General features: G+C 45.9%; 4 protein-coding genes and 1 non-coding gene across 7 annotated transcripts; 2 read left to right on the forward strand and 3 right to left on the reverse strand.

Moving 5' to 3' along the window:
• Positions 1-13,295: 13,295 nt before the first annotated feature.
• On the reverse strand, positions 13,296-21,090 carry FKBP6 (FKBP prolyl isomerase family member 6 (inactive)). Of its 2 annotated transcripts, XM_060124225.1 has the most exons (8): positions 21,034-21,090; positions 20,822-20,939; positions 20,389-20,478; positions 19,408-19,610; positions 18,049-18,168; positions 14,792-14,986; positions 14,557-14,666; positions 13,296-13,386 (listed from the first exon to the last, which is right to left on the reverse strand). In XM_060124225.1, exons 1-8 carry the CDS (start codon positions 21,088-21,090, stop codon positions 13,296-13,298), a joined length of 984 nt encoding a protein of 327 aa, XP_059980208.1. The 2 variants fall into 2 exon arrangements, with proteins under 2 accessions (XP_059980208.1, XP_059980209.1); XM_060124226.1 differs by lacking the exon at positions 20,389-20,478.
• A 5,320-nt stretch (positions 21,091-26,410) lies between these two features.
• On the forward strand, positions 26,411-33,794 carry LOC132505729 (E3 ubiquitin-protein ligase TRIM50). Of its 2 annotated transcripts, none has more exons than XM_060123925.1 (6): positions 26,411-26,809; positions 29,768-29,863; positions 30,791-31,021; positions 31,143-31,165; positions 32,240-32,364; positions 33,205-33,794. In XM_060123925.1, the coding sequence occupies exons 1-6, from the start codon at positions 26,411-26,413 to the stop codon at positions 33,792-33,794; spliced, it is 1,464 nt and encodes a 487-aa protein (XP_059979908.1). The 2 variants fall into 2 exon arrangements, with proteins under 2 accessions (XP_059979908.1, XP_059979909.1); XM_060123926.1 differs by having other exon boundaries at positions 31,146-31,165.
• A 5,791-nt stretch (positions 33,795-39,585) lies between these two features.
• NSUN5 (NOP2/Sun RNA methyltransferase 5) lies at positions 39,586-72,760 on the forward strand. Its single transcript, XM_060125192.1, has 10 exons — positions 39,586-39,688; positions 39,793-39,915; positions 40,416-40,590; positions 40,687-40,795; positions 70,489-70,627; positions 70,718-70,833; positions 71,513-71,691; positions 71,898-72,108; positions 72,185-72,325; positions 72,401-72,760. The coding sequence occupies exons 1-10, from the start codon at positions 39,596-39,598 to the stop codon at positions 72,513-72,515; spliced, it is 1,401 nt and encodes a 466-aa protein (XP_059981175.1). The 5' UTR covers positions 39,586-39,595; the 3' UTR covers positions 72,516-72,760.
• On the reverse strand, positions 72,754-95,981 carry POM121C (POM121 transmembrane nucleoporin C). The gene is made up of 13 exons (XM_060125191.1): positions 95,362-95,981; positions 93,977-94,192; positions 93,514-93,672; positions 91,820-91,900; positions 90,206-90,377; positions 81,505-81,596; positions 80,782-80,855; positions 79,804-79,928; positions 79,587-79,689; positions 79,162-79,338; positions 76,586-78,256; positions 75,302-75,424; positions 72,754-74,946 (listed from the first exon to the last, which is right to left on the reverse strand). Exons 1-13 carry the CDS (start codon positions 95,928-95,930, stop codon positions 74,849-74,851), a joined length of 3,660 nt encoding a protein of 1,219 aa, XP_059981174.1. The 5' UTR covers positions 95,931-95,981; the 3' UTR covers positions 72,754-74,848.
• Positions 95,982-120,276: 24,295 nt separating this feature from the next.
• Positions 120,277-120,349, reverse strand: TRNAG-CCC (transfer RNA glycine (anticodon CCC)). The gene has a single exon. It is a non-coding gene; the product is annotated as a tRNA-Gly (tRNA).
• Between the last annotated feature and the right edge of the window lie 1,547 nt (positions 120,350-121,896).

Consider the following 121,896-nt stretch of genomic DNA (forward strand, 5'->3'; position numbering starts at 1 on the left):
ACACAGTGTGATACTTTTTCCAGAGCCAAGAGACCCAAATGGACTCTTTCCGGCTCTGTGATCCTGGACAAGTAATACCTCCTGTTCCTTACCTATAAAATGTGCCGGATAGTGTGTACTTCACCGGGCTGTCACAAGACCAGTGTGACACTGTCTGAGGGCAGGAACACAGTGAAAGCTAGTATGACAGCCCATCGATGGCTCTGTGGTGCTGGCTCTGCAGGCGCTGCCCGGCCCCCCCCCCCCCCCAGAGCCCAACGCCGGCCCCAGAGCCACGAAAACGCTGATTAGTACACAGGGGTGGGTGCTGGCTGATGCGCCATCCCAGCCTGGTGCCCTGGTGCCCTGGTGTGAGCAGCTGTCTGGGCCATGTTGTGTGTGTCCAGGAGGTGGGGGTCAGAGTAAGAACACATCCTTCACTCCCATCTTGCTGAACAGCAGTTTCTGAGTCGGGGGAGAGACCTGCCCTGAGACATTCCTCCCAACCCAACCCCTGGGCAGAAGCGGGTGGGCTCAGTGCAGGCAGGAGGGAGGGCCAGTGCTGCCTCAAGATGGCCATCTTGCTTCTCATTTAAATCTACCATGAAGGGTGCTTTTCTGTGCCCCTAAGCCTTCTTGGCTGGCCTTTATAACAAATTACAGAAAACCATGGCACCAGTGAAATGCAACGGACAAACCTCAAAGTCGCCACCTCCTGGGACTCTTTTAGCGGGATAAAGAGATGAATAAACCAAAGCACATAACTGCTGTGAAGAAAAATCGGCAGGCTATTGGGATGCAGAATGATGCAGGTTGTTGTTTAACATAAAGTAACCGGAGAGATCTCTGAGCGGGGGTCATTTAAGTAGACAGAGCTCTGAACAGTCAGAAGGGCTTTCCAGGTTGGAGGAACGTCGATGCAAAGGCCCAGAGTCAAGAACACGACTGGAGTGTGTGAGAGGCACCAGGAAGCCAGTGTGGCCAGGGTGGAGTGAACGCAGGGAAGAAAGACGGGAAGGGGCCCCGTCACACGGGCCACAGAGGCATTAAAAGGTGAGTCACTGGAGCTTCTGAACAGAGAAATGACTTTGAAAAAAGATGATTCTGGCTGCTCCGTGGAAGACACTGCGGGGCTTGAGAACCATGGCAGGAAGAGCAGCCCCTTGGCCTGGGCCAGTGCTTACACTGCCCTGCCCGACAGGCCAAGGTGAGGTCGTGACATGGTGCCCGTTTCCTAGTCCAGGCACTCGAAAGCGGGCAGCTTCACTCTTCATTTTGCAGCACCTCACTCCCCACTCATTTCCCATTTATTCCTCTGCAAACCCACACTGCCAACAAGTCCAACTATTGTAAGACCAGCACACTGGAGAGGGCCACTGTGGGCTCCAGCTGACAGTCCACTCACATGCTCGCCTAGAAGGAGGGCCACCCCAGCCGCTGAGGTGGAGGCATCTGCTGTGCTGTCAGCATCCAGGAGAGGAGGGGATGGGGCACAGCCAGAGCAGCTAGATGGGGCCCCGGCCACACCGGATGCAGGAGGGCAGACACAGCAGACGCACTTTCCTGTCCAACCCCACGCAAAGTCATGGAGAAACAGTGGGGTCTTGTGATGATCTGTGATGCAATCACACTGAGAAATGTCCAGCCTTGGGGCCAAAACCAACCTGACATGCCCTCTGATCACCTGGAACTGCTGTCCAGCTTGAGTTCCAACAGTAGTTGTAGTGCTCAGGCCCAGAACCTACTGATGAACCAAGACAGAGTTCCAGCCACAGAATCAGTAAGGAGAGAGGGAGGCCCATGGGACCACTGACTAATTCCACTACTATATGCCAACTTCGTTATATAAACATACAGACTCGTTCTAGCATTAATGTGAAGAATGAATTTACCCTATATAGGTTTAAACTCTTTGATCAGGGTATTACAAATGGTATTTTAAGTCAATAAGCAGAAGGTTTGGGTATAACTGTTTAGACATTTGATTAAAAATAAAGTTAGAGGGACTTCCCTAGCAGTCCAGTGGTTAAGACTTCGCCTTCCAATGCAGGGGGTGCGGGTTCGATCCCTGGTTGGGGAGCTAAGATCCCACATGCCTCGGGGCCAAAAAGCCAAAACATAAAACAGAAGCAATATTGTAACAAATTCAATAAAGGCTTTAAAAATGGAAAAACAAATAAATAAAGTTAGATCCCTACTTCAAATTAAGGATGTAAATAAACTGCTGATATCATAAAGATTTAAACATAATAAGTAAAACTATTAGACGGAAACATTACTTGTAAGTTAAGTAGTGGAAATGCAAATAAGTGAGATGCTGAACTTTACTAGTGATCAACGAAACACATTAAAACATCAAAAAGGTATAATGAGGCCCTTCCCACAGGTATCCTCACTTCCTGAAATCCTTTCAACAGAAACAGAAGTACCAATATCCTAAGCACTCGAATCTGGAAAGAGCTTATTGCCTCTGCCCGCCTGGCTGGGAGCCCCAGGCTGTCAACGTGGTCTCCCTCAGGTTCCCTCTGCCCCTCCTCCTGGAGCTCTTGGGCTCTCCTTTTGCTTTTTTCTCTAAGTCCTCGGTCCCCCCAGACTCCTCCCTCTTGAGCATCAAGCAGCCTGAGAAAAACAGAGAACTCCTGTTAACCTGTGAAGAACAAATTTAGTTTCCTTTTGCCTCAAATTCTCCTACTGAGTTTAAAAGTCTTTCATTACAGAATGTCCTATGAATGCATTTGCTTAGGGAAGGAACATGCTCTTTTGTGTTAGAGGAACTCTGCTGCTCTCCCAAAGCAACCAATTAAAATTGCACAATATTTCTGGACTCCCCTCGTGGCGCAGTGGTTAAGAATCCGCCTGCCAATGCAGGGAACATGGGTTCGATCCCTGGTCCTGGAAGATCCCACATGCTGCGGAGCAACTAAGCCCGTGCACCACAACTACTGAAGCCCACTCACTCTAGGGTCTGCGTGCCGCAACTACTGAGCCTGCATGCTGCAACAACTGAAGTCCACATGCCAAGAGCCTGTGCTTCACAATAAGAGAAGCCGCCGCAATGAGAAGCCCACTCAACAACGAAGAGTAGCCCCCGCTCGCCGCAACTAGAGAAAGCCTGTGCACAGCAACGAAGACCTGATGCAGCCAAAAAAAAAAAAAAAAGCACAGTATTTCTATCTCTGCCGCGAAGATTCAATATTATAAACCATAATAAGAAGCCAAAGGGTAAAAAAAGCTTATCTTTGTGACAGGAAGGCATTTGATAACAATCTTTCCTGACAGAAGCCTTTAGTTTAAAAACATTTCCTTAACATGGTAAAAAGAAGAATATATCTCAACTGAAAGTCCGCATCATGCTGAGCAGTGTAGCAGCAACAGGTCACCCACTTGGGTCACGAAAGATGCGGTGCTGAGCCGTCACCACCATCTAACACTGTTCTGGAAGCACTCAGCCCACATGGTGAGATGGGCTCTGAATAAAATAAGAGAAGGTGAGAAGGAGAAAACAAAGTTACCATTACTTGTATATGATGATCATATGCCTAGAGTGTCCAGGGAAGCAACTGACATTTTAATAACTATCAAAAAACTGAAAAATTCAGAAAGGTGTTTGGTTACAGAGAAACAGGCAATTTATAGAAAGGACATGTGACTGTAAACATGTGAAAAGATGCCTGATCAGGGACATGCCAATTCTGATAACAAGATCCCATTTTGGATGCGCCAAACTGGCAAAGATTAAGACATCTAACAATACAAATGATGGCAAAGCTATGGAATGGAATCTCAGACACTACCAAAGGGCATGTAAAGTGGTATAAACACTTGAGAGGTCAATTTAGTGATTCCTAGTTCAGCTGAAGATATACATGCTACCACCCAGTGACACGACATTTAAATAAATACCATAGAAAACTCAGGTGTGGGGATAACTATGTCATCTCCTGTCTATCTACCTATCCATCCGTCTATCTATCAATCACTGTTAAGAATATGATGATTCCTTCCTAGGATGGAATGCTACTGGGTCTTTTTTTTTTTTTTTTAATGAGGTAGTTCTTTGTGCGCTAACCTAGAAAACATCCAAATTGCATTATGGTACAAGATGTATAATTCTATTTGTGGGGAAGATTACATTGACACCCACAACCCTTTTTTTTTTTTTTTTTGCAGTACGCGGGCCTCTCACTGTTGTGGCCTCTCCCGTTGCGGAGCATAGCCTCCGGACGCGCAGGCTCAGCGGCCACGGCTCACGGGCCCAGCCGCTCCGCGGCATGTGGGATCCTCCCGGACCGGGTCACGAACCCGTGTCCCCTGCATCGGCAGGCGGACTCTCAACCACTGTGCCACCAGGGAAGCCCGACACCCACAATCTTGAATATTCATAAAAACCTTTAGGGAGGGACACATATGAAACATCAGTGGTTGCCTCTAGGGAGTAGGTTTGGGGACTGGGAGGTTTTATTCTCCGCTCTTTGGGTTAAAACTATAAGCAGGTAGCATTTTTCTAATTTAAATTAAAATATGACAAAAAGTTATGGGGTGGGGGGTGGTAGAGGAAACAGAACAGCAGAATGCTGATAACTCAGACTGTCATGCTATTCTTTCTAAACCTGCAGAGGTTTGAAAATGTCCATAATAAAAAGTTTAATAATCATCAATGAAAAAGAAAACTCAGTCTAGTCTGTGCCCCATGAAATGACTGTAGAAATAAACCCTGTATTCAATATTCACTCAGCAGAAACATGTGCCCGGGAATGCAGGTGGGTAGGGAGAGCCTCCAAGACCAGACACTGGGATTTTATGAGGTTCAGTCAGCTGAATTTTCAAATTGAAACCGATAAAAAGAAACACTTAAGCATAAATGAAAATGCATCAAAACAGAAAAGTTAAAATTTCATTTTGAAAATCCAATACTCATTGCACACTGAGGTGCAGAAGGCGGAGAGAAAAGCCATCGTGTGCCCAGGGCTCTAGGAGAGCTCAGCCAGGAGACCCTCAAAACAAAGGAAGTCAGACTCAGGCAGAGAACACAGACAAAGGTCCAGCAGGGCAGACTCCAGCTGAATACATTAATACTAAACAAGCCGCTTCTGAAGAGAGGGCAGCCCAGGCCTGGGGAAAAGGCACAGTCACTGTGAAACAGAAACTCAAGCAATGATATGATAGGTGTCCACAACAGTTGCACAAAATAATGGGCAGTAATCAAAGAAGAGTGTGAAAATGTAACAGAGAAGATGGAGAAGTGATGTAATCCTGGAACCAGGAGCCGGAGGCTGCAGAGCCTGGGATGTTTATGTTTGAAACCCGAGGACAAAGAGCCAAGGATCAGGGCAGGGTAAGTGGAGTTCCCACGGTGTCCGCACCAGCCCTGCCCATCCGCAGCCCTGGCCTAGAGCCCTTCCCTCCAGGCCTGCAACAGTGAACCAGAGTGAGCAAGCAGACATGAACAGCATCTGTGAGAAACCTCTAGAATAGTCGGTCTTCACCTTTTATGGGTCATACAGCCCTTTGAAAAAACTGGTGAGAGGATTTCCCTGGTGGCGCAGTGGTTAAGAATCCACCTGCAAACGCAAGGGACACGGGTTCAATCCCTGGTCAGGGAAGATCCCACATGCCGCAGAGCAACTAAGCCCGTGTGCTGCAACTACTGAGCCTGCGCTCTAGAGCCCGCGAGCCACAACTACTGAGCCCATGTGCCACAACTACTGAAGCCCGTGTGCTCTAGAGCCTGTGCTCTGCAACAAGAGAAGCCACTGCAGTGAGAAGCCCGTGCACCACAACGAAGAGTAGCCCCCACTCGCCGCAACTAGAGAAAGCCCGCACACAGCAACAAAGACCCAACGCAGCCAAAAAAAAAGCAAACAAAACAAACAAAAAAACTGGTGAGAGCTATGGATCCCACTTCAAATCCCAGAAAATGCACAAATGCTGCACATTAAGGTGAAGATTCCTAGACTCTCCCTGAAGCCATTTAACTAGTTCTCTTTCTCAAAACGCATTACTTAATCGGAATAACCTAGTCTGGGTATCTCAAACATCCAACTGGGGGAAAATAATTTTACAAGGAGCCCGAGCCCAGTCACACAGTCTGTGATGTGATGTGCTGGCCACCTCACCAGCTGGCTGTGTCCTCTGGCTTGTCTGGTTCTCCATCCTGCCCTTCCTCCTCCCGGCACCGTGCCTGGCAACCTTTCAAAGCCAGCCCTCGCTGCTGCGCCCACCTTCTTCTGCCTGTCCCCGCCTTGGCCCTGGCCTAGGGTCTGCTCCACACCGACTCTCCCTGCTGCAGTCCCCTCAGCCTCCCTGGTGCCCTCCCCACCCCCAGCCGGCTACGCCTCTCTACTTCTCACCACTGGCGTGAGGCCGGAGTCACTGTGTGTCCCCTCCCTGCTGGGAACACACATTAGGCTCTCTGAGTGGTCCCCCGAAGCCCACACTTTTTAGCTTTAAACTGAACCAGAGAGCACCCCCAGGCCTCTGCCCTGACTTGCGGGTGGCCTAGGACTCACAGCACACTTCCTCTGATGACAACTGTCAGAGTTCACAGCCATCAGGTGCCACAGTGCCATGGTGAAGACAACAGAAGACAAGGTCAAAGAGGGGTCAGAAGTGCCACCCAACTGCCACCCTTGTTTCAAAACAAGGTTTACATTATTCAACATGTTTCTAATTCCCATCCACCTGCTCTCTTCTCTGGTTCAGACTCCCAGCTAAACCTCCCACTCGTCCTCCTGGTTCCCAGCCTCTCTTCTCAGTTCCATGTTGGTGCTCCCAGGGTCCATCCTTGGCCCACGGCCTTCCCCTCTCTACACCTCCTCCTGGGTGACTTCCTCACATTCCTGGACTTTAGCGCCCTGCATATACTCGTGGCTGCCACGTGCTCTCCAGCCAGACCTCCTCTCTGACCCCCACACTCAGTCACCTTCCTGCTGGCTACCTCCACCTGGACGTCCTACAGGTACCTCAAGTTTCTCAAGCCACAAAAAAAATACCTGCCCCAAGCCTCCTTCAGTTGCTAATGCCTCCAGGGACCCAGCTATCAGAGCTGAAAATCTGGAGATCATTCTTGATTCTTTCCCTCATCCCAACACTAAACCATGTGATTCTGCCACCTAAAAGAGTCCCTCTCTCTGCACCCTGCTCCCCACATCCGCATTCAGGCCCTCATCTGCTGGCTGAGAGGTTGGCTGTGACTGTCTCCTGGTTCTGGTCCTTTCCCCTTATACCATTATTCCGCCAGCCACCAGTGGGATGACCGCAAGAGAGGAAATGTTCCAAGGAAGGCTGTTATGATTATCTTATTTGGGACAGAAGGGACTAAGTGGAGAACACTTAGGATGTATGGTTCTGAGTTATCTTTAAAGAGATCTGTAGTTCCCAATATGTGGTGATACATACGAGGGTATGATAGAATAATGGCCACCCCCCAAAGGTGTCTACCTCTTAATTCACAGAACCTGTGACTATGTCACCATATGTGGCAAAAGGGAGTTTGTGATTAAATTACAGATCTTGAGATGGGAGAGTATCCTGGATCATTTGGGTGGGCCCGATGCATTCAGAAAGATTCTGAGGGAGACGGGAAGGTCAGAGTCAGAGGAGAAAACATGACTACAGAAGCAGAGGGGAGGGAGGGACTGAGAGAGAGAGAGATGCTGACCAGGGCAGGAGGGTATGGTAGTTTGCAGGTGCTATGCTACCGGCTTTGAAGATGGAGGAAGGGACCGCTAGCCAAGGGATGCAAGCAGCCTCTCCAGGCCATTTGTTACAGCCACGGTAGGAAACTAGCGCAGAGGAATTTTCTTACACTCATGGCTATCACATGCAGCTCACCAAAAATCATCATCATCATCATCATCATTATCACCAAGCCCTGTGATGTGTCGGGATGCCAAAAAGAATTAAAGAGCCAAGGCCCGCATCTGTCTCTCAGCCTTTTCTGTTCAGACTGTGCCAGTGACCACGGTGTGGATGATGCAGACCACATCCCTGTGGACACACCCTTGTCCTCTGTGCTACAGATGATCTGTGCTCATTCCCTTTGTCTAACAGATCTGAAAACACTTCTCTGCGTTCTTGAGACTCTGCGGCTCATCCCCGTTCATCTCGGCTTCACCCTGGGTCTGGGATGCTCTGGCCGGGCCCTCAAAGGGCAGTCAGGAGAACCAAACTAAGACTCCCCATCCTCTGCCTCAAGTGTCTCAAGGCACTAAGAGGCTTACTACATGTTAATTCCTCATTACTCAGGCTCACTTCTTTCACTATTTGCCTGTACCCTTATTCACCTAAATCAGGGTCTGGCTTAGATAGGCCTGCAGACAAGGCTTATTCATAATTAGGTAATTATGAGTCCAAAAAATTAAAAACAACTGAGCCAGCATGTGACAGGAGAAAGAGGTACAGGGTGACCTTAAAGATCTAATCGCTTCATCCTACAGGTGACAAGACTGAAGCCCAGAGGGGTTAGAGGACTTGGCTGATGTCACAGAAAGCAAACTGAGACTGAGAATCCAAAGTTCCCGTTTTTCAGCCCCATAAGGAAAGGTAATGGCACTTCAGTAATCACCGATTTGAAGATTAGAGAAAGGAACCTAGTTATCGCCTGACATGTAATTAGCCCTCATTGATACCTCACCTGCTAAGAGCACAGAAGTAAATCTCAGTAGGCAGCAGGTTTGGGGCCTGTTAACAGCTGCCAGGAGAGGCTGCAGAGAGAGGTGAACGGGCCAAAGCAGCTCTACCAGCGGAAACGATTCCCAGCAAGGGGTAAAATGAAGAGGTGCCAACCTAAGGGAGTTATTTATAGTCACACGACAAAGGGGTGACTTCAATGACACCCCTGAGCTGGGAGAAAAGGCATTTCACAGATTTCCTAAAGATCAAGAGACTGTGTCTAACAGTTTGCCTGGAAAACAGCACGGCCCTCATCTGAGAACAAGAGGATGCCTGCCTGGCCCTGTTACTCTTGAGAAAATACATCTCCATTTGGAGGAGAAAAAAAAGTGGAGATGCAGGGAAAGTCAGTCAGAATTAATATATAAAATCATCAAAATACACTTAAGCAAGTTATTATTTGTTCAGGATTCAGACGAGTCTAACTGGAGGCATGAAATATCTTTATAGCCTCAACAGCAGGTTTGAGAGTTTCTCCTTAATCCCTTTGGGAAGAATGGGATCAAACAGATTCTCCGTCTGGATCTGGTCACATACCGTGAGGGATGATGCTCTGCTCCTAGGGTTTCCGGGCGACTGGCTGGTACGGGCCGGACACAGGAAGGCTATTTTGGAACAAGGGAACCCCTGACCCCAGAGGACCCCTCGAGCCTCGGCACCGAGCTCTGTGGGGCTTGCTGCTCCGGGGCTCACTCCGGCCAACATTCTGAACCAGGACTAAACGAATCCCAGGATCTCATCAACTACAGGAATGGACTCTCCACAGCTCGGCCTTTATTTCTACCTGAGCCTCCTGGGGGCTGCTTTGACTTCCCAGAAAACACTTTTTATGAAGTCCGTTAGGATACTCTTTCCCTGAGGCTGGCCAAGCAACACGGCTCAATCCTCTTAATTCTATAGCCCAAAGGCTTCAGCTTCTCTTAAGTATGGAAAAGCAGAGAAGAGGGAGGGAATTCCTAAACACCTAAGAAAGGAATAAAAAATCCCTGAGCAACCAGTGATAATGCTCCAGCTGAAGAAAGAAGCTGAGTATATTCAAAGCCTCAGGTGTCACCTGGGGTTTACATTGCAAATCAAATGAAAATGGTCACACTCGTTTACACACACGCAAACAGGGAAAGGGTCTAATTCTCTGAGCTTTATTCCTTCCCCAATCTGTAAAACGGAGATAATTTCTCCCTCAAAAAAATGTTGGGAAGATTAAATGGGCTTATGGACGTTACGGAGCACTGTGGACATGGAATGATGCTCAGACTCCAGGAAGAACTCTTAGGAAACCCATTACCCCTGAGCTCTCCTGCCCACTCATTACAGACCTCCGCTACTCCCACAGGTCAAGTGTAAGCATAATGTGAATTCCACAGACCACAAAGAAAACAGCGATACATGTAAATATATAAGTACTCAGAACAACTAGAAGAAAATATGTGACATTTAGTGAACATCCTTCGCATGAAAAAGGGTTCTTACACAACAATGAAGAAAAGACCTAAGAGTGATCAAAGGATATCAATAGGAAATTTGCATAAAGAATATACGGGGCCAATAAATATGCAAGAAGATGCTCAACTTCACTAGAAATTGAGAATATACAAATTAAAATAATACAGAACTTGTACCCCCTATTTTAGGGGGGGAAATCCACCCAAGGAAAATCTGGGAAGCTAGTATAGGAGTTGGTGCCCAATGCAAAGCCCCTCCCTGTGGTATTTAAGGATCTTAAAGCATTTCAGTCAGCTCCCATCTGTTCAGCCTTAAGAAGGATGAGTCGAAAAGCCCTGCCCAGGTGACAGAGCTCCTGTCAACTTTCCTTACTGTTTCATTCTTATATGTGAATAAGCAACCGAGAAACACCAACCATTTGTGGAAAGTCTACAACACGGAAAAGAGAAAAGTCAAAGCAAAGGAACAGAAAAATAAGCAGTTGAGAGAATAAAAGAAAATGTGCAAGAGTGGTCCTTATCTTTTAGAGATACACAGGGAAATCCTTTTGGATGAAATGATATGATAACTGGGACTCCACACCCTCCAAACCAGGCCAGAGCCCTGCTTCAAGATTTTTCAAACTGGAGTTATAGTTGGTTCAGGAAGAGGAGGGAGGTGTGGGTAAGGAATACCCCTCTCCAATAGAAATGCTGTGTAAATGGGTGCCTGGGCATTCCTTAGGGCAGGAGAGAATGAAGCAAAGATGAGACTGATTCCCTGGGGCCCACAGTCTCTACCTGCCCGACTACTGACTGTTCATCATCTCCTTGGATTCTGCGAGCTACCCCAGGATCCCCTCAGTAAACCTCTTTTTTAGTGGACACTAGTTAAAAATGGGTTTCTGTTACTGGCAATAACATGAGTCCTGACAGCCAATACAAGAGTCAGCCTGGAAGGTATGGTTTCAAAGAGGCTGGGCTATTTCATATTTGATCCAACTAACATTTACTGAGTGTCAATCACATGCTAGGCATGGTTCCAGATGCTGCAAAATACAAAGGTAAGAAGGACATAGAGGTCTATTGATCTTAGAAAACTGCGTCTATCACCAGAGGCTTAGAGAATATAATCGAGGGAACTCTTGTTCTACCAGAAGTATCTAACGTCTTTGAAGACAAGATGGAGACGAGTCAGTAGCATCTAACATCTTGGAAGACAAGTACACATTTTAAATGATCCTAGTTAGTTAAAACTAGTTGGCGACATAATCTAAAAACCTAGACAGTTTAAGTGACTAACTAGGCACAAGTACAACAGAAAAAAAGGGAGCAGCAAGACCAACGACGCAAAGGCCAAAACGTGTTACAGCCTCAATGGCGGTGTGAGTCTGACGATCGTGGCCATTGCTGGTGATGAGACAAACTCGAGACTTAGGGATACCGCCGAAACCATCTAAGAATCAGCGGCTCCAAAACGTCTGCCAGATGCAGAAAGCTGGGAAGTGAGGACAACAGAGAGGACACTTGTTTCCCTGCTGGGTTTTCCAAAGTCTGTTTCTAGGACAGACCTGGGAAGAATCAGATCTTCATTAAGTGGCAGAACATGCCAGCTCACAGCTAAAAACGTCTGGCAGAAAGCCACTGGGCGCCCACTTCTGGCGGACACTGACAGTCGCCAAACGAGAAAAGTCCTCGGGCTCACGTCTCAGCTCAGGAGACCTGCTAATACGCCAATGTCCCCACAAGACCTGAAGGCCAAGGTCACAGGGTCATGGTCAGTGGTGACGGCGACGTTACGTCTGATACCGACTGGCTGTTTCTGACAGGGCAGAGACAAGAGTGTACAGATCACTTGCGAAAGCCCTGAGATGAATGGGCCTTTTCACTGCCTTCTTCTCTCAAGCCTCCTTTGTAGGGAGATGGAGGAGGCAACAAAGGAGAGATTTATCATCACGAGCCCGTCCAGCAGCTGTTTTCTTGTTGTCCCTTGTTTAACTTCTCTCAAGAGAGCAGAGCTATCTACCCAGCTAAGCAGGTGTTTAAGGCAGGTGATTTTGTTTCCATTAGTTTTCTGAAGTAACAGTAAACCAGACAAGAGGGTTATGTCATGTAGTCCTGGGGAAACCGCAACCCCGAGCAGCTAAACCCTGGGTGCAGCAGGACGGGGCGTGCCCACCCCCTGCTGCTCTGAAAACCTTCCGTCTCTAGTTCTCGGAATACTTGGAACTTAGCAGTCACCAACCGTTCCCACCCTCGACGTGTGGATCGTCTTTAACAATGTGTTAGATGGAAGGTGAGGTTGGAGGCTTTCAGGTGTTGGGGAGAAACCAGATTAAGAAAAGCATTATCTTTAACACCCAGATAAACCATTGCATTAATAACTATACTCACAGCTTCACGTTCCACGCTACTGTGAGGGAGGTGAACATATACCATGAAACATTTCCGTTTTCAATTTTAGGCTTAAGGCTTCCCAAACCTATGAATCTAACCTCCAGCCCTGGAGGGACCTCCCTCACTTCTGTGATCTTCTTTGAGAAGGCCCACAGCACGTGCCCTCCCCCTGTACCACAGCGGCCCATCAGCTCCAGGAAGGAGGGTTTCTCTCCTCACTGTAGGCAGCATTAGTCACTGGGGGCCGAGGAGAAGAGCCCACCTCCTCACACAGACGGCCCCCGGCTCACGATGATCTGACTCACGACTTCTCCACCTTATGATGGTGCAAAAGCGATACACGTTCAGCAGAAATGGTACTTGAAATTCTGGATTTTGATCTTTTCCCAGCCTAGCAGCATGCGGTCCCAGTGGCTCTCTTGATGCCGGGCAGCAAGCCAGAGCTCCTGATCGGCCCCGCAATCACGAGGGTAAACAACCGACACGCTGACAGCCGTTCTGAACCCAGACAACCACTCTGGTTCAACTTTCAGTACAGTGTTCAATAAACTGCATGAGACAGTCGACACTCTATTATATAATAAAACCAGGCTTTCTTTGGGCTGATTTGGCCCAACTGCAGGCTAACGTCAGCGTTCTGAGCACGGTTAAGACCAGTGAGGCTAAGTTAGGGTGTTCTGGGGGGTTAGATGTATTAAATGCATTGTTGACTTATGATATTTTCACCTTACAATGGGTTTATTGGGACATAACCCCACCGTTACAGGGAAGACCTGTACTAGACAAAATCCTGAAGCTTTTCATGTATCAGCCCTTTCCTTACCTTTAGTTTTCTCCTACTGTAGAGCCATGTTCACCAGGAGCAAACATTCGGTGACACATTTCTTTCTCTTTACCCAGGTAATCGCTGTAATAGCTGTCGGGAGAAATACACAGTAGTTAGAGAAGGGCTGTCTCTGTAGGAGGTGACACCTGGTGGCTGGAATTCTTCACTCAGGTCCAGAAACACCAAAACTTCAGCAGGCCTTAAATCGAATCAGGAGTGAGTGGAAGCAATGCTGGGGGGTGGGGGGATAGGGGAGGCTCCCGAGGGCTGTTCAGGAAGTCCTTGGACAAAAAGCGCACCATCTGCAAAGATGGCAGCCTCGAAGGCCGGGAGCCGCTGTCAGTGAGGCTGCCCAGCAGAGTCCTGCCGAGCAACACCTCACACTCAGAGACCTCAAACTTACCTTGAGATTTTCCTGCTAAAGAATGGTCAGACTCCAAAATTTCTACACCTAACTTGACAGGATATTTATAAATACCAGAAAGGAAATTGCTAGAAAGTGTTAAAGGCCTGAAATGCAAACAATCGGATCCAAATAAGAGGTACACACACCTCAGACCGTTTTTAATGGCAAGAAAGCTTTAACTAGCAATCTGGATTAAACATTTAAAAATGTTAACAGGAGTAGAAAAATCTCACCAATACAGAGGAACCAAAGAGCACCAAACAAACAAACAAACAAACAAACCCAGTGGTTATAATATGAAGTGATGGAATTATCGGTGATTAACTATGTTGAAATTTTCAAAGTTTTCTACAATGAACATGTAGCTTCTACAATCAGAAAAAGTTAGATTACTTCAAGGTTGGTATCCACATCACCTGAGCGTCACCCTAGGGTATGACTAGACCCGAAAGAGCCATTTCACATCAAACCAGGATCTGCAGTCAGCTGAGAACAGCAGTCCTCAGTTGGTGGCGAGTAGGGAAGAATATCTGAAGAACACTGCCCTTTCTGCAAGTCACACTGGCCGCCTCTTTAAGGTGCTTACTTCTGGGGCAGGACAGGGAGGCAGGCGATGGTCCAGGCATGTGTGGTTTGGAGGTCTGTCCTACAGCCGCCCTCCCTTCTGCCCCCCCACGGCCTGGGAGCTGTGGGTCAGAGTGCCGAGCACTTCACAAAGCCAGCTCTAGGGGGCGCTGCCTCCCAGCACAAGCCTGGCAACATCAAACAGGCCTACACCCGAGCGGGCAGGCCAGAGTGGCAGCCACACCACACGTTCCTTCCTCTGTTTGCACTCCTGCAAACACAGGTCTCACCTGGCCAGTTTCTTCAGCTCGTTATTGATGTCGTGATTGAAGGGCTGTTCCTTCTGGGCTCGGACTAGAAAATCCCGGGCCTTCTGATACTCAGTCATGAGGAGGCAGGCCTGTCAAAAGGACAAAATTTTAAAAGCACACTTTAGGAAAGACAGCACTTCTGCAGTGCCCAAGCTGAACACCACTGCTACCTTTCTTCAGGCATTCATTCACAAGTCCCTGCCCTCCAACTCACCTGTCCACATCGGAAGAGGGCCTTGGTGTTCTTTTGGTCAATGACTAGAGCCTGCTCTCCATAGCGCAGGGCCATGGTGGGTCGCTCCAGCTTCAGGTACGTAAAGGACAGGTTAAGGAGAACAAGCAGCTTGGCGGTCTCCACCAGGAGCTGCTCTTCAGCGGGTGCTGATCGCCGGTGGAGAAGCAACAAGGCCTGTGGAGAAGGAAGACAGGAGGTCAAGAGAAAGTGGTCTTATATATAGCAGACCCTAAGAACACACACACACATACACACAATTAGTGCTAAAAAGTGAGTTCAGCAAAGTTGCAGGACACAAGATCAATATATGAGAGTTAGTTGTATTTCTTTACTCTTGCAATAAGTAATCCAAAAACGAAATTAAGAAAACAACTCCATTTATAACAGCATCAAAAAGAATAAAATAAGTGGCAATAAATTTAAAGTGTAACACTTGTAGACTGAAAACTATAAAACATTGTTGAAAGAAATTAAAGAAGATCTAAATAAATGGAAAGACATCTCATGTTCACAGATCAGAAGACTTAATACTGTTAAAATGGCAAGAGTGCCCAAATTGTTCTACATTTTCAATGCAACCACTACCAAAATTTGCAAAAATGGACAAGTGGATCTGAAAATTCATATGGAAATTCAAGAGATCCTGAATAGCCAAAAAACATTAAAAAAAAGAAAGAACAAAGTTGTAAGACTCATACTCTCTAATTTCAAAACTTATTAATTACCAAGCCAGTGTGATACCCATAAGGACATATAGATCAGTGGAAGAGAACCAACAATGCAGATTGAGAATCCAGAAACAAACCTATATACATCTAGAGTCAACTGATTTTCAACAGGGTGCCACACCATTCAATGGAGAAAGAGCAGTCTTTTCAACAAATGGTGCTATGATAAACGGATGTCAACATGCAAAAGAATGAAGCTGGATTCCTACCTCAGACAGCATACAACAATTCACTCAAAATGGACCACAGACTTAAATCTAAGAGCTCAACTGTAAGACTCTTAGAAGAAAACACTGGTATAAATCTTTGTGGTCTTAAATTAATAATGACACTGAAAGCACAAATATCTAAAGAATAAATAAACTGGACTTCATCAAAATTAAAAGCTCTTGTGCTTCAAAAGCCACTATCAAGAAAGTGAATGAAGAAAATGACTGAAGGCTGACTGGTGTTTAAGAAAAATTACTATAGGGACTTCCCTGGTGGTGCAGTGGTTAAGAGTGTGCCTGCCAATGCAGGGGACACTGGTTCGAGCCCTGGTCTGGGAAGATCCCACACGCCACGGAGCAACTAAGCCCGTGTGCCACAACTACTGAGCCTGTGCTCTAGAGCCCACAAGCCACAACTACTGAAGCCTATGTGCCTAGAACCCACGCTCCGCAACGAGAAGCCACCGCAATAAGAAGCCTGCGCACCGCATCGAAGAGTAGCCCCTACTCGGTGCAACTAGAGAAAGCCCGCGTGCGGCAATGCAAACCCTATGCAGCCAAAAATAAATAAATAAAATAAATTTAAAAAGTGTATATATGTCAATCCCCATCTCCCAATTCATAAAAAAAAGATATATGCACCTTACGTTCATTGCAGCATTATTTACAGTAGCCAAGATATGGAAGCAACCTAAGTGCCCCAAAATAGATGAATGGATAAAGAAAATGTGGTATATATACACAATGGAACATTATTCAGACATAAAATAGAATGAAATCTTGCCATCTGCGACAACACGGATGGACCTAGAAGGTATTATGCTAAGTGAAATAAGTCAGAGAAAGACAACGTCTATTGGTATTTCCCTCCTCTTCTAACAGAGCCTCCATTTCATTCAAAGCAGCAATGTACTAATTAAACCACACTTCCCAGCTTCTAATACATACACAGCTAAGGGCAAATGGACATTTACCACAGGTCTGGCCAATGAGATATAAAGGGAAGCTGGGGTAGGAGGAATTCTGGAAAGCTCTTAATATAAATAAACACACCAGACTCTTCTCCCTTCCCTTCTTCCTGCCCAGATGAGCACATGATGCTGCAGGTTGAACTACCATCTTGGGGGAAAAAAAAACCAACAAAAACACGCTTAAGGGCAGCTGAGCAGAGAGACCTATGGAACCTGAATCCCTGATGGCTTTGTGGAACTGCTATGCCAGGCTTTGACTGCCTCCTTTCTTTCTTTAAATTTTATTTATTTATTTATTTTTGGCTGTGTTGGGTCTTCGTTGCTGTGCGCTGGCTTTCTCTAGTTGCGGCGAGCGGGGGCTACTCTTCGTTGCGGTGTGCGGGCTTCTCATTGTGGTGGCTTCTCTGGTTGTGGAGCACGGGCTCTATGGTGTGCGGGATTCAGTAGTTGCAGCACACGGGCTCAGTAGTTGTGGCGCACGGGCTCTAGAGCACAGGCTCAGTAGTTGTGGCACATGGGCTTTGTTGCTCCGCAGCATGTGGGATCTTCCCAGACCAGGGCTTGAACCCAGGTCCCCTGCATTGGCAGGCGGATTCTTAACCACTGCGCCACCAGGGAAGCCCTGACTGCCTCCCTTCTTATGTGAGAAATATTACGTCTCTAGTTTATTTGAAAAACTGTTTTTCAGGATTCTGTGGTTTACAGCTGAATGCAAATCCTGAATGTTTAGTGTCACTATGCAAGTGAGACAAAAATCAGAACGCCGCTAAACTCTATCCTGTTTGCCTCTAGCACTTAGGGTGCAAAGTTGGGCACACAGAAAGTGTTTATAATATTTGCTGAATGCATCGCAAGGCCAACAGTGAATTCCTGTCAGCAAAACCTCCACAGGAAGCCAAATCACAATCAGAAGCTTGGTGAGAATGGAGTCACAATTAGATGAATCTCCACTGTCAGAGAGACGTGAAATGAAGATGGCAAATGGGGTGGAGAAGTCAGTAGGTAGAGAACCCTGAACTAGAAAGAGAATTTTAAAAACTTTTTTATTGAGAAACACACACAGTTAAGTACAAAAGTAAGCATCCAGCTCAGTGGATTTTCACAGTCTGAACACACCCATGCAGTCACATCCAGATCCATGACCAGACGTCACCGGCTCCCCCACACTCTGTGTCCCCTCGCCTAGCCTCCAGCCCTCTGGCATGTGGAGTTTTAAGCAAGATGTTTCTTAACAGCTGTACGTGAGAAGTAGGGACAGAGACAAAAGTCTGTACCTTTTAAAGAAGGAAGTTTCCAGGGTCTAAACGTGTACCTTAAAGCAGTCTTACCCGTTTATATCTCACTTTGGCATCATAGAAACGATTTTGGCGGAAAAAGTAGTTGCCAAACTCCCGTTCAGTAGCTGCCACTTTTAGGACCTTCTGAAGTGGAAACTGATCCTGTTGCTCCTGAGGATCAAAGACAAGGACACCAGCAAGGAATCTGAACGCCACAATGCCAGTGTCGTTACAGCTGTCAGTTCTGCTCCTTTAGGTTAGGAACCTCTGTTCACTGCCACCTGTGTGCCGAGCATGGGGCTAGGTGGCTCTGCAGAAGTCACCTCTGTGAATCCCAACAGAAGCCACGGCAGGTCAGTGCCATTACTGCTCCTGTTCTACAGACTAGAGCCAAAATGAAGTCTACTAGTTTAGTCCTACCCAGAGATGCTCCCTAAAGAAGCAGTTTCTCATAGAATTAGAAACTGATGGAACTTGTCAAGCACAGAAGTCACGTATCAGGACAACCACTCATCCAGCAAGCATTTAACAGGTCTTGGTCCGCCCAGGGCCCTGCTGGTCTTTCTGGCCATGAGGCTCTACCCTTGGTACACATCAGAATCACCTGTAGAGCCTCTTTTTAAATAGATGTCCTAGCCCCATCCCCAAAGATTCTAAATCAGTACACGGGAGTTGGGACCCAGGTTATCTGCAAGAACCTCTGCTTTGTGGAAAGATGAGAAAAAGGTAATAACTCTCACTTGAGGTGGTGACAGTTTAGCTGGGGAGATGTCATATACAGATGTGAACCTGGGGTGGACATCTAAGGCCACATGTATAGCCAGGGTGAGACACCGTAACAAGGAGTACATGTGACTGCTGACGATCAAAAGCCTTGTCTCTACGGGATGAGTTAAGTGAAAGGCTACAAAGGAGAGGCAATTTTTAAGTTATGAAGACAGAGGCCATCTATCCCAGTTTGCCTGGGATTGTCCCGGTTTACACCCAATGTCCTGGTATCCCATCTGGTTAATAGTACCTCTCACTCTCAAGGGTCCTGGGTTGGACAATAATATGATCACCTTAGTTATGAGCTATCAGTGCTCGACTTGCTGGGAACCAAACAGTGTTGAGAAACAAATGTTCCTTGTCTTTCAGGGATAATTGGCAAACAGTGACTGAAAGGTCAGTTCAGCCTGGTGGTCCATAACAAACCCTTGGCCTAGCACATGTACCCACACACAAGAGCCAGCAGAACTAAGACAGACGCATACTAACAAGTGGCGGGACACTCCCCCGCTCCCCACCGCCACGCGGGAGGCTGGGGCGGAATCTGGGGCTGAGGATCTTCAGCAGGACAGGATAATTACCCAAAACACAAACCCGTCCCAACTCTCTGTCAAGTGCTGACATCTGTGCTCCAGAACTTACGGCTGAGAGGACACAAAACTTGTCTGACTCAGCAGAATCCAGGAAGTCAAGCAGCTCGATCTCAAACAAGACGGTAGCGTTTGGGGGGATCAGGGGAGGACAGCCCAGCATTCCGTAAGCGTAGGTCGGTTTGAACAGAAACCTGGCCACCTCTCCTCTCCGCATGCTCAGAAGGCCCAGCTCCATGCCCCAAAGTGTGATATCTGGAAGAAGGGACGAAAAATACATGGCGGAAACTTGCCCAGTATCCTGTCCCAGTGCTATCCATTTCCTCCCCCTTCACGTCCACATCTCACCACAAGTATCCCAAGCCTTCTGCACTGTGGTCCCAACTCACTTCTCAGCCTTGTTTCCCCCCCACCCCCAGACTCTAACTCCTCCAGGCTCTGCAGCATTCTGGCCTCTACGTCTCTGTTCACGCAGTTCCTTCTTCCTGCAATGTTGTCCTCCTCCCTCAAGGCCCAGCTTCTACCTTGAGTGAACCCTTCTTCAAACTTCAGGGCTCATTTCAAATGCCCCCTCTACCATGAAGTCTTCCCAGCTGGAATTAACTGTGCCTTCATTAAGCACTCCCATAAAACACTGCTTATGCCTCCCAGGAGCTCCATGAGGTTAGTTGTCTGGAGTGTGTCAATCTCCACCATACTGGCCCCAGCCTTTCTAATCATCTGAGTACATCCTCTCTGTTCACCCTGCCTTGTAAAAGAGTCATTCAATAGATTTGTACTTAGTAAACTAACAAAGAAGAATGCAGCACCCCATGTTTAAGTCAGGATGCAAAGGTTACCTTCCTTGCCAGGCAGGCCATCTCCCAAATACCTCGGTCTCAGGGGAATGTGGAAGACAACGTTTAGCAAAACCCAGCCTCAGAAAAACCAACTTGAAGACTCAGTTCTCTGGACAGCTTTCCAGTCCTAGGGTGCTGCCCTGCATCAGCTCCCCAAGCTGCGGCGTCTTTTCCAGCTCCTTTTCTGAACTTACCCTCTCCAAGTTTCATGAGCCGAGGGGTTTTCCTAAAGCAATTGGAATCAAAAGGCTTGTCCATGTGCTCCAGATACCCAGAATATTTCACTAGGACAGAAAAAAGAGACAGTGGGAGGAAAGCGGACCAAAGGCACTCACACCTCCACATCTCATCTCTTTGTCACACAAAAGCAATGTGAGCACCAGATGCCCTTAAACTGCCCCACACCCTGAGCGATAGGAGAAACCTTCGCTCAACGTCTGGATGCCGGCCCTCTGGCCCTGAGGTTGAAGAGCTGGGCTGGGGGGCCTCCCAGAGCCCCTTGTTCACAGTGGTCTCACTAAGGGGTAGTGAGTTCCCTCGCTTATCCCTTAAAACCCGAGGAACTGCCAGCACTAGGGCATCGCCAGCCTCTCAAGGGCAGACGGTACCCAGGGCCGCACGACATACCGAGCACCGAAGCGTCTGGTGTCACCAACTCTCCAGAACCCTCTCGGATGACATCCTTCAGCACGCCCCGGTCCCCGGAAAGGTCCAGCATCCTTTGACTTAACCGCTGGTACCGAGACTTGTGGGGAATGAAACAGAAGATCTCAGAGTCCTCAGCTGACACCCGACTCCGGCGGCCCCGGCTCCTGACTCCCCAGCGCCCAGGCCCTCACCTGGCTGGAGGCGTCGTCCCTTTGCAGGACTCCCGGGCTCCGGGTGCTGCCCCCCATCTCCGCGCGGCCTTCCTCTCGATTCCGCTGTCTTCTCCCAGCGGAGACTCGGCCTCCCCTTTTTACCCTGCCGTCCGCACCCCACGGCGGCAATCCGTTCAGGGACCGCGAGGAGGCGCTCATTGCTCCACTCCAACCGCAGCCAACCGCCTGCGGGCCCACGCCGGGGCTGGGTGCTGGGGAGTGGGTGCTGGGGGCTGGACCACGCGCCAGGGGATGGCCGGCAGAGCACGTGACAGGGCACGTGGTGGGGGCGCAAGGAGCTTGATCCCGCGCGAGTTGAGGGCTCGCAGGGCATGATGGGAAACGTAGTGAGGACCCACGGAGCATGACGGGGCACGTGGAGCGTAACTGGGCACATTATGGGGGTGTGCAGAGCAAGATCAGGCATCCGGTGAGGACGCGAAGATCATGACGGGGGCCCGTGGCAGGGGCGTGTGGTGGCACGTGGCGAAGGCGCAAGGAATGGGACACGCAGGTGGTGAGGATCAGCAGTGGGGCGCATGATGGCCAAGCTGTAGGCACGTGGCCGGCAGAACACGCTGGTGGGGACAAGGCCCCAGAGACGGTGGGCTGCTGGAGGGGTCAGGCCTCACAGCCGTGGGTTATTTCTACCCTCCGTCCTTCTCCATCGCATTCAGGGGAAACGTAGACGCAGACAGGACTTTAAAGTGAAACTGCCCAGTTCCCGAGAAAACAAGGTGATGGCCCTCACCTTCACAGCACCGGAGCTGCAAAATCTGCAGCACCTGCGCTCTTGTGGAGCAAAGGAAGAATAGCCCTGGATTCCATCCCCTCCAGCCTGTCCCCTGCGTTCTTCCACTCTTGCCAAACCGAGGACTGGACGCCTTTGGCTATTCTCTTTCTCCTGCACCTGCCTTGCCTCGACTACAGATCATTTCCTTCCGCTTATATGTGCCCCCAGATACCCTGCCTTAAAACAAACACGCCTCCCTTTGTCCCAAATGTCCCCCGCTGCAACAGGTGGTCTCATTCCTACTCTCTGTGGGAAAAACTTCTCAAAAGGGTTGCTGCAAAGGCTTTCTCGGCTATTCTGTCAACACCTCCTTACCCTCCATTTTCTTTTCAACTCACTTCAATACCACTTTCCCCTGTTCCATGCCACCATTCTTCTGTCGTTGCCAAATCCGTCAGACGCCTCTTTGTCCGCAGGTTACTGGACTCTTGTCAGCATTTGATGAAGCTGACCTGACTGACCTTTAAATGCTTTTCTTCTCTTGGCTTCTGTATTTAGTTTTCTTTCCCTCTTGCAATAGAGGACCACAAAACTAGTTGTTTAAAGCAACACCTATTTATTGTCTCACGGTTCTGTGCGTTAGAAGTCTGACACCAGTCTCACTGGGCTAAGATCAAGGCATCAGCCTCGCTGGAGGCTCTGGGGAAGAATCCACTTGAAAGCCCATTCAGTTTGTTGGCAGATGCAGGTCTCGGCCTGAGGTCCCCAGGTCCTTGCTGTCAGCCAGCAGTGACCCTTAGCTTTTAGAGGCTACTCTGTGGTCCTTGCACGTGGGCCCCTACATCTCAGAGTCAGCAACAGCATGCCAATTCCTTCCCAGGCTTGGAGGGAATATTATCTGATTGATATTCTTATAGGCTTTCCTCCTCTTCTGCTGCATCTCCCTCTGAGTCCAGACAGGGGAAGTTCTCTACTGTTAAAACGTCATGTGATTAGATTGGACCCACCCAGATAATTCAGCTCCATGACTGTAATTACATCTTCAAAGTCCCTTTTGCCGTGTAAGGTAGCGTATTCACAGATTCCAGGAATTAGGGCATGGGTATCTTTGGGGGACCATTCTGCCTGCCACACCTTCCTGGTCACCATATCCTCCTGATTTTCCTCCTACCTGTCTGGCTGTCCCTTCTCAGTCATCCTTCTCTTCCTGACCTCTAAACATTAGCAACCTCAGGGCCCTGTCTGTGGACCCCTGCCCTTCTCTATTCCCAGTCCCTGAGAGAGCCCAACCATTCCCAGGTTTAAGTATGTGATATACCAGGACAGCCTAGAGCCTCCCCTGGGAACCAGAGCTCTAGGTGCCTGTGTCCAATTGACTTTTTCAGTGGTTCTCAAAGTGTAGTCCCCAGACTAGCAGCATCAGTGTTGCCTGGGAACTTATAAAATTTGGGACAAAATTGTTGGACCCCTCCCTGTACTCCTGAATCAGAAAGTCTGGGGCCTGGGCCCACAGGTTTCTGTTTTAACAAGCCCCCATGTGATTCTTGTGTCTGCTGAAGTCTACAGACCACTGGGCTACTCAGCTGCTTCACCTGGTTGTCCTCAGTCAGGCATCTGACTCTGGATTCTCCCGTCTGCCTTTTTCACCTTGATCTCCTTGGCATCACGATCCACCCACCCAGGTGCTCTAGCCACTGTGATCTATTATCTACACAGCGGCTAGAGGGATCTTTTAAAAATATAAATCAGATCATATCCCCTTGCTTTAAAACCCGCCAATAGCTCCCACTGCCCTTGAAATTAAATCCAAACCTTTGCCCTGGTCTACAGGGCCCTCCCTGCCAACCCCTCTGACCTCATCTTCTGATGTTCCCTCTGGCTTAACTGTGATCCAGCCACCCAGGCCCCCTCTCTGGTGGATCTCACAAATATGGTTGACCCTTGAACAACAGGGGTTTGAATTGCGAGGGTCCACTTATACGCAGACATTTTTCAATAGTACATATTACAGTACTGCACCGTCCGTGGTTGGTGGAATCCATGGGTGGAGAGGGCCAACTCTAAGGTGTATGAGAATTAACCCCACACTGCTCAAGGGTCAATTGTACGGAACTCTTTCCAGCCTCGGCCTGGGCACTTGCTTACCCATTGCCTGGACTGCCCTCCTTTCAGGTGGCTGGCCTCTTGGTATCCTTCAGTTCTCAGCTCAACCATCCCTCCTGAAAGATTGTCCTGCCCCCTTCTAGAATGCACCTCACAATCCTGCCACTCCACCTCCCTCTTTCTTACCACACCGTTTACTTCCTGCATAGTATTGAACGCCATTATATTATCTAGTTTATTTATGGCCTCACCCTACTCCTACCCCCATATATTATAAAATCCAAAAGGACAGAAGCCTTGTCTGTCTTGTTCTCTAATGGATCCCTAATACCCAGCCTAGTGCTTGACTCATAGCAGGTTCTCAATAAATATTTGTCCAATTCAATAAAATTGGCTTTCTATCTGCCTACACCAGACCTTGGTCTAGCTTGTCACTGGGGTAGAGACCTCACCCCGCTGACAGACACGGGTGCTAGGCCTGCAGGGGTCGTGGCCTGCTGATCCAAAGCTCCTTGTTTCTTAACGCTTCTGGAGACCCTCACCCACCCCCGTCTTTTCCATTCAGTGAGTTCCCACCACACGGCCATGATACGAATAGTAGAGTATGACCATAATATTTATTAACTATACAACAAAATGACATTGAACTTCTAAACCTTCGAAATAACCTTAATAAAAATGTTTGTAATTCAACAATATTGAGTAAGAGAAGTTGGACACAAAAGAATACATGCTATGTAATTCTGTTTATTTGAAATTCAAAGCCAGGCCACATTAATCTATGATGATGTAAGTCAGGATAGTGTTAGGGGTTCTGAATGGGGGATGCATTAGGAAGCCTCTGGGTGCTGAAAGTGTTCTGTATGTTGATCTTTTTTTAAATGTTTACCAGTTTATGGTAAAGGATACAGATGAACAGCCATATGAAAAGGTATATAGGGTGAAGTCTGGAAGGGTCCAAAGTGTAGGAACTTCTGTCCCTGTGGAACTGGGGTGTACCACCCTCCCAGCACATGGATGTGTTCACCAACCCAGAAGCTCCTCTGTATCTTTGTTTTATAAATTTATTTAATTTTTGGCTGCGTTGGGTCTTTGTTGCTGAGCGCGGGCTTTCTCTAGTTGCAGTGCATGGGCTTCTCATTGCAGTGGCTTCTCTTGTTGCAGAGCACGGGCTCTAGGCACGCGAGATTCAGTAGTTGTGGTGCACGGGCTTAGTTGCTCTGCGGCATGTGGAATCTTCCCGGCCCAGGGCTCAAACCCATGTCCCCTGCATTGCCAGGCGGATTCTTAACCACTGCGCCACCAGGGAAGTCCCGCTCCTCTGTATCTTGACCTTGTGAGTAAGTATACACATATAAGTTGTACTGCAGCTGTGTAGTTAAGATTTGTGCACTTTATAGAAGTTATACATCAGTTTAAAAATCTAGGTAATTAAAAATACCTTCATTATTCTAGAGAGAGAGAGGGAGAGATTGAGATTCAGAAAGAATTGTGTCAAAGCACGAGTCCACTCCCGTTTGGGGTCTGTGAGGTATGAATAGGTACCCAGTCCCTCTGTCTCTGCCCCTCCCCCATGCCTGGCCAAGGCGAGCACCTGAGTATTGCCGCTATCAGAGCCGGCGGAGCAGAGGCTGCCTCCCCGGTCCCGTGATATGGCCTAGTTCCACCTGATTCTGAGTGACCTTGAGGACACCAGGGTGTTTCTGGGAAAGGGGAGGAGGAAAGGAGCAGAGACTAGGTAGAACTGGTGTCCAGCTACAATCCCCAGATCTCTGCACCTGCTGTCCCATCCTGGGGAGAAGAGAAGGCGGAGCAGATCAAGTCGATGATGCTGGTGTGAGGCCCCGGTGGGGGGCTCGGCGGATCCCGAGAAGCCAGGTAGTCCAGTGTGGGGTTCCCCTGGCCCACTGCCGACTTCTGGTGAGACGCCAGTCAGTGTTTACAGAGGAGCAGGGTGGGAGTTTGGGAGACCACTCTCCAGGGTCCCAGACTCTCTGGAACAGTGTTGTTCTAAGACAGAACTCCGCTTTAGAATGGCCTGGAGGTGTCCATTGTCAGTGCAGATTTCTGGGGTTCATTTGAGATGTGTGAAGGGGTGACTCAGGAATTCTATTGTAACTCTGCTTCCAACAGCCGCTCGCCAGTTTGAGAACTGATCTAGAAGGTGGGAAAGACCTTGGCTTGTTTTTGCTCTCCAGTTCTAGGTCAGGACACCTACTGGGCTGGAGCTTTCATTATTATTGTCACTCCATATGACCCTGCAGATGGCCTCTTTCATGTTTACCTCCAAATCCGAGTTAAAAATGTTGACTCCTGGACCTCCAACTGACCACACTTTTCATTTAAGCCCTTTGTTTTAAAGATGGGAAAACAGACCCAAAGTCATAGCGGGTCAGGACTGGAATCAAAGACTGGCGTCCTTAAGAGCCTCTCCTTTCAGGGCCCTTGGGGACTGGGGGCCAAAGGAGTGGAGAGAGCAGGCTCCAGGGAGGCCGCCCTGGGCTCCAGCAGGCTCCGTGGATGGCGTGGCAAGTGAGCGTGCCCGAGCTGGAGGACCGCCTGCAGTGCCCCATCTGTCTGGAGGTCTTCAAGGAGCCCCTGATGCTGCAGTGTGGCCACTCCTACTGCAAGGGCTGCCTGCTGTCCCTGTCCCGTCACCTGGACTCGGAGCTGCGCTGCCCCGTGTGCCGGCAGGAGGTGGACTGCAGCAGCTCCCCGCCTAACGTCTCCCTGGCAAGGGTGATCGAAGCCCTGCAGCTCCCCGGGGACCCTGAGCCCCAGGTCTGTTCGCACCACCGGAACCCTCTCAGCCTCTTCTGTGAGAAGGACCAGGAGCTCATCTGCGGCCTCTGCGGCCTGCTGGGCTCCCACCAGCACCACCGGGTCACACCTGTCTCTACCGTCTACAGCCGCATGAAGGTGGGCAGCGAGGCTGCTGGGGGGTGGGGAGCCGGGCCGCCCCTGGGGACACAGAGCCGGGTCCTGAGGCCTTGGGGCCATCGCCCGGCACAGAGGGGTCCAGGGTCAGCCTTGTTCTGGAGCAGAACTTGCGGAGCATTTGCTCATCCACCGATCACCTTTTGAGCAGCGGCTCCAGTCTCCAGGTGCTGGGGACTAGGTGACCCACCGGATGGAGAGCCCCCTGCATCACGTGCTAGCCCCCTCCCCTGCTTTAGTCTTCTCTGTAGCCCTCATTAGATTCTTGAGCGCTCAGGGGACTGCACTCTCAGGCAGGTGAAGACAGGGACTTTGTTTCATTCCCTGGGATATTTCCGTGCCTAGGACCGTGCCGGCCAGGTAGTAAATGCCCAAAATGTATTTGTGGAATCAATGGATTCCTGCCCTCATGGACTGTTCCCTCAGAACTAGCAGATCACTGTTTACAATGAATAATAATAATAATGATACCATCTTAGGTTAGTCTATTGATCTAAGGTTTATGAAGAGTGGGGTTATTGTCGTACTTGCAAATGAGGAAACAGGCTCCGAGAAGGTAAGGGTCTTAGTCAAGCTCATACAGTTTGTCAGTGGCAGAGCTAGGACTCACCAAGGCCAGTTTTCATTACCCTGGCACCAGATCAAGGAAGGACAGGAAGGGCTTTTGGAAGTAAATTGTGATAGAGTACCTGGCCCGGTGTTTGGGTGGGTGGGCGGCTGGGGGCAGTAAGGATGAGGAATGAGGAAATTCAGGGGAGGGGGCAGGACGAGGGAAAAGCATTGAGATCCGTAGACAGAGGGGCCCCTGGAAGCTGTTGCAGGGCTTTCCTGGCTGAGTGCTCTGGGCAGCATTTCTTTGCTCCTTCAACCCTGAGAGAGAAGTAGGAAAGGTGCACAGGGCCAAGCCAGGTCGTCCACGAAGTTCCCCTACCCACAGGCATTTCCTGGGCATCTAGTATGTGCTAGGTGCTACACTGGCGCCCATGGTACAGCAGTGGGCGAGAAGTTCACCCTGCTGCAGAGCTCACAGTCTGGGGGTCTGACAGAGTCCCGTGTGTCAGGTGCTGCTGTCAAGGTTAAGTGCAGGCAATGGTGAGACCATCTGGAACATGGCTCCTGCGTGGTCTCAGATGGTCAGGGAAGGCTTCTTGGAGGACGTGGACTGGTAAGCCGAGACCTGAACCATAAGGAGGACTTGAAAGGAAAAGAAAGGGAGGAAAAGCATCCTAAGTATAAAAAGAGCACGTGCAAAAGACCAGGAGGCGAACAGCGTGGCACATTTGAGGAATTCTACATTGTTCCAATAAGCACGAGGGAGAGTGAGGTGAGGTAAGCGGGGGTCAGGTCATGAAAAGGCCTGTGTGACATGAGACGGGATTAGGGGTTTATTCAGAGAACCAGGGTTGGAAGGTTTTAAGCAGAGTCGTGATGCCAGAGGATAGATTGGAGAGTGAGGCTGGGAATAAGAGATTAGGAGTAGTCTACATACAGGCGGTCGTTGAAGCCACAGGTGTGGAGAAGACCAACCAGGAGAGTCTGCAGGAGTGATGGGGAAGATGATGCCCCCAGGAGCATCAGGACTTAAGATTTGGGTAGAGAGAGAACTCTGAAAAGCAGCCAGAAGGAATTCACTGAGGGAGCGGGAACGTCGGCTGAATGTAGCCTCCAGGAAATCAGAGGAACAGAGCATTTTGACAAGAAGGAAATCACTTGTGTGAAATGTCTGCTGATTGAAAAGAGCCTGTCTGGTTTAGCAGTAAGAATTGGTTATCTTGGCAAGAGTAGTTTTAGGGGAGTGTGAAAGGAGGAAGCCAAATTGCAGTACAGTGAAACTGAGTCGAGTTTTATCAGCAGAGGGCTGCCTGGCGGAGGAGGAGGCTCCTGGGAGCCCGTCATTTCTGGCTAGGAGCTGGGAGGGCTTGGGTCCTGCTTTTGGATGTGGGTTTTTGTGATCTCAAGACTCCTCCGTGTGCTGCAACTAAGTTACGTTCCATTATCAGATCTCTTTCATGCATTCCTGTTTTCTCCTATTGATTGGGATCTTAAGATACTTTATTTTTTTGCATAATTCTGTTTCCACTCACTGTGGCCCAGTTGATGAGAAGGAACTAGTCCCATCTCTCTTTGCCTTGGGAGGGTTACCACTGGGATGCCCTTCTCAGGCTCCTATGAGATCGGATGCCTTGTTATGGAGAGCAAGGACTCTGTGTTCATTTATCTCCATGCTGGCTCTATTTTTTTCTCAGCTCCCTTCCGGAAAGGCTCTTGCAGCTGACTTCTGCTTGGGCACTGTCTAAGCCAAAGATTCTGCACACTCCATGGGCACAAACCAGCAGGGCTGCATTAGGTCGTGCGGCCAGTTGGTGCTCTAGGTGGTTCTGGTTGGATCCCTAAGGTTAAGTCAGATATGGGGCCAGGGCAACCTAGGAGAAGTTTACTTCAGCCTGGGAGGCCCTAAATCCAGGCTGGGCCCAAGCCTGCTGGAGATGGATTCAGGTCTTCATAGGGAGTGGGGGGTCACCAGGTGACCCCTCCCTGGGCCATTGCATGCACCATTGGCTTCACTTGGGGCCAGCCTTTCTGTGATGACTCCTGATGAAATGCCCACTAATTCTGGACCTGCTGGTGACCAGCAAGTTTCCCACGTGGGTTCCCTACGGGCAGCACTCCACGCAGGGAGTGCTGACTTCAGATTGGCAGTCGCCCCACTTGGATGTTGTGTGGTGACTTCTGGTGGCTATAACGACGTGTAGCATCTCTGTCCACGGCATAGAGAGTGGTGACGTGGAGATCCGTCCAGGCAGTCCGTGCTGTCAGTGTGGAATATTCTTGAATAGCCTTTCCTATTCTGTGCTTGTGGCCGTCGGGCTGCCCCCCGGGAGCTGGGGGTGGGGGGTGGGGGTGAAGGGGTCGGCGACTTATGGGGCCTGTTGCCTCCAGGAGGAGCTAGCAGCCCTCATCTCCGACCTGAAGCAGGAGCAGAAGAAGGTGGAGGAGCAAATCGCCAGACTGGTGAACAACAGGACCCGGATTGCCGTGAGCGCCCCGCCCCTCCGTGCCCTCCCCTGGGGCTGGCCACCCGCCTTCCCTTTCCTGCAGAGTCCAGCTCTAATCTGTCCTTCACAGGAAGCCATGCCTTCCATATAAAGCCAGAATTCAAAGCATTCCAGGGTGGGGTGGGGGAAGTGCAAAGGCTCTTGGAGGAATTCAGCACAGTTGTCAGGACTGTCGCCAAGTTGGCTTGTGTCCTCCACGTCCTTGAGACTGAGATAACCTAGAACCCAAGTCCCGGAGGTAAACAGCTTAACACGTGGGCATGACTGCCCGCCCTCCGCCACCTGTGGCTGCTTGACATTGACAGCCTGGGCAATGCCCTCCTAGTACCTTAGAGCACAGGCACGGAAAGGCTTGAAGCCCTGGGTGGCTGTCTGCTTTTCCTAAATGAGGGGCACTTGGGTCTGGGAGTCTGTGGAGCCTGGGCCCTACAGGTAGTCATGAAACGAGCAGGAGACCGGCATCCGTTGAAAGTCAACTCAATTAATCTTCCTCATCCTGGAGAGGGAGCCCGCTTTACCCCGTCTGATGGAGGCAGAACTCAGGGTCACACGGGGAACCCTTGTTATCTCACTCCAAAGTCTGCTCTCCAGGGCCTTTCAGACTTTTTTTCAGTTGTGGAACCCCGTGATAAAGCAAAATCTTACGTTCACACTTGTTAGCAAAGATGGGCAAAAGGAGAGCCACTGTGTTGGAACTGGGAGCTGGGGGCCCAGCCTCTGCCCTGCCACTGTCGTCCTCCCCCTGGGGCCACATCCGGGATCCCCAGGCACAGTGTGTGAACACCTGGCAGGAGTCAGCCCTGGGACTTGGGTACCAGGACCAGCCCCAGAAGGCCCGAGCTGCCAGGCTCTGGGGACGCCGAGGTCAGCCATGGCTCCTGCCTTGACCCGCCCTTCCCTGTCCCAGAATGAGTCTGATGTCTTCAGCTGGGTGATCCGTAGTGAGTTCCAGGAGCTGCACCATCTGGTGGACGAGGAGAAGGCCCGCTGCCTGGAGGGGGTGGAGGGTCACACCCGTGGCCTCGTGGCCTCCCTGGACATGCAGCTGGAGCAGGCCCGGGGCGCTCGGGAGCGGCTAGTCCAGGCTGTGGGTGTGTTGGAGCAGTTCGGCAACGAGAGTCACCATGAGTTCATCCGGGTGAGTGGACAAGGGAGTGTCCCCTGTGCCAAGGCCACTGGGGCTCCAAGCGCCTCCCCCTTCCTGTCGGCTTCCGCATAGCCTCGTCCATGCTCTAACCCTCCTCCCTCTTGTCTTCCAGAAGTACCATGCCATGGCCTCCAGGTAATAACCTCGGAGGGCACTCTCAGCGAGGGCCTGGTGGCGGCGGGCATGGGCGTCTCATCTCCACTAGATCCTCCCTTCAGTTTTACTGGTGCCGGGAGCAGCTGCCCACATCTGGTTCAGTACTGAGCCCAGGGAAAGTGACAGCCTTGCCTTTAGGGGTCTCCAAGCCTTGTGGGAGGCGGCGGCGAAGTATGGTTGCATCACTATGGGCACCTAGAACAGTAGAAGTTCACACAAGCTAAAGAATTAACACAGAGGGGGAGGTGACTGGGGGGAGATCGGCAAAGACAGCGCACAGGTGGAATGGCTGAGAAGGGCAGAGGACAGGCGTTTGCCAGGCACGCTGACTCACGTGAAAGGGTAAAGTGTGTGCAGGTTTGGAGTATTGTGAGAATTTCAATATCATGGGTGTAAAGGATGAAGCAGAGCAGAACAGGAGATGAGGTGGGTGATGGTGGGTAAGGAAACATGCACCATGGCTTGTAGGAAGGGGTTGGATCCATGTTCCAAACCCAACAAATGAATCACCTGTGCAGTTCCTGAGCCTTCCTCTGCCACGTTTATGAGAGTCTCCTTGTTTTCTCCAATTTCCCTTAGTCTTAAGGACAATTTGGTTAGGAGCATTGACTTAAATGAATGGACAGAGGATCTGATTGACTGAGTTTGGTTTCCACTCCAGCTGGAGCTGGGGGCCAGGGTCACCAGATACAGAGAAGTGGTCCTCAAACAGTGCATCAGAGCCACCTGGAGGGCTCAATTAAAACAGAGGTCACTGGGCCCCAGTAATGAGTTCTGATTCAGCAGGCCTGGGGTGGGACCCAAGACAATCTGCGTTTCTAACAAGCCCCCAGGTGCTGCTGCTGCTCCCAGACCTGCACTTTGAGAGCTACTGATGTAGAGTGTTTCCCCTTCCAGGAAGGAGGCAGGTCCTCAGAGGGGGGCGGGTACATGGTGGGCATCTTCAGTGCACGGTCTTCTGAGCTGTGGCTTGGCTGGTTGGACCTGCGTCTGGGTGAAGGGCTGGGGTGCACGGTAAGCAGCTCCACCATCACTGTGGACCTTTGCCCCCAGTGCAGAGCTCCAGCAGGCCCGGCCCCTGGAAGGCGCGTTCAGCCCCATCTCCTTCAAGCCAGGCCTGCACCAGGCTGACATCAAGCTGACTGCGTGGAAAAGGCTCTTCCGAAAGGTTCTGCCAGGTGAGACCCCACCCACCCATCCTCCTTCCAGTGTATGAGGTGCCGAGGTTCCATCTCTTACTAGTGACTGGGAGAGTGGTGTAATTTTTGAGCCTCAGTTTCCTCATCTGTAAAGAGCCCACCTTGCTGGGCTGCGTAGTTTCTAAGTAGACGTGTGTGTGTGTGTCTGTGTGTGTGTGTAGTTTAGTACTTAATAAATGGCAGCGGCTGCTCTGCCAAAAAATAACTCGGACCTTTAACTCCTTCATTACTAGCACATAAGATCAATCAATAGACTGATTTCATCCAACAAAGGCACAAACAGGGTTGATATAAGAACAAAAGGGGGAAAGGGGGGAACAAAACCTGCAGGTAATCTCTGAACCATGAATGCTGTTTGCACGTTTTAGGTGTAAACTGCTTAGCTGGCAGCGAGCAAAGAGGTCAGTTGGGATAATTTGTCCTTGACTGGGCTGCTAGGGTATCCAAGAAACCACTGCCGTTGTTAGAGGCTCCAGAAAAGCTGGGGAGTGAAGCTGAGGCGCCCACGTGACAGGCCGTCTCCCAATCCTTCCACTGGCACCTCCGCCTTAGGCAGGCCGCCTGCACCGTTTCCCTTGCCAGAATGCCTGGGCTTGCAGCAGCCCATTCTCCACGCTTCAGGCATCATTCACTCATTCGGCAAACGTCCTCAGGGTTGCCTGCTCCAGGCCCCAGCCCCTTCTAGGCCCTGCGGATACGGGGAAGAGGCCGACTCAGTTCTTCTCCCGAGGAGCTCAGGGCCTGCCATCGGCCTCCCTTGGGGCAGGGCCTGCCGCCTTCTGCGAGGCTTGAATACACATCTCCTCTGATCTCTCCCAGCTCCGGAGTCCCTCAAGCTGGATCCTGCCACGGCCCACCCACTCCTGGAGCTCTCCAAGGGCAACACGGTGGTGCAGTGTGGGCTCCTGGCCCAGCGGCGCGCCAGCCAGCCCGAGCGCTTCGACTACAGCACTTGCGTCTTGGCCAGCAGGGGCTTCTCCTGCGGCCGCCACTACTGGGAGGTGGTGGTGGGCAGCAAGAGCGACTGGCGCCTGGGGGTCATCAAGGGCACAGCCAGTCGCAAGGGCAAGCTGAGCAAGTCCCCAGGGCACGGCGTGTGGCTCATTGGCCTGAAGGAGGGCCGGGTGTACGAGGCCTTCGGCTGCCCGCGGGCGCCCCTGCCCGTGACCGGCCACCCTCACCGCATCGGCGTCTACCTGCACTACGAGCAGGGCGAGCTCACCTTCTTCGACGCCGACCGCCCCGACGACCTGCGGCCGCTCTACACATTCCAGGCCGACTTCCAGGGCAAGCTCTACCCCATCCTGGACACATGCTGGCACGAGAGGGGCAGCAACTCCCTGCCCCTGGTGCTGCCCCCGCCCAGCGGGCCCAGCCACCTCGCCCACCCGCAGCCCACCAAGCTGTAGCGCTGCTCGGGGGGCTGCCTTCCCAGCTGGGCACGGGGGCTCGAGGGGTCCTACCGGCTCTGGTGAGCAGAGGTTATGCAGTCGTTCGGGGAGGTCTTCCTGCCTGGGTGTCCCTAGAAACGTTTAATGATAGGGAGAGAAGGACCACGGTCCCATCCCCAGCAGTCAGGGGTGTGTTTATTAACCTCTTTCCAGGCTATTAGCCTGCTTATTAACCAGTGGAGCCAGGCCGTGGGGCCCGCGGGTCAAGCTGGGCTTCCCTTGGGCCCTCCTAACCGCGATCTCTGCTTACTCTTCCCCCTGAGGGTGGAAACGCTCCCACACGTGACTTCCCCCCATCACTGTGAACTTTAAATGACTTTAAGGATCATAAAATTGACGTTATTTCTTCCTTTTCAAATGATTTGCAGTTATCAACCGCTGTACGTACCCACTGCTTTACGCTCAGGCCTTTAAAGGCAGCTCCAGCGTCTGGTGGGGCCACATCTTGCTTCCACCCCCTGCCCATCGGTCTCTGGTTAGTCACAGCAAACACTCCGTCATTGCTCTGTCCCCAGAGACTTCTCTCAACTTCCCTCTCTGTTAGAGAAGATGGAAATGACACTCCTGCAGAGCAGAAGCAAGTAGGGGCCAGATGGGGGTGTGGCCCATCCCTGAAAGCTGCCGGGCACATGGGAGTGGGTCCAGAGCCCAGGTCTGTGCATGCTGAGCCTGCCCTGTGGTCACCCCAGACCAAGGCTGGGAGAGCTGAATTCCTTCCCAAGAACATGAAAATTGGAAGAGAGAGAGAGAGTGGCTGGGGCTGAGTCATCTGAGGTCTGGTGCTTTAGAGAGAAGCTCCCCAGCCTTGTGCCCTGAGGTCTGTGGACCCGTCCAAGAGCCTTCCTTGGGGCACAGCCCTGCCCTGTCACCCTGGCATGAATCCACATCGGCCACACAGACAAAGTCTCAACCCACAGCCTATCTGAACGATCCTCCAGGAACAGAAGAGGGAGGAAGATCGTGAGGCGCTACCTCAAGGCCATCTTTACCGACCGTTATCCTCACGGGAGACTCAGGACATCACCCCCCTGGCTGTGAGAAGCTCTGAAGCTTTCTGCCCGCCTTCCCTCCCAGGAGGGCTGCAGTCTATAAAAGAGCTTAGCCGCATCTAGAACTGGCTCCTCAGCAACAGGATATCCCACAAGTCAAGTTGCAGCCACGAGCCCTTTGATTTCCACACCATCCTTTTCGGTGGGGCAACAAGGCCCACGTGCAGCCTCCACCTTTGGCTCATCTTCCTCCTGCTGTCTATGTAGGTAATAAACTGAATCAAAAGCTGGTTGTTGTCTCTTGATCAGCTGAATCTGTCGGGCCTTGGCCTTGGTTGCTGTATGCTTGACACCTTCCAGACTTGGTTTTTGGTTTTGCAGCTCTTCCTTCAATTCCATCAGTCTACCTCCACTCTCCACCCTTCTCCACCATGCTGTGTCCTGGGAGGCTGGCCCCGCTGGAATGCAAACCCCTCTGGCTTCCTGTTGGGTTCAGCTGAGGGGAGGGCCTGGCAGGAGATCCCAGGGCAGTAGAGGGAGTTGGAGGTATTTCTTTTCCTGGTTTTCTGCCTGCTGGGCTATGCGTTGGCACCTTCCCTCTACTGAAGACTCCTGGCAGGCAGCCCTCTCCCTCTGCTGCTCTTCCCTTGTTCCTGTCGCTGAACAGCGAGCACCGTGCCGTCTTCCGTAGGGGTCCCTTAACTCCCACTGTTCTTTTAGAAACAGTCCCTTCTTTAAACTCAGCTACTCACTTATGTGCACCTTTCTGCCTCCAGCCAGACCCTGACAGACACAAGGGCATACTTCTGCACCCATTTAATAAATCCCCTCTGTTGTTTGGCTAACCAGAGTTAGTGTTTGTGCTTGCAACCGAAAGATCTTAACTGATACACATCCAATGTGCAGAAGGCAGAGGAAAGAGCAGTTAATTCTTCGTGTGGAGTTGGCATTTAAGCTGAAAGAAGTGGAAGACAGGCAGAGGAGAAGAGCCTTCAGGGATCTAGGTCCAAAAGGGATGCTGCAGCTGGAGCTGGGCCTGGAGATGATGGTGGGGGCTGATCCGGGGTGGGGGGCATCTGTGCTACTTTAGTGTATGTTAACTTTGTCCTGTGATAATGACAGTGTGGGAGTGGGCGAGTCTGCTCAGGGAGAAAATATCCGACTGACAGAAAGGAGGTCAGAGAATGGAACACCAGAACCTAGGGGAACAGCTTAGACGGGGTTGCCAAGGAACCTTAGAAACGGGCAGAGAGATGGGAGGGTATGCTAGCAGGAGAGGTCATAGAAGCCAAAGCTTACCAACAAAGAAGGTGTGTTCAACAGTGCCATGAAACCCCGGATTCAGCAGGAAAGGCCTAAGGAATATCTGGAGATTCTTGGTAGTTTGGGAGGGACCCATCTCAGTGCAGCTGGTGGAAAACGGACTGCAGGCAGTTAGATAATAGCATGCGATGAAGATGTAAAGGCAAAGATTGCTGATTCTCCATTTAAAAAGTTTGATAGTGGGACTTCCCTGGTGGCACAGTGGTTACGAATCCACCTGCCATTGCAGGGGACATGGGTTCGATCCCTTGTCCAGGAAGATCCCACATGCTGTGGAACAACTAAGCCCGTGCACCACAACTACTGAGCCTATGCTCTAGAGCCCGCGAGCCACAACTGCTGAGCCCACGTGCCACAACTACAGAAGCCCACGCGCCTAGAGCCTGTGCTCTGCAACAAGAGAAGCCACCACAATGAGAAGCACACGCATTGCAACAAAGAGTAGCCCCCGCTCGCCACAACTAGAGAAAGCCCACATGCAGCAATGAAGACCCAACGCAGCCAAAAATAAGTTAAAAAAAATAGTTTGATAGTGAAGGGAAAAAGTAAACTGGGTCAAGAGTTTGGGAGAAGGTGGGATTAAGAGAAGGCATTTTTAGGACAGAGGCAGTGCTGTCCGCAGAAGTATATGAGCCACATATGTAGGTTTATGTTTTCTAATGGTCACATTTTAAAAATTAAAAGACTCAGGGCTTCCCTGGTGGCGTAGTGGTTAAGAATCCGCCTGCCAATGCAGGGGACGTGGGTTTGAGCCCTGGTCCAGGAAGATTCCACATGTTGCGGAGCAACTAAGCCCGTGTGCCACAACTACTGAGCCTGCCTGTGCTCTAGAGCCCGTGAGCCATAACTACTGAGCCTGTGTGCCACAACTACTGAAGCCTGCGCACCTAGAGCCCATGCTTTACAACAAGAGAAGCCACTGCAATGAGAAGCCCACGCACTGCAACAAAGAGCAGCCCCTGCTCGCCACAACTAGAAGAAAGCCCGCACACAGCAATGAAGACCCAACACAGGCAAAAATAAACAAATAAAATAAGTAAAACATTAAAAAAAATTGACAGACCCAGGTCAGCTAGCACTCAGATCTTGATTTCTTAATACCATTCTACAATAAAAGGAATGAGGGCTCCTTGGAGAACTGGCTGATTCTGGGACTAGAACAGGAAAGACACCAAAGGAGCCTCAGTATCTTGTAGTGCCAGAAGGCAAGGAAATGCTCCAACCCAGACAAACGTGAAAAAAAAAAAAAAGTACAGTAGTAGAGCCCTGTGAAAAGGATATAGGAGCCAACTGAAAGCACTTCCAGTGGTCAAAACAAGAATAATCTAAGCAACAAAATATTTTGGATTACAGTCCAAAGTATAAAATAAATATCCCTGAATCCATACTGATACAAATAAATGACTGTTTAATTAAATGGGGGAGAAGAGATAAATCTGTGCAGAATTCCCAGTAATTTACATAGCTACTCCACCCTCAAGGAGGGGGAGCATAATAGCCTCCTTAAATGTGGGCTACACATAGTGACGTCCTGCCAGAGAGGCCAGAGGGTACAGAGTAGCTTTACAGTGGAGAAACTGGACAAACACTCTCTCAGCCAGGTGATCACAGTTAACATCAACAGTGATGTCACTTTGGTACTATGTGCCCTTGCTCTGACGTAATGAAAATGTCCCTTTACCTGTGGTCTTTCTCCCCAAAACTCATAACCCTAGTCTAATCATGAGAAAAACAACAGACGAGTTCCAAGTGAGGAACGTTCTACAAAATACTGACCAGGACTCCTTAAGGTAATCAAGGTAACCACACACAGGGAAAGTCTGAGAAACTGTCACAGACAGGAGGAGCCTTGAGAGACATGACAAAATGTAACGTGGTGTCCTGGATGAGATTCAGGGACAGAAACGACATCAGGTAAAAACTAAGGAAATCTGAATAAACTGTGGACTTGTATCAATATTGATGTACCTGTTACCCACTCACCTGAAGGAGGGGGGATTGTTTTAGGATGGGTCAACTCTAGTACAGCCGGTTGTCCAGAACCACATCAATCTGTGCTCTGTTCATCCATTCACTCCTTCACTCATTCAACAGATATTTATTAAGTCCATACTGTGAGAAAGACACTGGTCTTGGAGCTAAAGGTAGATGAGTGTCAAGACAGACAAGGATTTGCCTTCATGGAGCCAGATGGAGAGACAGAGAATAAATCATAACCACATATGGAATAGGTACTATGAAGAAAACAGATGATGTAATTTGATGGGGGAGGAGGAGAGTTCCACTAAAAGATCACTTACGAACCAACCTAGAGCTACAGGAATGCGTTAAACCTTTAAGTGACTCAGTGATTTTATTGTAGACTAGAGTCAACCTTCTTGCAAAATGCTTGCTTATGTGCTATTAGTAATACAGAGAATATACAGGCTGGAATATTCTAGTTCATGGAATCCTGTCTACTTGAATGCTTGAGATACAAGTGTACTGGTTTTTTGTTTTTTTTTCTTCTCAATCAACCCATTATGTAACCAGTAACCACATGGGTGCTGTAGACCCAAATACCACACAATCCCTGTCCTCCCATGGGTGAGGCTGGGGAAACGTTCCTATAGATGAATCCTCACAAGGATTGCATAAAAGGCTAGCCATTGGGAAACAAAGAGCCATTTCTCACATCACGTGCCAAACCTAATTCTAAATGGATTTAAGTGTGAAATGATGAAGCCATAAGTGATTTCTATATTGTAGCGGCGTGAAGCAGTTTTCAAGCATGACATCAAAGGCAGAAACCATAAAGGTAAGTATCTTAAAAATGAGAACTCTATGTTGCCCAAAACAACTATAAACCACATTAAAAAGCAATAATAGGGACTTCCCTGGCAGTCCAGTGGTTAGACTCTGTGCTTCCACTGCAGGGTGCGCGGGTTCCACCCGTTTGGGGGAACTAGGATCCCGCAGGCTGTGCGGCACGGCCAGAAAACAAAAAAAAGCAACAATAAATTGTAAGAAATGGCAAAACCTAAGATAAGAGGTATATATTGTTAATCCATAAAGAGCACCAAGGGAAAGATGGTACAAGAATGAACAAAAGACATCTACATGTCACAACAGAACTACAAATGACCAATAATACATGAAAATATTCAACCTCAATCACAGAAATTAAAACATCAATAAAATCTCATTGTTTGCCTGTGAAATCGGCAAAAATTGAAAGAAAAAAGAGAAGAGCTACGAAGAAGTGGTGAACCGGGCCCCCAGCGTCGGTCTCCACTCTCTGCCCCCAGCGTCAGTCTCCACTCTCTGCCAGGCACCTGGATGGGCACTGTGGCTCCCGGATCTGGAACCTCCGTGCCCTTTGACCCCGGAAGTCCGGGCGGGATGGGCGGTGCGGAGCCAGGCGCACTTCGCGACAGAGCCGTAAAGGCGCACGCGTGGGCGTGGAGAATGGCGTTGTACGCGGCGGCGGCGGCCGTGTTGGCTGGCGTGGAGAGTCGCCAGGGCTCCCTCAAGGGGCTGGTGTACGGCAGCAGCTTCCAGGTAGCGGGGTACGGGGTTCGGAGTTCGGGCCCGGGAGGGGGGCCCGGCGGGGGCCTTCCCCGGCCCGGCCCCCGCCTCACCTGGGTTCTCTCGGCCGCGCGCAGAACGTGAAGCAGCTGTACGCGCTGGTGTGCGAGACGCAGCGCTACTCCACCGTGCTGGACGCAGTGATCGCCAGCGCCGGCCTTCTCCGCGCCGAGAAGAAGCTGCGTCCGCACTTGGCCAAGGTGACGGGTGGGGTGGGGCGGGGCGGGCGGGGTGAGCCCCTCCTAACCTGGTCCCAGCTCCGCCGCCGTGCACGGTGTGACTCTGTCAAGTCGCTCCTCTGAAATGAGAAGGCGCAGCCCCTCGCTGAGTTATGAATTGAGGTGGGATGAACATGCTTTACCTTCGAGTCTTGTATGAAAGATAAAGAACGGAAGTGCAAAGTAGCGACGGCAGGGACTCTCTAGGTAAAACAAAACTGTGACGTTGACCAGGGAGGAGGGTTGGCATCCAGAGCTTTCCTGGTGAGAAGCCGTGGGGAAAGGATTCAGGACTGGGAAGCAAGGCACCAGGTTCAAATCATGTATCTGCCATTAATTTCTTGTGTGACCTTGAATGAGGTGTTTCACTTTTACCTGTTACCGTCTTTACAGGTGGTCTGTTTAGCTCTTCCAATTCCAACACTGTGGCGTTCCAAGATATTCATGCTCAAGGTTTTCTGTCTTCCTTTCCCCATCCCCAGGTGCTAGTATATGAGTTACTGCTGGGAAGAGGCTTTAAAGGGCGCGGGGGCCGATGGAAGCCTCTGCTGGACCGGCACCAGGCAAGGCTGAAGGCCGAGTTGGCCCGGCTCAAGGTTCGCCGAGGTGTGAGCCAGAATGAGGACCTGTTGGAAGGGGGATCCAAACCTGGCCCAGGTGAGCTGGAAGGAGTTGTGTAGGTGGAGGTAGCCATCGGGCCCTCAGGAGAGGGCCGTCCATTTTCCTGCCCACTCACTGCTGATGGTCTCCTAGCCTCCCAGGTGCCTCGATTTGTGCGAGTGAACACTCTGAAGACCTGCTCTGAGGATGCAGTTGATTATTTTAAGAGACAAGGATTCTCCTACCAGGGTCGGGCTTCCAGGTGAGCTTAGAACCGTGAATGGCTGCCCTCATCTAGGAAGGAGCCTGGGGAAAGGGATCAGTGGGGAGAGAGTCAGGGTGGTTGTGACTGCGCTCAGGTTTTCTTCCTACTTTTCCAGCAGTTTCTCCATTTCCTTTCAAGGCCTGTCTTCCTTCATCCTTTAAACAGTGGTTCTCTTGGGAGCCCTGTTTTACTGATACATTTTTCTAAATGTATCCCTCAATTTCTTCTCTGGCTCTGACTCCTACTTCTCACCTGATCATTCAGTCGCCCAGTCTAGGCTTCTCTCCTATTGTTCTACTCTCAGGTTCATGTTACTGCTTCACAGACACCACAGTCGCAGCACTTGTCAAACCAAATTCATCTTTCTTTTGAACTCTACACTGTTTTTTTTAACGTTAAATTATTCATTCAAAATTTAAGATTTAAGAGAAATGCTGCCAAAACAGTGTACTTAAATGCATTATTGGATTATTTTGCAGCGTCCTTTTTTAAAATTGACATATAACACATTATTAGTTTCAGGTGTACAATGTGATGATTTGATATTTGCACATATTGCAAAATGGTCACTAGAATAAGCCTAGTTAGCATCTGGCACCATACATAGTTGTAAAGTTTTTTCCTTAGGATGAGCACTTTTAACATTTATTCTCTTAGCAGCTTTTAAATATGCAAAGCGATATTACTAACTGTAGTCACCATGCTGTACATTACATTCCCAGGACTTATTTTATAACTGGAAATTTGTACCCTGTGACAACCTTCACCCATTTCGCTCACCTGTACCCCACCCCCTGTCTCTCGTGACCACAAGTCTGTTCTCTGTATTTATGAGCTTGGGTTTTTGTTTTTGTATTAGATTCCACATAAAAGGGAGATCATACAATGTATGTCTCTCTCTGTGTGACTTATTTCATTTAGCATAATGCCGTCAGGGTCCATCCATGTTGTCACAAAGGGCAAGATTTTATTCTTTTTAATGGCCGAATAATATTCTGTTGTGTATATATATCAATTTCTTTATCCACTTCTTCTATTGATGGACACTTATGTTGTTTCCATGACTTAGCTGTTGTAAATAATGCTGCAATGAATGTGGGGATGCATGTATCTCTTTGAGTGTTTTTGTGTTCTTTGGATAAACACCCAGAAGTAGAATTGATGGATTGTATGGTAGTTCCATTTTTAATTTTTAGGGCGCCTCCATACTGTTTTCCATAGTGGCTGCATGAATTTATGTTCTCACCAACAGTGCACAAGTGTTCCCTTTTCTCTACATCTTTGCCAACACTTGTTATTTCTTATCTTTTTGATAATAGCCATTCTAACACGTGTGAAGTGATATTTTGGGTTTTTTTTTTTGTTGTTGTTGTTTTTATACAGCAGGTTCTTGTTAGTTATCCATTTTATACATATTAGTGTATATATGTCAATATCAATCTCCCAATTCATCACACCAGCACCCCCTCCCCCGCACCACTTTCCGCCCTTGATGTCCATAGGTTTGTTCTCTACATCTGTGTCACAATTTCTGCCCTGCAAACTGGTTCATCTATACCATTTTTCTAGGTTCCACATATATGTGTTAATATACGATATTTGTTTTTCTCTTTCTGACTTACTTCATTCTGTATGACAGTCTCTAGATCCATCCATGTCTCTACAAATGACCCAATTTCATTCCTTTTTATGGCTGAGTAATATTCCGTTGTATATATGTTCCACACCTTCTTTATCCATTCATCTGTCGATGGGCATTTAGGTTGCTTCCATGACCTGGCTATTGTAAATAGTGCTGCAATGAACATTGGGGTGCATGTGTCTTTTTTTTTTTTTTTTTTGCATGTGTCTTTTTGAATTATGGTTTTCTCTGGGTATATGCCCAGTAGTGGGATTGTTGGGTCATATGACAGTTCTATTTTTAGTTTTTTAAGTAACCTCCATACTGTGCTCCATAGTGGCTGTATCAATTTACATTCCCACCAACAGTGCAAGAGGGTTCCCTTTTCTCCACACCCTCTCCAGCATTTGTTGTTTGTAGATTTTCTGATGATGCCCATTCTGACTGGTGTGAGGTGATACCTCATTGTAGTTTTGATTTGCATTTCTCTCATAATTAGTGATGTTGAGCAGCTTTTCATGTGCTTCTTGGCCATCTGTATGTCTTCTTTGGAGAAATGTCTATTTAGGTCTTCTGCCCTTTTCTGGATTGGGTTGTTTGTTTCTTTAATATTGAGCTGCATGAGCTGTTTATATATTTTGGAGATTAATCCTTTGTCCATTGGTTTGTTGCAAATATTTTCTCCCATTCTGAGGGTTGTCTTTTGGTCTTGTTTATGGTTTCCTTTGCTGTGCAAAAGCTTTGAAGTTTCATTAGGTCCCATTTGTTTATGTTTGTTTTTATTTCCATTACTCTAGGAGGTGGATCAAAAAAGATCTTGCTGTGATTTATGTCAAAGAGTGTTCTTCCTGTGTTCTCCTCTAAGAGTTTTGTAGTGTCTGGTCTTACATTTAGGTCTCGAATCCATTTTTGTGTATGGTGTTAGGGAGTGTTCTAATTTCATTCTTTTACATGTAGCTGTCCAGTTTTCCCCGCACCCCTTATTGAAGAGACTGTCTTTTCTCCATTGTATATCCTTGCCTCCTTTGTCATAGATTAGTTGACCATAGGTGCGTGAGTTTATCTCTGGGCTTTCTGTCTTGTTCCATTGATCTGTGTTTGTGTTTTTTTGCCAGTACCATATTGTCTTGATTACTGTAGCTTTGTAGTATAGTCTGAAGTCAGGGAGTCTGATTCCTCCAGCTCCGTTTTTTTCCCTCAAGACTGCTTTGGCTGTTTGGGCTCTTTTGTGTCTCCATACAAATTTTAAGACTTTTTGTTCTAGTTCCCTAAAAAATGCCATTGATAATTTGATAGGGATTGCATTGAATCTGTAGATTGCTTTGGGTAGTATAGTCATTTTCACAACATTGATTCTTCCAATCCAAGAACATGGTATATCTCTCCATCTGTTGGTATCATCTTTAATTTCTTTCATCAGTGTCTTATAGTTTTCTGCATACAGGTCTTTTGTCTCCCTAGGTAGGTTTATTCCTAGGTATTTTATTCTCTTTGTTGCAGTGGTAAATGGGAGTGTTTCCTTAATTTCTCTTTCAGACTTTTCACCATTAGTGTATAGGAATGCAAGAGATTTCTGTGCATTAATTTTGTATCCTGCAACTTTCCCAAATTCACTGATTAGCTCTAGTAGTTTTCTGGTTGCATTTTTAGGATTCTCTGTATAGTATCATGTCATCTGCAAACAGTGACAGTTTTTCTTTACCAATTTGTATTCCTTTTATTTCTTTTTCTTCTCTGATGGCTGTGGCTAGGACTTCCAAAACTATGTTGAATAATAATGGTGAGAGTGGACATCCTTGTCTTGTTCCTGACCTTAGAGGAAATGCTTTCAGTTTTTCACCATTGAGAATGATGTTTGCTGTGGGTTTGTTGTATATGGACTTTATTATGTTGAGGTAGGTTCCCTCTATGCCCACTTTCTGGAGACTTTTTTATCATAAATGGGTGTTGAATTTTGTCAAAAGCTTTTTCTGCATTTATTGAGATGATCATATGGTTTTTATTCTTCAGTTTGTTAATATGGTGTATCACATTGATTGATTAACGTATATTGAAGAATCCTTGCATCCCTGGGATAAATCCCACTTGATCATGGTGTATGATCCTTTTAATGTGTTGTTGGATTCTGTTTGCTAGTATTTTGTTGAGGATTTTTGCATCTATATTCATCAGTGATGTTGGTCTGTAATTTTCTTTTTTTTTAGTATCTTTGTCTGGTTTTGGGGTGATGGTGGCCTCATAGAATGAGTTTGGGAGTGTTCCTTCCTCTGCAATTTTTTGGAAGAGTTTGAGCAGGATGGGTGTTAGCTCTTCTCTAAATGTTTGATAGAATTCACCTGTGAAGCCATCTGGTCCTGCACTTTTGTTTGTTGGAAGATTTTTAATCACAGTTTCAGTTTCATTACTTGTGATTGGTCTGTTCATATTTTCTATTTCTTCCTGGTTCACTCTTGGAAGGTCATATCTTTCTAAGAATGTGTCCGTTTCTTCCAAGTTGTCCATTTTATTGTCATAGAGTTGCTTGTAGTAGTCTCTTAGGTTGCTTTGTATTTCTGCGGTGTCTATTGTAACTTCTCCTTTTTCATTTCTAATTTTATTGATTTGAGTCCTCTCCCTCTTGATGAGTCTGGCTAATGGTTTATCAATATTGTTTATCTTCTCAAAGAACCAGCTTTTAGTTTTATTGATCTTTGTTATTGTTTTCTTTGTTTCTCTTTCTTTTATTTCTGCTCTGATCTTTATGATTTCTTTCCTTCTGCTAACTCTGGGTTTTGTTTGTTCTTATTTCTCTTGTTCCTGTAGGTGTAAGGTTAGATTGTTTATTTGAGATTTTTCTTGTTTCTTGAGATAGGCTTGTATAGCTATAAACTTCCCTCTTAGAACTGGTTTTGCTGCATCCCATAGGTTTTGGATCATCGTGTTTTCATTGTCATTTGTCTCTAGGTATTTTTTGATTTCCTCTTTGATTTCTTCAGTGATCTCTTGGTTATTTAGTAACGTATTGTTTACCCTCCATGTGTTTGTGTCTTTTACGTTTTTTCCCCTGTAATTCATTTCTAATCTCATAGCATTGTGGTCAGAAAAGATGCTTGATATGATTTCAATTTTCTTAAATTTACTGAGGCTTGATTTGTGACTCAAGATGTGATCTATCCTGGAGAATGTTCCCTGCGCACTTGAGAAGAAATTGTAATCTGCTGTTTTTGGATGGAATGTCCTATAAATATCTGGTCTATTGTGTCATTTAAAGCTTTTGTTTCCTTATTTATTTTCATTTTGGAAGACCTGTCCATTGGTGTAAGTGAGGTGTTAAAGTCCCCCACTATTATTGTGTTACTGTCGATTTCCTCTTTTATAGCTGTTAGCAGTTGCCTTATGTATTGAGGTGCTCCTATGTTGGGTGCATATATATTTATAATTGTTATATCTTCTTCTTGGATTGATCCCTTGATCATTATGTAGTGTCCTTCCTTGTCTCTTGTAACATTCTTTATTTTAAAGTCTATTTTATGTGATATGAGTATTGCTACTCCAGCTTTCTTTTGATTTCCATTTGCATGGAATATCTTTTTCCATTCCCTTACTTTCAGCCTGTATGTGTCCCTAGGTCTGAAGTGGGTCTCTTGTATAGAGCATATATATGGGTCTTGTTTTTGTATCCATTCATGAAGCCTGTGTCTTTTGGTTGGAGCATTTAATCCATTCACGTTTAAGGTAATTATCGATATGTATGTTCCTATGACCATTTTCTTAATTGTTTTGGGTTTGTGTTTGTAGGTCCTTTTCTTCTCTTGTGTTTCCCACGTAGAGAAGTTCCTTTAGCATTTGTTGTAGAGCTGGTTTGGTGGTGCTGAATTCTCTTAGCTTTTGCTTGTCTGTAAAGCTTTTGATTTCTCCATCGAATCTGAATGAGATCCTTGCAAGGTAGAATAATCTTGGCTATAGGTTCTTCCCTTTCATCACTTTAAGTATATCATGCCACTCTCTTCTGGCTTGTAGAGTTTCTGCTGAGAAATCAGCTGTTAACCTCATGGGAGTTCCCTTGCATGTTATTTGTCATTTTTCCCTTGCTGCTTTCAGTAATTTTTCTTTTTCTTTAAATTTTGTCAATTTGATTACTGTGTGTCTCAGCGTGTTTCTCCTTGGGTTTATCCTGTATGGGACTCGCTGCGCTTCCTGAACTTGGGTGGCTATTTCCTTTCCCATGTTAGGGAAGTTTTCAACTATAATCTCTTCAAATATTTTCTCTTGGCATTTCTCCCTCTCTTCTCCTAATGGGACCCCTATAATGCAAATGTTGTTGCATTTAATGTTGTCCCAGAGGTCTCTGAGGCTGTCTTCATTTCTTTTCATTCTTTTTTCTTTATTCTGTTCTGCAGCAGTGAATTCCACCATTATGTCTTCCAGGTCACTTATCCGTTCTTCTGCCTCAGTTATTCTGCTATTGATTCCTTCTAGTGTAGTTTTCATTTCAGTTATTGTATTGTTCATCTGTTTGTTTGTTCTTTAATTCTTCTAGGTCTTTGTTAAACATTTCTCGTATCTTCTCGATGTTTGCCTCCATTCTTTTTCCGAGGTCCTGGATCATCTTTACTATCATGATTCTGAATTCTTTTTCTGGGAGGTTGCCTATCTCCACTTCATTTAGTTGTTTTTCTGGGGTTTTATCTTGTTCCTTCATCTGGTGCATAGCCCTCTGCTTTTTCATCTTGTCTTTCTGTGAACGTGGTTTTTGTTCCACAGGCTGCAGGATTGTATTTCTTCTTCTCCTGTCTGCCCTCTGGTGGTTGAGGCTATCTAAGAGGCTTGTGCAAGTTTCCTGATGGGAGGGACTGGTGGTGGGTAGAGCTGGGTTTTGCTCTGGTGGGCAGAGCTCAGTAAAACTTGAATCTGCTTGTCTGCTGATGGGTGGGGCTGGGTTCCCTCCCTGTTAGTTGTTTGGCTTGAGGCAACCCAGCACTGGAGCCTTCCCGGCTCTTTGGTGGGACTAATGGCTGACTCTGGGAGGGCTCACGCCAAGGATTACTTCCCAGAACTCCTGCTGCCAGTGTCCTTGTCCTCATGGTGAGCCACAGCCACCCCCCACCTCTGCAGGAGACCCTCCAACACACTAGCAGGTAGGTCTGGTTCAGTCTCCCCTGGGGTCACTGCTCCTTCCCCTGGGTCCTGATGTGCACACTACTTGTGTGTGCCCTCCAAGAGTGGAGTCTCTGTTTCCCCCAGTCCTGTCGAAGTCCTGCAATCAAATCCCGCTAGGCTTCAAAGTCTGACTCTCTAGGAATTCCTCCTCCCATTGCCGGACCCCCAGGTTGGGAACCCTGACATGGGGCTTAGAACCTTCACTCCAGTGGGTGGACTTCTGTGGTATAAGTGTTCTCCAGTCTGTGAGTCAGCCACCCAGCAGTTATGGGATTTGATTTTACTGTGATTGCGCCCCTCCTACCATCTCACTGTGGCTTCTCCTTTGTCTTTGGATGTGGGGTATCTTTTCTGGTGAGTTCCAGTGTCTTTCTGTCGATGATTGTCCAGCAGCTAGTTGTGATTCTGGTGTTCTCACAAGAGGGAGTGAGAGCACATCCTTCTACTCTGCCATCTTGGTTCCTCTCTGATATTTTGGTTTTGATTTGCATTTCCCTGTTGGTTAGTGATGTAGAATATCTTTTCACATATGTTGGAGGACAGAGGGAACAAAAAGCACCCACTGTACTGAGAAGGCATCTTGAGACTGAAAACTAGGCAGGCAGCTCCAGCTAATCAATGGATGAGTTTTTTACAGGGTAACTTACTCACAGGGTGGGATCTGGATCAGGCAGACAGCAGCCCGGGAGCATTCATGCCTGTCCTGTGCACTACCGAGGGGCCATTGGGAGAGTTTTATAGTTAACTTAGGGTATGGGGTAGGTGCTTGGAGACAGGATGTGCATTCTTACGTCAAGATTCATGAACGGGTAACTAGTCCTGTGGGCACTGGGAATATGTCAGTGAAGGTTTTCATCTTTGGGGACTCACAGAGCTCGGAGGCCACCTGGTCCTAATGATTATTAACACTATTAACTACAAAGCCCTTGATGACATAGAAGTGATTTACTGCACAGTACAGTTCTGGGTAGGATCAGCTGAAGGACCGGAGAAACTGTAAGGGCCCAAGATTGTGGCAGTTATGTTAACAGCCATATACTCCACTCCTGACATCTTGATGGCCCGTATAATCTTGTCTGTAATTTTTCCACGTAGACCCTAGGGCTAGATATCGAGAGGTGGCTTTTGTATCCCTCGCCCAAAGCAACAGTATAAGAAGTAGCACGAACAAAGTGTTCCTAATAAACAAAAGTATAGTAAGAACTATGGTTCTCCATTTACCTGGGAGGGAAGTAAGCCAGTGGGTAAAGCATGGGCAAAAGGGATTTCATCCATTTGATTAATGACTGTTTTCATATGGGAGTGTTAATCGGTTATGTTGGATTCACATGAAGATGTAAATGCAGCATTCCTGCCCAGTGAAGGTGCGTGTCCTTCCCTGTGAGGCTGTCAGCATATCTAAGGCCATATAGTTTTGCAGCACCACCTTTCTCATTTGAGTGGTTTCCTGGTTTCATGGAGAGATGGGAGTCATTCAAAGCTGATGGGGTAAATTGCTAACACTTGGATTTCTAGTTTAGCACTTACACTGGTTTTCTTGTTTGTCGGCCATTCCCACCATGACATACTATGATGGGCCCACCACCTGGACTTAATAGCAGGAAGGTTATAGGGAACTCCTGGTAAAGAGGTGTATGTACGGCCCAGAAGAGAAGGCGCATTGGCCCGTCCACTAGGGCAAATAAGGCCACAGATAAGCTCCACATTTCCAGATCCCTTGTTTGGGAGCCATGAAGTCGCCTGTTCTATAGGAAGCTGCTTCCGTTCCTGTCCGTTCATCATTTGATATGTTGTGAGTTCCTCAGCAGACTTCAAAGGGAAGCCCCCCCATACATCTGTGATTTGTTTGGGCGTGGTTGGTCCTTCCTATGCAGGTGGGGGCTCTGGACATCAAGACTCCTTGTGCAGCTCCCAGTCACACTAAACCATCCCAAATATAAGCTGTGGGAGTCCAGGGATTACTTGACGAGTTTTGCACCAGGGAAAAAACATATTGTTTAGAGTCACTATAATCAAACAGAACTTTCATGTATAGGAACCAGATCACCAAGGGGATTTTCGGTCACCAAGCCATTGTCCCGTTCTGTGGGACAGATGAACTGTCCACAGCATCTACTCTGCATTGGAGACAGGCTGCAGACCCAGCAGTCAGAGCGATTGTGGACCTTCGCATATGTTGAGGCCCAGGAGAGGAGGACATTTCTGGTAACCAGAGCCAGGGAGTCTATGAGGCACACACTATGAGTGATGAGACAGATGTTTTAGGGGTGAAAGGTAGGCAAATCCTCATTTGTGAGCGTTGGCCAAAACCACCCCTGGTTTTGGCCTTTTTCCTGGCAGGTGGTACGACTCATTTTGTCCTTTAATGTCTTCAGTACCTGGGGCCTCAGCAGGAACCCACATGAGCAAACCCACTTCAGGTCCTTGTGCTAATGCTTTGGAGAGGAGATTTGGGTCTGGGTGGGGCCCATTACCATATAAAAGGCCTGATTGAGGGAAGGCAATACCCAGGCCCCAAGGAATTAGGATACCAAGCCACCTGGAAGGGGGAAACCAATTTAAATGCTAATGAATTACAGTAACACTAGGTCAGAGGTCCTGTGGCAGTGGCGAAAGGAGACCTTCCTACAGGGTAGACTTAAGGCCTCCCTTCTGAACCTGTAGTCTCAGGCTCTTGGTGTCTGGTCAGGTAGCCATTCTTCTGCAGGTTGTTATCCTGGGGACAGCATTTAATCGTCTGATAGTTTCAGATCTCTTAACGTGGAGGGAGTGGGGAGGGACCAACCTCTTAACGTGCAGTCAGGAGATGGGGCTTTTAATGTGGCTTCTGACATGTTGACATGCTCTATAAGGCCAGCCATGGTGGGACTGTATGGTAGATGGAAAGTTTAAAGTATTTCTTGGGGTTTCTGCCCACTCTTGTATTTCATGTCCAGTGAAATGATTCCTTGTTCATGTCAGTTTGGGCTGGTGTTGCATACATAACTTCCAATTCTGACAGGCCTTTGATTGTTGCAGCCTAGTTGGTTTTCTTACTGGTAAAGGATTGCATCAGTCTAGTGGCTGTGTCAGCACAGGTTGGAGTATATTTATGTCCTTCTGACACTGGCAAAGGCCCTATGTAATCCGCTTGTCATCTGGTAACTGGATGGTCAGAGCGTCCAGTGTACCCTGGGTGTGTCGAAGAGGGTGGCACTTCAAAGGACACTGAGGGCCGCCCTTATCTGTGACTCAGAGGTCTGCGTATTGGAGAGGCAAATGCCGCTTTTTTACTATTTCCCAAGTTTTGGGGCCTCTGTGTCCCGACTTTCGGTGGAGCCAGTCCGCCATGTCAGAGGGGGTCTGTAATTCTTCCAGCCACAAAGCTCTTGCTAATGCAGCTGCTTTGTGACGACCAGGCAGAGTTGACGAGTGCCATAAGGTCATGCTGGCGCCTGGTTGCGCGCAGGCAGTCCAAATATCAGCCCTCAATTCAGCCCCCCACAGAGGTTTATTTAATATTTCCCGATTATTTTGATGCCAAGTGGTAAGCTTGAGGGGCATGGGTTTGTGGGTGATCACCAGCCACGTGGTTCTGGGTTCTGCCCACTGACTACGTGGTTCAGTCCCTTGAACCAGATGACATCCGGAGCCAAGCAGCTGTGGAGGACCACCGAGTGGCTTGGCCCTACAGCTGACATCGTGTATCATGTGTTAGCAGGGGGCATCCCGGTATCTCCCTGTACCGGTGGTAGAGGGGATGCAGCAGGTGATGTTGCGGGGGTCGTTGGTGGGTCGCTGTGGGTCACCGGCCCTAATCAGGCATGCACCTCCCGGGAGAGGGTGCTTTTCTGTCGAGTAGGCTTACACTTTGTAAGGTGCTCAGTCGCACACAGGTAGGAATTCTGTATGTCAGCCGGTAGGTCGGTGGTCAGACCCTTGGTTTGTTGTAAGGCTAGATAAACTGCTGACAGTTGTTTTTCTTTAGGACCATACCGGTTCTCTGCCCCTTTCTGTTATTGAGACCAAACTCCTAGCAGGACTTATTTCCCATTTTGTTGCTGCCAGAGCCTCCACCCAAACCCATCTGGATGTATATACTTAAATCCAGTTCGCAACTTGCACCTGGCATTAACACCCTCAGTCCTTGGACAATCAGCTTGGCCTTTGCAGAAGCCTCTTGTGGGGTACTCCAGTCCCAGATTGTTCTCTTTTTCATTAAAGCACATAGTGGTTTTAATATCTGGTCGAGGTGGGGAGTAGAAGGGTGCCAGTGCCCTAGCAGACCTATAAAGGCCTGTAGTTCTTTTACATGTCAGGGCATGGCATACACCTGTGTTTTATCAAAACAGCCTCAGGCATCACTTTAGTCTTGCCGGACCAGGTAACTCCAAAGAGCTTTACTGACTATCTCCGTCCTTGCACCTTGTTGGCGTTTGCCTCCCATCCCTGTGCTTTTAAATGTTCCTGAAGAGGCGTAGTGGCTTGGGGAAGAGAGCGCAAGGCATCACAGCTTGACATCTCATCCATGTAATGATAGAGAACTAAAGAGGGAGGGAAAGCCCAGTTTTCCAAATCCCAGGTCACCATCCCATGACATACAGCAGGACTATACAGACAACCTTGGGGTAAGACAGTAAAAGTCTGTTGTCTTCCATTCCACGTGAAGGTGAACTGGTCCTGGGACTCCTTATCTAAGGGTGTGCTGAAAAAGGTATTAGACAAACCTAAGACACAGTGATCTGTCTAAAGGGAAGAGGAATTGGATCCAGGGGTTGGGCTGTTTGGAACTGCTGCATAGATAGGGAGGTGTTGCCTTGTTTAATTCTCTGTAATCTACTATCATGCGCCAGGTTTGGTTTTTCCACCAGCCACATGGGGCTATTTAGCGGGCTTTGTGCCGGTCTTTTAACTTCCACCTTCCCTAATTCCTTGACAGTAGCTGTTATTTTTTCCTGTCCCCCAGGTAGGTGATATTTTTTATTGCCACCACTCTCCACGGGATAGGCAACTTTACAGGATCCCGTTTACCATGATCCACCATTGCAGGCTTGACTGCTCGGATCTGTAAGTGGAACTCGCTCATGCTGGTTATGAGGTCCAGGTCCTGTAGGACATCCACACCCAAAATATACTCAGGTATGGGGAAAATATGAACCAGAAGGGGATGAGCAGGGTCCGGGGGGTGGGGGGGTCTTCCAACTTGTAAATACAGGCTCACTTGTTTCATCCTCACCTCTGGCCTCCATATCCATCAGTGGCTTGTATTTCCCCTTGGAACTTGGATTCCCATAAATCAGGGTACACTTGGCACAGTGTCTGTTAAAGCCAGGACAGTCTGTTTATTGGTGTGGGACTAATAGTTCAGTATGGGACCTCCAGTTGCCCCCTGTGGCCTGCACCAAGGAGCAACCTTGACTTCACCCCTAACCCCTAGGAGTGGGGCGTATGCACCCCTGTTCTTTTTTTTTTTTTTTTTTTTTGCGGTACGCGGGCCTCTCACTGCTGTGGCCTCTCCCGTTGTGGAGCACAGGCTCCGGATGCGCAGGCCCAGCGGCCATGGCCCATGGGCCCAGCTGCTCCATGGCACACGGGATCCTCCCGGACCGGGGCACGAACCCGCGTCCCCTGCATCGGCAGGCGGACTCCCAACCACTGCGTCACCAGGGAAGCCCTGCACCCCTGTTCGTTATCTTCCTGCCCCTGTGGAGCATAGGCTTAAGCCTGTTCCTCTTTTTCTCTTGCTGACTGAAGAGTAAACTTATTTCATTGGGTAATGCTTTCCATGAGGTTAAAAGGATCGGATTAGGTTATTTATATTCTCCTTACGGGTTCCAGCTAATACCAGGTCTTACCATAATTGTGGGAAATTCTAGTTGGGCCCCTTTGTTTAGTTTCCTCACTTTTCGTTTTTTTCTCTTTGCCTTTATCTCCCCTTCTATTTCTCTTATGCCAGATCTGTTCAGTTTTGCTTAGATCAGCTATCATGGGTGCCCCGTCTGAATGAGTCGATTAACCATTGGGGCCAAAACTGAAAACTAAGGTCCCGTACCAAGCTCCTAGAGTAGACTGCAGGATACCATCCTTTATACCTGTTGTAAATAACTCTTCATCAAGTTCTCGGAAATTAGGAGCATAGGTAGCATGCTTTGTTCCCAATTCCCGTAGCTATTTCTTGTAACTCTTGCGTAGAGGCCCATCTTCAGGATGGAGACGGCACATCCCCCTCATTTGGCCCAGCCGTGTATATACCTGCACGTATCTAGTCAATCAAGGTGGCTGTAGCCACCCTTGGGTTTCTCCCAACCCAGTCGCATACAAATGTTGCTGGAGGGTGGGCTGAGCTGTGACCAAGGCCATTTTTGACGTTTCTGACTCATTTAATATAATGCCATTTCTCCCAGTATCCCATGAACGGAGCACCCAGGCTGCAATTCCTTTCCTACTCTTTTGTTTAAACCTGCCAGTGAATTCTAACTCAGTGGAGAAATATCCCCGCATAGTTGTGTCTTGGATTCTAGGGATCTTGTCTCGGTTATCTCCTGGCTCCCTAGTGGCCTGTGTTGTAGTTTGGATCAGAGGTCTTGCCTGCAGGTCTTCCTCCTCTAGAGTTATGTCCACATCTTCTGACATGTAGTTATCCCAAGGATCCCACCTCTTGGGGTCCCAGTTCTCCTGTGAAAACCTCCTCACGTTTGAATGGAACAGCCTGTGGCCCTGCATTTTAGGCATCTTACATATTATCACTTCAACATGTTCTTCCTGTTGTATTGTCCTTAACATATGTCTGAAGTGGTGGAACATGCCATCTGGACATCCCTTTCTAATGCCGGCGCCTCTTTAGTCTTCTTTAGTTCCCTGTTGAGCTGTAATTCTTTTTCTGTGCCAGTCATTAGAGCGCATCACAAAGGTCATGCAATGCAATAGCTTACTTTGTTTTTCCACTTTTTGCTTTCCCACCGCTTCAGTTGATATATCTCATAAGCCCTTTGGTGTTTTGGGGGCATCCCTGTACTCACACACTGGCTGGAAGTGTTCCCTAAGCCTGGCCAAATCACTGCACGTGGAAGTGGCTGGCCAGCCTGGGATTTCCCCTACCATCAATGGGCTTTACTGCCTCTTTACCCATTCCTGTGTCGTTTTCAGTTTCCTGACTGGCTTGCCAATTGTTGGAGGATGGAGGGAATGAAAAGTGCCCACCGAACTGAGAAGGCATCAGGAGGCCGAAAAATGAGGCAGGCAGCTCTAGATAATCAATGGATCAGTTTATTATAGGGTAACTTACAGGGTGGGATTGGTCAGACAACAATCTGGAAGGATTCGTTGCTGCACTCTGCACAGCAGAGGGGCCAATGGGACAATTTTATAGTTAACCTAGGGTATGCGGGTAGGTCCTTGGAAACAGGGCGTGCATTCCTAAGTCAAGATTTATAAATCAGTAACGAGTCTCATGGGTGCTGGGAATACACCAGCGAAGGTTTTCATCATTGTTTGGGGACTAATGGAGCATAGAGGCCACTGGTCCTAATGATTATTAAACACTGTCTATTAACTACAAAGCCCTGACGGCAGAGAAGATTTACTGCACAGTACAGTCCTGAGTAGAGTCAGCAGGACAGGAGAAACTGTCCTGACTTACGATGGTGTCACTTATGCTAACAACTGTACAGTGTAGTGTACCTGTTGGCTATCTGTATGTCTTCTTTGGAAAAATATCTCTCTAGAGGCTCTGCCCATTTTTTAATTGGGTGTTTTTAATAAACTGTTGAGTTGTATGAGTTCGCTGTGTATTTTGGATATTAAGCCCTTATCAGATACATGATTTGCAAATATTTCCCCCCATTCCATAGATTGCCTTTTCATTTTGTTGATGGTTTCCTTTGCTGTGCAGAAGCTTTGATGTAGTGTCACTTGGTTTTTGTGTTTGTTTTGCTTGCTTTTGTTGCCTTTGCTTTTTTTTTTTTGTGGTACGCGGGCCTCTCACTGTTGTGGCCTCTCCCGTTGCGGAGCACAGGCTCTGGATGCGCAGGCTCAGCAGCCATGGCTCACGGGCCCAGCCGCTCGGCGGCATGTGGGATCTTCCCGGATCGGGGCACGAACCCATATCCCCCGCATCGGCAGGCGGACTCTCAACCACTGCGCCACCAGGGAAGCCCCTGTTGCCTTTGCTTTTGGTGTCAAATCCAAAAAATCGTTGCCAAGGATGATGTAAAGGAGCTTACACCTGTTTTCTTCTAGGCATTTTATGGCTTCAGGTTTTACATACAAGTCTTTTATTTTCCTTTCAGTTTTATTGAGATGTAATTGACATACAGCACAGTAGAAGTCTGAGGTGCACAGCATAATGATTTCACTTACATACATCATGAAATGATGACCACAGTAAGTTTAGTGACCATCCATCATCTCACATAGATACAGAATGAAAGAGATGGAAAAGAAATATATTCTTCCTTGTGATGAGAACTCTTAGGATTTATTCTCTTAACAACTTTCATATGTAACATATATCGGTATTAATTATATTTATCATGGTGTATGTTACGTTCCTAATACTTTATTTATTGTATAACTGGAAGTTTGTACCTTTTGACTACCTTCATCCAGTTCCCCCTCATCTTTGGTAACCACAAATCTGATCTCATTTTCTATGAGTTGGTTGATTTGTTTTTGAAGTATAATTGACCTATAACACTGTTAATTCATGTTACACAGCACAGTGATTTGATATTTCTGTACATTTCAAAACGATCACCACAATTGATAAGTCTAGTTACCATCCATCACCATACAAAGATATTACATAGTTATTGACTATATTCCCCATACTGTACATTTCATACCCGTGACTCATTTTTTTAAAAAATTAATTTATTTATTTTTGGCTGCATTGGGTCTTCGTTGCTGCGTGCAGGCTTTCTCTAGTTGCTGTGAGCGGGGGCTACTCTTCGTTGCGGTGAGCGGGCTTCTCATTGTAGTGGTTGCTCTTGTTGTGGAGCACGGGCTCTAGGCACATGGGCTTCAGTAGTTGTGGCACGTGGGCTCAGTAGTTGTGGCTTGTGGGCTCTAGAGTGCAGGCTTAGTAGTTGTGGCACATGGGCTTAGTTGCACCGCGGTGTGTGGGATCTTCCTGGACCACGGCTCGAACCTGTGTCCCCTGCATTGGCAGACGTATTCGTAACCACTGCGCCACCAGGGAAGACCGACTCATTTTTTTTGTAACTGGAAGCTTGTACCTCTTTTTTGTGTGTGTGTGGTATGCGGGCCTCTCACTGTTGTGGCCTCCCCGGTTGCGGAGCACAGGCTCCGGACGTGCAGGCTCAGTGGCCATGGCTCACGGGCCCAGCCACTCCGCGGCATGTGGGATCTTCCCGGACCGGGGCACCAACCTGTGTCCCCTGCATCGGCAGGCGGACTCTCAACCACTGTGCCACCAGGGAAGCCCAAGGAAGCTTGTACCTCTTAATCTCCCTCACCTATTAATCTCCCTCACGTATTTCTCTCCTCCCTGCCACCCTCCTGCCCTCTGGCAATCACCTGTTCTTGGTATCTGTAACTCTGTTTCTGTTTTGTTATGTTTATTCATCTTTTTTCTACATTCCACATATAAGTGAAATCATATAGTATTTTTCTTTCTCTGACTTATTTCACTTAGTATAATAACCCCTAGGTCCATCCATATTGTCAACAAATGGCAAGATTTCATTCTTTTTTATAGCTGAGTAATATGCCGCATACATTCAAGTCTTTAATCCATTTTGAGTTAATTTATTGTGTGCGGTGTAAGATAGTGGTCCAGTTTCATTCTTTTATTTGCATCTGTCCAGTTTTCTCAATGCCATCTATTGAGGAGACTGTCCTTTCCTCACTGTATATTCTTGGCTCCTTAACTGTATACTTGACCATATATTTGTGGGTTAATTTCTGGGTTCTCTATTCTGATTCGTTGATCTGTGTCTATATTCATGCCAATACCGTACTGTTTTTTTTTCCTAAATTGAAGTGTAGTCGATTTACAATATTATATTAGTTTCAGGTATACAACATAGTGATTCAATATTTTTATAGATTAAGCTCCATTTAAAGTTATTATAAAATATTGGCTACATTCTCTGTACTGTACCTCTTAATCCCCTACCTCTATCTTGCCCCTCCCTCCTTCCCCCTCTGTTGTAGTTTTGTTATGACAGGGCCCAAAGTAAGCTCATCACACGAGATGAATTGTGCAGAAGCACAGCAGTAGAATACAGTGCCGTCTGTCCTGCTGTGGTAGCTTTTATTTAAGCATTATCTATGTTTACATCTTAAGACTTGTTTTCTTAACATTCCAGAAATCCAAAGCAGCAACATATGCTTTTATTGATTATACAAGCAACAATGGGCTTTCTTGACGTGCCGTGCTTCGTCCTTGAGCTCATAAGCAGCACAAGGACATCTCCTTGTGTTCCCATCATTCTGATTATACCAAAGTAGCACAAGGACGTTTCCTTGTGTTCTGATTATACTGAGGTCATTTCATGGATCAGTGCCCAAAGTATCCAGGACTGCCTACAGTCCTGGCCTATTCGCTAGCCCTCGGTTTGCCGAGGGGTTCTGGCTTATTCGCTAGCCCTCGGTTTGCCGAGGGGGGGCTCATGGGTCACGTCTCCTTTCCATGTCCTCAGGGTCACGTCTCCTTTCCATGTCCTCTCCTTTCCATGTCCACTACACCCCTCCCCACTGGTAACCATTGTGGTGTTCTCTGTATCTGTGAATCTGTTTGTTTTGTTGTATTTGTTAATTTATTTTTAAATTCCACATATAAGTGATAACATACAGAATTTGTCTTTCTCTCTTTCACTAAGCATAATACCCTCCAAGTTTGTCCACATTCTTGCTAATGGCAGAATTTCATTCTTTATGGCAGAGTAATAGTTTGTTGTGTATGTATGCCACATTTTCTTTATCGATTCATCTATCGATGGACACTGAGGTTGCTTCAGTAACTTGGATATTGTAAATAATGCTGCTATGAACATTGGAGTGCATGTATCTTTTCAAATTAGTGTTACTTCATTTTCTTCACATATATACCCAGGAGTAGAATTGCTGGATCATATGGTAGTTATATTTTTAGTTTTTTGAGTGACCTTCATACTGTTTTTCCATAGTGGCCGCACCAATTTACATTCCCACCAGCAGTGTACTAGAGTTCCCTTTTCTCCACATCCTTGCGAACATTTGTTATTTGTGTTCTTTTTGTTGATGGCCTTTCTGATGGCTGATGGGTGTGAGGTGATAGCTCATTGTGGTTTTGATTTGCATGTCTCTGATTAGCAATGTTGAGCATCTTTTCATATGCCTGTTGGCCATCTGTATGTCTTCTTTAGAAAAATGTCTATTCATGCCTTCTCCACATTTTTTTTTTTTTTTTTTTTTTTGCGGTACGCGGGCCTCTCACTGTTGTGGTCTCTCCCGTTGCGGAGCACAGGCTCCAGACACGCAAGCTCAGTGGCCATGGCTCACGGGCCTAGCCGTTCCGCGGCATGTGGGATCTTCCTGGACCGGGGCACGAACCCGTGTCCCCTGCATCGGCAGGCGGACTCTCAACTACTGCGCCACCAGGGAAGCCCAGTTGTTTGTATTTTTGATGTTGAGTTGTCTTAGCTGTTTATATGTTTTTGGATGTTAATCCCTATCAGTCATATCATTCGTGAATATTTTCTGTCATTCAGTAGGTTGTCTTCTCATTTTGTCAGTGGTTTCCTTTGCTGTACCAAAGCTTTTAAGTTTAACTAGTCCTATTTATTTATTTTGTTTCCTTTGCCATAGGAGACAGATCAAAAAACAAAAAAATTGCTAGTTTTTTTTTGTTTGTTTGTTTTTGGCTGCGTTACGCAGCTTGTAGAATCTTTGTTTGTTCCCTGACCAGGGACTGAACCCGTGTCCCCTGCAGAGGAAGGACAGAGTCCTAACCACTGGACTGCCAGGGAATTCCCCTACAATTAATGTCAAAGAGTGTTCTGCCTATGTTTTCTTCTAGGAGTTTTTTGGTTTCTGGTCTTACATGTAGGTCTTTAATTGATTTGAGTTTATTTTTGTATATGGAGTGAGAAAATGTTCTAATTTCATTCTTTTACATACAGCTGTCTGTTTTTCCTAACACCACCTATTGAAGAGACTTTGTCTTTTCCCTTTTGTATATTCTTGCCTCTGTTGTCATAGATTAATTGACCATAAGTTTGTGGGTTTATTTCTGGGCTCTCTGTTCTGTTTCATTGATCTATGTGTCTGTGTTTTGGCCAGTACCTTACTGTTTTGATTAGTGTAGCTTTGTAGTAGAGTCTGAAGTCTGGGAGCTTCATACCTCTGGCTTTGTTCTTTTTTCTCAAGATTGCTTTGGCTATTCAGGGTCTTTTGTGGTTCCATATAAATTTTAAGATTATTTGTTCTAGTTCTATGAAAAATGTCATGGATATTTTGATAGGGATTGCATTAAATCTGTAGATTGTTTTGGATAGTATGGACATTTTAACAATTTAAATTCTTCCAATCCCTTAATATGGGTATCTTTCCATTTCTTTGTATCATCTCAGTTTCCTTCATCAGTGTCATAGTTTTCAGAGTATAGGTCTTTTACCTCTGTGGTTAAGTTTATTCCTAGTTATTTAATTCTTTTTGATGTACTTTTGAACAGGATTGTTTTGCTTTCTAATAGTTCATTATTAGTGCATAGAAAAGTGTATAATGCTAATCTTGTACCCTGCAACTTTACTGGATTCATTTTCTAATGAACAGTTTTTTTGTGGCAACTTTAGGGTTTTCTTTATCTTGTCATCTGTAAATAGTGATAGTTTTACTTCCCTTCCAATTTGGATCCATTTTTATTTCTTTTTCTTGTCTGATTGCTTTGGATAGGACTTCCAATACTGTGTTAAATAGAAGTGGCTAGAGTGGGCATCCTTGTCTTATTCCTGATTTTAGAGGAAAAGCTTTTAGCTTTTCCCCATTGAGTATGATGTGAGCTGTGGGTTTGTCATATACAGACTTTGTTATGTTGAGATATGTTACTTTAATACCAACTTCGATGAGAGTTTTCATCATGAATAGATGTTGAATTTTTTCAGATGCTTTTTCTGCATTTATTGAGATGGTCTTGTGATTTTTATCCTTCCTTTTATTGATGTGGTGTATCACATTGATTGATTTGGGGATATTGAACCATCCCTGGAATAAATCCCACTTGATTATGGTGTATGATCCTTTTTATATATTGTTAAAATTCAGTTTGCGAATATTTTATTGAGGATTTTTGCATCCATATTCATCAGAGATATTGGCCTGTAATTTTCTTTTTTTTTTTTGGAGTGTTTCTTTGTCTGATTTTGGTAGCAGGGTAATGGTGACCTTGTAGAATGAATATGGGAGTGTTCCGTCTTCAGTTTTTTTGTAATAGTTTGAGAAGGATAGGTATTAGCTCTTCCTTATATATTGGGTAGAATTTCCCTGTGAAACCATCTGGTCCTGGAGTTTTGTTTGCTGGGAGTTTTTTGATTACTGATTCAATTTTACTACTAGTGATTGGTCTCTTCAGATTTGTCTATTTCTTCCTGATTCAGTCTTGTAGGATTGTATGTTTTTAGAAGTTTATCCATTTCTTCTAGGTTGTCTTTTGTTGGCATATAACTGTTTGTTCATAGTATTCTCTTATGTTGTTTTTTCAGATTGATTTTTCTAAATTTTTATTGGAGTATGGTTGCTTTACAATGTTGTGTTAGCCTCCACTGCACAACAGAATGAAATCAGCTGTACACATAACAGATATCCCCTCCCTTTGGACTTCCTTCCCATTTAGGTTACCACAGTGCATTAGGTAGAGTTCCCTGTGCTATACAGTATGTTCTCAACAGGTGTCTGTTTCATACATAGTATCAATAATGTATATGTGTCAATCCCAGTCTCCCACTTCCTCACACCCCACACCTTTCCCCCTTGCTATCCATACATTTGTTCTCAATGTCTGTATCTCTATTTCTGCTTTGCAAGCACCTATACAATTTTCTAGATCCCACATATATGCGTTATTATAAGATATTTGGTTTTCTCTTTCTGACTTCACTCTGTATGACATTCTCTAGGTCCATCCACGTCTCTACAAATGACCCAATTTCATTCCTTTTTATGGCTGAGTAATATTCCATTGTGTATATCTATATATCCATTGTGTATATACCACATCTTCTTTATCCTTTCCTCTGTTGATGGACATTTAGGTTGCGTCCATGTCCTGGCTGTTGTAAATAGTGCTGAAATGAACATTGGGGTGCCTATGTTTTTTTGAATTATGGTTTTCTCTGGGTATATGCCCAGTAGTGGGATTGTTGGGTTGTATGGTAGTTCTATTTTTATTTTTTTTAAGGAACCTCCATACTGTTTTCCATCGTGGCTGAATCAATTTACATTCCCACCAACAGTGTATGAGTGTTCCCTTTTCTCCACACCCTCTCCAGCATTTATTGTTTGTAGGTTTTTTGATGATGGCCATTCTGACCAGGGTGAGGTGGTACCTCGTAGTTTTGATTTGCATTTCTCTAATAATTAGTGATGTTGAGCAGCTTTTCATGTGTTTGTTGGCCATGTGTATGTCTTCTTTGGAGAAATGTCTATTTAGGTCTTCTGCCCATTTTTTGATTGGGTTATTTGTTTTTTTGATATTGAGTTGTATGAGCTGCTTGTATATTTTAGAGAGCAGTCCTTTGTCAGTTGCTTCACTTGCAAATATTTTCTCCCATTCTGAGGGTTGTCTTTTCTTCTTATTTATGGTTTCCTTTGAGACCTCGAATAGCCAAAGCAATCTTGAGAAACAAAAATGGAGCTGGAGGAAGCAGGCTCCCTGACTTCAGACTATACTACAAAGCTACAGTAATCAAGACAGTATGGTACTGGCACAAAACAGAAATATAGATCAATGGAAAAGGATAGAAAGCCCAGGGATAAACACACACACCTGTGGTCACCTAATCTATGACAGAGGAGGCTAGAATATACAATAGAGCAAAGATAGCCTCTTCAATAAGTGATGCTGGGAAAACTGGACAGCTGCATGTAAAAGAATGAGATTGGAACACTCCCTAACACCATACACAAAAATAAACTCAAAATGGATTAAAGACATAAATGTAAGGCCAGATACTATAAAACTCTTAGAGGAAAACACAGGCAGAACACTCTATGACATAAATCACAGCAGCATCTTTTTTGACCCACCTCCTAGAGTAATGAAAATAAAAATAAACAAATGGGATCTTATGATTTTTTTAATCTCTATGATATCGGTTGTAATATTTCCTTTTTCATTTCTTTTATTTGGGTCCTCTCTTTTTTTTTCTTTTCTTTTTGAGGTACGCAGGCCTCTCACGGCCGTGGCCTCTCCCGTTGCGGAGCACAGGCTCCAGGTGCGCAGGCTCAGCGGCCATGGCTCATGGGCCCAGCCGCTCTGCGGCACGTGGGATCCTCCTGGACCGGGGCACGAACCCGTGTCCCCTGCATCGGCAGGCAGACTCCCAACCACTGCGCCACCAGGGAAGCCCTCTTTTTTTCTTGATGAGCCTGGTTAAAGGCTTATCAATTTTATCCTTTAAAAAAAAATCAGGTTTTGATTTCATTGATCTTTTCTATTTTTTTGTTTGTTTGTTTTTTGGTCTCTATTTTATTTCTTCTCTTTATTATTTTCTTCTTTCTGCTTACTTTGGGCTTCGTTCTTTTTCTGATTCTTTTACATGATAGGTTAGGTTGATCATTTGAAAGTTTTCTGTTCTTTTTCTGATTCTTTTACATGATAGGTTAGGTTGATCATTTGAAAGTTTTCTTGTTTCTTGAGGTAGGCCTGTATTTGCTATAAACTGCTCTCAGAACTGCTTTTGCTGCATCCCATAGATTTTGGAAAGTTGAGTTTTTATTTGTTTTAAGGTATTTTCTGATTTCCTTTTTGATTTCTTCATTGACCCATTGGGGCTTTTTTGTAGTGTATTGTTTAGTTTCCATGTGTTTGTGTTTTTCCCATTTTTCTTCCTGTGATTGATTTATAGTTTCGTACTGTTGTGGTTGGAAAAATGTTTGATATATTCTCTTAAATTTGTTGAGACTTGTTTTGTGGCCTAGCATGTGATTTATCTGGAGAATATTCCATGTGCACTTGAAAAGAATGTGTATTCTGCTGTTTTGGGATGAAATGTCCTGTAGATATCGATTAAGTCCAACTGGTTTAATGTGTAATTCAAGACCACTGTTTCTTTATTGATTTTCTTTTTTTTTTTTTTTTTTTTTTGCGGTACACGGGCCTCTCACTGTTGTGGCCTCTCCCGTTACGGAGCACAGGCTCCTGACGCGCAGGCTCAGCGGCCATGGCTCACGAGCCCAGCCGCTCCGCGGCACGTGGGATCTTCCCGGACCAGGGCACGAACCCGTGTCCCCTGCATCGGCAGGCGGACTCTCAACCACTGCGCCACCAGGGAAGCCTCTTTATTGATTTTCTGTCTGTCTGGACAATATGTCCCTTGATGTAAGTGTGGTGCTAAAGTTTCCTACTGTTATTTTATAACTGTCTGTTTCTCCCTTTATGTTTGTTAATATTTGCTTTATATATTTAGATGCTCCTATATTAGGTACATATATGTTATTGAGTGTAATATCCTCTTCTTTTTTTTTTTGCGGTACGCGGGCCTCTCACTGCTGTGGCCTCTCCCGCTGCGGAGCACAGGCTCCGGACGCGCAGGCTCAGCGGCCATGGCTCACGGGCCCAGCCGCTCCGTGGCACGTGGGATCCTCCTGGACCGGGGCACGAACCCATGTCCCCTGCATTGGCAGGCAGACTCTCAACCACTGCACCACCAGGGAAGCCCCATCCTCTTCTTTTATTGATCCCTTCATCATTATATAATGCCCTTCTTTGTCTTTTGTTACAGACTGTGTTTTAAAGTCTACTCTGTCTGATGTGAATATTGCTACCCCAGCTTCCTTGTCATTTCCATTTGCATGAAATACCTTTTTTCATCCCCTCACTTGTCTGTGTGTGTCTTTAGCTCTGAAGTGAGTCTCTTGTAAGCCGCATATAGATGGGTCTTGTTTTTTTTAAAATCCAGTCAGCTACCTATGTCTTTTGATTGAGTCGTTTAGTCCATTGACATTTAAAGTGATTGTTGATAGGTATGTACCATTTTGTTGCTTGTTTTCTGGGTGTTTTTGTAGTTCTTCTCTGTTCCTAGTTTCTTCCCTTGTGGTTTGATGATTTTTCTTAAGTGGTATGCTTGTGCTCCTTTCTCTCTGATTTTTGTGTTTCTACTGTAGGTTTTGATTTGTAGTTACCATGGGGTTCATATATGTTGATCTATAACTGTATCTACTTGTTTTAAACTGATAGCCATTTAAGGTCAGACACATTCTAAAAGATGTATGTTTTTTCACTGTTCTCCCCTATGTTTTGTGTTTTTGATGTCATGTTTTATATCTTCATGTTTATCCTTTAACTGTTTATTGTAGTTATAGTTGATTTTACAACTTTTGTCTTTTAATCTTCATACTGGCTTAAGTGGTTGATCCACACCTTTACTATATGTTTGTCTTACAAGCGAGATTTTTCCTTTCCTATAAATTCTTACTTCTTGTTATAGCCTTTTCTTTTCTACTTAGAGAAAACCCTTTAACATGTCTTTTAGAGTTGGTTTAGTAGTGATGAGCTCTTTTATTTTTTGCTTCTCTGAGAGGTTCTTTCTCTCTTCTTTAATTCTAAATGATAATCTTGGTGGATAGAGTATCCTACATTGTAGGTTTTTCCCTTTCAGCACCTTAGATATATCATGCCACTCCCTTCTTGCCTGCAAAGTTTCTGCAGAGAAATCAGCTGGTAGCCTTCTGGGTATTCCCTTGTATGTTACTCTTTGTTTTTCTCTTGCTGCCTTTAGAATTCTCTCTTTAACTTTTGCCATTTTAATTATGATGTCTTGGTGTGGGTCTCTTTGGGTTCGTCTTGTTTGGGACTCTCTGTGATTCCTATACCTGGATATTTGTTTCCTTCTTCAGGTTTGGAAAGTTTTCAACCATAATTTCACCAAATACATTTTTGACCTCTCTCTCTCTCCCCTCCTTCTGGGACCACTATAATGTGAATATTAGTACGCTTGATGTTGTCCCAGAGATCCCTTAAACTGGTCTCATTTTTTAAAGATTTTTTTGTTGTTCTGATTAGGTAGTTTCCATCATTATTCTGTTTTCCAGATCAAATGTGTGTTCTTCTGTATCACTTGATCTGATGTTAATTCCTTCTAGTGTGTTTTTCATTTCACTTACTGTATTCTTCAGCTTTGACTTGGTTCCTTTTTATATTTTCTAGTTCCTTGTAAAAATTTTCACTGTGTTCGTCTATTTTCCCTAGTTCAGTTAGCACTCTTATTACTAATGCTTTGAACACTTTATCTAGTAAATTATTTATCTGTTTCATTAGTTGTTTTTTTTCAGGTTTTTTCCCTGTTTGTTTTGTTTGGAACAAATTCATCTGTCTTCTTATTTCGCTTAACTTTATGAAATTAGGTGAAAAAGTTACCTATCCCAGTCTTGAAAGGGTATCCTTGTGTGGGAGCATCACTATGCAGTCTCTGTGTGCCCAGTGCCTTTGGTGGGAGAACTGGATCTAAAGTAAGCACAGGTCATGTCTTTCCCCAGGGTGTGCTGGCAGCTATCACCTTGGTGGGAGGTGGGGCTGGAGGTGGAGAGGCTAGAGCTAGAGCCAGAGCCAGGTGTGAGCCAGGGCTTCTCCTATTCTCAGTGGCTGTCACTGCCCTACTGAGAGTGGTGTCTGGTCCCAGGATACTGGAGCAGAAGCCGAGGTTTGGGTCTGAACTGGTTCTGTTTCCTCTAAGTGTGCTTTCTACCCTGCTCCCAGCAATGGCACCTTTGCCCCAGAGGGGGTGGTGCTGGAGCAAGAGGGGCTGGAGTGGGTGCTTGGCACGGGCTGGGGCACACTCTGGGGCAGTCCTGGCATGCCAGTCAGGTCCAGACCACTCCTGATCTGTTGCTTCTACGAATGCCAGTAACGGCTGCCCTTGCCCCAACTGAATGCCATGCCAGGTCTGAGCTGGCTTCGTCCCCCCCCCCACAAACTGTGCACTCTCCTTGGCACCGGCAGCCTTCTCCCTAGCGCAGAGCTGTGCCAGAGCCAGGGAATCAGTGCGGCTGCTTGACGTGGGCTGGGGTGTGCACTGGGCTGGGGCATTTGCAGGAAACCAGCCCGAGTCCCAGGCTGTTTCAGTCAGCTTCCTGCACCTTGTTCCCTGGAGTAAGCAAGCATGTGCTTGTTTTTCATGAATGGAATCTAGGTTTCTAACAGCTGTTCTCTAAGTCCTGCTGGTTTTCAAACCAGCTAAGGGGATTCATCTTCCTGGTGTCAGACCCTAGGGCTGTGGTGCCTAATAATGTGGTTTGAACCACTCACCTGTGCACCCTTATTTTTGGCTGCGTTGGGTCTTTGTTGCTGCGCACAGGCTTTCTCTAGTTGCGGTGAGAGGGGGGCTACTCTTCGTTGTGGTGCGCAGGCTTTTCATTGTGGTGGCTTCTCTTGTTGCAGAGCATGGGCTGTAGGTACACGGGCTTTAGTTGTTGTGGCACGTAGGCTCAGTAGTTGTGGCATGTGGGCTTAGCTGCTCTGCGGCATGTGGGCTCTTCCTGGACCAGGGCTTGATCCTGTGTCCCCTGCATTGGCAGGTGGATTCTCAACCACTGCGCCACGAGGGAAGCCCTGTGTGCCCTTTTTGAGCAATTTTGCTTTTAGTCATTTATCGTTAGATTGCACTTCTGAAATGTTCATAATTTTGTTTCGAATAGGGGAAAATTGGTCTCGATCTACATTTATTCTAAAATATCCCAACAATATGTATTTGGTTCAGTAAATTTTGGTTTTATCCAGACTGTGAAATATCAGGGAGCTGCTTACATTGATGGTGTGAATGTTTATTGACAATATAGCAAATGGGGAAACAAGTCATGGAGTCATATGTTAAGTATGAGCTCCATTTTTTTCCTGGTTGTTAATAAATACTGATTTTTTAAAAGTCTACAAGTATTACACCACAGTATCAATAGGAGTTCCTCTTGGTAATGAATAGTGAGGGTGTCTGTGGCAGGGAATCAGCTTCCATGTGGTCCTTCAGGTGATGCCACCCAGATGGTGCCAGCATCCTGAAACCCAAGGAGGATTGTGTAATCCCTCTCTTCTTTGTCCCCTCCTAGGGGCACAGGTCCTGACCTGATTGCTTCTCTTCCTACCCATATTCCATGTGGGTTTTTCTTTACACCCTTGGTTGTATAAGAGTCTTTCTGCTAGTCTCCAGTTTGTTGTCAGTGGGAATTGCTCCACATTGTAGATGTATTTTTGCTATGTTCATTGGGGGGGAGGTGAGCTCAGCGTCCTCCTACTCTGCCACCTTGACCTTCTCCTTGGTGCTATACTGTTTTGATTACTGTGGTTTTGCAGTATAGGTTTTGCAATATAGTTTGAAATCAGGGAGCATGATGCTTCAACTTTTTTCTTCCTTTCTCAAGATTGCTTTGGCTATTCATGGTCTTTTGAGCTTCCATACAAATTTTAGAATTGTTCGTTCTGTTTCTGTGAAAAGTGCTATTGGAATTTTGATAGGGATTGTGTTAAATCTGTAGATTTCTTTGGGTAGTATGGACACTTTAACAGTATTAATTCTACCAATCCATGAGCACAGAATATCCTTCTATTTATTTGTGTGATCTTCAGGTTTTTTTTTTTTTCTTTTGATCTTCAGGTTTTTTTCCATTAGTGTCTTGTAGTTTTCAGTGTGCAGGTCTCTCTCTCACCTCCTTGGTTAAATTTATTCTTAGGAATTTTTTACTTTTTGATGCAATTGTAAATGGGATTGTTTTCTTAATTTTTTCTGATAGTTCATTATTAGTGTATAGAAATGTAACAGATTTTCGTATATATATATTTTGGGGGGGGGCATGCCACATGTCTTGTGGGATCTTAGTTCCCTGACCAGGGATTGAACCCGCACCCTTGGCAATGAAAGTGCGGAGTCCTAATTACTGGTCTGCCATGGAATTCCCTGTATATTGATTTTGTATCCTGCACCCTTACTGAATTTATTAGTTCTAATAGTTTTTTGGTGGATTCTTTAGGGTTTTCTTTATATAAAATCATGTCATCTGCACATAGTGACAGTTTTACTTCTTCCTTTCCAATTTGGATGCTTTTTATTTTTATTGCCTGACTGCTCTGACTAGGACTTCCAATACTAGGTTGAATGAGAGTGGCGAGAGTGGGCATCCTTGCCTTGTGTTTGATCTTAGGGGAAAGGCTTTCAGCTTTTCACCATTGAGTATGATTTTATCTGTGGACTTGTCATATATGGCCTTTATTATGTTGAGGTGTGTTCCCTCTATACCCAGTTTGTTGAGAGTTTTTATGAGTGGATGTTGAATTTTTTTTTTTTTTTGTGGTACGCGGGCCTCTCACTGTTGTGGCCTCTCCCATTGCGGAGCACAGGCTCCGGACGCGCAGGCTCAGCGGCCATGGCTAATGGGCCCAGCCGCTCCGCGGCATGTGGGATCTTCCCGGACCAGGGCACGAACCCGCGTCCCCTGCATCGGCAGGTGGACTCTCAACCACTGCGCCACCAGGGAAGCCCGGTGTTGAATTTTTTCAAATGCTTTTTCTGCATCTGTTGAGATGGTCATGTGATTTTTATCCTTTTTGTTAATTGTGTATATCGCATTGATTACTTTGTGGGTGTTGAACCATCCTTGCGTTCCTGACACTGGCATCTTGTGCATTCCCTGTTTTAACCTAACAGATATCACCATTATGCACCCATTTGGTCAAGGCAGAAACTGAGTCATCATAGATGCTTCCCTCCTCTCCTTTCAGTCATTTATTACTGTGCCTTCAGCATCTTTCTTTTTGTCCTCCTGGATACTGCCTGGGTTTAAGCATCATATCCTATCATGATTGGCAGAATAATCTCCTAAACTGGTCTCCCCACTTCCAGACTTTCTTGTCATGTTTGTCCTCCTTGTGTTGGCTGCAGAGAGATCTGCAGCCAGATCTGATGCTTTACTCCCCTGCTGAAAACCCGTGGCTCTCCATTGCGCTGTGCCCCCTGCTTCCTTTCCAGGCCCATCTGCCATGCACTCTGTGCACCTGTTATTACAGTGGTTGCTGCTCCTCACCCCAGGCTTCCCTGCACTCACCTACCTCCTGGTCTGTCCTTTGACAGCTCTGGGAAGCTGCCTCTTCTCTCTCCCTCTCTCTCCATCTGTTGTAGATGTTCCCCCATCTGCCTCTAGCATGCTGCTTAGTGACCAGGGTGGTAGAGAATGGTTGTGTTTGGGTTTGAATTCCAGCTCTGCTACTTCATAGCTTTCTGAGTTGTTATTCTCTAGGCCTGTTTTCTACGTGGGTCAGGTGAATGAACAATGCTCCTTTGCAGTGTGGAGAGTACAGTTTTCACCTTACCTCCTCAGGTTACTTATATGAACATCAGGAATCAGCTCAGCATTTACCTCCCTGAACCAGGCCCCTCTCCCCAGGGTTGTGTTTTAATAGTACTGGCTAGTGAGTGTCTAATTTGTGCAAAATATTTTCCTAAGTATTTTGCATGTCATTTAATCCTCACGAGATCTGCCATTTTCCAGAACTGTAGACAGAGGCTGAAGTGTCAGTGCTCCCGCCACTGGTAAATGATGGAGGTGGGATCCTGAACCTAGAGTCTGGCCTGAGAAGCCTGTTCTCTTAACTGCTGCCTCTATCGTATCAGCTTGTTAATTTACTCATAGCAGTTTTAACCGTTTGTTGCATAAATAAGCAGTTAGGTGACATGTGAAATGTCTGGCTTGCTGCCTGGCACGGAGGGGTTCAGAAAATGTGGCATGAACAGCTCTTATTCCCCGGCAGCCTCGAGGACGTACGGGCCCTCCAAGGGAAGTGCTTTCTTCTGGATTCCTTGCTGCCGGAGTTGCTCGTGTTTCCTGCCCGAACAGATCTGCATGAACATCCACTGTACCAAGCTGGTCACCTCATCCTACAAGACAAGGTAGGGTAGATGGGTGGAAATGGGAGGAGCGGGAGGGGAGTGGTCAGCCTGGGGTCCCTTTGAGCCAGCCCCTGTGCTCTGCGCTGCCAGGCGAGCTGTCTCCCGGCCATGCTGCTGGCTCCACCTCCAGGTTCCCATGTCATCGATGCATGCGCTGCCCCAGGCAATAAGACCAGTCACTTGGCTGCCCTTCTGAAGAACCAAGGGTGAGTGCCATGGTCAGACAGAGTGGGGTGGGGTCTGATCCTATATTTTATAAGAAGAAATAAGGAACTCAACTCCAGTAGGTCATGAAGGCTGAAAGGAGGTCTTCCCTTTAAATATTTCCTCGTGGACCTAGGGCAGTTCCCTAAGCTTCCCAGTGGGTTACACGTGTGAGATGTGAATCCCTTAGCCCTTGGGGCAGAGGGCCCTGGGCAGTTATTTCTAACCACTGACCTTTACTTTTTTTAACTTTGTTTTAAACTTCACATGACTCACTTTAATTTTTTAATTTATTTTTGGCTGTGTCGTGTCTTAGTTGTGGCACACAGGGTCTTGGTTGAGGCGTGCAGGATCTTTCGTTGCGGCGCGGGCTCTGTAGTTTGAGGCACGTGGGCTCTCATTGAGGTGCGCGAGCTCGGTCATTGTGGTGCACAGGCTGTGCGACCTTAGTTCCCTGACCAGGGATCGAACCCACGTCCCCTGCATCAGAAGGTGGAATCTTTACCACTGGACCACCAGGGAAGTCCCCCACTGACCCTTTTTAAATATTGAGAATTTAAAGACATTTAAGTATGATTTTCTGTGTGTCCTGACTTCAGGTACGTGTCACCGTGTCAGACCTGTGGGCTCTTACGTGTTACGTAAATTCTCAGTTCACCTCAACTCTGCCCTCCTCCCTAGGAAGATCTTTGCCTTTGACCTGGATGCCAAGCGGCTGGCTTCTACGGCTACGCTGCTGGCCCGGGCCGGGGTTTCTTGCTGTGAGCTGGCTGAGCAGGACTTCCTGGAGGTCTCGCCCTCAGACCAGCGTTATCGTCAGGTCCAGTACATCTTGCTGGATCCTTCTTGTAGTGGCTCTGGTGAGATGGGGGAAAACGCGGCCAAGGGCCCCACAGATCCAGAGCAGCCTTAGAGCGGGGATGGGGGGTGTGTGGCGGTGGTCGTTCGTTTTGGCCTCGGGTTTAGTTCTGGCTCAGGTTATCCTGTGAATGGTCAGATGTGCTTATCTGTATGTGGGGATTTCATACGAAATCAGGCAGCGTGTGGTGAAAGCACTCTTCCCTAGGGATGCTGACCAGACAGCTGGAGGAGCCCGGGACCGGAGTACCGAGCCAGGAGCGCCTGCGAGCACTGGCTGCCTTCCAGCAGCGGGCGCTGAGCCACGCGCTCACGTTCCCCGCCCTGCGGCGCCTCGTCTACTCCACGTGCTCCCTCTACCAGGAGGAGAACGAAGACGTGGTGCGAGCCGCCCTGCAGCAGAGCCCAGCAGCCTTCAGGTAGTGGGTGTCCACCAGGGTCTTGGGGCGAGGGCCGCCCTCTTACTTAGAAGCCCGTTCCATTTCCTCTCTGCAGGCTGGCTCCTGTCCTCCCCTCCTGGCCGCACCGAGGCCTTGGCACTTTTCCAGGTGCTGAGCACTGCCTCCGGGCCTCCCCTGAGACCACGCTCACTGGCGGCTTCTTCACTGCTGTACTTGAACGGGTAGAGGTGCCAAGGTGAGTGAGCAGGGGGCCTGCTTGGAAGACGCTGGAGGATTGGGGCACATCTAACTCACTCTTCTTTTCCTCCAGCTCCGTCTCACAGGCTGAAGCGTCAGCCCCAGAAGTTACACCCAACCCAGCTCCAAAGAGAAAGAAGAGGCGGCGAAAAGCAACAGCTGCTCCCAGCTCACAGCCTGGCATGTAGCAGGTGCTCAGAGCCTTGACCCCTCAGGTCCTCCTCTCAAGCTTAGTCTCAGGCCCTCAGCCCCAGGCAGCAGTTTTGTTTGCAAAGGCTCTTTTTATGGCTGGAGGAGGAAAACTGGTAACCGCATTTCTCCAGCTGGAAAGAGCGGATATCCCTGTGCTGTGGGTCCCTTCCCTGGGCTCTGTTCTTGCTGGTGAGATGCACTGCTTCCCACATAAATAAAAGGCAGGACATGGTCTACGATAGATCACAGTTTTTTTTAATGACATAAGCGAGGAGAACAATCTCACGTTCATACTAAAAATTCCAACTAGACTCACAGGAATTCAGTCTGTATTTGTAATGGAAAGTCCCAGCCTCCCGTCCCTGTCCAGTGCACGTACATGTCCACACCCGCACTCACGCGCTCACACTCAGGCTGCGCCAGGACGCCCGCTTCAGGGGGCTCCTGGATCAACTGTCCTGCCTGTGGAACTGAGGTAAATTACCTAGCTGTAGCTGCAGGTACTAAGCTGAGAGGGGCTACCTTATGTAAGGTATAGGCGCAGGTGTCTGAGGCTCGGGTCCCTCCTCAGCTCCACACACAAGTTATGTACTAACAGAGCTCTCCTTGGGGCTGGGGAGGCACAGTCCCCTGCCTGCCACACAACATTCACGCTCATTCACCAAGGGGAGGGGGACTAGTTACATCTACATCACATTATTTATAAAATAAGAATTACATTTTGTGTTTCCGGAAGGAGCTCTAGTCCCTCAGGAAAGCTGCCTGGGACAGCATTTGAGCCTCTTCTTCACACAGGCATAACTTAACTATACAGCTAAATTTCTAGTCAATAGCATTTATACTTAACCACCTCAATGAACCAAGCTTGAAGGAATTTAAAAGGCAATTTAGCTTAAATACAAAAATAAATTTTTATTTTGTTAAAAAATGTTTAAATATTTTTCCTTTTAATTTAGACACACGCATTCATACTTCTCCCAAAGAGGATGGGCATGGCAGCAAGGTTTTTGGGCCTGGGGTATGTGGTTTTGGAACCAAGGAAGAAGGAAGGAAGGGGTGGAGGAAGTAAGATACAATTTTAAAATGTGGTTAATTGAGGTTTTCTAACAGATACTACAAGTGATCTAGCCTACGGTGAAGTTAGGCAGGTGGGAAAGAAACAGCAGAGGGAAGAGGCCTTTGCTTCCCCTCAGACCCATCCTCCTTGGGCTGCCAGCCCTTAAAGTCAAAACACCATTTGAAAATTCAGGACTCGGCACTTGTAGCCATAAGTGGTGCTACTTTCCACATTCAATTAGCGAGGCCCCAGGAACTTGAGAAACAGTTAAGTCCGGCACTACCAACATGCCGCCACTCATACAATTCAGTTCTTCCTCCAAACTCGATTCAAAGAGCAATAGACGTGAGCATCAGACAAAATAACACAGGACAAGGCTTTAGACATACGATCCCGGAGAGGCAGACGAGCCCAATGAGGCCAACGGGGACGGTGGGCAAGGAGGCAGCTGAAAGCAGCGGGGGCGTCCTGCCTGCTCCAGGAGCTTCCCGCTCCTGGGGAAGGTATCACCCCTGGGTCTGCCAGGCTAACAGTCTTGAGCCACCAAGCTTTTAGGGGCCAAACTGGCAGAGAGGGTCGGGGATGAAACAGCGGCTCGGACTTGGCAGGAGGAAGTGGAACAGCAGGAGCAGCACCCGCTGGGGTCTCCAAAGGCAAAGCTAGAGTCAGGATCATTTTAAATGGAATCGATCCTGCAAGGAACCAGTAAGGGATGAAGCAGCGAGAAATGGGGAAACAGAGTCCCCTAATGGGACCAGAGGGGGAGAACCACTTTTTATAGCCAAGCCAAGCAAGGTAAAGTTTTAGGGATAATCCATCCCCCAATCCCATCAAGTGCATATCAGAGATGCAAGTGGGTGAGGGCTCTACCTGCTGCCCTCCGGCAAAGCTGGCTCTCAGGGAAAAGGCGGGAAGGGAGGCCGCCTGATCAAGCTCATACACTAAACGAGAGTCAGGGAAGGCAGTGGACGATATGTACAGATGTTTCTTTAGTTCTCTCCAGCCTCACCAGTGGAACTGTTCAAGTAAGGTAGTAATAGGCTTCTGCCCCGCCACATCCTGCCTCCCCCTCCTCCCTCGAGAGGCCCGAGGCTTCTGCTTCCTGGAAGAGGGAAACAGCCCCTGGGGCTGCCACCACCTCCCTGGTGGCCGAAGCCAGAGGTCTGGGGCAGGTCTGCGTTATGGAACTGGAAGGGTCAGAGGCTCTTCCTAGCAGGTGCTGAGGTCCAGATTTGGGCAAGGGAGGCGGGGGTGGGGGGGCAGGGGCAAAGGCTATTTCTTGCGGGTGTGCTGCCTTCGGGCCTGCAGTCGCTGTCGAGCCCCTGGGGTCTTGGATCCCGCACCAATGGAAAAGGAGGGGGCCGCCGATCCTGGAAAGATTCAACAAGATCTCATCAGGGTAGCTGCTACCTGAGAGCAGTCTCTAAAGAACACCGGATGCTGGGAGAAAGCCTCGCCAAGCTCTAGCAATTCTTCCGGGGGAGGGCTTATTAAAAAGGCAAAATCCCAAGACCACAGATAGGCTGGGAGCAAGGCCCAGGAAGGCATTTTTACCTGGCGTCCCAGCAGTCTGGCTCCTTCTCATCTCTGCTGCCCAACTCCAAACCTGGCTTGTGCTGGACTCCCAGACGGCGCTCGGAGAGCCGGAGCTGCCAGCCCACCCCACCCCATCTTCAGAGAGGAGAGACACAGGTCACACTGGCAACGAGGAGACTGGCCGCTTACCGAAAGGTCCAACTCCGACAAAGCCTTGGGCGGGTGTTGAGGATGCCCCAAAGGAGAGGCTGCTGCCTGATGCGCCCACCCCAGGAGCAGGGGTGTTCTGACCAAAGGCGGGTGTGGAGGTGCCTAGGATGAAGAGACAGCAGAGAACTGTAGAGACCAGGCCGGTGAGCAGAGGGCCTCAAAGCAGAGGGTTATAAGCCTAGTGGGGGGGTCTGCTCCCAGCAGGGCCTTCCCCGCAGGGCCCCTTAGCTCCCGTTCAGCCTACTGGAAGGAGGCCTTAACACGCATTGCCCCAGGTGGGCCTCCCAGCCTGCTAACAGCTGTGCCGCAGTGGAGACAAGCCCCTCAGGTTGCCTTCTGACCACCTACGGCGTAGGGCCTCTGCATTCCCTTGGCCACCAGACACAGCAGCAGATGACCGTCAGTGGACCGCCACCTGTAGCCTGACCCGGTTACCTCCCTTCCACCAGGACTAGAAGCGTTATGCCTCTTCTCCTCGTTCACCGGTCTCCTCCCCTCCACCCGGTGGGTCCCCTGATCTCCCCCCGGGGCCCACTGGGACTCAGCCACCAGAAAACGCCCCGCCCTCACTGAGTGCTGCCATCCGCACCAGTCCCGCGGGGAGGGCCGCCTGCTCTCCCAGCTCTTCCTCGTCCCGGGGTGGGGGTGGGGGGCCGGGCTGGGGCCGGCGTCTTTCTGGCTTCCTGGGGCCCGGCCTGGCCCCCGTCTCTCCCCCCACTCCCGCCTCCCCTGCAGGCACTGCACTGGCTCCCCGCTCGCCACCGCAGCAACTCCGGCTCCTGCTTTTCCTCAGCCTCAGAGAACCTCCGGGCCACCGCCCCTGCTGCTTTACTTGGTGAGTTGCAACAGGCGGGCCTTGCCGGCTACCACTTATTTTAGGTATCTCGTAACTGAATGGCGCTGGGGAAAAAGAACGGTGCCGAATGGCCTCACTGTAACTTCACAAGCACGCTTTTCCAGCCTCAAAGCTGCCTGCGATCCCATCCCATCTTCTCCCCAGCTCCAAAGCGACCACTTTCAACAGGCCCTGCGGTGCCCTCACACACACCTCCCCCCAGCCACAGCCCAAGCTCTTCTTGTCAGTCTCGGAGGTTAAATTTGTTACTTCCTCAGAAAGGCATCCCTCCACAGTCATTAATCACATACTTTTATTGCTACCTGCCACACTATTTACACATTTAACACCTGTTTCTTCACTACCACAACGTAAAGCTCCCCAAGAACAGATGCCGCACAGCAGACCAAGTCAACTCCTGACCTTACCTCCAAACACAGGTTTGCTGTCCGGCGTGCTGGCCACGTTGAAGGCAAAGGGTGTGCCCTGGCTGGGCGCGCCCAAGCTGTTCTGACTCAAGCCTCCCCCGAAAGGGGTTGTGCTGCCAGTGGTCCCACTCTGTCCCGCTCCAAAGCCGAACGCTCCAGAGGCAGAGCTGGTGCCTGGGGTGGCTGCACTGATCCCAAAGCCCCCACCGCCGGCTGGGGCTGCCGGTCCCCCAAATGTGAAGGGCGATGGTGTTGTGCTGCCGAACACTGAGCTACTGGTCCCACTGCTGGCGGTCTGGGTTGTAGCTCCAAAGCCAGAGGTGGTGGCTGCACCGAAGGAGAAGGCAGCTGTGGTGCCGCCAAAGGCTGGCTGGGTGCTGGCAGGGGTGCCAAAGGCAGAGGCCGTGGCCTTCAGACCGCTGAAGGCCGACTGCGCAGTGCCACCAAAGGCTGGCTGGGCCGGGGCTGGCGCTGGAGCCGCAGTCGGGGCCGGGGCTGCAGAGTTTCCGAAAGTGAAAGAGCTGCCGAAGCTGGGGACGGGGGTCGACTTGGCAGCCCCCTGCTGCTGCCCATCCGCAGCCCCGAAGGCGGGCTGGGGGTTGGCTCCTGGGTAGGACGGGGGAGGTGGCTTGGCGCTCGGGCCGAAGGGAATGTTGAACGCTGGGGCGGTGGCGCTACTGAACGTCAGCGTGGGCTGGCTGCTGCTGACTGGGGCTGAGGCGGTGAGGGTGCTGCCAAAGCCACTAAAGCTGGCTGTGCTGCTGCTGCTGCTGCTGCTGCTGCTGGGGGCGGTCTGGGCGGCACTGGGAAGGGACTGGCCAAAGGTGGCGACTGCTGTTGAAGCGGGCATGGCGGGAGGCTTGCCAAATTGGAATATGGGGCCCACGGCTGGGGTGAAGCTGGCACCGGAAGCAGGGGGAGTCCCAAAGAGGAAGGGCTGGGAGGCGGAAGCGGTGGTGCTAGTCACGCTGCTCGGGGTGCTGGTCGCGGTGCGCACACCGAAGCTGAACGCGGGCTTCGGAGCAGAGTCTGCGGAGGCGCTGGCTGTGGTCATGGACACCACTGCAGAGGTGGCGCCAGCCTGGCCGCTGAAGAGAGGGGCGCTCGTGGTAGTGGCTGGAGTAGCTGTTTGCTTGAGGGAGAAGGGAGTTAACATGGGCACAGATGCAGGTGGCCCCATGTTGCTAAAGATAGGCTTGAAAGTGAGGGGTGGGCTGCTAGTCGTCATGGGGACGGCTGAGCTGGAAGATGCCGCGGCTGTGACCTTGGAAGGGCTAGAGGGCAAGGGGCCCTCATTCTCGCTTTTAGGTGGGACCACAAAAATGGGCTTGAACATGGGAGATGCTGAAGACACAGCAGGGGCCGCAGAGGCAGGAGGGTTAACAGGTGGGGTGCTCAGCATTCCAAACAGAATACTCTGCTTGGGGCTGGGAGACAGGGCGGACGGGGCTTGGGATTTGGCAGATGTCTCAGCCTGAGGGTCCGGAGGTGACTTGGTGTCAGTGACTGGTCCTGGGGAAGAAGCAGGGGTCAGCCCCAAGAAAGTGGTGGTGGATTTGGAGTCTTCGGAGGTGCCTGGAAGGGGTGCTGACTCTGAAGAGCCCAGAGGGGCCAGAGGGCTGGGTGTCTTCGGAGGCGAATGGGCCACAGTGGTTGCCACGCCAGCAGATTCTGGGAAGAAGAGTAGAGAAAGTGAATTTGGAATATCTCAAACATGATGCAGTGTTCAATGCCTAGCACAGTGCTAGGGATTCAACAGTCAACAATTACGACTAAATCTATACCACAGGCCTTTAAACTGTTCATTCCTGAAAGTCAAAGAAGTGTTCATAATTTCTACCCTTCACAGGTCATAAGAAAAACAGGAGAGGATAAAACTTGGCCCAGTTGGGGGTTAGATGTGTAGAAACTGAGAAAAATCCAATTACCTGAACTCAAGTCCAATTAATTATGTAGATAAACCTTATTCATCTAACAAAGATGTACTATATTACATTCACCCACCAGGTGCTAAGTACAGAGCATATGACCATGAATGAGATGGTCTCTGCCCATGAGCCCTGGGAGAGGCTGAATACCTAATATATTCTACACTATGATGAAGTGCAGTAGAGGAGTGTGTATATATGCAGTGCCAAGAAGGCAAGGGGCTGGAACAGCCAGCAGGTCCTTGGAAGCCTATTACCTTGTGCCTGCCGTCTAGCAAGCATGTGACAAGACACCTTAACCATGTGACCGTTTATACTTCAGGGACACCTCATGAGGTGAGCACTGTTCTTATTTTACAGATGAAGACAACAAGGCTCAGAGCAGCTAAGGGACTGGGTTTCAAATCAAGAGCTATTTGACTACCAAAGCTAAGCTGCCTTCCCCAGCTTTAAGTGTTGCAGCCCTTCCCTAAATGTCCTGACTACAGATTTCTAAAGCTCTTAAGCCTGCACCAGCTCAGGTTTGGGAAGTTAGAATAGGTTCAACCTTTGCAGCAATTTCCAGCAGCTGATGGGCACGGTGCTTTTACTTCCACCTAAACAAAGGCTGATGTCGTTACGTGCTCTAAAGGAAGCTCTCCCACTCACCGGGGAGGGATGGTAGGCCTGGGGAATTCTGCATCTTCTTCAAGCTCTCCAACAATGGGTTAGTGCTTGGGGCTGGGAGGGAGGCTGGGGATGAAGCAGTTCCAGCAGCAGGCAGGGTAAAAGTGAAAGAAGACTGACTGGTAGGTGGGTTCTCAGTGACAGAGTTTGAGGCAGCATCTAGGGAAGAAAGAAAAGATGACATTGTCCTCCCTTGTTTGGGAATTCTTTCCAGTGGCATATCATGGAGCACGGGGAGTTCAGGGCCTCAGGACAACTCATTTAGAAAGGCTTCCCTTCAGTCTCAGTGCTCACTGTTCTCCAGATTCCACTGAGGACCCAAATGGACTTCCTAGATGAGAAAGACCAAAATAAAACCAAAGGAAACAAACCCTCTCTGGGGTGTGAAACTGATCTACATTCCTTACCAGTCTTATCCTCCAAGACCTTGTTAAACCACTGTAAAGAAGCTTTCTTTTCCAAGTCTAAGTCTTCAGCAGTGATTGAATAACCAAGCTGGGGAGGTGGAGGCTACCAAAGAGAAAAAGAAGTTGTCAATCAGGAGAAACTGGAAGAATCCTATATTTAGCCTTCCTAAGACAGAGTTAAGTGGGGGTGGGCAGAGGTAGATGGACAAGACCATACCAAGGTCAGCTGGTCCCCTCGCCTGGAGGGCAGCAACTGAACCTTCCGTTTACGCCGCCCAGAGCTGCCAGGTGTTGATGGGGAATTCCACGAGTTCTGTTTCTTACATGTGGTTTTATCTACAACTAAAAAAAAAGAAAGACTTGTTTTCTTCCTCCTCTCTGCCAGAAATGGATAGGTTTGTCTATCCCGTTTTTTTAAATTTTGTTTTGTTTTGTTTTTTTTGCGGTACGCAGGCCTCTCACTGTTCTGGCCTCTTCCGTTGCGGAGCACAGGCTCTGGACGCGCAGGCCCAGCGGCCATGGCTTACAGGCCCAGCTGCTCCGTGGCATGTGGGATCCTCCCGGACCGGGGCACGAACCCGTGTCCCCTGCATCGGCAGGCGGACTCGCAACCACTGTGCCACCAGGGAAGCCCTATCCCATTTTTAACATTGAGTTTTCAATGGGTATCTCTGAAAGATTCGATCTTCCATGATTTGGGCTCTTGGATGGTGTCTGAAAGATTATGTAGTCAAAGGCTTCTGGTGGCGCAGTGGTTGGGAGTCCACCTGCCGATGCGGGGGACACGGGTTTGTGCCCCGGTCCGGGAGGATCCCACAGGCCGCGGAGCGGCTGGGCCCATGGGCCATGGCTGCTGGGCCTGCGCTCCGCGGTGGGAGAGGCCCGCGTACCACACACACAAAAAAAGATTATATAGTCAAGAGGATATAAAGGCAGAATTGCTCCAAATGCAGGTATACAACTGCTTGCTGGACAATAATTATCTGGATTGGTCACAGATACCTCAACCTAAGCTTATCTGTAGCCCACCGTTACCACACGTTATACTGTACCTGTCTGTGTCACCTTTCTCCCTTACCTGACTATAAATTTCTGAAGGACAGAAACTCCTGTCTCTGTATCTAACAGGCCGTCCACAAGGCAATGCTCAACACTTCCACCACCAAAAGCCACCCTAGTGCATTCATCAACTTACCCTTTTCTCCCTGGGACTCCTTGTCTGTTACCAATGGAGTTGAAGAACTAGAATGATGAGAAAGCTCCTCTTCTCTGTAGGAGGAAAAGGCAGAATTAAGTTTAAGAAAGACTTGCTGACAAAAAGTACTGGATAACTTCTTGTACCTGCTTACCTACCAACTGGTCTAGAACAACCATGATATAAGACCTCAGTATGCCAGGAGAAAAAATAAAAGAAGTCAAAAGAAAATTCCAACAGAAAAGAATGGAGGCAGTTCATGGAAACCAAGGAGAAACCTTTGTCTTACAACAAGCACAAATCAGTGATCTTCAAAACCTTACTTACAACCCACCAAGTCCCTGAAAGTTCTAGTCACAGATCTGATCCCTAACAGAATGACATTCAACTTGACTGTAGGTACCTAGAAGGTCAGCTGGAGTCAAAAACATGGAAGTCCGCTGCCCGATGACATCGTTCGCTCTGTTCATTCTATTCTGTGTGGCCTCTACTCTTGCACCCCTGTCACTCACGCTACAGTGTGAGGAAGAGAGCCAGAGGCCTCTACAGTTGGTACAAAAGAACTGTAAGAGATGAGAGCGATTCAGGCGGGCCTTTCCCTGTCCTCTAGATGTTAATTTCTTTGATCCTCCAAATCAGAGTTGCAGAAAGCCTAACAGCCGAGTAAACGTCCCTCTTTTCCTGACCGCTTAGTAATCCACGCAGCAAACAATGATGGATTACCTTATTTTCTTTGCTGGCCGCTCTGGTGTCTGGGAGCGGGATGAGGCTGGGCTAGAGAAGGGAGATGAACCGGGTCCACTCCTCTTCCACAGCTAAAAGGCAAACACAAATAACGTGACTGACCCTAGTTGATAGTTTATCATCTGACCTTCAATATAATGCTGTGGTTCTATTTATCACTGCATATAAAATCTCCTTTTAGCTAACTAAAAAAATATTTCTTTGTGAAGGAAGGCTCCTGAAAAGAAAGTCAATTGCCAGTATTAACTACAGGAGAAAAAGCCTGAAAAACTAACGGAACGCTAACTAATAAATGTAGAAGGAATGAATGTACTTTTGGCGTATATTAAAAAGGGGACTGTCACATTCAGTAATGGTTTAGAGCTATGATGTGCATACACGTTTACTCTATATTGTCTGTGGAAATGATAAAAGTAAATTAAACTGTTCCAATGAAGATAAGCTAATAAACTAATTTAGTTTTGCTCTCATTAAATTTTCAGTTTTACTTTATTAACTTTATTTTTTTAAAATATACGATCATGGGGCTTCCCTGGTGGCGCAGTGGTTGAGAGTCCACCTGCCGATGCAGGGGACACAGGTTCGTGCCCCGGTCCGGGAGGATCCCACATGCTGCGGAGCGGCTGGGCCCATGGGCCATGGCCGCTGGGCCTGCGCATCCAGAGCCTGTGCTCTGCAACGGGAGGGGCTGCGGCGGTGAGAGGCCCGCGTACCGCAAAAAAAAAAAAAAAAAAAAAAAAATATATATATATATATATATACACACACACATATATACGATCATGACATCTATGACTTTTGCAGCATCAGTGGTATTTATCGTTATAATTATCCATGCATCTGTCTCTTCACCAAGTGGAGTCCCCTGATAGCAAAGGTAGTCTGTTTTCATCTCTGCCTCCTTCGAAGGGGCCTAGCAGCAAAGTACTTGACAAAGAGCAAGCTCTCTGCAAATAGGTTCACTGTCTCTGGCCTATTTACAAAGATACTGAACTATCACCATAGGCAATTTTCCTACTGAGAAGCTTCTAGTGATTTCTTACTCAGTAAAATTGCATCATATAAGCACAAACAGGGAGGCAACAATACTTCATAAAAATTTTAAAAAGGTAAAGAGGGTTTTAAATCAAAGACAGGTGGTAAAGCAGTAGAGTAGTTCCATAAGACTAATGTCAGGAAACCGAGACTCAGAATAAGCTTGAGGAAAAAGCTGAAATCAGTAATAGTTTTTTACGTTATGCTCAGGTAAATAACGAGAAAGGACAGCCATCTGAAAAAACAAGTGCTTAGGCCTCACACCTGTATTTTTAACGAAGTGCCAAAGGTGATTCTAACCTTTAGCCAGGGTGGAAGACAACCTGGTTCAACAATTAGGAGGAAAATGTTCTATCTCTACTTCATAGACTATACACACACACAATCCAGGTGTCATAAAGAACTATTTAAAAAAACCAAATGAGCTCTTAAATAACTTGGGGTAGGGAAAAGACTTTCTATTCCAGAAACAAAGGAGAGATAACTGACAGACTGTCGTAGGACAACTAAGAACCTCTCTAAATAAAAATGTCTCCATGTGGGAAGGAGACTTTACTATATACTCTGTACCATCTGAATTTTCAACCACAGTAATGTTTCCATAAACTAGAAATAAAATGTATGTGGACAGGAAACAAAAACACTCCAAAATGAAATAAAAACATAACTAGAAACAAAATTAAAAGGTAGATATATTCAACTAAAGTGATAATATCCTTAACATGTAAAAGTGAAAGTCTTGCAATTCCATATAAACATAATAAACATATCAAATGAAAAGTGGGCAAAGGCTATACCAAGGCAAGTCATAAAAAGAAACAATCTATGTATCCAGCAGTCAATTTAGTTCTGCACTGTAATTCAATTTTTGTCAAGTTCCTATTTCATAAAGGTACTATCCTTTATACTTTACAAAGAATAGAAGCAAGACCATTCCCATCATCAATAAATTTATAATCTAGAAAAGAGATAGGATGGTACACAAATTGACTATAATAGACAAGAGATGAATGAAGTCTCTAAAAAGGAGTCCAAGAAGAGAGAGATTATGCAGAGTTCGGTTAGAAGAATAATAAAGGATGAAGGTGACATTTGTGATGGTCCTTCATAATCTGACAAAAACACCTGAAGAAAGACAAACTTTACAGGCTTGCAGTAGGATGGACACATGATTCCGGATGGAGAACAGGACAAGAAAAGGCAACAAAGCAGGAAGGAATTAGGTGCTCTTACAAGATAACAAATATGCTGCTTTGACTTAAATATAGGGTATATGTAAAGGAATAATAAGGGATGGGGTCAGAAATGCAAGCTAGGGTTTTGAGGTTTTGAAGGCCAGGGTTACTATTCCTACTTTGGAAAATGACAAGTCTTATATAAGACTTACGAAGATATCAATGTCACGCACAACGAGATCTAAGGACAGTTCACTTTCTCTAATTGGCACCAGTCTAATATTTGTAATGATTTTATAATATCAAAGCTAGAACTTCTAGTTTGGGTAGCTGTGGGTTGGGTATATACTACTGCTCCTCTGGAAAAATACAATTAAGTCAAATATCTCTACTACCACTTGCACCAAATAGAAGGGCTGTCATCTCTGTTGACTACTGGGCATGTTTACTGCTTCAGTACACATTTCTTTGAAAGAGAAGTTTCAAGATAAAGAACTTTCATATTACTCTAATCTCCGCTTCCAATGACTTCCTTACTTTCTTGATAATTTAAAATAACTCATGCCATGGACCATTTCAAAGATAATTATGATCAAAATTGAAAGTACACTATGCTCTCCGTTCTAGAACTTCTCCTTCTGACAGCATTATATATTCAAATATCACACACAAACAGGGGACTGGTAACTACTTACAATAAAACACCCAGAAGCTATTAGTGTCAGTGAGTATATTACTTGCCGTAGTGACGTCACAGGCTCTACCAGGGGTGAGGGTGCTTTAAGACAAAATCTGACCATGTTTCAGGCTATGGGTTTGTTTGTTTTTTAATGCATAAGCACCATTTATTTAGTTTTTATTGATATATAGTTGATTTATAATGTTTCAGGTGTATAGCAAAGTGATTCAGTTATACATACATATATGTGTGTGTATACATTCTTTTTCAGATTCTTTTCCATTATGGGTTATTACATATTGACTACGTTGTTTCAGACCAACCCTGTTGTGGAGGACAAACTAAAAATGCTGAAGAAAATATAAAATACATATGTTTGAAGGTATGGTGGTATGGAGAGCTACCAAGGCAGTGAGACACTGTGGAGGTAAGACAGAGGAGAGGAGCCAGCAGGTGAGGAGCCTCAGGGCGACTGCTCCTTCCAAAAGTAAAAGCTGCAGTTGAGAGGCTGAGAAAAGCTTTCGGCAGCCCTGCAGGGCTGGGAAGACAAAAACCGGAATTCAGGGCTTTGCAAAGTAGAGGGGCCCTAATATACACCTTAGGCTTTTGGTTCGAATCCCAAAGGCTACATAGTAGGGTACAGGGCAAATCAGAAATAAACCAGCCCTCACAAGAACTGACAACCAACTCAGAATCATGTCAGTTCCAACTGTACAGGGGTAATCTGTCCCAATCCTAGCTGCCTGCCAGAGGCAAAAGACAGACCTCTCTGGAGGAAGATACTATCATTCAGAGCTTCAAGTCATTGTCCCACCACCCCTCCAATGTCTGACAGTAAAACAAAACAACAAAAAAGTATGTAAGAAGATAATATTCAAGGACTTCCCTGGTGGCGCAGTGGTTAAGAATCTGCCTGCCAATGCAGGGTACATGGGTGACAGCCCTGGCCCTGGTCCAGGAAGATACCACATGCCGTGGAGCAACTAAGCCTGTGCGCCACAACTACTGAGCCTGCGCTCTAGAGCCCACGAGCCACAACTACTGAGCCTGCATGCCACAACTACTGAAGCCCATATGCCTAGAGCCCGTGCTCCGCAACAAGAAAAACCAACGCAATGAGAAGCCCGTGTACCAAAACGGAGTAGCCCCCGCTCGCGGCAACTAGAGAAAGCCCGCGCGCAGCAACAAAGACCCAACACAGCCAAAAATAAATAAATTTTAAAAATTAATTTCTAAAAAACTAAAAAGAAAATACTAGAATTAAAAAGAAAGAAAAAAACTGTTATTATTGTAGACAACATGATGTACATACAAAAATCCTAAAGAATATACAGATGAATATTCAGAATTTAGCAAATTTTCTGAATACAAAAATCAGTTGTATTACTATATATCAGTAACAAATTTCTAATATGCTATTTATAATAGCATCAAAAACATGTACCTAGGAATAAATGTAATAAAAAATATGTAAAACCACTGCACAGATAAGTTAAAGATGATGTAAATAACTGAAGACTACCCATGTGCATGGACTGGAAGATTCAATATTGTAAATGTCAACTCTCTCCAAAATAATTGGGAGATTAAGGGCAATCCCAATCAATATCTTAGCAGTTTTTGGTATGGAAATTGACAAGATGATAAAATTATATAGAAATGCAAAGGGCCAAGATCCAAGACAATTCTGAAGAGGAATGAGAGAAATGAAAAAGTTGGATGACTTACTCTACTAGATATCAAAACTTAAAGACTGTGTGGCACGGGGCAGAAAAACAGACCAGTGCAACAAAACAGAATCTATCAACAGAAATGGATCTACAGATATACTGACACAAATTATGACAAAGGTGGTGCTGCAGAGCAATAGGAAAAGGACGGGCCTTTCAATAAACGTTGCTGAGTCAAATAGATATTTAGATGGAAAAATACTAATTTTGATCCCTACCTTACATCACACATAAAAATCAATTTCAAGGGCTTCCCTGGTGGCGCAGTGGTTGAGAGTCCGCCTGCCGATGCAGGGGATGTGGGTTCGTGCCCCGGTCCGGGAAGATCCCACATGCCGCGGAGCGGCTGGGCCCGTGAGCCATGGCCGCTGAGCCTGCGCGTCCGGAGCCTGTGCTCCGCAACGGGAGAGGCCACAGCAGTGAGAGGCCCGCGTACCGCAAAAAAAAAAAAAAAAAAAAAAAAATCAATTTCAAGAGGATTATAGATCTAAATTTAAAAAGGAAAAATAATAAAGCTTCTAGAACGTAGCAAAAGACAATATCATCATGACCTTAGGCAGGCAAAGACTTCCTCAACAGTACACAAAATACACTAACCATAAGTGAAAAGGATGAAACGGTGAGCCACAGAGTAGGACACTTACTTGTTGCAACACATATAATTCACAGAGACCTTGTATCTAGAACATATAAAGACCTTACAAAAATCAGTAAGAAAAAGACAGACAAACCTAATAGAAAAGAGCCAAGAAACTTGAACAGGTCCTTCATAAAAAAGAAAATACAAATGGCCAATGAACAGTTGATACCTCTATTTCATTATTAATCAGAGAAATACAAATTAAGACCACAATGAAATACTACTTCACACTCACTGGAATGGGTAATTAAAAGAGACAGGCAACACCAAGTGTTAGTGAAGATGTATAAACACAGGAACAAAATCTCATACTGCGCTGGTAGGAGAATCAGCTGAAACATCACCTTAAAAAGAATTATACAGGGAATAACCCTAGACCACTGGTGGTCCAGTGGTTAGGACTCTGCGCTTCCAGTGCAGGAGGCACAGGTTCGATTCCTGGTCGAGAAACTAAGATCCCACAAACTGTGCAGTACGGGGAAAAAAAAAGACTTATACAAAGCAGCACTATTCACAACAGCCAAGACATGGAAACAACCTAAATGTCCATCAACAGATGAATGGATAAAGAAGATGTGGTACATATATACAGTGGAACACTACTCAACCATAAAAAAGAACGAAATAATACCATTTGCAGCAACATGGATGCAACTAGAGATTATCATACTAAGTGAAGTCAGAAAGACAAATACCATATGATACCACTTACATGTGGAATCTAAAATATGACACAAATGAACCTATCTATGAAACAGAAACAGAATCACAAACAGAGAACAGACTGGTGGTTGCCAAGGGGGAGGAGGTTGGGGCAGGGATGGAGTGGGAGGTTGGGGTTAGCAGATGGAAGCTTTTATATACAGGATGAATAAACAAGATCCTACTGTATAGCACAGAGAACTATATTCAATATTCTATGATAAACCATAACAAAAAAGAATTTTTTAAAAAAAGGATGTATATTATGTACAATCATCACTTTGCTGTGTAGCAGTAATTAACACAACATTGTAAATCAACTATGCTTAAATTAAAAAAAAAAAAAACGTATACAAGAATGTCCATAGCAGCATTATGCGTAACAGCTCCCAACTAGAAACTCAAATGTCCAATGGTAGAATGGATAAATTAATTGTGGTATATTCATATAATGCAACAGTATTCAGCAATGAAAATGAAAGACCTATGACCACATGCAACAACATGAATGAATCTCACAAGTAAAATGTTGAATGAAAGAAGCCAAACACAGAAGAAAGCATATTCTGTTTCCATTTATATAAAATTCAAAAACAGGGAAAACTATATATGATGCTAATATTGAGGAAGGAAGAAGGGAAGAAGTAGTGACTGTGAGTGGGTATGAGAGGGGCTTCTGCATGTTGAAAATGATTTATTACTTGACCTGGGTGGTGGTTACATGAAGCTGTACATCTATATTTGTTTTTCTGCACATTATACTCTAATTTTAAAACAGCCGTTAGATAGATTACATGACATGGAATGCTATGCAATATATAATGATTAAAAAAGATGTAGAAAAACCATATATGCTATGATTCCATTTTGTTAAACAGACCAGAAATCTTGTGTATCATCTGTGTTTACATACATAGTAGGAATGTTAACAATAGGTGCCTATGGGATGGACACTGAGATAGCCAGGACAGGGGAATTTTTACTTAACGGTTATCTACACTTAAAAAAAATTCTGAAACCAGGAAAGGTAATATTGTAGCACATGTTACAAATTCCAACAAGAATTCAGTAAAAAGTTTCCTTCCTATCCAATAGTTATTACAGCTTCTATTACAGTTTCCTGTCAACATTATTCTATGCACATCAAAAGATTAAAGAAACCAGCAGCATGAACAGAGGACACTATACACACAGTTCTGCACCATGCTTTTTAAATATAATATTTTGAGCTCATTCACATCAGTGCCTATTAAAGCTGCCTTACTGTTTTTAACAGTTACACAGTATTTCAACTTATGGAAATAATGTAAGTCATTCAACCAGCCCCTTAAAAAGGTATGTTTACATTGTTTCCAAGCTTCTGCAAAAATAATGCTACAATCAACACCCTTGTATATGTCTTTGAGTACATGTGTAGGGTTAATTCCTAAAAGTAAACCTGCTGGATCAAAGGGCATGTGCATCTCTAATGCTAATAACAATGGCCACACTGCCCTCTAGGGAACTGTACCAACTGATGCTCCCACTTGTGAGACCTAAGTTTCCCCACCAGGGATCCAAACCAGGGCCCCCGGCAGTGAAAGCACCGAGTCCTAACCACTGGACCACCAGGGAATTCCGAGAAGCCTGCTTTTGCAAACATTTATTTTTATGGTTTCTATTTTACATTTAAATCTTTAGTTCATTTGGAATATGTTTCTCTAGTACTGTATATGAAAAGCTGCTCAAACTCACTCATAAGAGACACAAATTAAATACTGTTCCTCACCTATCACACTCATCTTTCATTTATATTACTGTAAGAGTCTTCTGGATAGATTAACTTATCTCAAAATTTTTCTCCCCTTGAAAATCTTCCTCCACACATGCTTTATTTTTTCCTAGCTACAACATATTGGGTACCCACTTATTAACAGGCACTGTAATGGGTACTTTTCAAACACTACCTTCAGTCTTTACAACAATGATTTAGAAATGAGACAAAGAGAGTTTAAGTGATTTACTTGCCCAAGACCCCAGAGCTACTAGGTGTCAGAGCCAAGACTGGAACCCACATCTGTCTGGTAGCAAAGCTTGCTCTGTTCCCTAGGCTATACTACATCCTCTTTCTAAAAAAGAATTACAACCACTTCTTTTTTTTTTTTTTTTTTTTTTTTGCGGTACGCGGGCCTCTCACTGCTGTGGCCTCTCCCGTTACGGAGCACAGGCTCCGGACGCGCAGGCTCAGCGGCCATGGCTCACGGGCCCAGCCACTCCGTGGCATGTGGGATCTTCCCGGACCGGGGCACGAACCCCGGCATCGGCAGGCAGACGCTCAACCACTGCGCCACCAGGGAAGCCCCAACCACTTCATATTTTTAAAACTTTCATTAAATTCTCAATGCCTATAGGATAAATTTCTTTTATGATCCAATGCAATCTGGAGTCAATCTACCTTTTGATTAAATTAATATCATTTACTGAATTATTCGTCCTTTGCCCATTTGTCTTGTATCAGGTTTCCACATATGATTGCTTTACTTTTTGGGCTTTCTATTCTGTTCCACTGGTCTATAGTTATCACTCAAGGGTTTGTATCTTCTGTTAGTGGTAATCCCAATATCTGACAGACAGAAGATATCTACAGATAACCAGGTAGTAACTACCAGGTAGTAAACACTGGCTGATCGATTAATTAATGCTAGGAACCCATTTCTCCCACAGCGCAAGACAAAAGTACCTGAGAGAGACCTCGAGTAGAACTGTAAGAACTGGCAATGGCATTGCGGCTGGAGCTAGGGATGCCACCTGTGTATGTGCTTGTCAAGGAGCTCATAGAAGAGGTGCGGGATCTCTTATTCGAGTGATCATCTGAGCTCTGGGAATTGAGACCTCTCTTCAGAGACCCAGGCCTAATAAAAAGGGGAAAAGATAGTTAGATGTATTATTAAAGACATTCTTTTAAGGCTTTGTCCATGGACACAAAATCTTCCTTAAAAAAAAACAAACTTAATAAAAGAGCATAATGCTCTTAATTTTATTATTAACAGTTTGGCTAAATATATCTGACAGTCAGGAAGAGAAAGCCAAATATTTTAAAAATCAAATATATGAGTCCACTGATATAATATTCTAGAAAATGCACACTAATCTACAGTGACAGGAAACAGATCAGCAGACACCTGGAGATGCGGACAGGATGGAGGGAGGTATTACTAAGGGGCATGGGGAAACTTTTGGAGGTGATGTTTACATGCATTATCTTGACTGCAGTGATGGTTTCCCAGGTGTATGCAAGTCAAAACTTATCAACTTGTACACTTTGAACAGGCAGTTTATTATTCGCCAATTATACCTCAATAAAACTGTTTTTTTTAAAAATCAGAGTTAAGAGAAACCAACCATTTTTTCTCAGCTTCCAACTGAAACAGAAATTCCCTGTACATCTTTCCTGTAGAATAAGTCATCCAACCCCTGTTATGATACTCAACCACGGACCAGTTTATTCTTATACTGGATGAAAATGTATTTCCTCTAACTTTCACCCATGGATACTATTTGGAGCCAAACTGAGCAAACTGTTTTTCTTTTTTCACGTGACAGTCCTTCCATAGTTTGGAGACCATTATCCAAATTTCCTTATTCTCCTTGAGATTTTTCTCCTCTGGGCTAGTATTCATACCCCTTCAAAACTGCCTTACCCACCACCAGCCCATAAAATCTTAGCTGCTCCACTCAGAATGCATTTCAGTTTGTGTACATGCTTACAGTGTAGTACACCAAACCAAACCCACTCCACAATCTGAGAAGAGCTAAGACGAGCAAGACTACCACTCACCGGCCTCATTCTAGTCTTTGTTCTTCTATCAGCGCAGACTAGGAGCACATTAGCTTTTTTGGCAGCCATAGCATACTGCTGACTCAAATTAAGCATATACGTTACCACAAGGCTTTTCACACATATTGCTGAGCCACTTTTCCTCCCAGCCAATTCCTCCTCAAATGTATTTAAACTCAAATGTAGAGATTTAATATTTATCTTAAATTTCATATTGTTACATTTTATCCATTGCACAAACCTTGTGATCTTTCTGTTTATATACTTGGTTATTAAATATATTTATAAACCCTCTTAGCCTTAGTGTGTTTTATCCATATCAATGAAAAAATATTAAAAGGAATTAGAAGATAGTTATTGTGGCAAATTACTCAAAATGTTCCTCTCTGACTTCAAAGATTTGAACCTGAACTAATAAAACAATGCAAAAAAGCAAAGAAAGTCTACAGGACAGTAACTCTGATGATTCCCTTTTTCCAAACAGTGTATCTCTCTCACTCATGGATGCTCACTTACTTAGGCACAAAAGAAGCAGGGACTCCGTTGGCCACCAGGGGCTCAAATGCTGAATGTCCGCTCCCACTGCTATCATGGCGCCTAGACAAATCAAAAAACTCTCAATTAAATGAAGTTACTTTTCTTTCCCCTTAAATCATATTCCCATATTCTTGGGACCCTATACTATTCCTATGGAGCATAGGTTCCATGCTAGACAAGAAGGGGAATGCTTCAACTCCAAAGATTCCAAAAGGTAAATTTATGCTAACAGTGTCCAGGCAGTAAGAAAAGTATGAAAATACTTCAAGACCTTTTGAACTCTTCAGGTGTATCAATTATTTGCTAACTTCTCACCAAAGTAGCAGAATCACAAATTTAACATCCTACCGTCCCCAAACTGAAAACAAAAACAACCCTTTAGGGATTAACCCACACATCCTATAGTGCTCTAGAGGTTAATATGGCAAGTCTATTAAGGAAAAACTTTACATATCACATACAAGAAGGGCCTATGCATGGTGCACAGAATCACTGCTTATTCCCATCATGGGAAAGATAGTACAGAACCCTCAGTTATAGGCTCACTGGGGTCAAGCAAAATTACCACCCTGCAGAACATGAGAAACCTATCTGCACCATAAAAATAGTTATTTCTTCTCCCACCTCCACACCTCCCCACCCCCTGCCACCCCTACTTAGCTAGTTGACATTAGCTCAAATTGCTCACTTATCAATCCTATCTCTAGTCATGATAACATGATTTTCCCGTTACATACATACACTTGCACTGATTAACATTTCCCTACTCAATTTTGTCACCTACAGTATCAAAGCTGACCAATTTTGAACCTATAGGATATGAACAATCTTCTCTAGGTAATGGGGCCAATGATTTTACATGTGGGGTCCACTGTCTCCTCAGAGAGCACTTCTTTGCCCACCTTATATAAAGAAGCCTCCTTCTCATTACCCTCTGTTATATCACTCTGTTTTTTCTCTCTATACACTTATAATTGGTCATTATCTTGCTTATTTTATTATCCTTATTTTTTGGTCTCTTTTCCTCAAACAAGCCCCATGAGGACTCCGTCTTGTTCAAAGCTCTCTCCGCTCTACCTAGAATAGGCTCTGGCACATAGTGGGTACTCCGTTTATTGAATTAGAAAAATGACTGGACTCCTTAACTTACTCCTTTGCAGCCTGTTACAGCCTTAACACCCATTTTCATTAAGTTATTGAAAACAAAATAATGAAATTGGTTTTACTCTCATTACTAGTAAGTCTACCATACCCTAGTCCTCACTTTTCTTTGCCAAGCACTCCCCTCAGCACAATCACAATACTGCAACTGGTGGTTACCCAAATAATTAAACAGCACGAGATTGTGAGGCGAAGACTTTAAGCATGCTCTCTCAAAAATAAAATTTAACACGTTTGTATCAAAAGTATGAGGCTAACATGGCTAACAGTTATTGGCGTATCTCTAGTACTTATGGAAAAGGTAAATTACAAAATTTATCTAACATGTGTCTTAGGAAATGAACAGCATTAAAGCCCTTGTTACCAAGCTCTTCCATGAAAGCCAAAGAACAGGACCTACTAAGGGTCACAAACTGGAGCTGGCCTCTATATCTTCTGGAGAGTGATCTATATTTCAACAAATCCCAGAAGCCCACCTGAGAGGCCTGTTATTACTCTGTTGGGACTGTTACCTTCTTTTATTTTCCTGGCCATCAGCAAATATTTGGTCTTCCTCCTCCACTGTCCTTTTCTTCCTCTCTTTGAGGGCATTCAGTACTGTCTCCTTTGCACATGGGTCTGGGGCACTAGTTGATGGTGAGGACAGTGTTGAGTTGATAATTTGCTCTCGTCTACAGTGAAAGATAAGATTCCAGCATCAAGATATTTTAATTATCATGCCATATAGCACAGACTTCAGTCACTGGACATCAGAAGCTAACCAACAAACAAAAGTATAATTTATACACTCACAGAAATTGCCCTTTGCAATTAAAGCTACAATCCAAGGCAAACAAAACAAAAAGATGGTTCAATTACTAGAATTTGGGATTTCTCATTCAAATAAGCAGCTACTTCTTTTTCTGCTTTGTCACAGGAATAACCAAAGAATAAAGTGGACAAATAGGAGTCTATTCTTCCAACGACAATACTCACATCGGAGAACGAGTCAATTTGCTATCTGGAGGAGCAATCCTCACTGTCACTGGGCTGCACACCATTTTGGAATTACGAGCAGATAGCACAGTCTTCTTGTGATAACCATTCCAGCATACTGTGGGAAGTACCCCCAGCAAGGAATATTGGGTCTGTTGAATTGGATATCTTCTTCGAGGTGTTATTACAAACCGATGTGATAAAGTCCCACAATCCCTGTGAAGAATGGGAGATACCAAAGAAGCTTAAAGGAATGTCAGAAAATTTAAATGACTAAAGAACCACGTGGGTTCAGATATTTTCCAGAGAGTTTAAACCTCTTTCAAAGCAACAAAGAACACATGGTATTTTTTTTTTTTTTTTTTGCGGTACACGGGCCTCTCACTGTCGTGGCCTCTCCTGTTGCGGAGCACAGGCTCCAGTCGCGCAGGCTCAGCGGCCATGGCTCACGGGCCCAGCCGCTCCGCGGCGTGTGGGATCCTCCCGGACCAGGGCACGAACCCGTGTCCCCTGCATCAGCAGGCGGACTCTCAACCACTGTGCCACCAGGGAAGCCCCACATGGTATTTTTATGGCAACTTTCCCCCATTTCATCTAAGGGCAGAAAGTGACAGCTGCTTAACAGCTGTCCCTACAATGGACTTCAACAATTTGAGAGGGAAATTGAAAACCTTGCCCACACAAGTAAACTACGATGGAAGAAAAGTGTGTGTTAGGATGTGTAGGGAGAAACTTTTCAAGAATGCTTCATTCTTCTATGCTAATCCATCAGTAACATACACTCAAAGTTAAACATTTTTATCACCTAATAACACCTAAACATTCATCTTCTCAAATAAATGTACTTTTCAAGAATCTAATAGTTTCACCAAATTTTTGTATTCTCTTGTATCACTCAGCTATTGGGACTAAATGAAACTGTCTCTTTGATTTGATCATCTTTATCTACCAAGTTTTATCAATCAAAGAGGTGTTTCCTGGGAACACCTCTTTGAGCTCGGCTAACCACAGAATTTCTCTTAGTGGTCCAAAGAAAAAAAATCTAACAAAACATACTCTATGACTACAATCGAAAGATAAAGACATTTTCACTAGAAGTAGGGATACTTAATGGTTTATCAAGTATTCTGCTAAATCTATATTGTATGAAAATTCAGACAGGTTTAAGAACTAAAAGGAAGGAAACAGCTGTGGCATCACATCTCATTCCAAAGGGTAAAGGGGGGCAGAAGACGACTGACACGCATCAAGGTGTTTCAGATGGCAAAACGACACAGAATCCACTTTGGACTTAATGAAAAAGAAAATTGGATTTGAAAGTCAAGTCCCTAATTCAAAGCCCGTCGACAGAGAGGAGAGTGTGGGAAAGATCAGGGTTATCTTACCGGTGGGAAGGCCTCCTAGAGGACCGGAGGAGAGGAGTGGGGAGGAAGGAGTGAACTTGAACGCCACGGGGATGCGCCGACTGAGCGGGCGGCGCGGTGCGGGCGGGTGGGCGTCGGCCCGGCCTCTCCCGCAGGTCCCTGCTCTCCGGGGCGGGGGCAGGCTGCGGGGGGCCTGGCTTGCCCAGGTAACTGCCCAAGAGGAGCAGTTCAGCGGGGTCGGGTCCTTCCAGCAGGCTCCGCGGCTCTAGAAGATTTCCGTTTACTGCCGACTTGGCCGGAGGCGAGGCGAGCAGTGTTCGCTGACGCCTGGCGTTCCGAACCAGCGAGAAGGCGCGCGAACCCCGGGGCTCGCGGCTCAGTCCCCACCAGGCCGCGGTAGCCCCCACAGCCAGCCAGGCCAGCGCAGCCGCCGCCGGCACCAGGTACAGCACGAGGCCGAGCAGCGACAGGACGAGAAGCGCCGCCCCAGCCGGCCCGCCGCAGCCCCAGCCCCGGCCCCGGCCGTCCCTGACACTCGCTAACGGCCGCCGTCGGTCGCCTCCTCCAGCCGCCGAAGCCGCCGGAGACATCGCGGCTCCGCGCCGCGGAGAAGACTTAAATATCCCAGCGTGCACCGCGCCGCGCGTCGCGTCACCGCGCGCCGACTGCGTCACTGCGCACGCGACTCGGACGAGCGATAGCGTAGGGAAACGCTACTGCCGGGCGACGCGCTAGACCCGACCCATTAAAGAAAATGCCGCCTCGCTAAACGCCGAGTTGTGATTCTTGTCCCTCGTGTACACCCGCACAGCACCCATCCAGAGGTGAGCCTCTTGGAAGAATCTTGTTAGAAATAAAAGCTCCGGAAAGCGACTACTCACGTAATGCTTATTTTCTAGGGGCCTAAACACCCTAGAAGAGATTATCAGGCACTTTCACAATTGCTACCTGAGGCTGCTAGTTTTTTCAGTTACTCAGTTTTCTGCCAAAGTATAAACTGCTAAAGGGAGTTGACTTCAACAGCAATAGTAAAAATCAAGACCAACCCAAACTATCCACCCTCATTAAATGTGGATCTGGTACTAATAAATTCCCGATCAAACTGCCTAATAGCCTAATAAACTGCAGATCAGACCTGAAGCTGCAATAGAAGTTTGCGTTTCTGCAGTACACACTGATAAAGGGGGGCAATTATCTACCAAATTTCACATTATGCTCCAGAATCGGGTAGATTTTTAGGATTTGTGATCAATTTACCTTTGTTAAGTTTGGTGGCCTGAGAAAGTAGATTAGTGTTTGTCTAGGTCCGGGGAGTGTGTTGGGCGTCAGGGGATGGAGAGTGACTACTGAAGGGTAGAGTTTACTTTTGGCGGGGACAAAAATGTTTAAAAATTAGATTATGGTGATTGTTGCACAACGCTGTGAAATTGTGTGGTATTTGAATTATATCTTAATAAAACTTTATAAAAAAACTTGGTGGTCTGCTAATTCAGGCTTTGGCCTAGCTCAGCTTCCTTGGCCATTCATTCATTGATTTACTCATTCTCTTACTGATACACATTAAAGAGTAATGGGGGAAAACACAGGGTCTCTGATCTCTAGAAGCCCTGAGTTTAGTAGGGAAGAAAAATGTGTAAATAGAAAGTTACAATTCATCGTGGTAAGTGTGATAACAGAGGCACAAAAAGGGAAGGAATGATAAAGGGGAAGATGGGCTGGGAGGTGATACTTGAGCTAAGAGAACTGGCTTAAAGCAGGTTCAAGGCAGATGAAGAAGGATTTTGCAGAAGCACAGAGATGGAAAGGAGTATGACACAAGAGTTTGCAAACAGTTTGATATGGCTGGAGATTACGATGTTTGGTGGAATAGGGAGGTTGGAAAGATAGGAAAGGCTCAGAAAAAGATGCCTCTGGAGCAACTGGGAGAGATGAGAAAAACAAACAGTTCTTCTCTTCCCCAACACATTGCCAGGGCAATTCTGCTTCTATCTGTTCAATATACTGTAATTTCATACCAAACTTCATTCGAAAAGGAAAGGGTATGGGCTGTGTTCCTTAAGAAAAATATCTTGGGACTTCCCTGGCAGTCCAGTGGTTAGGACTCCGCACTTTCACTGCTGTGGGCTGGGTTTGATCCCTCATTGAGGAGCGAAGATCCTGCAAGATGTGCGGCGCAGTAAAAAAAAAAAAAAATCTCAAACAGTACTGGCATCAGTGGAATAGTGGGACAAAGTCAAGGTGCAGTGGGTTAAAGAGTGAATAGAAGATGAGGAAATGGAGGCAGCGGCTGTGGACGTCCCATTCAAGAAACTTCAATAAGGGAAGAAGGAAGATAGTATCTTGCTCAGCAAGGGTCCTTTAAATAATCATATACTACTGGTGTTCAAGAGAGGAGCTAGATGTAAAAGCCATCAGTGTACAGATGCCACAAGACTAAGTAAGATTTCTTGGGAATTAATGTAGATAAAGAGGTCCAAGGCTTGAGCCATGGGGCACCCAGTGTTTAGAGGTCAAAGAAATGGATGCACAAAAAGCACAAATCATTTAGCAAAACAAAGATAAATATCACTACATTAAAATTTAACACTTCTGTATGGGAAAAGACAGCACAGGCTGCTAAAAGACAAGCCAAGACCAGGAAAACACGATTCTAACTCATCTAACCAAAAAAGGATTAGTAACTAGAATTTATTAGGAACTCCTAAGAATCAGTAACAAAAAGATGACCCAATTGTTAAGAAGGACAATGATATCAAATGCAACTTACTGAATAGGAAATCCAATAGCCAATAATAAATATATACATATGTTCATGTATATATATGTGTATGTATATGCATGTGTGTATATATATATATATGTACATACACGTACATATATATTGTAACCTCACCAGTAATCTAGGAATGGTTTATCGATGTAACAAGATAACATTTTGCATTCATTTGCACAAGTAGAAAAATGTAATAGTTCAACAAGATCAAATTTTGGCAAGGATGTGGAACAACTGCAATTCGTGTGCTGTATGTGGGTATGTAAAATGATATAATTTGGAGAGCAATTTGGCAATATCACATAAAGTTGAAATAATGTATCTCATAACCCTGTGGGTACAAAGATAGTCATTGCAGCAGCATTTGTATAATTGACAATTTGAATACATCTAAATGTCTAACGTCTACTAACACAAGAATGGATGAACAGTGGTATAATTCATATAATAAAATACTATAAAAGCAGCTGAAAATTAACAACCTATCCAGCCATGATTAAGTGATACCAGACTAGTCCTCCTGTCATAAACAACTATACAAATGGACAAAAATTTAAGAGGCAACTACTGTGAGAGTATTTCTGGATGAAATAAACACTTGAATTGGTAGACTGAGTAAGGAAGATTGCTCTTTCCACAGTGGGTGGGCCTCAACCAATCCACTGAAGGGCTGAATAGAACAAAAGGGATGAGCCGGAATTCTCTCTGCTTGTCTTTGAGCGGGGACATCAGTCTTTTCCTGCTTTTAGACTTGGACTAGAGCTCAAACTATTGGCTCTTCTGCTTCTTGGACTGGAACTACACCAGCAGCTCTCCTGGGTCTCCAGCTTGCTGACTACAAATCTTGGGACTTCTCAGCTTCCATAATTACATTAACCAATTCCTAATTTCTCCTGTTAGTAATAATAATAATAATAAAAAATATGTGTGTGTGTATCTCTATCCTATTGGCTCTGTTTCTCTGGAGAACCCTGAATATTACAGCCAGGCTGTATATGCAGCGTGAGACAACCTGAGGCTCACCAGAAAGCAGGTATATGGGGCTTTCTGGTATATGGGGCTAAGATTAGAACAAAGATACCAGAGTTAGAGCAGTCCTTGGATAAGAGCATTGCCAAGGGAGTTGTGGTGCTTCCAAAGTGGAGGGATCTCATAAATGCATCTTTAACACCCTTGGCATCCAGTTGAAACAGTAGAAAGGTTACAGTTTGGGGTACAGACCATAGTCTAGCCTTACTCTAGGTCTGCCCTAATAAAGCCTAAGTCAACCATGACAAGATCCACAGGAAAAGAGTTTGAAGGTTGAGTCTCACCAAGCTAGGCATGGGAAACACTTTAGGCTCTCCACTGATCTGTAAAAACAAAACAAAACCAAGCTTGAACAAGTGTAAGATCATTAGCTAGTAATTACATTGCCTACTAAAACAAGAATCTATATACTTCATAGAGAGATAACAGACTCCAGAGTATTGTTCACAATGCACAATACTTGATAAAAGGTCATTTAGACATATAAAGAAACAAGAAAATGTGATCCATAATCAAGAAAAAAAGCAGTATATATAAATGAACCCAAGATGGTCTAAACGTTAGACTTAGCCAACCAAGATTTTAAGGGAAATATTATAAATATGTCCAAAGAATTAAAGGAAAGCATGGTCTTAATGAGCAAACAGATAAAGAATTACAAAGAAATGGAAATTCTAAGGAAGAAACAAACAAATGATAAAACTTAAAAAATAAAATAATTGAAAAAACTCACCAGATAGGCTTAACAGAAGATCAGAGACAACAAAATTAAGTCAGTGAACTTAAAGACAGATCAGTAGAAACTGTCTCATAATGAACAGACCCTCTGGGACCTCTGAAGCACTATCAAATAGTGCTATCTATCATATGTGCTATCTATCAAATAGTGCTATCTATCATATGTGTAGCTGGACTCTCAAAAGAAAATGTGAGATTGGGGCAGAAATATTTTTAAAATAACATCCAAATTTCCCAAATGTGGTGAAAAATAACAACTTAAAGATCCATGAAGCTGACAAAACCACATACAAGTATGTTTCTTCCCATCAGAAACAAGACAGGCTAGAAGAAAAATGGTTTCTTTTAAATGCTAAGGGGAAAAGGCTTGTCATTCCAGAATTCTACGTTCAGCAAAAAATCCTTCAAAAATGAGGGAGAAATAAAGACACTTCCTTGTGAATAAAAATACACTCTTAAGAAATGTTAAAGGTTGCCCTTTAGACAAAGGGAGCTAAGACCAGATAGAAATCTGTAACTACAGGAAGGAATAAAGACCATCATGGTAAATAAATGAGTAAATATAAAAAACTATGTTTATGATAGTCATGACTTAATTTAAGAATTGATTGTTTCAAATAAAAATAATAGAGATATTGTGAGATTAATACAACAAATATAGAAGAAAAAGATGTAATAACCATCACCAAAAGCTGGATTGTGGGGAGGATAAATGGAATTATACTATTGTAAGGTTATTACATTTGTGACAGCAGAAAGTGGGACACTTCAAGTGTCAGGTATGATGTGAGAAGGAATATGGTGAAATAGGAAAGTGAAGGGTGAAGATGTTCAATAGTATTCTATTGTCACTAAACATAAAAGGATTGATATAAAACAAAGGATGTTCTCTGACTATAACAGAATTACACTAGAAATCATCAACAGAAACATAAAAGGAGAATTTTCAAACACTTGATAATTAAACAACACAATTCTAAATAATCTATGGGTCAAAGAACAAGTCTCAAGGGACATTAGAAAATATTTTGAACTGAATTAAAATATAATGTATTGAAATACATGGAAAGGGACTTCTACTTCTGACCATGATGGAATAACAGGGACCATAGATTTACCCTATAACCTAAAACAACAACAAAAACTAGACAAAGTACATGCAACAATGGTTTTCAGGACACTACACATTGGACAACAAAGGACAGAGATCACCGATAGTTGGGAACTAAATGAGATGAGTCCCACAATCAACACAGCTTACTGTCTGGAGTTTCCAGGCAGTAGCATTTACCAAAGCGGTAAAGTTTAAAAGGCAGAATACCAGAGAGGAGAGAACTGCACAACAAGATCCCAGAGATGTACAGAGGTTCCTCCTTGAGTATTCAGCACAGAACTCAATAGTACATGTTTATGAGGAAACTACCCAAAGCCAAAGAAAAAGCCATCCAAAAGCATTAGAGGAAACAGGATCTGGCACTAACAAAGGGCCAGGAAAAGTGTCTCTTCCCACTGGTCAGACTGGGAAAACTCATAATTCATAGGACATTGGGTAGAGTACTCAGGAAGGTGTTGCCTCAGTAAGAGGAAATAATCAGCCTTAGATTGAGCACTGATCTGGACCTAACTAGACCAAAAAGCAAAGCCTGAAAGGATCAAACTGTTTCCAAGGACCTTAACTGCATCCCAAAACAAAGTTCAAGAAAACATACGGGAATAAAAAATGACAAGCACTCCACAAGGTAAGCTTCACAATGTCTGACATCCAAACAAAGATGGACAGGCATACCAACAAGCAGGAAAGCACGACCCGTCAAGAGGAGAATAATTGATCCAAACCGACCCAGACCTGACACAGATGTTAAAATTAGCAAAGAATAACATTAAAAGTTATTTTAACTGTATTTCATATGTTCAAAAAGTTAAGTAGCGATATGGAAAAATACAAGAAGAAATAATGGCCCCAAACTTTCCAAACATAATGAAAAATATAAGCCCACAATTCTGAAAGCTTAATCCCAAGTACAAGAAACATAAAGAGAACTATAACAAGTCACATCAAAGCCAAATTGTCAAAACCAGCAATACAGATAAAATTCTAAAGAAAAAAAAAAGAACAAAGATAAACATGATACCAAAATATGACAGTTGACACACACAACAGACTGCTGTTATGGACTGAATTGTGTTCCCCCAAAATGTGAATATTGAACCCCAATCCCCAATGTAATTGTATTTGGAGATAGGGCCTTTAAAGATGTAATTAAGGTTAAATGAGGCCATATGAGTGGGGCCCTAATCCAATATGACTAGTGTCCTTATAAGAAGAGGTAGAGACACCAGGGATGCATGTGTATGGGGAAAAGGCCATGTGAATATACAGCAAGAAGGTGGTCATCTGTAAACCAAGAAGAGAGGACTCAGGAGAAACCAGCCCTACCAACACTTTGATCTTGGATTTCCATCATCCAGGACAGTGAGAAAATAAATTTCTATTGTGTAGGCCACTCAGTCTCTGGTATTTTGTTATGGCAACCCCCTAACAGATTAATGCAGACTGCCTAAAGTCTGGGAGGAAAAGCTGGGGAGAGTTTCTTTCAGTAATCAGAGCATTCATAATCATCTATGTATAAGAATTTAGAAGGCCATGTGAATGCCCAGGGCAAGACGCATGCTCAGAAAATAACTGACAAAAACAGAAACAGATTCACATATATAGAGAACAAACTAGTGGTTACCAGTGGGGAGAGGGACAAGATGGGGTAGGAGATTAAGAGGTACAAACTACTATGTATAAAAGAAATAAGCTACTGGCTTCCCTGGTGGCACAGTGATTAAGAATCCGCTTGCCAATGTAGGGGACACGGGTTTGAGCCCTGGTCTGGGAAGATCCCACATGCCACGAAGCAACTAAACCCATGTGCCACAACTACTGAGCCTGCACTCTACAGCCCATGAGCCACAACTACTGAGCCTGCGCGCCACAACTACTGAAGCCTGCGCCTAGAGCCTGTGCTCCGCAACAAGAGAAGCCACCGCAATGAGATGCCCGCGCACCGCACCGAAGAGTAGCCCCCACTCACTGCAACTAGAGAAAGCCCGCGCGCAGCAACAAAGACCCAATGCAGCCAAAAATAAATAAATAAGCTACAAGGATATGTTTTACAGCACATGGAATATAGCCAATGTTTGATAGCAACTTATAATAGCAATAAAACATGAAATATTTAAAGATAAATTTAACAATATATGTTCAAGACTTTGGCACTAAAACATTACAGTAAATCTGCAAATAATCGTTTAGAGACATTAAAGAAGATCTAAATAAATGGAGAGATACATGTTCACAGATTGGAATATTCAACATGAAGATAGCCATTTTCCTCATATTGATCTATAGATTCAGTACAATCCCAGTGAAAATCTCAGTAGGTTTTTTAACTAGAAATTGACAGGCTGATTTAAAATTTATATGGATATGCAAAGAACCCAGAATAGCCAAGTCAATTTTGACAAAAGAAACAATAATAACAAAATTGGAGGACTTACACCACCTGACTTCAAGACTACAGCAAAAGTTATAGTAATCAAGACAGTATGTTGGCATAAACAAGAGTCTGTCATACAGAGTGAAGTAAGCCAGAAAGAGAAAAATAAATATCGTATATTGACGTATATATGTGGAATCTAGAAAAATGGTACAGATGAATCCATTTGTAGGGCAGGAATGTAGACGTAGAGAATGGACATGTGGACACGGGGGGAAAGGGGAGGGTGGGACGAATTGGGAAATTAGGTTTGACATAAATACACTACCATGTGTAAAACAGATAGCTAGTGGGAACCTGCTGTATAGCACAGGGAGCTCAGCTCGGTGCTCTGTGATGACCTAGATGGGTGCGATGGGGTGGGGGCGGCAGGAGGGAGGTCCAAGAGGGAGGGGATATAGGTATACATATAGCTGATGTACTTCGTTGTATAGCAGAAACTAACACGACATTGTAAAGCAATTATACTCCAATTTAAAAAAAAAGAAAAAACCTCACAGACATATAGCTTAATGGAACAGAAGAGAATATCCAGAAAAAGACATGTGGTCAACTGATGTTCTATAGTGGCACCACTGTAATCCAATGGGGAAGATGCTGGAACACTGGATGTATGTTATCTGTCGCTGCATAACAAATTACCCCACAATTTAGTAGCTTAAATCAACAAACCTTTCTTACAGAGCCAGGAATTTGGGAGTGGCCTAAGTGGGTGGTTCTAGCTCAGGATGATGAGGCGGCTGTCAAGACATCAGTGAGGGCCGCAGTCACATGTAGGATCTGCTTCCAAGACAGCTCACTTGCCTGGTTATTTGGAGGAGGCCTCAGTTCCTTGTCAGCTGTTGGCAGAAGGCCTCAGTTCCCCACTACATGGACCTATCCATTGGATTGTTTAAGTGTCCTCACCACAAGGCAGCTGGCTTCTCACAGAGCAAGTAATCCAAGGGAGAGCAAGAAAGGGGAAAGCCACAATGCCTTTTAGGCCTTAATCTTGTGTCTCACACCACCATTTCTATCGTATTCTACTCATTAAAAATCAAGTTGCATTGGAACTGAGACACATTAGATTTTGTATGGTCTGTGGCTGCTTTTCCACCACAAGAGCAGAGTGGAGTAGTTGTGACAGAGACCACATGGCCTCTAAGCCTAAAATATTTATTACCTGGCCCTGATTTACATCATCTACAGTGCTTGGCTTAATGTCTTAAACATAGTAGGCTCTCAAGAAACGTGCTAGTGCTCATAAACAGTGCGTGTTGGTTAGTTTGTTCAATAAATGTTAGTTGAGCTCCTACTAAATGCCAAGTAGTATCATAAGTGCTGATTATACATAGTCAAGAAGACAGAGTTGGTTCTTACACTAATTTTCTTCACTGCAGAGGTCCAGGATGCCTCAGGGTGTAATACGTATAGGACTTTATTGTGCTGCTTCCCACTAGAGGGCAGCCTGAAGCTCGTCCACAATGGCGCAGTAGTCGTGTTAACTCCAACAACCGTACTATCAGTGAAGAACTGTCAGAAAGGACAAAATACCAAACTACGTAAGATCTGTATTTATTCTCTCAAGACTGTTGTTAACAGAATTAAAAAATGGATCAAGTTTGTCTTTGGAACTCCTAGCCTCCTGTTTCTTCACTGTTTCCACCCTTTTCCCTGCAGAGGTGGCGTGAACCATTATAGGCACCACCTGTAAGTTAAAAATGTGGCTGAGGGCTTCCCTGGTGGCACAGTGGTTGAGGGTCCACCTGCTGATGCAGGGGACGCGAGTTCGTGCCCCGGTTCGGGAAGATCCCACATGCCGCGGAGCGGCTGGGCCCGTGAGCCATGGCCGCTGAGCCTGCGCATCCGGAGCCTGTGCTCCGCAGCGGGAGAGGCCACAACAGTGAGAGGCCCGCGTACCGCAAAAAAAAAAAAAAAAAAAAAATGTGGCTGAAACAATCAGGTGCATCTCTCACCAATGGATCAGTCAGGATGGGGAGAAAGAAGTGATTCCCGGGGAGGGATGGATCAACCTGGTAAGCACAGAACCGCAGGCCAGAAGCAATTCTGGGAACAGAAACACGTGCCACATTAGGAGAAGAAACACATACTTTCTAGTCATTAGTTCACTATTTACTGTGCACCCACTACCTACTTTGCACTACACAGGATACAGCAATGAGGACTACAGACATAGTACCAGCCCTCAAGGAGGATGTACTTTGACAGGGAAGTCAGACATTAAACAAATAGTTAGAAAAGCACTGGAACTACCAAAGTAGTAAAGACTGTTTCGGTCACTAATAGCATAAGAAACCAATAAAGAATGCAGTGGCATAAAACAATCATTTTATTATCCTCAGAGATTCTTTGATTCTAGCTTGTTTCTGCTCCGCAATATCTGAGAGCTCAACTAGGAAGACTGAAAGGCTAGGGGTGATTGATGGTAAGGGGTTGGAATCACTTAGAGGCCTCTTCACTCACATAGGTAATGGCTGTCAGCTGGGACATCTGCTGAATTGTGGGCCGGGAACATGTACACATTTCTTCTCCCTGCTGTCTCTCCACGTGGGTTAGTTTGGGCTTCCTTGGAGTATGGCAGCTTAGTTCTAAGAGCCAGCATTCCCAGATAGAAAAGTGGAAGCACACAGCATTTTGATGACCTAGCCAGGGAAGTACCATAGAGTCAATTCTGTCCTACCTTACTTGGTTAAGGCAATCATAAAGATCTGCATAGGTTCAAGGGGAAGAGACATACCTCCCACCACTCGATGGAAGAAGCTTTAAGGTTATATTGTAAGATGAGCATATGTGATGGGAAATATTACTGTGGTCATCTTCAGAAAATTCAGTCTGCCACAGGCTGTCATGATAGCATAGGAAGGGGGTATAACTTAGCCTAGGGGGTCAGTCAGCAAAGGCCTCTGTGAGGAAGTCTTGTCTTTGGCTGAGGGGGTGAAGTGCTAAGAGGAGCCTTGGAAAGAGCTTTAGGTAGAGGAATCAACAGGTGTAAAGGTTGCAGTCCAAAGAGGCGGGTGTGTTTGAATGCTACGTTTCGGAGTGATGAGAGCCTGGAGGGCAAGGGAAAAGTGCTGCAGGGGAGGATACAGACGGGAGATACCACATGCCTTGGCTCATGCCCTCCATGCTGGATCCCCTGAGAAGAGAAGCAGCCTCCAGTCAGCAATGTCTTAGGAAGAAAGAGACTGGAGAGGACAGAGCAGGCAATGGCTGCTCCCAAACTGGTGAAAGTGGGGAAAAGCTGCATGCTTTAGTAACTATCCTACCCCAGCGGCCCCATCATGGAAAATAAAATTGAATCTGCCTAAGTCTCATCCAGATTAAGTAAGGGAAGTCTGTAGAAATAACTATGCCTGAGGCAGCTGTGGATAAAAAGAGACCCCACAGGGCATGTCAACAACACAGTGGAGGTGGGGAAATCCAGCAAGACTACAGTTAAAGACTTAAGTTGCCATCACATAAGCATCTGCTGCCCGGTACTCTTTCCCCTCGTCCTCAATTCAGATCAATGACTGAATGTTTTATTTATTTTTTCTCATTTTATACTTTGGATTGAATGTGTTTCCAGCTGTTGGTCGTGTCTCAAGAGTCAGATCCAAGAGGTTTGTAAAGAATGGACACTGTGTATCACTGTGCAGGTATTAATACATTATATAAGATGAAATTATAAATATCTGTATGCACATGGCAAGAGAAAAAACTAGATATATATGAAACAGATAACCAACGAGGACCTACTGTATAGCATAGGGAACTATCTGAAATAGAATCTAAAAAAGAATAGATATATATATGTAAAACTGAATCACTTGCTGTACACCTGAAACTAACATAACATTGTAAATCAACTATACTTCAATTGCAGAAAAACAAAAAGAATCGATTAAAAAAAAGCTAGAAAATTAAGTAGGGACTAGATCATGAAGGACCTTGGAAATCAGGTTAGAGTCTCTCTCGTGTGCTTCTCTAAACATACAATTTCAATCCAACTGCAGACATATGACAGATTATGTGGGTACTAAACCACCTGCCACACTGATTTAAGCTTCTGAAATTGTGTTCCTCCTGCTTATGCATGAAATGCCTTTATTCACCAGGGCAAAAGCTACTTACCTTCCAAGATTCAGCCTAAGTGTTACCACCTCTGTGAACCCTTCCTCAACCCCAAACACATGGCCACTCCCACCCTGGTGTCTCCATCATCTTGCACAGACTATTTTCACTGCATTTTTTAAATGTAAATTTATTTATTTTTGGCTGCGTTGTGTCTTCATTGCTGCGTGCGGGCTTTCTCTAGTTGCGGCGATGGGGGCTACTCTTTTTTGCGGTGCGCGGGCTTCTCACTGCGGTGGCTTCTCTTGCTGTGGAGCATGGGCTCTAGGTGGCCTCTCCCGTTGTGGAGCACAGGCTCCGGATGCACAGACTCAGCACATGGCTCACGGGCCCAGCCGCTCTGCGGCATGTGGGATCTTCCCGGACCGGGGCACAAACCCGTGTCCCCTGCATCGGCAGGCGGACTCTCAACCACTGTGCCACCAGGGAAGCCCAGTTTGGGTTTCTTTTACTTAAAGCTGAGGCTATGCCAAATTGAGGGTATAACAACCACTACTATGATCTAAGGACTGCTTATTCTATGCTAGCTGCTGCTTTAAGTGCTTGACATGTATTAATCTATTTAATCTTCCCAACAGTCCTACCGTAAGTTCATCAAGGGTTGAAAGGCTACAGCTGGCCACCTGGAGAAGAGGGCCCAAATGGACAAATGAAATGAGGAAGAAGATCTGGAGAGGTCTAATGAGCCCAGAGTACCAAGGCAGAGGGGCTGAAGAGTAGAGTTCTTTAGGAAGATGGTCTGGGTTGTATACTGGAGTTAGGTTTTTACTGGCTGCTGCAGTATGAGACCATGTGACATAATACACAAAATGGGTACGATTCTTCATTATACAGGAACAAATGTACTGTTACTAAAATGAGAAGTTACGCTCTAGAACTTATCAAGAAAACAATTTTAAATGCCTTATGTTGTTTCCAGTTCCATAGAAGATGGAGTATGCACATTCCATCATCTTCCTCTTGCTAATTACAACCAAAATTCCTGTTCAAAATACATGATACAACTATCAAAAAACCTCTCAAAAGGTGGAGAAAAGAAGGCAAACTGGCTAGGGCCTCAAGGGACAACTCAGTGGTGAGTTCCCTGGGTGGTCTGTTTGTTTGTTTTGCCTCTTATATATTTTGGCTTGGGTGTTAGAGCAGTCTGCAGCTAGAAAAATGCCAACAAGCCCCTCCTGAAACAAAACCAAAGAAAAAAACCATAAAAACCAAGCCCTAAGAAAAGCCCATTCTGGGACTTCCCTGGTGGTCCAATGGTTAAGACTCTGCACTCCCAATGCAGGGGGCCCAATCTCGATCCCCGGTCAGGGAACTAGATCCCACATGCCGCAACTAAAGATCCTTCATGACACAACGAAGATCTCACACGTAGCAACGAAGATCCCGAGTGCCACCACTAAGACCCAGCGCAGCCAAATCAATCAATCAATCAATATTTAAAAAAAAAAAAGCCCATTCTGTCCAGCAAATGGCCATGAGGAGGGTAGCTCTGCAGGATGGTTACAGCCACCCTACTCAAGGCAAACACCACAAAAGAACCCATACCTTTCTTCCTCCCCACCTGGTACTGCAGAGACTGTGGGACAAAGCCCTGTTGACCATCCCCATCTTGTACCAGCAAAGCAGAGGTGCCATCTCTCCCCTCCCTACCAGGTACTGGGGACTGTGCGGAGGAGCCCTGTTGGCTATCCACAACCTGCACTAATTGAATAACTGTAAAAAGTGGCACCTCATCCCCTCTCAAATAGAGAGTAGGGAGCTAGAAAAAGGGATTCTCTAAATATGTGTATGAAGTACTGGTCATGCCTTCCCAAGCAGTGCATGTGTGAAACCAACTAGTATCAACACAGAAAAAGCTCTGGGTACTGAACTACAATGGGGAATACTCTGCGGTTTCAAATCGGCCTCAGGGTAGCACGCAAGTGGGGCAGGCCAGAACTGCTCTGCAAAGGCTGTGAAAACGAAATTGGTCTTCAAACCGGAGCCCACAAAATTGGACCGGAATGTGCATTCTGAATATAAACATATTGATATTGACTTCCTGCTAAAATAGAAGATTTACATAAAAACTAGAGCCTCATAATATTCAAAATGTCCATGATAAAATAAAAAATTACTCCACGTACTAAGAACCAAGAAAAACAACTCAAATGAGAAAAGACAATCAACAAATGCCAATTGCAAGGTGAAAAAGATATTGGAATTATTGAACAAGGATGTTAGAGCAGCTGTCATAAAAATATTCCAAGAAATAATTATGAACGCTCTTGAAACATTGAAAAATAGAAAGTCTCATCAAAGAAAAATATCTAACCACCCAGATGGAAATTTCAGAACGAAAAATTAAAATAAGTAAAAAATTCACTGGATGGACTCAATAGCAAAATGGAGATTTAAGAGGAAAGAATCAGTGAATCTAAAGATGTATCAGTAGAAATGATCCAATCTGAACAAAAGAGACAAAACAGAGAAAAAAAAGAATAAGTACCTATGGGACAATAACAAAAGATCTAACACTCATGTTACTGGAGGCCCAGAAGGAGAGGAAAAAGAGTGCAGTGCACAAAAAATATTTGAAGAAATAATGGCTGAAAACTTCCCAAATTTGGTAAAAGACATAAACCTACCAATTCAAAAATCTGAGCAAACCCTAAAAGAATAAACTCAAATAAATCAACACCCAGATACATCATAATCAAATGTTTGAAAATTAAAAATAAAGGAAAAATCTGAAAGCAGCTGGAGAGAAACAAAGTATTACCTACAGAGAAGGAACAATATGGAAAAACTACAGATTCCCCATCAGAAACCATGGAGGAGAGAAGAAAGTGGCAAAATATTTTTTAAGTGCTGAAAGAAAAGAATGACAACCCATAATTCTGTATCCAGTGAAAATATCTTTCAGGAATGAAGGTGAAATAAAGATATTAAGAGATGAAGGAAATGAAGTGATTTGCCACTATCAGATCTGCTCTGAAAGAAGTGATAAAGGAAAAGTTCTCCAAATGAAAAGAAAATAACAGCAGCTTGAAACATCAGAAATGAAGAAAAAGCAATTTTTAGGGTAAATATCTGTGTGGATATAATCTCTTGAATTTTTAAAGTTATGTTTGATGGATGAAAGCAAAATTATAACATTGTCTCACATGGTTCTCAATGTATGTAGAGGTAAAATTTAAGACAATAATGTCGTAAAGGAAGAAAAAAGGGACCTAAAGGTGGTAAAGTTTCTACATTCACTTGAGCTGGTAAAAGGTTGATACTAGTAACCTATCATAAGTATGTGTAATGTAATCTCAACAGCAACCACTGAAAACCTATACAAAGAGAGCTATATTTTAAAAATCTATAGCCATCTTAAAATGATATACTAAAAAAATGTTCAAGTATCCCATAAGAAGGCAAGAAAAGGGAAAAGGAGGCACAAAAAAACAGAAGGAATAAACAGAAAATAAGTAAAATGGCAGACTTAAATCCTAACCAATCAAAAATTGTATTAAATGTAAATCATCTAAACAGACCAATTAAGAAAATAGAGATTATCAGAATATGTATTTTTTTGGGGGTTTTTTTTTTTTTTTTTTTTTTTGCGGTACGCGGGCCTCTCACTGCTGTGGCCTCTCCCGTTGTGGAGCACAGGCTCCGGACGCGCAGGCTCAGCGGCCATGGCTCACGGGCCCAGCCGCTCTGCGGCATGTGGGATCTTCCCAGACTGGGGCACGAACCCGCGTCCCTTGCATCGGCAGGTGGACTCTCAACCACTGCGCCACCAGGGAAGCCCCAGAATATGTATTTTTAAAAATATGACTCAGAGTGATGTCACACAAAATGGCAGAGTAGGAACTAGGGGTTTGTCCCTTCACCAAGGCAATCATTGAGCTACAAAGAAAGATAGAAGTCAACTATTTTGGAACTTGGAACATGACCAGAAACTTTTAACAACCAGAGGAGTCCTTATAACAATGAAGGGAAAGGTTGCTGATCTTTCACAAGTGAGCAACATGTGCAAACTAGTCAATATCCCTCATTCCTCAGACGTGCTGCAGCTGTATGGATAGCAGCCTGCATTCCTGAAGAAGCTGGCTGATGCCAGAGTAGATGGTGGAAACACTGTCCTCCAAAAGTTTGGGCTTACAGGGACCTCCCTGGTGGTCCAGTGGTTAACACTCCGCTCTCCCACTGCAGGGGGCGCCGCCGGTTCCATCCCTGATCAGGGAACTAAGATCCCACGTGCCGTGCCGCGGGGCCAAAAAAAAAAAAAAAAAAAAAAGTTTGCGGTTACACAGTTTGATCAGTCTGATGGATCCCTGAGGATCAGATCAGCACAGATGCTTGCCTTGGATTTGACCCTACTGGCAGCTTTGGCTTTCCCGGGGGCATCTATCAGATTTAAAGAGACAGAACACCCCTCTCCTACCTCCCTATCTAGAATCAAACATTTAAGGAAATCTATGTCAGGTCATTGACTAACTGCAGAGAAAATGGAACAGAAACTTCAGTGACCACAGAAAAACAAGGAATACACACTTTGCAAAAACAGTTTGTAAAAGTAACAGCTCCATCACTCAACAAGCAAAAACTAGCAATCCCTAATGAGTAAGAATCAGATTTTGAGAGTTACCACATCATAACACTTAGAATGTACAGTTCTCAACAACAACAAAAAATTTTAAAACAAAGAAACACAAAAGTATGGACCATTCGAAGGAAAAAAACAACTTGACAGAAACCATCCCTAAGGAAGCCCAGACAATGGACTAACTAAACAAAAACTTTATTTATTTTAATATAAGTTTATTTTATTTATTTATTTTTGGTTGCATTGGGTCTTCGTTGCTGTGTACGGGCTTTCTCTAGTTGCGGTGAGCAGGGGCTACTCTTTGTTGCGGTGCGCGGGCTTCTCATTGAGGTGGCTTCTCTTGTGGAGCACGGGGTCTAGGCGCACGGGCTTCAGTAGTTGTGGCACATGGGCTCAGCAGTAGTAGTTGTGGCTCTCAGGCTCTAGAACGCAGGCTCAGTAGTTGTGGAACACGGGCTCAGTTGCTCCGTGGCATGTGGGATCTTCCTGGACCAGGGCTCAAACCCATGTCCCCTGCATTGGCACGGATTCACTGTGCCACCAGGCAAGTCTCTAAACAAAAACTTTAAATCGACCATTTTAACATGCTCAATGAGCTTAGGAAACCATGGACAAAGAAACTAAAGGAAATCAGGAACATAAAAGATGAACAGGACTTCCCTGGTGGTGCAGTGGCTAAGAATCTGCCTGCCAATGCAGGGGACACGGGTTCGATCCCTGGTCTGGGAAGATCCCACATGCCGCGGAGCAACTAAGCCCGTGTGCCACAACTACTGAGCCTGCACTCTGGAGCCCGCAAGCCACAACTACTGAAGCCCGTGCGCCTAGAGCCCGTGCTCCGCAACGAGAAGCCACAGCAACGAGAAGCCCGTGCAGCACAACGAAGAGTAGCTCCCACTCCCCGCAACTAGAGAGAGCCCATGCACAGCAACGAAGACCCAACGCAGCCAAAAATAAATATAAATAAAATAAATAAGTTTAATAAAAAAAAAAAAAAGATGAACAAAATGAGAATATCAGGGCTTCCCTGGTGGCGCAGTGGTTGAGAGTCTGCCTGCCGATGCAGGGGACACGGGTTCGTGCCCCGGTCCGGGAAGATCCCACATGCCGTGGAGCGGCTGGGCCCGTGACCCATGGCCTCTGAGCCTGCGTGTCCGGAGCCTGTGCTCCGCAACGGGAGAGGCCACAACAGTGAGAGGCCCGCGTACCGCAAAAAAAAAAAAAAAAAAAAAAAGAGAATATCTATATCTATTATAGAAAGGAAACAACCAAAAATTCTGGACTGAAAAGTACACTAACTGAAATGAAAAATCACTAGATGGGTTCACCAGCAGATTTGAGAAATAAAAGACCAGGAGACTTGAAGAGAGGTCCTTTGAAATTATCCAGCCTGAGGAGCAGGAAGAAAACTAAATTAAGAAACCAAATAGAGCCTGGGGTACCTGTGGGAGAGCAGTAAGAATGCAAAGAACAGAACGATGGAGACAGCTGTATAGGACCTGGCACCGCACAGAATGATGGGGCTACAAGGGTGGTTAAGAGTAAAATCTGACGATTTCGTGCTTTAGTGACTGTGGTGAGTTTAGTGAACACACAAGAGGTGAGAGATTGGAACAGAAAGTGAACATTGTGACTTCAGAGTTTAGAAGGAGTCTGAGGTATGAAAAAAGGCACACAAAGCTGCCTTACAGACTGATAAAATGCAGTCCTAGAGCTTAGAAGTCCTGTTAATTGAGAGTGCTTAAGGAACCATCTAAATCACCCTGGTAATTGAGGAGATGTTACAAGAGACCATCATCTGTTAAAAGAGGGCCAAGAACAGAACCCTGAACAGAGACATGTTGCCGAGCTGAGAAGCAGATATCAGGGAAGGAGCAGCAGGCACAGAAGACTGAATGTCTTCCAGGAGCAGCACCTTGGGACCCACGAGGGCGGGAGCATAGCAACCAGTGACGAAGACCAAGAAAGAACGGCTGGGGCGATCACTAAGCAACAAATGCTGTGTACCTACTACGCGCTGAACTGCCTTGTAAATTTGATGTGCTTCACCCCCCCCCCACACTGCTCTGCGTCCACCACCTCGTCGGAGTCGGAAGCCGCGGGTGACCAGCTCAGAGGGGAGCCTGGGAGATGCCCAGGGCCTAGGTGGCCTGAGGGCGTGTAAGGGGCTTACCCGACTGCGCACCTCCAGGTAATGACTGGGCCACGGCTCCCGCAACAGGCCAGACCAGGCGGCTGCGGCCCGCAAGGGCCCGACGTGTGCCAGTCCGGGCCGCGAGGACCTGCCCCCGGCCTCCGGGACTAGACCGCCCACAGGCAGCCCGAAACCGCGTGCTCCCAGCATGCTCTGCGCGCATCTTACGTCACTGTGGGCGACTCCCGCCTGAGGCGCGAGACAGAGCCGGTTGCCAGGCAACAGGGTAGGCCACTCTCTGTCCGCAGTGGGCGGGCAGAGTCTTAGGTGGAAGCGTGAAGTGCGCTTGGTGAGGCTCGTTGCATCACCACCTTGCAGACCGGGGGAATCTTATTCAGTGACTCTTTTCTACAGGAGGGGGCATCTACTCAGTCCCAGTAACCCACGCTCCCTACAGTACTGAGTTCCTGCAAGGCTGTGGCTCTTTGAGAGCCCTAATCCCCTCTCTGCTCTGCCCTTTGCAGGTGCAAGGTTTTTCTGGGACAACCCCCCCACACACACACACCCCGCCCCAGGAAGAGAGCACCCGCACACAGCTGGAGATTCCCCACGGTCGGTTGGCTGGATTTTGTTCTGTTCTTTGTAAGCTACTCAGATCGTTATAAAGACTGCCTGGAAAACGGTGCATTTAGAACCGGCACTTATTTAAACAATTGGTAAGAGGATTTCCTCCATTACAATAACTCTATTACAAGATCTAGCCCAAACTGAACAGCTAATACCTGTTCTACTAGTCTGAGGGTTAAAGAAAAGCCCTTTTGGTGGCTTTCAAACTCTGAAATTCCTTCAAACTCTGATTCTGTCACTCCTCTCACACCTTCATTTTATTGAGAATAGTTCACATTCCTCCAGTTCTACTTCAAATACACTTTCATCCTTAATCCAGCCTGTAGGGCCCTCTTGCTCTAACCAGCAGCATTCTGGGCTTCTCTTCTGTCCCCAGATAGCTTGGATATTATGACCAATTATTTCAACTCTCACCTCAGTGATTTTTCACTTTGCCTTTTTGCCAGTTTCCATCCCTCGCTAAACCAGGCTGTGTGCTTTCTCCAGTCTGGCTGCAGAGATACCAAACATGGCTGGTGAAAAGCAAAGAACGTTGCTCTCACTCCTCCACAAATGTGTGCTTTCTCACAGCTTTTTGCTCCTTCCTATTGTAGACTGGAAGTTCTTCTATCCATTCTTGTGACCTTGCTGTCATATTAACTACATTTCCCCCAAACTTCCTATAGTCTGCCACAAACTTTCCACTCCATTCCACTCTACTTTTGGTAAGTGATCTCACCTACATCTCCTTTGCATCTGTATTTTTTTAATATATATATAAATTTATTTATTTACTTTTGGCTGCATTGGCTCTTCGTTGCTGTGCACGGGCTTTCTCATTGAGGTGGCTTCTCTTGTTGTGGAGCACAGGCTCTAGGTGCACGGGTTTCAGTAGTTGTGGCACGCGGGCTTCAGTAGGTGTGGCTCACGGGCTCTAGAGCGCAGGCTCAGTAGTCGTGGCGCACGGTCTTAGTTGCTCCATGGCATGTGGGATCTTCCCGGACCAGGGCTCAAACCCATGTCTCCTGCATTGGCAGGTGGATTCTTAACCACTGCACCACCAGGGAAGTCCCTTAGTCATCTTTTTAACCAAAGTGACAATAAACGATTTTAAAGGCAAATACAGAAGGTCACATGGGTGTGAACAAAACTTAACTCTTTTGATACTGAGAAGACACAATCAAAGACCTGATAAAGACAACATGAAGCACAGAAAATAATTACAAAACACAAAATCTGGTTTCCCAGACAGATTACTTAAAAGATAAATCTTTTTTCTTTTCTTTTCTTTTCTTTTTTTTTTTACAATTTCTTATTAAGAACAGACCACTAATCTAAGAAATCTTTGTCATTTTAACAGAGAAAGCCAAATTTTAGGTGTGTATCAGTGTACAATTAACACTAAAGCTAATTTAAAAAAAAAGAAACCTTATAAATAAATCTGTCCAATCCTAGCCAGCTTTGACCACACAAAATAAGATTCCTTTTCCAAGATTCCTTTTCCACAAACCTTCAACAATTAAAAAAAAAAATCCATTTGGGTTTTGTCCTATTCTTTTCCTCCATCTCATTCTAGAACAACCAGTCATTCTATTTTAGGACTGAATTTCTCTTTTTCCGTTAACAAAAATATGTCCTTCATACTTTGCATGTTTGGCATATATAGCTGTTTCACTTCATCCTTATGGCTTCTAGTAGTTTCATTTACATATGTTGATTATAATTTTTACCCATTAATAATCTTTATTTTTCTGTGAACACTAGGAAGTAAGCAATTGTGAACTGTCTGCCACATACTATCATTCTGTAGAAGATTAATACATTTTACAAATATACTGTCTCATAATTTTTTATGGGTATATGCTTCCTTATAGTACAATTTTCAATTTTTAAAAATTGAAGTATAGTTGATTTACAATGTTGTCTTAGTTTCTGGTGTACAGCAAAGTGATTCAGTTATACGTATATATACATATTCTTTTTCCTATTCTTTTCCATTATGGTTTATTACAGGATACTGAAGATAGTTCCTTGTGCTATACAGTAGGATCTTGTTGTCACAGTACAATTTTCCATGTGGCAAAATTCATGTTCACTAATGAACCCGAATATCTTTTGTCTCTGTAGAATTTAAGAAGCCCCAAATAAATAAACTTATGGTCAGCAATTAATGTTTCAGTATTTTACCTTATTTGGAAATGATCTAGATATTCATTGAATATCACTTAACTTAGAACAGCTTTAAGGTTTCAAGTTGTCAAAAGGTTTTTGAACCTATTTTTAAGTATACATATTAGAAAATAAAATTATTGTTGAAAAGTTTATTTATAAACTTTTTTCATTCATGTCTATTTAATTCTCTTGTTCTTAACACTTTTAGCAATGTTTGACTTGCTTGTGAAAATGTCATGAGACAATAAACAAAGCTAGCCATCATCTCAAGTTATTTTTCTCGTTGACAAATCAGGCACGTATCAAAAATATCACAGAAGCAAAGAGCTTTCAAAGTTAAACATAATTTTTTAAATTGCCATGCTTGACACATCAAGCAATTCATTTCTATTGTAAATTTTGTTCTTAGGTTGGATTTATAGTTTTATAATCTTAAGTATCTAGCAGAGATAACTTAAGCTTGTTTGACTTAGTATAAACCTAGGTGGGAAAAAATTGTATGTCTGCATTATATTTAATGCTGACAACTCCAAAGACATGCCCGTTTTAATTTTGCCAACAATTTTAAGACTAGCTTTATTTACCAAATATTTATCCCAGATCATGTGAACTTAAAACAAAATTGGGTTAGTTTCTAGACTTCTCACTCATTTATCTCTAAGCCAATTCAAATAGAGCCTCTTTAATGGATTTTATAACTAATTTGGTAATACCATCCAAAGGTAGAAAAAATCACCTAAACGTAATATACATGCATAGACATACGCATACATACAGACAAATGCAGTGATCCTGGAGCTTTCATTTTATAATTTTAAGCATGAGTCAGTAAAACTTAGTAATACAAACTCACTGGTTTATACCTACTTTATATATATATTTTAAAACACTTATTTATTTGGCTGAGTTGGGTCTTAGTTGCGGCACGCAGGATCTTTGTTGTGACGCAGAGGCTTCTTTCTAGTTGTGGTGCGCAGGCTGTAGAGTGCATGGGCTTAGTTATGCCGCAGCATGTGGGATCTTAGTTCCAGGAATCAAACCCACGTTCCCTGCATTGGAAGGTGGATTCTTAACCACTGGACCACCAGGGAAGTCCTTATACCTACTTTATATTTTTAACCAAATTTTGTTTCTGGCAAATGGGACAAGTTGAGGTTACCTACCCAATATAAGGGCTAATTCTTTTTATCAATATTTGTGGAGCAAGTTTCTAGGATTTTCATTTGACCTGATAGGTAATCTTATGGAGGCTGAGAACTACGCTTTAGGTGAGTGACTGAGGAGACATCTAGCGGCTGTCTGGATGTCTCCAAAGCTCATCTGAGTGGATAAAATAGTCAGCCTTTTTGCAATTAGCCTTTTTCCTTTTCAGCCTCAGGTAGTTGCTTCTGGGGGACCCTCAGTCCCTTGAGAGCAGGGGCCTAAAGTTCAAGTGGCTGAGGGGCTGGTGTATAACAAGGTCTGGCAGAGGTGGACAGAAGGATGGGAGGAGCCAGGGGCTTGAAGGGAGTCACAGCAGAGGACTCAAGGGAAGTGATGGAAGATCAAAGAAGGCACAGGGGAAAAAAGCAGAAGCAATGGCAAGGGAGAGGTTGAAGAGGGGCCAGTTCGGGGAGATCTTATGTTTCCCAAAGAATCCAATGACGATCCAATTATCCTCAGCAGCATCATGTCAACAAGAAGGAGGAAGACAGGGCTTCCCTGGTGGCGCCGTGGTTAAGAACCTGCCTGCCAATGCAGGGGACACGGGTTCGAGCCCTGGTCCGGGAGGACCCCACATGCCGCAGAGCAACTAAGCCTGTGCGCCACAACTACTGAGCCTGCGCTCTAGAGCCTGCGAGCCACAACTACTGAAGCCTGTGCGGGTAGAGCCGGTGCTCCACAACAGGAGAAGCCACTGCAATGAGAAGCCCACGCACCCCAACGAAGAGCAGCCCCCACTCGCCGCAACTAGAAAAAAGCCCGCGCACAGCAATGAAGACCCAACGCAGCCCCAAATAGATAAATAAAATAAAATAAATAAAACATTAAAGGAAAAAAAGGAGGAAGACAGGTCTGGTGCACCATACAGTCGGCAGGGGCTCGAGAACGGGGTTTCAGTGGACAGAAGTTCCCATGGAGCAGCACGACCACACAAAGAAGAGACGCCTTAAAAAATAGCTCCTATCAGGGTCTGGATATCAGCTTCCAATTAAGCCAACTTCTGACAACAGAGCTTCGTTAAAACAAAATTTTTTTTTGGCGCGGCTTGCAGGAATCTTAGTTCCCCAACCAGGGATTGACCCCAGGCCATGGCAATGAAATCACCGAGTCCTAACCACTAAGCCGCCAGGGAACTCCCCTCGAAAAAAATTCTTTCAAGTATCTTATTATCAGCTGAGATAAACAACAAATATTCCTGGCAGTGTTGACTACCCACTCCTTTTTTTCTTTTTTAAAACCAAAGTCATACCTATGCCAACTGACTCAAAACCAAAACCAGTAAAAGCTGTTTATGACTTAACAGAGGACACAAGAGGCCTCCGCACAGAGGGTGCAAGTACGCAGTCCTGTGATCTGGAGCCACTCCCAAAGAGAGCCAAAAGAAAGAAAGAAAGATCATTGTTTCCCCCAGAGAGCTGGGAACAATTCGTAGGATGTTAGCTGCAGATGAGGTGCAGCCCACATTTCTGTGCAGCCATATTCTTGGGGACCCTACCTGCTGGTTGGCCTCCTGCACAGGCAAGAACTGACAATTTTCATGCTTTGGCAGGAGGAAAGCCAAGACGAGCCCCCAGGACACAAAACAAGACAAACAGGGGGCTTCCCTGGTGGCGCCGTGGTTGAGAGTCCGCCTGCCAATGCAGGGGACACGGATTCGTGCCCCGGTCCGGGAAGATCCCACATGCCGCGGAGCGGCTGGGCCCGTGAGCCATGGCCGCTGAGCCTGTGCTCCGTAACGGGAGAGGCCACAACAGTGAGAGGCCCGCGTACCACAAAAACAAACAAAAAACAACAAGACAAACAGGAAAGCAGGAGCTGACAAACAGGAGAGCAAGATCAATAACCAATGGGCCCCCCAAACCAAATTCAACCAGAGTCACAATCCAAATAATTTTTTAAAAATATTTATTTACTTTGGCTGTGCCTGGTCTTAGTTGTGGCCCATGGGATCTTCGTTGCGGCCCATGGGATCTTCGTTGCGGCCCATGGGATCTTTAGTTGCGGCATGCGGACTTCTTAGTTGGGGCATGCATGTGGGATCTAGTTCCCTGACCAGGAATCGAACCTGGGCCCCCTGCATTGGGAGTGTAGAGTCTTAACCACTGGACTACCAGGGAAGTCCCACAATCCAAAGAATTAATTTTGACAAATGTTTTTCTCGTGCTAATCTGAATTAGAAAAGGAAGGGACAAGGAGATACTTTTTACCTTCCTCTCTCAACTGGGCCCTACAGACGGAGACCCGGGAGAGCTGACTTTGGTAGAACATTCTTACCTGTTACTGGTTTTGGTTAGTTTTCCCAGGATCCTGTCTACAGGCCGCAGAGCCAATGAGGTGTCCCAGCCATCCCTCCGTGGTTGCCAGAAACTATAACAGAGGGAAAAGGTCATTTCCCTTTACCCTTCTACGTTAGCAGCTGGGGCCCTTGTAACAAAAGACTAATGAGAAAAGCACACAAATGTCTTTGATGTAAGTTCTATGTGATGTGGGAGGCTTCATAAGGGAATGAAGACCTAAAGAGGCAGTCACACCTGAGTGTGTTTATGCTCGATTGGATGAAAAGCGGAGAATTAAGGGAAAATGGGAGAGGACGAGAGGACATGAGCTGAGCGTAGGAAACTGGGGAAACAGCGAGGTCTGTTTAGATTCCTCTCGGCATCCCTCACGTGGAGATAAGGAGGTTCCTTTCCTCTGGGTACAAGCAGGGCACCTCTCACATGATCTGCTTCAGAGGAAGGTCAGAAAGTCCCTCCTCCATATGCCATTCTCAATTTCCTTCAGTTTCAGATATTCCACAGGCCAAAGTGCTATATTTGGGGGTAGCACATCCTGAACCCCATCAAAAGAAAACAGTCCAGGTAAAAACGAAATTCCCTTTGTACCCCACCCCAGTGGCATCCTTACATGCTCTCAGAGAACTCTGTCCTGTTCCTTTACTGCACTTCCTCCAGTTGTCATTACACACTTGTTACAGTGATTATTTGATTATCCTATTTGTCTCCTCCCATAGCCTGTAAGCTCCAGAAGGGCGGGACCGCGTCTATATTTGCTCTCCACCGTGTTCCCAGTGCCTGGTAGAGTAGACACTTAACAATGACTAATCAGTATGTTAATGTAAGGGCAGGGAACGGAAAGGCTTCACTGGAAATTTCAGAGCCTGTGCAATGAACGGATGCATAACATATGTGTATAACTAAGAATGTGGTGTAAAAAGAGTTCATTCACTCCAGAATGTTTAAACGTACGTTGGGTAATGTGTTAGAGGCTGAGTACAGCCATGGTGACCAAGATTAAACCTCACTGGCTTTAAATCACAACAGTGTGGTATATAGGATATTTTGGCTATATGCCCTTGGCTTCAATCTCATCTAGGCTACCCTCCCACTTGCCCATTTCAACCCTTTGTTCATTTTCACTTTGCCAGGGCCACCCCTAGGTCCCAAACAAATTTGGCTCCTGTCTGTATAAACCCTAACTCCCCCTCCGTCCTTCTTTACGGCTTGTTAGCCATAAAACATTCTGGTGGCCTGATCTCACGATTCCCCGTAAGAAATACTCCACTGGCCAGAGTGACCAGCCGCCCAGGCTGCCCTCTTAGAACTGGGGCCTGGCCACAGGGCCCCGGAAAGTCCCCTAAGGGGGTAAGTACCAGAGCCTCTGGGGC

The sequence above is a fragment of the Lagenorhynchus albirostris genome, chromosome 15 (genome assembly GCF_949774975.1).
Source record: "Lagenorhynchus albirostris chromosome 15, mLagAlb1.1, whole genome shotgun sequence".
NCBI classification, from domain to species: Eukaryota; Metazoa; Chordata; class Mammalia; order Artiodactyla; family Delphinidae; genus Lagenorhynchus; species Lagenorhynchus albirostris.

Excerpts from the sequence above, each read along its gene's own strand:
- FKBP6 (XM_060124225.1), bottom strand. The coding sequence starts at position 21,090 with ATGGGGGGCAGCACCCGGAGCCCGGGAGTCCTGCAAAGGGACGACGCC. Across the intron at positions 18,169-19,407 it reads AGTTTTGTGTCCTCTCAGCC|GAGCAACAGGATCAGTTTCC; the intron begins GTAAGTTCTGGA and ends TTTGATCCTCAG. Across the intron at positions 13,387-14,556 it reads GAGCTGAAGAAACTGGCCAG|CTATTACAGCGATTACCTGG; the intron begins GTGAGACCTGTG and ends TTCTCCCGACAG.
- LOC132505729 (XM_060123925.1), top strand. The coding sequence starts at position 26,411 with ATGGCGTGGCAAGTGAGCGTGCCCGAGCTGGAGGACCGCCTGCAGTGC. Across the intron at positions 29,864-30,790 it reads ACAACAGGACCCGGATTGCC|AATGAGTCTGATGTCTTCAG; the intron begins GTGAGCGCCCCG and ends TCCCTGTCCCAG. Across the intron at positions 31,022-31,142 it reads GTCACCATGAGTTCATCCGG|AAGTACCATGCCATGGCCTC; the intron begins GTGAGTGGACAA and ends CTTGTCTTCCAG.
- NSUN5 (XM_060125192.1), top strand. The coding sequence starts at position 39,596 with ATGGCGTTGTACGCGGCGGCGGCGGCCGTGTTGGCTGGCGTGGAGAGT. Across the intron at positions 40,796-70,488 it reads TACCAGGGTCGGGCTTCCAG|CCTCGAGGACGTACGGGCCC; the intron begins GTGAGCTTAGAA and ends ATTCCCCGGCAG. Across the intron at positions 70,628-70,717 it reads ACCTCATCCTACAAGACAAG|GCGAGCTGTCTCCCGGCCAT; the intron begins GTAGGGTAGATG and ends CTGCGCTGCCAG.
- POM121C (XM_060125191.1), bottom strand. The coding sequence starts at position 95,930 with ATGTCTCCGGCGGCTTCGGCGGCTGGAGGAGGCGACCGACGGCGGCCG. Across the intron at positions 81,597-90,205 it reads CTACTCGAGGTCTCTCTCAG|CTGTGGAAGAGGAGTGGACC; the intron begins GTACTTTTGTCT and ends TTTGCCTTTTAG. Across the intron at positions 75,425-76,585 it reads CAGCAAACCTGTGTTTGGAG|GCACCTCCACACCCGCCTTT; the intron begins GTAAGGTCAGGA and ends TCTTCATCCTAG.